The sequence below is a fragment of the Anoplophora glabripennis genome, unplaced genomic scaffold (genome assembly GCF_000390285.2).
Source record: "Anoplophora glabripennis isolate ALB-LARVAE unplaced genomic scaffold, Agla_2.0 scaffold595, whole genome shotgun sequence".
NCBI classification, from domain to species: domain Eukaryota; kingdom Metazoa; phylum Arthropoda; class Insecta; order Coleoptera; family Cerambycidae; genus Anoplophora; species Anoplophora glabripennis.
The window spans coordinates 177,972-314,695 of NW_019416673.1; the positions used below are offsets into that span (position 1 = coordinate 177,972).

Consider the following 136,724-nt stretch of genomic DNA (forward strand, 5'->3'; position numbering starts at 1 on the left):
GAACCTCCTGAAGCATAAATTAACAAAAGAAAAGCTGAATCTGGAAATGTAATCTTTCAGTATTTATAATTACTATCTAATACTCTGTGACGTTCCATTTCCAAATTCTAAGTATACTACTGCACCAATAATTGAGATAATCTATCAATACTTATCCCGATTGACAGTGTCTGCTTCAGGCTACAAAATGGCGTGCTATATATAAACATTAGTTTAAACATACAAGGTGTTCAATAATGTTGCGTATTTTAATCTATTTTTAAAGCATTCTATATTTTTTTTTTCAGTAGTAATACCTTAACAACTATGGCCGTTTTCACACTGGCCGACACGACACCGGCACGACAACGACAACGATGCCGGTGGATGCGTAATCTCATATAAATAAATGGTCATGTTTTCACACTCGCCAATATATCCGTATCTGTCGTGACTGGCTACTCTACTCGCATCGTCGCTGATTTTGTGTCGGTGTCGGTGCTGTGCTAATGTCGTGCCGGTGTCGGTGTCGGTATATGTGAAAACGCCCTATGACAACAACAACTGAAAACAAGGTCATTTTGTAAAAAAATTGTTTTTTAACCATCGTTTTGTCTTTATTAATATCATAAATGATTAAGAACTCGGTAGTGTCAGCTAGAGGTTAGGAAATATATATGTGGATAAAGGGTATAAACCTTTGAAGTGTAACAAATGTTCCCTCGCGACCGCTGGGCGTAGGAGTGTTCTGATCGGAGTGATTTTGGTGTCGATATTTCTGCAACGAATATAGGTGATCTGGGCATTCTATAATTATGGGGATCGCAACGGGGAGGAAAATGGTGTGTGTACCTCTATATTTGTGTTGATTTTACAAGACTCTGTAGATGTTTAAGCGCGCTATAGATTAGCGTGAAAATTAAGGCACATAAAGTAAGGGGTAAGTCTGTGTATAAGTAAAAGGTAAAAAAGGGAAAATTTATTTTTATTATTATTATTTTTATTTTTATTTTGATGATGTTGTTGGTATGTTCGTAAGAGTGCAGTTGGAGTTCAGCGGTTTTCAGAGTTGTTTTGTGATTCTTGAATGGATCTTGGTATTTTCAGATATGAAACTGTTAAACCGCAGATATATTTGGATAACTCCAGTTCCCAATGCGCTGAATCGTGAATATTTTTTTAATGATATTGGTATAAATTGTATTCCGTAGCCACGCTATTCACCTGGCGTTAATCCTATAGAGCATTTATTCTTGAGCTGCATTTAAGACCTGGCTCCTTGCAATTTCTTCTTATTTCCAAAATTAAAATCAGGGCTGAAAAGACACCGTTTTCAGACTATTGATAACATCAAAGCAAATTCGTCACAGACATTAAAGGTCAGTTCAAATGAAGCTGTCCAGAACTGCTTCGCGAAATGGAAACACCGATGTAAAAAGTGTGTGAATATGAGAGGGGAGTACATTGAAAAAGACAGACCAATAATGTATAAAATTAAATTTAAAGTTTAAAAAATAAAGTTCGGTTATTTTCTGAACAGACCTCGTATATGTATTCCATGTAATTTTTTTTAATGTCTCGTTATCTCAATAGTTCTATATTTTGTACTTAGGTCGTACAAATATTTAGATCTTTTTTTGTTTCAGAATTTCCCTATAGAAAGAACTTCATTGAGATCAAATTAGTCTTACGGATCATAAAATTGTCTCCATAAAGAACGATCAAAATATTGTGCAAACTGTCAAAGCAAATAAATGACATGTACATACCGCCATAATCGGAAAATGAGAGGATTCTAATAAGCGTTCATAGAGTGTTCTATTAAAAAAAAACAAAAGTTTGATTTATGTCTCCGAAGTGAAACATTCAATTATTTTTTTTATATATATATACAGGGTGTTCCTTAATGATATGCGAATATTTAAGGGTGTGATTCTACATAGGAAATTAATGATGGTTTGCTTTATAAGCTATGATCCAAAAATATTCCGTTGCGAAAATACGGAGTGTTAAAATTTTAAGAAAAAGAAAGTTCATTAATATTTTCGAAACCGCTTGAGATGTTTCAGTGATATTAAGTACGTAGTGATAGTTAATAAAGGCGCATGTTTTTCAATACAAACATAATTTTTAGCTCTAACAGTGGCGTGCGTACGAACACTGACTTTGATATTTTTAAGGACAAAATGGTACGCCAATGGTTATTATCCCAAATAAAATTATTTTTGAGATCCCCGTTTAATTCGGAATACAAGAGCTCTCTTGAGTTTTTGTCCTGCGATGCGCTCTTTTTGAATCACACCCTTAAATGATATCGCATATCATTAAGGAACACCCTATATATTTTCTGCATAACGCAACAAAATTTCCTACAACTTTTTCTTTATCATTAAGGAACATCCTATATATTTTCTTCATAACGCAACAAAATTTCCTACAACTTTTTCTTTATCATTTTTTCCTAGATAGAGAGACATTAAATACCATCTAGATTCAAATTAGACTTATGTAGGTAATATTTGTAAATCCGAGTTCCACAGCTGTTCGGAAGCGACTTAGACAACAATTTAAGTGCAGTTTACAAAACGAATTATAATGCGACTAGTTAGATATTTAAAAAAAATAGTAATTTCTTGATTAGTATTCTGGGGAACACCTCTGAAAAACTGACCCATACTTAAAATTATACTCTGTGTACAATATTTTTATTTTCGTTTGCATTTCTCTTTTCCTTGCTATTATAAAATTAGTTACTTTCACTATTCTGTTTTCAGCTATTCAAATATATGATGATGTCATTCTTTTCCAACCCATCCGTTACATATTTAGAAGCAAATAAGATCAGAAAACAATCACATACATGGTACTCGGTAGGGGCAAAAGGAATGTGCATTGTTTAAAGAACAATGGAAATAATCGTGGAAAATTTAATTCTGGACGATGCCCTAATTCCAAACCGATGTATCCCACCAACACAGAGTTTATGCCCCAGGTGCAGCTAGACATCAGAGCTGTCGACTTCAGCAAACATCAAACATTACGTGTGCCGGTAGGTATAGGTGTACGTGTTTAAACAGCGGGTCACGTAAAACACAATGTAGGTACGTATGGGTTACAAGTTTCTCACTTTTCTCGTTACGGTACGGTTTATAGGCGACAACGCTAAAATAAAATTTCTGCAGTGTGTTAAATTTGCTGCTGTAACACGTCTTAAAAATTTAGAAGATTTAGACACGGCTGCAATTAAAGTCAACGAAAGTATATTGCAGCTGAATTGCTTTGAGATTCTATGAATATATTTATTTCATAATATTTCACATTATATTAAGTATAAACACTTAAAACAACACACAGCCGCACACACAAAAAAATTGAAGGTCCAAAAGACTAGACCTATATCCGTGTTAAATAATAAAGGGCCGTGATTCATATCCAGCACTTGGACGAGTAAGGTGAGGAGTGCAGGGGACAAGATTCCATAGACGCACTACTTGAGAAGGGGCCAAAGAACAGAAAATTATAAAAAATAAGTCCACCGTGAATATTTACTTCAAAAAGCTTATAGACTAACCAGTCATCCTCTCCAGAATTGTTCAGTGCCGTTTTTTCGGATGGCGATGGTCCACCAGCACCCACTTAATAATGATAATAATCCGCACGAAGAATTATTTTGAAATTGTGATGGTATGATATGGGCCGTGGGGCCTACCAAGTTAAAATATTTTCAAGGTCATCGTACTTCCTGTTATACCGGAAGTCGATGCCAACTTTCCTATTTTAAATGGAACCCCCTGCATATTATTGCAATTTTGGAAAAATAATTTATTTTTAAGTAAACATATAGCACACTCCTTACTTGGGATTAACCGTTTTCGAGATATTTTGATTTTTAGGCAACATTAACAGATGCAGACTCAGCAAAATTTAGTTTTCCCGGAAACAAAGGTCTGTTTTATTGTGCGAATTGTACATTTTGTAGAGGAAGATCTAATTTATCGGATTTGACATGAAATTTTTCCAGTTTTTATGCAAGGTGGTCAAAAAAAATGATCGAATATGAAGTTCAGAAAATGTGGAAAACTCGAAATTTTTAAATGGAAACCCCCATTTTTTTTTACGTATTCGCATTCTGCACTAAAATTGAATGTAACTTTGTTAAAGTTTCCCTATAGCTAAACGCAGTCCTTTTCATTTTATTTACCCCTTTTCCTAAATTGCCGTTTCCATTTATTTTGCACATTTTAGGTTGGCCCTGATTTTGGGATCCGACTGTAGGTATCTTTTTAGGACGTTTTTGGAGCCACTGAATCCGAATCCGCTCGCTTTCGTGGTATCGATCTATTTTGTTGTCAAAGAATCTGCCAAGTGGATTTTTTACATTTTCTCGGTTAACATGTTTATATCCCATCTATCTTGGTACCGACACTCCATTTCCTTAATATCTTGGTGAAACCTTTCTTCCTGCTCCTTATTGTAGTCATCTAGATTTTTGGGAAATAATCCACATGAGAATATAAAAAAATATAATTTGAGATTCATTAAGCAGCTTAGGTTTTTAAAGCTTTCTACCAAATTCGACACTATTTCTACATAAACTTGGACACTTTCCATTTCCTAGAAAATTTTTTCAATTGTTCCTTAAAACATAACCATACTACTTTCTTGATTTCATTCATTTTAGTAACAACAATGTGATCCTTTAACATCTTACGGATCTGAGGCTCATCAAAAATCCGTTCCCGCAATTTCGAATCACTTAAACTGGGGAAGTGATCTCACTCATTATTTCATGAGTCCCAATTTGATGTATAGAGGTGGAATAAGTATTTTTGATGGATTTTGATGGCTCATGTATTATATTCTTAATCCCTGGATCGAAAGATCAGACACTCTTCACATAATGTTTTTTTTCGATCACATAAAAAGCCAGGAGTTTTTGTAAACCCCAATTGTTGGCCCTGTATGTATGTATGTATGTCGGAGGGGTGGTGAAATTGTCTTCCACCACGGCACTTAGGCCTTATTAGGCCCCTTGTACACCCTCCTTCATTACTCGAGAACTTATCTTCAAACCATCTTATTTACTACACGGATGTCTTGGTGGCAAAGTCTCGTACAGTTTATGTATGATAGCATGGTCTTGAGTTACAGAGATTTCTTACTCTGCTCTCATTACCATTTATCGAGGACCACACGCGTGCGACCCTGCCTTAGATCACCCATCCAAATTCCAGCCCACGTCCGTGATGCTTGACTCGGCAGATCGAAATCCGTCCAGCCAAGACACCCGGCTAGGCGGTCCCCGTGTTGGGCCTGTATTGTGATGATATTTAAGATTCCCACAAATTTACCATTTATGTTCTTCGTATTTGATCCTATCTAAGACTATCTGCATATTACAATACACTTTTTCGAATGGGCTACTGGTATGGCTGCATAAATATTTCTATTATACAGTAAAACAGCTTTCATGCTTCTCTTTGACGAATCAATGAACAGCCTCCACTCGTTAGGCTTATAACATCCAAGTTTGAAGCGATCCATCAATCCAACGATATCATTGCAGTAAACTAAGAAGAATTCTTCACCGTTAAAGAAATATTTACGAAATTCCTTATCTCTGTGCCAATAGAAGCTATCACTTTTCCGGCTTGCTCAGTATTTTTTAGCCATGATGTTAGGAACTCTGCTCCATCCATTGCAAAGACCAAATCTCGAACAAGATCATTTACGTTTTCTTGGGATATTGTTCTTGACTTTTTCACAACGTGATATGGAATATATTCGTCACTAGTATCACTAGCACTATCATTAAAACTTTTATTGTCACCCAAATTTTCTGCTTCTGTTTCCTCATTTCCTACTTATGCTTCCTCATTTTCTTCTTGTACTCTCTCCTTTCCTTTTCCGGAGTTTTCAATTTCTTCCCGTTCTCCGAGATCTACGTCCATTCTATCCGTAACATGACGTACACTTGTACCCAATGTTTCTCAGAGTTAAAGCTATAATTTTTTAATCTTATTTGTTACCTACTCAAATTTTAATACGCATAAATGCTTAACTTGAGTGGTCTGTGTTTAAAACTTGAGAGTATTTAACAGACCTGATAAGATCAAAGGGATCTCGGATTCGGATTCAGCAACCCCAAATACTTATAGATACGTAGGTTTACTATGTTGGCAAATCTCTACATTTAATGTTGAAGTGAATATAACCCAATTTTGCTCGTGCCAAACGAACATCGGATTCGGATTCAGCGACCACAAAAAAGTATAGATGATTTTACTTTGTTGGCAATTGATTCTCTACATTTTACGTTGAACTGACCTTAACCTAGAACTGGTCGTGTGAAACGGACACCGAATTCGGATTCAACGATCTCAAAAGCATATAGATACCATGGTCTTGTCATCTCCCATTTTTTTTGTGGGGGTGTGTAATTGAGTAAAATTTTGTTTAAATTGCTCTCAATAATGTATCAATTTCTGTCCACACCGATTGAGTAAAATTTTCACTCTATAACTAAAACTATAAATAAAACTGAAATTTTATGAGTGAAACTATTAGGTAGATGTGAGTAATTTTAATCAGAAATGAGCTTCTGACAATAATCGAGTGAGTACCATTTTACTAGTATATTCTAAACACACAGAGACAATTAAGAGTTGACCTTTTCTCTAATATGAATTAAATTTAACTATTGTTAAGCAATTTTTTGATCAGATTTGGTTTATATTAGGACTAAATATTTAGTGAAAAAAAATTTCACTTATAAATGATTAACTTGGATGTACAGGATGTTAAAAATAATTAGGCGCCATACAGGATGTCCAGGAAATGGTGGGAAATCTCTCTGATTTGGGTAGATCATACACAAAGAACATCACAAATTTATATATTCGTTGTACATAACATGTTTTATTGGGAAAACATTTTCGTGAATTTAACATATCCTATCCAGAAACTATGTGTGAACTGTAATAGTATTATTTAAAAGATAATAATGTTTGAACTTACGGTTAGTACACTCTTTAATGTTTCCTAGGGTTGATGTACCTCAAGACAATCTTCATAAAGTAAAGCGTTAGAGCAAACAAGTTTCAAATTGGAACTAGTTTTTTTTTTATTTCAAAACAATATCAATTTTTATCAAATCTATTGGTTTCCATTCCTGGCACATAAGAAATGTTATAGATATATCAACAAAAAATATATCGACAATTTCACAAAAACTAAGAAGCCTTTTCAGATTTTCAAGAAAAAAACTGTTCAGTAAATATATCCCAATTGAATCATCTTCTAGGTCTTCTAGAAGATGGGGCTAGTTGTTCAGCCCGTCAGGCCATCATATCTGAATCCGTGTGATTTCTTATTATAGAGTTATATGAAAAACTTTACTAAAACGACAGTTAACATAAGAGAAGAACTTATTCGTTCAAGGTAGAACCGGAATAAATATAGTTTTCGGAGTAATTTTTATCTTTTAAGTTTTCTGAAGTAGGTATTTGAAAAAAAATATTTAACTAGTTTTCTTTGCTATGAAAAATATTACTCAACTTAGGAATCACCCTGTATTCAAGGTACCTACGGACTAAATTTCATGCTCACTGAATGGGTACAAGCAGAAGAACCACTGATGTGATAGATATATATATTTGACTGTGATCTAACAGCCATGAAAATAAAGTGACTAGAGGACAAAGTAAAGAAATCCCCTTGTTTTACTGGAATACGCTGAAACATCATTAGCATTGATTCCAGGGAAGCCATAACCGTTTTCTTCGTGATAAATCCATTTTCCAATAAATGAAGCTCCCCCGTCAGGCGCATACAGGAAATTGAATCCATCTGTTTTCTAATTATCCCGCAGGAATCAACAACTAAAAATCCAATATAGGCAATCATCAAATGCCACGGTCGTAGAGAAACACAAACTCATGCTTGTTTGGAGATCATTTAATTAAACCAATTCTGTAATTTAAAAGTACTTACACATCGGTAATGTCCACAGTACATGCTGACTTTTTATGAAATGAATCATCTCTAGATGATAATAAAGATGAAAAACATACATAAAAGATGTTTGATAAATAACGTTGTTGTCATTGATGAGTATAATAATAATAATAATAATTCTATTTAATGATTATCTGGCTCATACTAACTATAAATTAGTGTTCTATACTTATTTGGAAACAGACGTAAAGCCATATAGTATACTATAGGAATATAGAAATTGTGACATCATCTCTCAAACTCAACCATGCTTAACAGATTTTCTTTTTGCTATTATCCCCACAAATATTGTAAAGGAAAGTAGGAACAGGTGCTTCTAATAATAAAGGTAAAAGGTACTACTCCTGTATTAGACTAAATTATAAACTTGTAAGTTTATACTTGCTTTGTTCCTAGAGCTATCCAAAACAGTTTCCAAAAGTCAGACGCATGCGCATTTCGATATAATGCTTACATAATGTTCTAATATCATTGTTTCGAATCAAATAAAAGATGAGATCTAGTGACCAATAGTACTAACTACCTGAGACTTACAGAGAGGTCAAAAAATTGCAAAAACCTGTATTGCAGGTACTGTAAAAGTGTGACCAGTGTCGCGCCTGTAAAGGCCAAAACAAAGTTTTAAGTGATAATATTGCCAGAAAAAACTACTTTACGGGTCGTTTTCTGCAATTTTTTGGTCTCTTTGTAGGTCATTTGTTTCTACTGACTCATTTTCTGGATTAGAGCAAATTAGATGAAAAAAGGAGGAAACCTCGAAAAATTCCCTCCAAATCCAAGAAAAACCTTGTCTTTGTAACTTTGACCTTGAATATCTAGAAAAGGGCGAGGTTTCGGGAAAAAATGCAAAAGACCAATCTATAACTAAGTTCTCTATAACTTACATAATTTAAGTCGAGGCCAGTTGCTAAGTTCCCTGGACTATTAAGGAATCTAAGGCGGATCTAAGCTGAATCGTTCGTCGGTTGTCGCACTTACGACATATTAATGATGAGGACTAATAAGTCCGAAACCAGTGATGATATAGTATGTTCGACCGAAGTATGATCCTAGCTGTATTTAATGATATTGCTGATGTAATTCAATGCTAGGCGGGGTGTATAGTCCATAGAGTAGTTGTTTCTGGCAATATCATCACTTACAACTTTATTATACACTAGGTACAGAAATTTAGGGATATTAAAAAAATCCCAAAATTTTGGGTGAGTTTCAAAGAGTTTCAACTTGGAAAAAAAAGGAAATTGAAGCTTCAAGTGTCTAGTTTTCAGATATGCAGCTTAAACTTTTTTAGCGTCAGTAGTTTTCTTTTTTTGGTAATTTCATCATAAAGGTCTTTTAATTCTCTTCAATTTGAGCAGTTCCGGATTTGACTTTGACAATCAATTACTCGGGAAATAATGGTCGTACAGAAAATCCAGGCAGGGTTTTGAAAACTGCAAAGTAATCTACAAGTCGTAATTATGGGTTTATGATCAAAAATTTTCAAAGTGAAAATGTTGGTTAGAAAAAAAGTTAAAAAATTGCATAATTAGGGATATTTGAATAACTTGGCATAACAGCAAATAATGAATAAACTAAGGATATTGACTGTAACTTTTCAACATCAAAGTGTCCTAAAGAAACTGAAAATTTCAAAACACTGCGATTTTTTTTCTTAGCGCCCCGAATGTTTTTTGTCGTTTTTTCTGAAAATCAATGTAATAAGTAATTTTTCACTTTTTATTCATTTTTTTAAGTTAAAAATGTTTTTTAGCAATAATCCATATTTTCTTCACAAAAAAACTTAGTGAATAGTGTATTATTGTTGATTTAGCATTAATTTTATAAACCACGCTAGAACTATTTCCTATAGTTATGGATGCGGTGGTTACATCGGTTGTGAATTCATACAAAAATCTATTCGTACTAAGTCATACGAATTCTGAACAAACTATTTGTACGAATGGAGTGGTGATATTAATTACGAATTCGTTGTACGACATCGTTCGTTTCTTATTTTGTTGTTAAAATTTAAATAAGTCCGTTCGATCTAATTTGTTTCCAACTATGTATTACAATATTACTTACTTGTTTTATAGATAAGTTAAATTAATTATTTTTTTACAAACTTGTAGATACGACTTTGAACAATTACGAATTCGCATCCAATGTAATCGCCGTCTTAAAGTTCATGCAAGCGCCAATTGCAAAATACGAATATTATTCTGATGTTAACTTTTCATTAAAATTAGCGAATCAAAATAATTTTCGCAATTCGCACTAACCCTGAACTGCTTTAGTCGACGGTTACACTGGTTACAAATTGATTAGTACGAACAAATCAGTTGCAATCCGTACGATATTTGTTGGGACAGAAATCGAAGAAAAGAATAAGCCAATAAAGTTCTGTTATCAGAACTACTGTAACAACACCGCGGCATGGGCGTGCCTTGAAATTTTCCACCAACGTCTTTCTATCTCGGATATCGAATACGGAATATACGGAATATCGAATTCCAAGAAAATGACGCATAACAGAGTACCACATGCTTTTCAAAAATATTTTGTAACTGAATGTTACTAGAATATATCGTTATCGAGATAAATGATAAAATGTTGTCTAATTATTGTTGAAAGTGTCAAAATAATGATTAGTCAGGTAACTACGTTATCTATGAACAAAATTAAGTATTACACAGCTCCACAAAAAAAAATCGAGAAAATTATCCCTGGAGTCTGATTATATCTATCATATATTTTCGGGGTCGCTGAGTCCAAATTCAGGGTTTATTTAACCCCATCACGTCAGGATTTTTCATAACCAAAAAAAATAGGCCCAAAAACGCAATAAATCCTCTATCCATGACCACTCAATCTCAATAATCCCATAACCCCTTAATCCCTTAAACCCTTTAACCCCATAACCTCAAAATTCCATAACCCCAAAATCCCAGAACCCGGTAAGAATGAGACTCCTGCGCGTTGAAGCCCTGAAATACAGTATGTTCGAGCCATACTTCTTGGGCCTTAAACTATACCAACAAATATAGATCTCTTATAGAAGAACGCTCAGGATTGGAAATCGGGCACGAAATCTTAGGGGACGTGAATAGTACCTATGTTATAGGTTTGTCCTAAGTAATCTTGGAGGACAGCTAATATAGACTCTACGTGCATTTCAATTTCGTCCCTGACTTGTAACCTACATATGAGCGTTCTTCTATAAGAGGTCTATATCCATTGCCTATACTCTTTAATAACCCTATAACCCCATAACCTCATAACCCAGTAAAGATAAAGAATTGCCTTATGTACGAATTCTTATGAGTAAAATCTTCGGACATCATTGCTATTCATGTGAGCCAAGGGGAACCACTTTCAAAAGGCAATCCGAAAAGTGAGAGGCAAGGGGACCTCACTTTAATGAGGCAAGGGAAACACACGTTAATATAGCACCCCAAAGGGAACAGAAACCTACTACACCGTCGTCGGTGTTCCTGGGTTCGGCAAAACGTAAGTTCTTCGAACGAAAATCTCGTTCTCACCGGGCTATGGGGTTTCGGAGTTATAGTATTGAAGAATGTGGGTTTAAGGCTCAAGAAGCTGGCTCAAACATACTGTGTTTCAGGGCATCAACGCGGATAAGTCTCTTTCTTACCGGGTACTGGTGTTTTAGAATTATGGCATTTTGAGGTTATGGGGTTAAGGGTTTAAGGGTTTAAGGTATTAAGAGATTAAGGGGTTATGGGGTTATTGGGATTGAGTGGTCAATGGATACAGGATCTATTGCGTTTTTGGGCTTATTTTTTGAGGTTATGAAAAATCCTAACGTGATAGGGTTAAATGGAATTTGGATTCAGCGACCCCGAAAACATATGATAGACAAAGTCAAACTGCACATGGGTTGTCTCAATTGCTTCGCGTAACTTAAACTAAGCCACCTATTTTCATTAATTTTTAAATACCCTGTATATAGAAAACGTTTCCAGAACACATTTATATACATTTTTTGCCATTAAAGTTTGGTCACCTGTATGTTTTAAGAAGATACAATATTATCTCTACCAAAAACAAAGTTATGAGGTGAAGATTTTTTTAGAAACCGATTCAATTTAAAAAAGAGCGGATTTGATTTCTATCCAGAGGAAATGGGGTGTAAACCAAAAGAGATGTAAAATAATTAAATAAAACACGCTCAGTTCGATTCGACGAGAAAAATCTCGAAAATTAGAATGTTCGCAATCACGGTCATGAATGCCAAGTATAGGGCCCTCGAAATTTCAAATAAGCAAGCTAAGCGAAAACGGCAAGCGCGAAGAGCGGTTCCACCGCCGTACCAGATCAGAAGTGGGACGCCCACGGCCGACGCGATGTTGAATAAAATTGCCTCACTTTGCCAGCGTCGTTTATTCTAACGTGTTCATTTGAATAACTCGCGACTAAATTGGTGCAAATCAATTGAAGCCCTTCTGGGCGCCTTGCATATTCTACCCGCTACCGGTTTAGACGTCACAGTTGGCTCGATATAGGCAGCATCGAGCGACGCCGCGACAGGATGGCTAAAAGCATCAGGTCAATTGTTTATTGAGTTTCGACAACTCCTTTGATATTTTTAGGGGTGAATAATTTTTTGTCGAGGATTATTCAAATTCAGTGTACTCATATGCTTATAAATCGCTCTGGTACTCGTAATATTATGCACTTCTAATTTTCAGGTTTTTCTATCTCCATTGAGTCAGGGTAGTGAGGCAACAATGTTACACGTTTTTTGGTTCTCAGTGATTAATTTTTATGAGGATTATACAATGTCCTAAAAAGCCTCGAACCGCCCGATCACTTTTAAAGACGGAGTTTATCAAAGGATCAGATAAAAGTTGGAGAATATCAGACAACCAATAGGCTGATTATCTTGGATTTGATCTTAACCTTAAGTTTCAAGGTCAAAACAAAGTCAGCTTGAAAATTTTAAATCATGACAGCAATCGATAGAGAGACAAATTTTACATTCGAATATGGGGAACTTTTCTGTATGTTCTCGCAGGTCAAACTATTTTTTTTTTTAATAACTCGATAAAACTGTTTGACTTCGACCTTGGATTTGACCTAACAACTAATTGGGTACAAGTCTCAAGAATCGCCCAATAATCAAATTTTAATTATTACCTTGACAATGTGTTAAATTTGAAAATTGTCAAGAACACACTACCAGTTTTAGTAAAATCTAGTAAGTTTTTTGTGAAAAATTATATTGACCTTCAAATGGCCCTAAGACATCCTAGAAAAATTCTTTGGTTCCAAATTCCGGTATAGAATTTGGCGCTGTAGGTGTCGGTTGCCGAGAAAAAATAGCGTATTCCATCTGATATAAGTTGACCTTAGTTTGATTTTGTAACTTGTGGTGAAGGTTCAATCCAAGGTCACCATCTAATTTATAATTCAAAATCTTACAAATTTTGCTTGAAACATTTTCTCGGGTTGTACAGGTTAAAATGAGTTTAATCTCCAAATGAACTACAAGGACATTCAGGAAAAAATACATCGTTGGAAAATAAGAAGAACAAAGGTGCGAAAATATCTAAACAGTAAATATTTTAAAAAAATACGCTGATGGTTGCTGAAAGAAGAAACATTGTTCTATATTCGAATAGGGTCATTAAATATTTCCTAAAAAGCGCTATTTTCTATTTTTTCGTTCCTATAGCTTTTAAAACAAACTCGGAAAACAACAATAAGATTTTTGTTTCAGAAAATCCAAAAACTAATTACTTAATTATTTTTTTCGCTTTGGAAAATTAATACATACGCATTTAAAAAATTTTGCTCTAATTTAATTATCTGTTCCCTCTCTCTCTATCTTTCTCTCTGGCGGTTTTCGAGTTATGAACGTTATTGAGGCATTTGTATCCAACACCTTGTACATCAACAAAAGCTGTCGATCCATATATCAAATTATTTGAGGGCATTTATAAATTTTCAACAGATACCATTTTTTTAATATAAAATCATCGGTTTAATATTTCCTTAATCAAAGTTGAAGACTTGAAAAACTAAAAAATTGTTAAATTCATAATTAAATTTAAGCAAAAATTGTTGAGTTCTTTCTGTACTATTTTTTCTTTTGAACTCGTTAAAATGTCAAAAAAATGTTGAAACAAAGGTAACTTCAATGGTTGAACAATTTCAGGACTGGTTGCCACGTCGTGATTTAGACTTTTCGATAATAATCTAATCTTTCTCCAGAAGGAATTCTGAAATTAACAGTAAACTCTAAAGAAGAAATGTATGTCGAAATGTCAAGAGGTTTAAACCGACGACATCGCACCCTACCCGGAAATTGACAACTGCCACAAAATAGAACACGCTGTATATTGTCAAGGTTTGTATGACGTATGTACTAATAATTGGTCTCCTTTATCGACCAACAGGAATTCCATAGTATCCTCATCAAAAAAATAAATCTAGACAATATTTTTACATATTTGAATAGAGTACCTACCTTCTTTAAGATTACAGTAATGTCTGATAGCTCTATCTCTATACAAATATGTAAAAATATATATGGTAATTGTAAATACCCTTCTCTGTCTGTTACGGGCATTTGAACTGACTAAACCTTTTACTTTCAGCATATTACAAACAACAACATACATTTAAGCTACTTATGTTCCTTTATAAAACATTACTTTCGCATTTTAAACCATTTTTCTCGTTTTAAATCGGGAACCTTATATATTTGTCCGCAGCTGTACGCACTTACGAACTACATAAACTAAATGTTGTCAGATTTAAATCAAATGTTCTAGAGTTAAAAAAAATATTTTTTAGTTATGTATTTCAGTATCTTGTAAACCATATATTTTATTTCATATGCTTCCTGAAGATTTAAAAATATTCTTAATACACCTTGTATAAGTTCCTAAAATTAGTTATATTAACGAGCATCTCCACGTAACATGACAAAACCACGAACTACTTTAGGGAATTTTATAGAAAGACAAGGATTCCCAATGCGGTTTTTAAGCATAAGAAGCAGGCTTGCTAAAAAGTAAAAAATTAGTCTTCTGGGTGTCTTATTCTAGATTACATTTGGCTAATAGTTTTCAAGAGAAAATTTTATGTAAATGTATACATATGCCCATAAAAAATTATAATAATTATACAGAATTGTGTAAACAATTAAATTCATTCAAAACCAATACTTAGTCAGATAGTCATACCTAAACGCATTTATTAACTGCGTTGTTAAGATATTCAACTTACTTGGATATTTTTTCTTGTGTTCTAAATCTATAAGTCGTGCTCGGTCGAAATACTTATTTTTCTCCACAATATCCAAATGTTTCCAACTGCTTCCTAATTTTTTGCTTATTTCTTTATTTGAGTCAGCCGGAAATTGTTGAGCCATAATTTTTCGATTTTCATTGGCATACAACATGAATGCATTTGGTGGTCTAGGAATCTTCGGTTTCAGAGCTATATTTTTGGCATTTTCGTACGCTTCTTCCTCTGTTTCTAAAAATTTTTTAATGAGAAAGACTGATCACTCAACCTCGCTATATTTTTTATACCTATAAGAACCCCCAGATGTTATGTCGTAAATATCGTTAGCCTAGACGTCCAATTCAAACATTTTCAGAGATGTGGGGTAAATATAATCATTTTTTTCTAATATCTACTTATATTACATCTATCTCGATATAGAGCGGATTTTATTCATTCAGTTTAATAATAATGAGTTTTGGTTTATAATCCAACGAATAGCGTAGTCTATGAAGTTATGACATAGACCTAGGTAACACCCTGTACGTATTTTTAAAGTCCTAGCATAGGTAGGCACGATTTAATCTAATTTAGTCACTAGGGGACTTAAATGGGAAAATTATTCATTAGCTAAAGGTCTTCTTTCTTAGGTGTATTGTCAATTATTTTAGTTAATCTTTGAATTGATTTTTTAATCCTAGAATATGAATATTTTGTACTAAATCCAGGCATATCATACTTTCATACTTAAGTACTACCTTCTCGTAGGTATATATAGGTACCTATCAAGGTATTAACATTTTTTAGGGTGGATGGTGATTGTACAAAATGATGCCGAAAATTTATGGGAATAAAATGTAGTTTAAAAGATATTGTTATGAAAACGCTTAATACTTTATTTGGTAAAGATAGTGTTTAAATAATGGACTTTATTAAAACAAAAATAACAAGATAAAATATTGCTTTCAAACAAGTGATAATCTAGGTACTTGGGTATTTTACTTTACTACCACGGTTGTGAATACCAAGAACGCCAATTTAAATAATAAGTTACTATAAATAGTATACCTTAAGAGTGAATAAGTAGTAATCTAATATTATTATGGTTACATCGTTTACTCACCTAATAAATAGAACAATGTAAATCGCAACAATTCTCTAGTGCGTGCCATACTTTTAAAACTTTAAAACATTTAGGGACTTTATTGAGAAATTTTCTTGTCTGTCCTGCCCTACCTGTGTATCTATATTTTGGCGCGAATTTGAAATAAATGTGGTTATGTGCTTTCAAGCTTTCATATACATAGCTACATACCTACTAAAAATAATGAATTTCGAAGCATGTAATTAAATATGGTTAAATATAATATTTTAAACAAAAACATTGTTCTTTCTGTTGTATAAAGGTAAATATTTTTCTTTAATAACATACATTTATTTGTTTACAGTAATTCTCAATTCATATTCATAACGTACAGTTGCATGTTGCATACTACTTCATAGTTAAGATAATCAAATCTATAACATATACACCTATAGATATAACATAGTACCCTCATGTATATGTAGGTACATTTCTGTGTATAAATCAAAGGAAATTATGATATATTCATATACCTACCTACATATTTAAACAATTTTATTTAAACTACTTACTTTCTTTGTAAGTTTAGATATCTGTATTATATATTTAATACTATCATTAACTGCTCGCTAAAATATATCTTGTCGAGATATATTTTACAGAGTATAAAATTAAATTGTAGGAAATGGGATCATACATTTTTCTCTATATCAGATATTTTAAAACTATACAATACGTTAACATATGCTCTCCAGTATTGAAAACTGCATTCTATTGTAATGACAGAAAAACTTACCTCGTTTAATGCAGCAATTCATTTACCTAATTCAGTAAGAATTTTTTTCCCCAATATAATTGTTGCAATAATGTTTCAAGAATGGTTCAATAATACCTAATAAAACTCTGTGACTGCAAAATCCAACAGAAAATATCTTTGTTACAAATAGGTAATTATTTACTAAACAAAACATAATTGTCAATCTGTTGCTATAGATTCTATTACATGATCGACATGTATTTATATTACCCTTATTTGAATATTACCTATCTTTCACATTTGGAAATTCAAATATTTAGATAATTTCATATTTTAGAGAAATGATAATAATCTCAGCTTAGTATAAATCAAATTATATTTTAATTTGGGTAATGACTGATGGTGTGTATCATATACCTAAGATTTGAGTAAAATCAATCAAATTTAGTGCTTCAAATGCAAACAAAAAAGTAAACGGTCCTTGGACAGATTTCTCTTGAAACCTGAAATAGGCAAATCAAAAAGAAAATGCACTTGAATGAGAAGAAAATGCAAAACTATGCAATATAACTCCCCACTCCCCTACACATTGACCATAATAAGTCTTTTGAGTTCAGTTCATATAGTCTAAGACTAACATGGTAAGGTAATTGAAATGTAGAAGTCTTGATGCAAAGGCTTATTCTAAACATATCATTCTCTCTTTACAGAACCTATAGAATCGAAAAAAAAACAAGGACAGAAATAGTAATCTAAGCACCTGGGGTAAATTTTCATGAACTCCAAATAATAATAAGTAAGGAGAGTTGAACTCGCACAACTCAATCCACGAAGAGACATTGTTGCAGATTTCATCTAAATGTAGATCCTCCAGAATTCAGAAATTTCCAGCACTGTATATCTCATCGTGAAGCAGCAAAATTCGTAAGAAAATTAAGAAATATGTTTGCATTATATCGGATGATCTTTTAACACATTCGCTGCCCATCAAATACCGTATGTAATTCGGAAATCAAAATCAACTAATTTGGGATTATTTGTAACAATTTATATGAAAATATAGAATCATATTGTTTTACAGTTTAAAAACTTCATATTTTTTACAAAAAAATACACCGTCGCATATGTTGCGTCAGGGGCGCTGCTTAAAAATATATTATCCCTAGTACCCATTAACGCACCAGTGTCGGCGACAAATGATAAAATGTGAACATGTTGTATATTGCACAAATCAGGGTCATTACTTGTTTTGAATGTCTAGACGTGGCTCCAGTGGATCGCCCAAATCATCTGCAAAATCTTCCCCTAATTCTTCTGCTCCGCTCCACTCACTCCCTGAATCTTGAAAGGGCTCTTCATCCAAATCACTATAATGCCAAAGCCAGCATTTCATCTTCAGTAAGCTTTTTTGGGTTTCTTATTCCAAGTTGTTGTGTCCCAGATGGCCCTTGAACTGCATAGTCAGCCATTTCTTATAAAAAATAAATGTCCCAGAACAAGCACGTAAATAACCTTATAGGGGTCTTAGCAACGTGCCCCTACCATATCTAGTTCACAACCGTGGTGCGTTATAGCATGGACAGAAAAAGTGTTAACCTGAAATTCGCAAATATCTTGAAAAATAAGCACACTACGAAAAAATGTCCTTAATTGAATCATTCGGCGGAGAAAATATACTAGTGCTAAAATTAGCCCACCTGTTAAAAAGGAATCCCTATTTTTCTATTGCAGATTTCGTTTCTACGACTAAAAATATGAAGAATTTGTCTGAAACATTTTTTATACTTTATGATAGATGGCGCTGTAGCCAGTGGCGGCGCGTGAACATTGATTGAATGTGTTCTGCTTAGGGTTGTTACATTTGTTGAATTGAATTCCGGGATATTAGGTGCCCGAAGTCTCTAAATGGCGCCGCAGACGAAAAATTTTAAAATTTTCAAGGTCACACGTTTTCCTGGTACTTCTGAATTTCAAGAAACAATCCATTTATACATAAATACAGATTTTCACAAGAACGATTTTTGAAATTGATACCTTTTTGAAATATCTATTCACGAATTACCTACTGATGGTATAAATAAATTGGAATAAACTAAATATATTTTATTAAATTACTGAATATTGTTTATAAACAAAAAATCGTTTCTGAAGTTTACCAACGATTCAAAGAATTTTTATTTTCCTCGCTGCGTTATGATTTTTTGTTTATCTTTTTTTATATATATGTACATATATTTCGGGAGTTATGCGTGCAAATCTAAAATCTGGGACCATACAGCTAATTCCCGGTACAATCATAGAAAATTCTGGTCATACCCATGTGGCTAGATGTTCTTTTAATATGTCGTCAAGATCTGCACTAAAATTTATGAGACCACGAAACACATCAGGGTTGTCTGAATTTTCTTTCTTGTCGTGTCTGCGAAGTGCTAATTCGAAAGCTCCACAAAATTTTTTGCAATGTATGATTTTAGATAATACATAACGATTTTTCGTTACCTGTTCATTGTGTTTCTGTATATTATCCCAATATGCAGAATCTAACTAACTTCTTATGTTTATTTTACTTAATGACTTAAATCTTTCACACTGTATATTGTCCATGCTTTATCCCCACCGAAAAGTAAGCACGGAAAACAAAACAGTGTATTTNTTCGCCCTCTATAGGCGACATTCGTGCAATAAAGTACCTGGCAAATTTTAGCAGGTCGCTTCCACCGTAGTAGCCATTTGAATGGCATAGTGGAAGTCAGCGCGATAGATGGAGCCTTTGTGCTTCGCGTACTAAATATATTTTATTAAATTATTGAATATTGTTTATAAACAAAAAAATCGTTTGTGAAGTTTACCAACGATTCAACGAATTTTTGATTTTCCTCGCTGCGTTATGATTTTTTGTTTATCATTTTTTTATATATATGTACATATATTATATTCTGGGAGTTATACGTGCTAATCCGAAATCTGGGACCATACAGCTAATTCCCGGTACAATCATAGAAAATCCTGTCATACCCATGTGGCTAGATGTTCTTTTAATATGTCGTCAAGGTCTGCACTAAAATTTATGAGTCCATGAAACACATCAGGGTTGTCCGAATTTTCTATTCTTGTCATGTCTGCGAAGTGCTAATTCGAAAGCTCCACAAAATTTTTTGCAATCTATGATTTTAGATAATACATAACGATTTTTGGTTACCTGTTCATTGTGTTTCTGTATATTATCCCAATATGCAGAATCTAACTAACTTCTTATGTTTATTTTACTTAATGACTTAAATCTTTCACACTGTATATTGTCCATGCTTTATCCCCACCGAAAAGTAAGCACGGAAAACAAAACAGTGTATTTTTTATATTACACCCGCACACCCACTCTGCTTTTGTGTATATATTATTGTTAAATTGTCTTTTATAACTTTTACTTCGGCTTGTTCCACTAACTTCAATATTTAATTGTGGTGTTAGCCCACCTAATTCTTTTATTTTTAGTTTATCCTCATAAGGTTGAGACCAAATAAAGTTTTTTGTAAAAACGAAACGCTATTCATTTTAATAACTATAATATCCGTAGACGCCTAAACGAAAATATTCACACGTGCCGCTCGCAGAAATAATCCACCACATACCACGTACGAAATATTACTGCATTTACTGCAGCAGCGGCTGTCGTTGTTGCAGCCACTAAAACCCATATAAAAGTGTACTGGGTCACGTGCCTGATTAGCCAATAAAAACAAAGGACGCATCTAACCGTTCGCTGTGCACACATTTTGTATATGAGGTTTCATATATTAAGGAGCGTAGCTGGCATCATAATAAATAATAATATAAGCTCTTAGATTTATTTTAGCGCGAGTATATTTGGATTCTTTAAATATTTTGTTGATATTTAATATGATTAAATACATAAAATTTTGTACTCTGCAGCTCCGCAGCTCTTATGGTAAAACCGCCACTGGTTGTAGCCGATGAAACTCAATTTTTTCCAATTTCTCCCACCGAGAACTTTTGCGAATGATTTGGAAAATGAACTGCCAACATTACTTGAAGACTTAAGCATAGAAGTGCGACAGATCATGTTTCAACATGATGCTTGTCCAGCACACCATTTGGCGGTAGCAAGCACAGTACTTAATCATGATTTTAATGGTTGCTGGATCGGTAGAGTTGGACGGGTCAATTGGCCTTCTAAATCACCAGATCTTATTTCACCAAATTCAGGGCCGGCGGAAGGGGTGAAACAGCGAAGCAGATGTTTCAGGAGGCATTTTAAGACTTGATTATTAACTTTTTATAAATTTCACAAATTGAAAATTGGACAAAACTGTGAAAAAAACATTTTTTGACTCTGAATGCGTGCTTTGTGCTTTTATTAATTATTTAGAAATCAACAAGTTGAGCAAAAATTTCCCTAACATCATAATATCTTTAAGGATTTTAACCATTCCTATGTCTGGCCAGTGGAGAACATTCTTTTTCAAAATTAAAAATTATAAAAAATTATTTACGATCAACCATGGCGCAGGAACGGTTAACAGGCTTAGCCAATCTTGCTATCGAGAAAGATGTAACAAATAATTTGGTTTACGCTGATATTATTGAAGACTTTGTTAATGAAAAATGTAGAAAAGTTGATATCTGATATATGTAAAGATCCCGTTTTGACATTATATAGTTTCTTTTTTGTTTTCATTGAATATTTTTTATTTTTGGTTTTATTGGAATATCTGTTTTATTTTTTATACGATGTTTCTTATAATTTCCGTTTGTTTTTTTGCTAAAATATTTTTTTATTCATTTTTGTCTGTTGAAGTTTTTTAATTTTTTATAACTTTTTATTAATAAATTTGTTATTTGTTCCGACGGGCGGTAAGCAAATATTTGTTTCAGGTGTCATATAACCTGGTGTCGGCCCTGGCCATATTTGTTTTTGTGGGACTATTTCAAAGACAAAGATTACAAACAAGAACCAACAACACGTGAGAAAATGTTTGACCCAATCAGAAATGCTTGTGCCAAAATTCAAGCAGACACTTCTCAAATGTGTAGTTATTTGAAATATGGATTAATAAGTGCGTTGACGTTGAAGGCCATCATTTTGAGCACTTTCTTTAATTGAAAAATGATGAGGCGAGGGGACTCCGTAAATTAAATACCCTGATAGGTCAAAGGCACCGCAAACGGAACAGAAAACTACTATGTCCACGGTGTTCCTTGGTTACACTTAAAATAGTTTATTCACCCCCATTCAAATAATTTCTACAGGTAAAAATTTCTCAGTTATTCGAAATTTGCAAAATGAATAAACTTTTTTTTGACAGCGAATATTTCCAATATCTACATAAAACGTAATATTTTTTATTGCAAAATATTGCAGAATCGTACGCAGATAGTAAAAAAAAATTAATTTCGCCAAATACAGCGAAGGAAGGAAGGGGAGGGGAATTAATTTTAGCAGTAAAGTACTTCCTCCCCGGAATGATTAAATTTTGATTATGAAAATTTTTTTCCGAGTGTTTATTTTCCGAGATATTTGAAAGTTTCAGGTTAAAAAAAATCACCAGGTATATCTTCATAATTATTTGAATTCGGTACTGTGTACATGTTTTTCAAACATAATTTATGAAGATATTAGCGTTAATTCATGACAAGATAAAAGCTGCACTAAGAAACGCAAAAAAACATTTTTATCTAATATTATCGTGCGTCAAGGAAATTATCTTGTTTATACATATTATCTTTAGATATGGCAATTAATTTGTTGCAGTATTCGCAAAATAAAACATGAACAAAACTTGATAAGTTTATTAGGTCAATTTTTCAAACAAAAATAACAATGAATAAAAACCTTTTTTCTTATAATTACCCAAACCAATGACTTCCCATACACTCGCGAGTCCACTGAGTTTGGCACACCCAACACCAATGGTATTCACAACCCGCACGTGTGCAAATCATATGCATACATCCACCTAAAAAGGATTCCACATTTTGAAATTAATAAACCATGCACTTCAGTAAAATATTTTATAATAAATAATGCAGATTCAATATTTAAAGTATTACCATCTCGCTCTGTGGGTGTTCTACATTTTGGGCAAGGTTTTGTCAATACCTTTATCGCCCTTTTTGATGCTTCATCCCACCTAGCCTCTGCGGCCTTTTCAGGATCTACATTGTAGCTACAACTCTCTGGATTTGTACTATCCTCGTTGTCAGAATTCTGACATTCTCCTATATGATAGCCCTGAAGACAATGTCGACAGAAAACATACTGAAAATAAAATAGGCCTTATATATACTCATACATTAACAAAAAAAAAAAAAGATGATAGTTATTATACATTGTATTTAAATAAAGGAGTACAAAATCCTACCAAACAATTTTGATGCTTACATATACCTTAGTTCAAAATTGTTTAACTGTAAATTATGTGTTTTAAATTTTTGAAAAACATCACAAATACACAAATATCTCGAAAGAGATTTGATGAGATTAATAAAATTTATGTCCATTGAATGTGTATAGAATTATATCAACCAATGAGGGAGATACCAGGAGACACCATATTAAAAATCTTACTGACTTTTGTAGAAATTCTACAAGTTCTTTGATACACAGCTACAATTTGTTATTTTTAGTTCAAAACAAGTTTACAATACAGGCGATTAGAAAATGACTAAAACTGTTCCTTTCAGAACAAACGTATACTGCCATTAAGAAGGCAAAAAATATTGGAATAGAAATTTGAACTTTTTAGGTATAGTAAGAGGTAAATTTATCACTTAATTTTTTGGACTAAGCTTTATTTAAAATTGTATTTGCAAAAAAATCACATTTTTTTGTGAAAAGGTACAGGGTGATTCACTATATTTTGACCCCCCTTTAACTTTTTTGCTTTAAGAGTTATAAAAAAAATGTGAAATATAAAAGTTGCACGAGTTTTTATGAATTTTTCGAAAATGATAGTAGAAAAACAAACGAAGTCCAAACAAAATGGCCGCGGATGTTAACTTTGTTAAGTTAAATGGAACACCCTGTATATTTTTACATATCTGGATAGAACGTTCCCTCTCGAGCATAGTCATGTAGGGTTTGTTGGGTCCATCGCTAACAATAAGCGAGATACTATTAAAAACAAAAAGAAGAATTTTTATTAAGGAAATAAGACATCTTGTAATTGTTAAAACTTTTTCAGGCATTTCTGCCTTGTTCCAATTACGTAAGGATTTATAGATTTAGTTATAATATATTTTGACAGATCGGACATTGATATGGTCCAAAATGCTGTAGATATTGTAAGTAAATCTCACTAATTAGGCCGTGAGAGGCCTAATTACTCACGGACAATGTTATATGGTAGGCCGTGACAGTGACAGGTAATGTCATGACAACATTGTTATTGTTTGACAGTTTGTATTATTATTTAATTAAAATGGGTTACACAGAAGTAGAAAATTGAAATATTATAGGAATTAAAATAGAGCAAAGTCCTTCCCCATACTATATTTTAATTCTAAATAATTTTCTACTTCTATGTAACCTATTTTAATTAAATAATAATACATACTATCAATCAATAACGATGTTGTCAAGACATTATTACTACCTGTCACTGTCACGACCTACCATAATGTCCATGAGTAATTAGACCTGTCACTGCCTAATTATTGAGATTTCGTTACATTACCTATACACATTTTGGACCGTATCAATGTCCGATCTATCAAAATATATTATAACTAAATCTGTAAATCCTTACTCAATTGGAAAAAAGGCAGAAATGCATGAAAGAGGTCTAACAATTACAAGATATATAATTTTCTTAATAAAAAATCTTTTTGTTTTTTAATAGTATCTTGCTTATTGTTAGTGATGGACCCAACAAACCCTACATGACTATGCTCGACAGGGAACGTTCTATCCAAATATGTAAAAATATACAGGGTGTTCCATTTAACTTAACAAAGTTAACATCCACGGCCATTTTGTTTGGACTTAGTTTGTTTTTCTACTATCATTTTCGAAAAATTCATAAAAAATCGTGCAACTTTTATATTTAACATTTTTTTATAACTCTTAAAACAAAAAAGTTAAAGGGGGGGTCAAAATATAGTGAATCCAATTGTATAAGCCAAAAAATAATAACTTGAAAAGGTTAGGTTAGGTTTCGATTAAAATTGAAGAGGTATTTTATTTTTTCACATGTAATTCTGAATCAAAGGAACTTATATAATTCATGCTTAGTGGCATTGAAATTCTTTTGACATTAAGGAAATGGTACCAAGGCAGATAGGATATAAACATGTTAGACGATTACTGCTGGTCGTTACGAGATTTACCATTGAAATCGAGAAAATGATACCACAAGTGAGTAGTAATCTTGAGACTAAGAATCTTAATCAACAGGGGGGGGGAGTACTGCAACCTACAATAGAATTTTGTCATGTTAAAACAAATTAACTCAAAATCACGGGGAGTTTTCTTTCTTTAATATTATTTGTTACTCAACTTTTAAAACGCATAAATACTTAACTATATAGAGTGTTTCGAGTTTATAACTTCAGAATATTTAGTAGACCTGATCGGGTCAAACAGACCCCAGATTCGGATTCAGTAACCCCAAAAATGTATAGATACCATAGTCTTGTCTTTCGGTGTAATTTAACTGTTCCTAAAATTTGATAAAAAAAATAACTATATAATAGTGCCCCTTTGTAAATATGAAATAAAATATTGAGACGTTTTGTTAATTGACAAAACTTAGTACTTTATATTACAAAATAAAAAGATAATTTTTTAATTTACTATCACTGGAGTTTGTCACTTCAATGAGTAAATAAAGCAGTGTGGTGACGAGGCCCCAGGGTTTGCATCATGAACCGAGGCTCGTGTTTTGTTTAGTGTCTTTTGGGCATGCATTTACATAGGTACCTCATTTCTACGATATGTGACATATTTCGATCATATGTATATGTGGCTGGTAGTGAACAATTTCAATTATTTTGGTAGGAATGAATATGTGCCTAAGTCACCCCCAAGTTGTCAGATTTCAGTGGAAAAGTATGTGGATAATTGTAGACGAATCTAGATATTGGAAAAATAATAAAATAGGGCATGTTGTAGTATGCATTATAATAAAGCAAAATATATTAAATTTCTCACTGATGACGACTGATCTGAGATCACTACAGAAGTCATTTTAATGAGGTTTGCCTTTCATTTACAACCAACAAAATGAGCTACTATTAAGTTTATTTTAATATACAGGGTGATTCACAACTTATCCAAAAAAATTTGGGAATAGATGCGGCACGAGAAAAAAATTATTGAAGTTATAGTACATTTAATCACTACATAGCTGGACAACTGTAGTCTTTAACGTCCTTCGCAATATGCGTGGAGAGCCACGTGGCCTCAGCGACTCCGAATACTGAAATCCGATTTTTCAATCGTCATTGCGATAATGTTTACCTGTTATCTGTGGTGTTTACAATAGTTTTTTAGTAGTTAGTGTCAAAGATGGTTTGCGTGTATAGCAACTCGGAGTTGATGGATATCGTTTTAATTTATGGTGAAGCAAAACAACATTTGTATTATGGTGAAGCATTTGTATTAGTTCGTGGAAACTGAGTAAGAGGGACCCATATGTATTTACACATTGGTGGATAAAATTTTGAACAGTTGTTATAACATCGGCTATGTTAAATGATTTTATTATTTAAAAACATAAATTAATTTTATTAATTAATTATAATAACAATAAAGGTAAAAGCAGTTGAATTTGCTGATATAAAATAGGTGCTATTAAATTCTNAATTTGCCGATATAAAATAGGTGCTATCAAATTATATTTATTTCTTTCCTTGCGAAAGTTTTTTGTCCGTTTTTATCACACTGCCATGCCGGTCGCATTGTGCGAGGTCAGGTTTTACAGTGGACCAGTTTCCAGTGCCATGCAGAAGTGTATTTTTAAATCATTTTCAAACTGCCCTTTTTGATTTTTTCTTTACAAAATTGTATTTGTAAGGGTTCCCTGTACATCCAGAATTATTTTTTTTTGATAAGTTCTGAATCACCCTGTATTTAACACAGTTAAAATATTTTTTAATTACTTGGTGAAGCCACTGACTTTGCTTCTAATTCTAGCCATCATAAATTTCACAAAATAAAAATATAAGCATGACACAAAATTTTCTATTGTGAAATTGTATTCAAAAATTAACTTATCAATTTTGTTTGGATTTTTTTTCTGAATCATTCTATGTATCACAGGTTAAGTTATTATCAAAAGTAATTTTGTTTAGAATAAAAAGTATATAAACAATTAAGTCATATGCTAGGAGATAAATTATCTTTTTTAGATAAACAGTTTTTGATATTGTATTTCAATATACTTAGAATCAATGTTTCCTCTAATTTTTTCGCTGACTACATGGTACAAAAGTATACGGGAAGCAAAAATGTTCCAAAATTTTTTGACTTTTTCGGTTTTTTCCGTATTTAGGGGATGATTTAAGCCCCTTAGTGAATTTAAGAGTGGACTTACAAATATATCACGCCCTCATTAATCATGAAAATAAATTATTTCCTATTTGTAAGATTTTATTTTATAGAAAAAATACAATAAGAATTGCTTTTATTATTATTGATATTATTCATACATTTCAGTTTTGCGTAATCATATCAACCCGTAATTAGAGGTGATTTTCGACATTTTCGAAAAACTAAAAAAAATGCTCATCTTGATTTTTCATTACCAATAATTTGACATATGCAGACTATTTTTAGGATTTTTTTAAGGTCTTTGGCAAGGGTGAGAAAATAAGCTAAAAATATGCTGTTTTTGCGGACACTCTTTGGATTTTTGCAATTTTTAGATGCAATTCTTTCATAAAATGAAATTTTAAAAAATTGTGAACAAGCCCATTCTGCGCAGAATACAAAAATGACTGCACAACATTCGAAAAATTACTGTGCGGCCCCGCACCCACGCGGTTTAGAGGGAACTTTGCTTAGAATGTCGAAAATTTTACAGAAATGTTTATTAAAATATACACAATATTTATGTACTTACACCACAGCCATTGATACAAGTAATTTTTGTACAATAGGAATCTGGTATAATTCCCATACCGCAACCTGGTTGAGGACATAGTACTCCGCCAGATCTTAAAACGAATTCTTCCGTTCCAAAACGCTGGTATTGTGCATACTAAAATTATATACAGTGAGAGATCAGTATCACATATCTCTTAACATCGTACTTGAGTTTCGGACAATAATCGAAAGTGGTGTACTTCTTTAAGAAAAGAATCTGGACATCCAGCAGGGCAGGCTAGAGTGTAGCCATACTCTGGATGTTGCCAAAATTGTCTTTCCATTAGTTTTGTTGAGCAATATTGTCGGAAACAGTCCAGACATGTAACGTGGCCTTCAGCACAAGGAAAGACAAAAACAGGGTCTCTAAAATGAGATTGATGAGGGATATTAAAATCCTTGGGGAAAAATAATAGTTTTCAGAATCTTACCGGATGTCTGTACAAGCTAAGCAGGGAATTTCTCTTAAATTAGGTCTAATTAAATACAAAGGCACAGCTCCATCTTTCTCTCCCAATGATGTATGCTCAGAACATTTAAAATAGAACTCTGCAAAAGTAGGCTCTCGATTATTTAGAATCTAAAAAAGTGGATATTATTTACAACAAAAATTCCAAGGCAGTTTACTTACATCAGCGCAAAATTCGGGACTATTTTCGCAAAGTCCAGTGATCTGTTTTGATTCCAAAACATCATTCCAGTTTTGTGGATCAGAATGCACAGTAAAAGCACCACTTTTGCAGAAATTGCACCTTACCCTAATTTTTCCAGATTTCAAAGCTTTACAAGTAGGACAATATACAAAAAAGTGGACCTTAGGCTTACGATATTCTGAAAAATTGGTGTATGAATTCAAATAAAATTATTGAGAAATCACATAACTTGGTTTGTTGTCAATGACTTAACAGTTTCTTGATAATAGCTGTTTTACATTGACAATTTATTGATGAATAAATTGACGAAGTTCTTCGTGAATTTATTCACGAATTTATTGATAAACAGTGTGGTTTTACACTGCTACACACTTTGTCAAGTTTTTTGACGCATGAATCAGTTTTACCAACGAATCAAAGAAGCAAATAAATTTCAAAAATGTCACCTTTCCACTCATAATTGTAGTTATAGACAGCGGTACCGTTTTGACACATACCTATTATATAAATATTAGTGTTTGTGAGTAACAAATCAGTAAAAACAATGCAAAACTAGTACGACGTCACACAATTATTTACATATTCCAATAACATAACCTTATTACTGATCTGAGGCTGGAAATCTGTTGGGTTGGTGCTTCCGAACTTCATGAAGAAATTGACGAAAATTAGAACATGCTCTAATTCGTCATGAACTTGATGAATAAATTCATGAAGTTATTTGACAGCAGATTTGGTGCATTACACTTGTCCAATTTATTGATGAAACAACTTCATCAAATAATTGATCAATAAATTGTCAATGTAAAACAGCTATAGTTTAAACCAACCTGGAAATTTTTCAATAAAAAATTTGTTTATATCTAAAATTTCAGCACATTTTTTTCTACCAAAATACATTAAAGTAATTTCCAGTCTGATTTAATATTAATTTATTAAAGGAAATAATTAAATTATAAATATCTTACATTACCATTTAAATTATTTTCTAGAATATCATTTCTTATATTGTCCTGATTGGAAAACATAACATCTTTTAAAGTGTTACACAATGGTTCGCTTCCCTGTTCTTCATTTTCTTCAACTACAGTTTCACTTAATTTCGACAATTTGGATCTGGTTTTTACTTTAACTGCATGAAGAATACTTTGTTCACCCAAATCACATTCCTTAAATAATTTATTTAAGTAAATATATAAAATAACATTAGACATCACATACCGCTATTGTTATTCGATCACCAAGTTCCTTTCCTGCAAAAATGATTTTGACTTGTTCAGGTTCTAATCCCAATTTAGGAGCTACATATTCTTTAAGGTTTTTTATATCCCAACTAGGATCTAAATCTACGCATAATGTGCTTCCACCGCTGGTTTTAATGTAAATATTTAGAGAATTGGTTATAGTTTTTTTGCCAAACCAAAGCAGCTGCAACATCCTATGTAAAATATTTTTTAAAGCATTAATAAAAATACTCATATCACTAAAAATGTTTAACCTAATTCCTTATTTGAAATAGTACGAGTTCACAGTTTATTTCCACTTTATCATTCTTAAAATTTATAAAATCAGCTGCAGTCTGCACTGCAGACAAAAACAAAGCAAATTAAATACCACAGAAGGTTGACAAATGACACTAAATGACAGACAGAATCAGCTGCTTTTTGGTTTCAAGTGGTTTCAAGTTTGAAACGATTTTTCACAAGTAGAAATAAATATAACTTCAATTATTATATAGACTGTCATGACGTCATCAAATTGGCAGACCGCGGTCCAGGTCCGGACCGCGGAAAGTAAAATACTGGACCGCCAAAAATTTTTTGAAACTATAAATTACTCAAATAAATTATTTGAAACATGTTTTTTTACGTTTAAATGCCAATCTTATCATTTTTTCTAGTATTTTACAATTGTGTGAGTTCTTAATGGTTAGTAAGCAAATTAAATTTGAGTCCAAATTAAAATAAAAAAAATAAGAAATATGATTTTTTTTCTGGACCTCCTTAAAAATTTTCAAAAGTATCCGGACCTCATCTAAAATTACTTGCCGACCCCTGCAGGGAATAATGTTTATAGGTATGTATGTACGTGCTTTGAACTAAGTATTAAATAGTATTATTATTTACATTTTCGATTTTCTGCTCTTTATTCATCTGAAAGTAATTTATAACAAATATATGGAGCTAAGCATATAAACACCAGTACTTTCGCTGATAAAGTATGCATTTATCCCTACTGTGGAGAAGAGACTACAAAATTGAATAAAATCAATCACTGAAAACGGTACAAATTTTCGACATCTAAGGAAAATGTGTATTAAACTGCAGAAAATACTTTTTTGAAAAATTTTTATCCATTTTTAATCTACCAAAATGCTTGACTAAGCTGTTAACTAACTCTAATAGAAAATTAAACAACTTGTAATGATTTCAAGACGTTGATACAGGAGTATAATGTTTAGCTTAAAGGTTGAATATTGATAGAAGCATGAATGTAAGAATAAGGGAATGTGCAATGCGTGGTATGAATATGTGAAACTATATCATTATCGGACGCCACTTCGCCATTATTCCATGGCTAGAAATTGGCCTCAATGATTTGGGATCGAGGGGGATTATCCCTCTTTATCCTGCCTCATCTCGTGTAGGCCTGGACAGCCTTCGTAGGTGGGCCCCATCCGTCGTCTACCCCGACCGCAAATGCGGCCGGTGTAGGCGCTTTGTGGGACCTCCTTTTGTCCTGGCTGGGCCCCGCCGGCTAGGGCCCTTTCTTCTGGCGCTCTTCTTGCTTCGCCGGCTCGTCTGTGTAAACCCCGGGGGTAGTGTCATGTTTATGTGTGGTATGGTTGGGTAGGGTAGTGCGGCTATGCAGCCTGGGATGCGCTTTGCTAAGGTGGCCCTTAGGCTAGCGCGGGAGGGGAGGGTTAAGGAGGGTATGGGGGGTGTGTGTGTGTGTGTGTGTGTGTGTCGTTGTCTTCGTTTCTTGATCCTGGCTGTCTCTGAAACAGAAAAGGTTAGCGGGCAGGGGGGGGGTCATTGGGGTGGTCACCCAGGGTCAAAAAGTTGGTGTCTAGGTCTTTTGTGTTTGTCGGTCACGTCGGGTACGTAGTCAACGGCTTGCCTGAGGAGGGGATTGTCATGTCTAGCGGCTACGTCAAATCGTTTCTCCGCGTTTTGTCTTATTGTCTGTGTAGCGTTTGTGTATTGTAAGTCTCGTAATATGTCAGTGTTTCTTACGTACCAGGGCGCGTCGGTGGCCGTGCGGAGGGCTATGTTTTCCACAGCCTGTAATGACTTTAAGTGGCTTTTTGCCGCGTGACCCCACGCCGTGGAGGCGTAGGTTAGCTGCGGTTGAAGTACCACCTTGATAAGCGTTCGCTTATTCCTTAAACTGAGGGTGTTTCCACCTTTGAGTAAGGGATAGAGCCTAGCCCTGGTGGTCTTCGCTCGCGCCACCGTCTCCACGATGTGCGGTTTCCACGTGAGACGCTGGTCCATCGTCACGCCCAGGTATCGTGTTTGTCGATTCCAGGAGATAGGTTCCTGGGATAGTGTCAGTCTGTCGAGGTTTTGTGGGATTTTTCGTTTGGTAAAAAGGATAGCCGAACTTTTGTTGGGATTAATTTTGACTTTCCACCTGTTGCACCAGGTTTCAAGTTGGTCTAAGGAGTTTTGGAGGAGGGAGACGGAATATCTAGGATCTACGGATTGGGATGTGATTGTCAGGTCGTCGGCGTATAAGTATATGTTGGTGTTGGGGGGATGTGGGATGTCGGAGTTGTAAATGGTGTATAGGTGTGGGGACAGGACGGTGCCCTGGGGGACACCGGCCTCCATGGGACGGGTGGTGGAAAGGGAATCTTGGATTTGGATGCGGAATTTTCGGTGGTGTAGGTAGGATTTTATGAGTTTGGTAAAGGATATGGGATATTGGTTGGTGAGCATTTTCATCAGTAGGCCTTCATGCCAAACCGTATCGAAGGCCTTTGCGACGTCCAGGAAGACAGCACCAGTGTACTGTCCCCTAGACAGCACCAGTGTACTGTCCCCGGTAAGGCGAAGGATTTGGAGTTCATTGGAGTGATTGGGTCGGAAGGCGAACTGCTCGTCTGGAAAGACTTGCAGTTCTTGGAAGTGGGTTCTTAGACGGGTTAGGATAATTTTTTCTACCACTCAGCTCATAACCGGGAGCAGGCTAATGGGCCGGTAGTTGGATGGGATGGTGTGATCTTTGTTGGGTTTTGGGATAAGGATTATGTTTGCTGTTTTCCAGCGAGTAGGGAAGTGTCTTAGTCTGAGTGTCACGTTTGTTATGTTTAGTAGGGCCATGAGGCCCTTGTGTGGTAGTCGTTTGAGTGTCGTGTTATGTATATTGTCGGGTCCGGGGGAAAGGACGCCACTTGAGAGCCTAGAATCTTTGATAATATACTACTGGAGGTGACCTTTCAATAGCCGGATGCGTTACAACGTGAAAAGGGAGATAGCTGCTATGAAAGTACATGCTCTCTCTCTCTCTCGCCTAACGTTATTGGCTCACGACTGATCCCACGTAACGGGAAATCAATCACATACTCGACGAGAGAGGCATATATCTTCATAGCAGTTGTCTTTCTCTTCGCCTTGTAATGCGTCCAGCAGTTGGGAGAATATCTCCACTATCTTCAGTAATAGCTTTGTTCGTAGAGCCATTCAAACTAGTTTGGGATGAGTCAGGTCAGAATAAACAATCGTCTAGCTACTTCTTTTATGCTATGCTTGTGGGAAATAGCAGAGAAAGTAGCTGGACGACTGCTTCTGACAGTTCTGACAGATCCCGAACTGGTTTGCACGGCTGTGCGAACAAAGCTAATATTATGCTCGAAGGCTGACTAGAACTAGAATACTTTTTTTGACGTCATATGGGTCTTAAGCCTATGGGACATATATTACGAGTATAACAATTAATCTGGGGAAATGAAATAAGTGCAAAGACTGATCGAGGTAAGGCTTCAAACATTTTTAGGTATTGTACAAAATTACTTTTGACATCATCGCTAAGTTGGTAACAAAGGAATACCAATCCTATACCCATAAAATGCATCGTAGAAACACGACTCATTATTCTAGAAAGTTGACAAATGAAAAGTCAAGAACAGTTCTTGATGAAAAGTTTCCGTTTTGTTTTGACTTTTGACGTTTTGACAAAACAAGAGTCAAAAGTCAAAGAATGTGAATTGCGAACGTGAATTATCAAACCATTTACTAGTTTGTGGTGTGAATATATAAATTTCATTTAAAAGGTTTTTTTAGGAAACGCTTTTCATATATTCATTTTAATGTATGTACCATTTACAACAAACATTCTTAAATATGTACTAATTTTTCTTCGAAAACTCTAGCAATTGCAGACGATAAGGCTTACGAAAATTAACTCTTAGTGATATAGACATAACATTGTCGCTTTCTAAAACCATAAAAAAAAAAACGAGGACAGACAGTAATCTGAGCACCCAGAGTAAATTTTTAGAAACCTCTAATTTTCTGCTGGATTTATAAACGTTGATGTCTTTATGTATTCTTTAATAGTTTACAATTCTACTAATATTTCAAATCTTCATGACGTAACCTAAATTTCTATAATCTTATAATTCCAGATGGGAGCGGGAGATGATCCATACGCAGCAGTTGCAAAAGGCAAATTGAAATTGAAAGGTGACAGTGGAGTGAAGAAAAAAAAGAAAAAGGATAAAAAAATTTTAGAACAAGTAACGAAAACTATAGAGACCCAAGAGACAGAATCACCTTCTAAGCAAACAAAAACTAAAGCAGAGCTCGCTTTTCTACAACAGCAGGAAAAAATGGTAAGTGGATTAAATTAAGGAGGTTTATCGGGTACGTCTAAAGTCAAATGAGAGTTTCTGTAGATTCGCTAGACGAAAGTAGTATGCCTTTAGATTTGGCAATGTTGCACTTGGCTGGCACGCTCGAACTGCATTCTCATAAGACTCAGTACTAAATCGTGAAAAATAATTTTATTAAAAACTAGTCGTAATTTTCTTCGAGGACTTTCATATTAAGCTAATATTAATTTTCTTATGAACCCTACAGATTGAAACCTAAGAATATAAAATTTTTAATAGTGTATCAAATGATTCTGCTGGTATTGCTCTTTAAATGAATTATAATAAATTGTTTCTCGTTTCAGAAAATGAAAAGGATTTTGGAAAAAGCGTCACAGACTCATAAGGAACGGGTAGAAAAATTCAACCAACATTTGGATAGTCTTACTGAACATTTCGATATTCCGAAAGTTTCCTGGACAAAATAATTTGTATATGTATTCATTTAACAAAAAATATTTGTCAATGTACTGTTGAAGGATGAAAATAATTTAAAGAAATTGCTGTAGAAAGGCAGTTTAAACAATTAGGTTTATTAAGAAATATATTTAATTTATTTTTATCTAATTAAGTATAAAAAATATTCAGTTCAGATTTACTATAGGTATGTACACGATATACAAAATAAAGAACTTTTAGTAAGCATAAATATTTATTCACAAAATAATTTTTGGTCCCCTAAGTATTCAATTCATAAACAAAAGCTAATTTGATTTTTTATTATCGTCGTCCTGTAACACCTTGTTGACAACTCTTTTTAAGCAATGTGTAAAATATTTATGAGAAAATTTTTGTTGTAATCTCATTTTGCCTTTGAAACCCATATCCTTGGTCTTATTATCGCTGCAAATCCGATACATGAATTCTGCCATACTTTCTGCTGTTGGTTCGCACAAGTAACCGGTTATACCATGATCAACAGTTTCACGTGGTCCTCCACTATTAACAGCTATAACTGGTTTTGCTACCATCATAGCTTCTAATGGTACTATTCCAAAATGTTCATTAACTGGGGTGTATAGTAAACATGTACAAGAATTTAGCAATTCAGTTTTCATGTTATCAGAAGGTGATTTTAAATATATTATTTTGTCTTGCAAATTCATTTGATTTGTTAATTCTGTTAAATATGCGTATGTCTCTTTGTTAATTTTTGACTGAGGATCATACCCCCCTGCCATTATGAGATAAATACGTTTCCAGTCTTCTTCTGTCACGAGAGATTTTAATTTATTCATAGCTAAAATGGCAAGATCCAACTTCTTCGCAGGATGAAAACGATTAACTGACAAAAAAATTACATCATTTTCTTTAGAATTAATTTCTGGTACCAACTCACTGATTGGTTTAACACCTTTTAAATTTTCTACAGCTTTTTGGTAAGAATAAGCGATGGTAGGGTATACAATATCAAGTGCATGTGTAATTCCTGGGAATGTTTTTCTAAAGATAGATGCGGTGTATTCACTATTCACTAAAATTATGTCAGCTCGTGCAGTTGCTTTTAATTCAAGCCAATTAATAGGTTTCCGATATAATTGTTTCAATTTGCCACCCGGAGTGCTGGCTAACAAATCGGGATGGTGGCAATAATAAATGACTTTTTCATTTGCTAACTTTAAGAACGGAATGGCTATTGGTATCAAATCAACAAAGTACAAATCTGGCTTTTCTTTCTTCTTAAAAAATAATATGTAAATTAGAGCAAGATATATCATTCGAATATAAGCACACAATGCACTACATTTTCCAAATACTGATCTCGGAATCCAGTCTCCATAAACTTCCACGGGAAATTCTTCATTTTTCAATTCGTCAAATGAATGGCTTTTATCAAAGTGATTTGTAATAAACCTAATTCTGTATCCTTCATTTGACAGTGCAGCTGCTACATCCAAAACAAGCCTTTCAGCACCCCCTATACCTAAATCTGGGTGTATAAATGCAATTTCAAATTTCTTCTTATTATTCATAGTTTCTTTTCTATTACACATAAATTTGGCATTCCACTATTGCCACTCAACTTTTCTAGGTTATAGGTTATAAGTAATACCACAGAATAACTGAGTCAGTAGTCACTGAGTCACTTATACTGATATATAATAATAAATTATAACAGATAACTGTCTGCTTGAAAGGATGAAGTGATAAGAGCGATGAGACAATATTTTCACACATTAAGGAATTTACAGAAATGTAAGCAGCACAACATAACCTCTTTTCGCTTTTCCCTTGTCTGAACCACTCTGAACCATAGATTTAATAGTATAAAGTATACCAGAGAACACTATCTTTAGTCGTATTAGGAATTTTTGGAAACTGATCTGAGATTAGACGGATCACTAGCTGTTTTCCCGATTTCAAGAGATATTTTTGTACATATTTAAATTGATATATCCAATTCTCAACAAATGTTTTTGAACGTCATAATGCAATCCAGACAGGCGTAAGATTATAATTATAACCCTATCTTAGAGAAGTGTATTCGATATTTAAGATCTTTTTTCAAACACAAACTGGTTTACTTTCAGAACGACAGGATCAGTAATCCAACCCAACTGATTAGGTTAACCCAATAACAATTTCCGAAAAACTCTCTAAATAGGTGTGCCTCTTTAGGGTAGGGGTTTCTGAAAACTCCTAAGTAGTATATGCTCTAAGGTAGTATGTATTAAAATTTATAAAGAAAATAAGTAAGGGGATGTCTGTCTCTTTTTTCTTTATAAATTATTGTCAACAAGAGATGGGCGATTATGAATCGATTCAGTGTTGAATCGACTAAAACATTTCGATGCATCAATAAAATGTATCATTAAAATGTATTCGATTTTTTTTTTGGTGAATCGATTGAATAGCTTGGATTACTTATTAATTAAAAATAAAATTTAAGCAAGATCGTATATTTCACGGAAAAGTCCAAAGTGAAAAGTAAAATAATAGGTACGTAAAACTGATTTGATTACAGATGCAGTCAGTAAGCCAAGCCGAATTCTGCAATTACATACACCTATGTGGGACGATAGTCAAATTAATAAATCATAACATGCAATCTTACGATTGTATATATTTACACAATATAATTTTAATTTAAAAAATTAAGAATGTAATCCAGAATTTAGCAGCTCTTATCTTCATTTTTTCTGTATTTTGTTTGTATTTGTTTCATCTTTGGGTGTTTTTATAATGAATTGAATTGATTTCGATGCATCGAAACAATGTATTCGATTAATTAACTGAATCGATTCACAAAGGAAAATTGTCCATCATTACTGTCAACCCTAAAATGTAAAATCACTAAATATAGTGACTGTACTAAAATGGGATTTCCAGTGCCATCTATTATTCTTCTCGAGTGAAACTATGTTTCGGCTCAGGAAACTGTTAATAGATGGCTCGTTTTTTGTTTTTCTGTAATATAATCAGGCGGTAAATTTAAAATTAGTAACAATAAATTTATACTACATCGAGATGATCTCGAAATATGAGAGAATATTTCAATCAACGTTAACTATTTATCTAGAATATTTCAATCAACGTTAACTATTTATCTAAAATAACCAGACACAAATAATAATGTTAAATGAATGACATTTGATTGCACAAATTCATTGTTTTAATAAAAATATTGTAGTAATTTTTAGATAATGTAGAATATGTAGACTATAATAAAAAATATCTACTACCTACCACCTACCTATTCTTTATTTTTAATAAATACTTGCAGTACAGAATATAATTTAACACATATCTTTCACAGTTCAACAAAATAATGGCGATATCTTTCAATTTTCCCTTAACGATATTATTTATAAATACAGACCGTCACAAATTCGCTTCTCACTATAGAGATCTCGAAAACGGTAAGAGATACGAAGTAGCTTAATTGGGAGCAAAATTGCGTAATCAAGCGACCAATATTATGCCGCTAAAAAATTAAGGCTAACATGATTAGTTTTCGAAATATTTGAAAAAAAAAAAAATTTTTGGAAATCCGTTTTTGTTTCATTTCAGCTTTGTTTTAGGTGATATTGAAAAAAGAAAAACACTTTCTCGTGGCCACTTTTTGCCCTCAATCGAATAGGATAATCAATTTTTATATGTAACGTTTCGTCTCTCCAGGACCATCATCAACAATACTGTACTGTCTCAGCTTGAACCAGATTCAGACGTTTTGTCTCGAAAAATTAATCTTCAGTGTACTCGTTCCAAATTTATCTAAATTTTTTATTTAGATTTATTTGTTTATTGAATTATCGTACACAATAAAAGTGTCGTTAGACTCTGTGAAATCCACCCAGTTATTTAAACTATTACCATCACACATTACAATAAAACATTATTAGAGTTTTATTCCCGTGTCCATAGTTATTTCTAAGCTCCTCGAGTGCTCAAAAGTCAAAATACAAACAAATTCCGATCTATTTTTTTTAGGATATTTATACAAATACCAAATACATGCTCTTTCATAGTTGCGGTTACAGATACAATAAATTCCGACAATATTATGCTGATCTTCATTTTTAACCTTTGCCAAAAGAAAATGTTTTTGAACATTTACTGAAATTTTTTAAAGAATAATATTCAGTTGGCGTTCTGGTTGTTTATATGCATTTTTAAGAATTAATTTGTCGTAATAAAATTAAAATTGTAATATTGTTTTAATTAATAACTTATTGAGTTATGTATTACCAAATGATGGAATAATAATAGTTAATGTTAATAATAATAAATGTTTTATTGTAACGCGTGGTGGTAATAGTTTAAATAACTAGATGGATTTCACAGGGTCTAACGACACTTACAGTGTACGATAATTCAATAAATAAAGAAATCTAAATAAAAAATTTAGATAAATTTGGAACGAATACACTGAGGATGAATTTTTCGAGACAAAACGTCTGATTCTGGTTCGGGCTGAGACAGTACAGTATTGGGGATCATGAAGGCTTGCAAAAAATGTAATAAAATTTCTAGGGTCATATTTAAAAAAATTAAGGTGATAATGGTTCTGGAGACAAAACATTACATATAAAAATTGATTATGCCATTCGATAGAGGGCAAACAGTGGCCGTGAGAAAGTGTTTTTCTTTTTTAAATATCACCTCAAACAAGGCTGAAATGAAACAAAAACGGATTTCCAAAATTTCGTTTTTTTTTCAAATATTTCGAAAACTAATCATGTTAGCCTTGATTTTTTAGAGGCATAATGTTGGTCCCCTGATTACGCAACTTTGCCCCCATTTAAGCTACTTCATAACTCTTACCGTTTCCGGGATCGCTGTAGTGAGAAGCGAATTTGTAACAGCCTGTATAAACACATAGAGTAAAACTGTAATAAACTAACATGACAAATGACATACATGAACTAGCTTTACAAGGTATGTATGTTTTCAACTATTTCAGTCTTATCAGTGCGATGAGCTATAACAGTCCTTAGGATATTTGTTAAAATTTAATTTGGATACTATGTACGGTTTTCAAATATTAATGAAAAACTATTTCAAAAGTAACACCTACTTTAACGCCCTGTAACTTTTAAACGAATATTTTTAGATTAAGGTAAGTTGACTTAAATCGAAACATTTTTACCTCGGGCATCTGTCATAGTTGTTTGACTATTGTTTTCTGGGGACAGCCTGTAGAGCAGCGGTCTTCAAACGTTTGTAACTCGTGGAACCCGGCCAATATTTCGATTTTTTTTAGGAACCCATACACCAAAAAAAATTTTCGAACTCAACTAACAAAATAAACATTTCACTAACTAAAAATTAAACTAAGACTTTAAATATTAAAGTAAATATTTATTGGATAATTAAAAGAGTAAATATTACATTTACTCTTTTGACCAGGATGTGCTTGATAATATGTTGGAAAGGTGCTATTGTTGTAAGTTTCAATCACATTTCAAATTCTGCAGTAAGCACATTGCGATACTTTGTTTTTGCAACTACGTACGTCTTGTTTAAGTCTTAGGTATATGCGTGGACTTATAAAAATAAAAAGTTTAGAAAAAGAACACACAGAGGTTGTGGGGAACCCCAGGGTTCCGCGGAACACAGTTTAAATACCGCTGCTGTAGGGGGACCGCCTAGCCGGGTGTCTTGGCCAATGGATTTCAATCGACCGAGATAAGCATCACGGATGCAGGCTCGAACTTGGATGGGTGACCTAAGGCAGGCTCGGGATGTGGCTGTGGCAGCCTACCGGAGACCTGGGTCGCTCAACATCTTCCGCCTGCGTGTGGTCCCCGATAAAATGGTAATGAGAATAGAGCAATAAATCTCTGTAACTCAAGACCATGCTATCATACATAAAAATTGTACGAGACTTTGCCACCAAGTCACCCGTGTAGTAATAGGGTGGTTTGAAGAAAAGTACTCGAGTAATGAAAGGGGTGGTGTACAAGGGGCCTAATAAGGCCTAAGTGCCGCAATGCAGAAGCAATTTTTCACCACCCCCTCGACATACATACATACAGCTGCTGTAGAGTAACCACGATTTAAAAAAATTCACCTCTTGTACATTTAAGAAAATTTTGTGTTACTAACCAGCAAGGAGTGCACTGGGCTGTGATGCACCAAACGTAAACTTGCCCTTCTTTTTTAAGGTGTTCTGAATAATATCGTAAAGCAACATTCAGAGTAATAGTAGACCTCCAATGAAAGATAAGGAAATTTTTATGACGTATCGAGCGGGTCATATTAAAGTTACATCTACACATTTTTCTTCATAGTTCACCAAAATGTATTCAACAATAAAACAAAAAAAAGAAAGAAAAATGCAATTGTTGTGCAAATTTTTATTGTCATATTTACGTCTTTTTTATAAACAGTTAGGATCAATATATACATAAATGTGGTTATTACTAATTACAAATATATTGCAATACATTTTTAATTCAAAAACACTGACGTTTTGAAACATTAATGAGATTGCTGGCGGTAAAGGTATCCATAGGGCTTAAACACATTTTCTGAAATGTCGTCTTTTAAAAATGAAATGTAATTGTTAAAAATTTTACATGTTTCTATGCTTCACATAGGACATACAATAAAATGGATTGATAATACACAATAACGAAATAAAATGGTGTAAAACCTAAATTTTAATAGAAGTTTTTCACACTTGTGACAATTTCAAAAAGTTTAAGGAAGAAGACAAACGATCTACATAAAACACTCCGGCAATGACAAATAGTTTTAAAATATGAACATTTCAGCGGATCCTTATGTTTTTTTGTTAATTAACCACACATAAAATTTATAATAAAAAATAATTTATCTAATACTTTCCTCCACATAATTTAAATAAAATATAAAACATTAAGGAAAATAAAAATCACTGAAGTCCGAGTAATTAAACTAATTTTTATGTTAATAATTTAATTTGATTAAGATATTTTACTTTTCTACTGCTTAATCGCTATTGGAATATGATTTATATCAAATTCAGAAAGAAAAAATAGCCCATTCACTAGTATTTGACAATTGGTAGTTTAATTTATTATATTTACAAAAATGGCACAATAATATATGTACAATGAAATAACTTGATATTTTCTTAATGTAATGTAACAATTAGAATCAGAACTTCAAAAGGTGAATACGTATTTATTTAACAGTCTTAAAAAAATCTTCTACAGAAAGCAAAACCATCATCAGAATAAGCCAAGATGAGTTTACATTTTATGAAACATACACTCAACGAAGTGAACAAACTTCTTTTTTAAGTCTCGATAACAAAATGATCACCTGGGTGCAACAAAAGAAATATTAATTAATAATAATAATAATAATAATTCTTATTATTAATATTATGTTTATTCTCCCAATTTATAAATCCAGATATGTGTTGTATATCAATTGAAATTTTTGAACATAATATATACAAGGAATTTTTAAAGTATATTGATTTTTGCTAGTCCATAATAAAATGAGATCTTTTGTCTGGAAAAGGGCATAAAGACCTCTTGTTAACATCTGCACATCTCAGAAAATAGCCACTAAAATAAAAACAGTTGCTGACAGAATTTCAGAAGATGAAGGATTTAGTTTGACCTAAATAAAAAGCTATTTGGACAAGTGAAGACTGGCTTCGAATAATTTTCAGTGATAAGTCCAGATTTGACGAGAGTGTTGAGAGTTTGCGTTTAAACAAATGGCAAAGAAAGCCTTCCTCGAGGAGTCATAATCTGGGGATGCATGTCGGCAAAGGGAGTAGGAAGGGACTAGCATTCGTTAATAACATCGCTAATGCAGATAATAGTGGCGCTATGGCAACTTTTCCGAACGAGTTGCACATACTATTTTCAATCACAAGTGCGAGTCATTATGGGACCTACAGCATAGGGAGTTATATGCACTGAAAGTGTCCAGATAGTACAACGACGCGATGTTATTTTCATAGGGCAACGCTCCAGCGCTAGTTTATTTATGACTTTTGAATTAAACATTTATAAACTGAGTTTAGTATCGCATCCTCTCATTCCTTATAACTGTCTAATAACTCACACGAAATCTGGAATCGGTAAGTTGAATAATATACAAGTTATAGCATTATAAACAAATTAACCAATTAATTCTTAAGGCTCACAGTACAATACTATTTCAAATACTAACTAGCAGCATGTACGATGGTTAATCTAGGCCTGAATGCTGTGGGTCACCGTGCCACCTTCTACAGCAGCAACAACTCTTATTACGAGGTTTAGTGCACGTGCAATCTAACAGAGCTGGTGCGGGTGTCGGTAGCCTTCACAGCTGACTTGCATTTTGAATTGTTGTTATTTATGGAACTTTGTAGTAGTTGGTGTCGCGTCGATACCTTTCTTTTTTACGTCTGCTATAAATTCTATTCGCCGTGTGTATTTAAATAAGTAATTATAAATAGTAACATAATTTATCAACAACAATTAGTTGGGGGGGAAAAAGCGAAGTAAAATGTCAAAAGAGAAAAGAAATAGACGGGAATAATTTCAAATGTGGTTTGAAAGTGATCCTGAAGGTTGCAGGCATATACGTATTAAAGGAAATGACCTGTTTTGTACTGTGTGTGAACGCATTATAAATTCTTGTTACAAAACTAAAGCGACAAGACATTTGAAGAGCCATGCCTCATCCAGCCTGTATTTTTCTATGAACTTACAGACGAATTTCTTTAAAGAAATATTCCATTAAACAAACTAGAGAATCCCAAGTTCCGTAATTCCGTAAATTGGGATCACATGGACTATCTATCATGGACTAATGAACAATTTGATATAATGGATGATGTACAAAAAAATATATACGATGTCAATAATATACGCCCAGTCAGTAGTACAATAAAAGAAGAAATGCAGTGTTGAAAAAAAAATCCAGGATACACCATTTTGGAAAACATGTGCTGAAAATACTGAAAACTGAATTGCAGGTTATTTATATTTCCCAACATACACATACCGGGTGATTCAGTTTGGTATTCGCGGCCCTGTATGTCTTTTATTTTAACAAATAGCTATAAATAAAAAACCCTATATATTTTTAAATCGCCGCTCAAACTCTATCAAATGACATTATTAGATCGTCTCCATGGTAACATATGTCAAAATTGCTATAGTTAACTGTTTTTGTTCAAATGACACACTATATATATTTTTATCAATTCTGAAATAAATTTTTTTTCTGCATTCAGCTATATAAAGAAGATGCTGTTTTTCTAGTAATATTTCTAATGAAATTATAGACTTCTTTATATAGCTGAATGCAGAAAAAAATATCTTCCAGAATTGATAAAAAAATATATAGTGTGCCATTTGAACAAAAACAGTCGACTACAGCAATTTTAACATATGTTACTATGGAGACGATCTAACAATATCATTTGATAGAGTTTGAGTGGCGATTTAAAAATATATAGGGTTTGTTATGGCTATTTGATAAAACAAAAGAAATACAAGGCCGCGAATATCAAACTGAATCACCAGGTGTATGGTAGTATAATAGTAACACAAGGAAAAAAAAATTACTACAAATGTCTGTTGTCCAATATCAGTGCATCCTAATTTCACAGAAATACTTGTGAATGATCTGAATAGTGGTTAAAGTTCCCCAATGGAATAATTATTAAAGACAGCGTTAACAAAACTGACGGCTAATTGGTCTTTGCGCTGTTATTTTGAAGTTGACCGTTTTGAAGTTCTGATGAAATTACTATTATATAAAACACTCAGTCATTGGATATGTATGAGAAAATGTTGAACTATTCTACTCTTCACTATAAATACAATTATTGAATCTACTTTACAAATTTATCTTGTTTTCCTACAAATAATTGTACTATACTTTACACATATTAAATTAACAGTTAGTAAAATTACATTTAGAATACAATATAAGCTCTATATTTGGACGCAAGGAAACTATTGCACATTTTTTTAATTTGTTGAATTTAAATTAGCATAGATGCCATGTGTGGGGAGTATTTAAATTGTTATCTTTACAGAGGCCTTTACAAGTTATGCTCCGGCAGGTACAGGCTTTGGCTGTTTCAAATTCTTAATTATAAGAAATGTATTGCTAGTACTTAATGTGATATGTAAAATTTATAAAATCCCAAAAAATAGTCCAAATTCTGTCTAATAGAGACATTTGACGAACGGGCAAAAAATTAATAAAGAAAAATAGAGCTCTTCCTGGCAAAATTTAATGACTATTTTAATATTTTGAGTGAAGTAAAAAACCAATACAATTTTACAGTGCAATGTACAGCCTCAAACTCGTTGTCCAAAGGCTGCTATTGGCCAATAAAAAATGCGAATAAAGATTTCGCTTGGGAGTTTCAAATAGGACCACTTTGACTTACTTTTAAGCCAAAAATAAATATTAATTTTGCAACTTTTAGAAATACCTGTTATGACATATTAGTTATTTTTGTATGTAGAACTCAAAGTGGTACTTTTGCGTTCAAGAATGGAAGTTACTTTGCCGAGTTTAGCGAGGCAAAATATCCATTCGAGAATGCAAAAGCATTTCGTGTTCAAGACGCAAAGAATATTTTTCGATAACTGCAATAAAATAAGACAATTGTGTTATATAAATACAATTTAACAACAAATTTATATTTGAAATCGTTTGAATCGTGTTTGATTTAAGATGGTTTAGGCGTGGTGACTATCATAACGCTAGCAACCTAATAAACAATAAAAATTAGGTGTTTGAAAAAGTAGTGACAGAATTATATATTGCAATTCATATTCTAAGAGCATTTACCAGGGGAAGTATTGGAAGTGGCACAAAGTGCTGTTTCACATCAATGAATCCCCAAAAAAGCGTCGAGACAACCTACAACAAATTCAAAGGGTGGTGTAGTTTGAAGAAAATCCAAAAGTGTCCAAAGCGGTATTACCGGCACATTTCGAACATAAAATTAATAAAATTAAACCTTCGACGTTATGTATATTCCATGTTAAAAAGTACACACCAGAAAATTTCCAAAACTAATACAATATTTGAAAAGCAAATCAGTTGGATACCGTCCGAAAAAGTCCAGAATTCTAACAAAAGAGGAAATTGAGAGATTTTTACAAGAAGCACCTGATAATAGATTTCTGCTAGAAAAGGTAAATCAAATTAATATAAATCAATCAATTTTAACTAATTTTGGACAACTTTTCACATTTTAATAATTGGTGTTTGTGGAGCTTTGAGAAGAGACGAGTTACTAAAGATAACGATTGATTCCAAAACTCATACTCCAAGATGTTTTGTGATTTCAGTTACTACAAGTCGAAGATTTTTTGTGAAGTATGTCAGAGAAAAATGTGTTAACCAAGTGGTTGGTATCAACAAAATGAGGAGAGTGCCAGTATTTTAGACATTATTTCACCATTCTATTAGCCGACACAGGGGCCGATATTACCACCACTAAACGACATGGGGGGTGGCATTCTAGTACGGTAGCGGAGACCTATAGCTATAGAAGATTCTATACAAAATAAAATTTCAATCTGAAATAAATTTTTACCATCTTCAGCAGAACCAACGGAACTTGCCAATAATAATACAACGTGCGCAGTAAACTTAAATAATTACAGCAGCAGCCTCATTGAACACCTAGAACTAAAAGCTACGATAACTGACAGTATTGGATCTAGCATAAAATTAACTCTCTGCAATATCGACACTATCAATTTACAAGTAGTGCAAAATAAATTGTAATCATCTTGTTTATAATAGTTACTGTTTTGTATTGAAATTATTTAAATTGTACATATATTGTTTAATTAATAAAATCATAAATAAGTTTCAAGAAAATGACAAATTATTTTGTCATTTGTTTTATGTGCTAGAATTAAAAAGATTTTTGTGTTCTAGAACATAAAAGTATTTTGAAATTAAACAAAACTGTCGACTTTTGATGAGAGTTTTCGATCTCCTATTTGAAACCTCAAGGGAAATTTTTACGCAGGTCTTTTATTAGCCAATAACAGCCCAGGGGCACAGAATTTGAGACACCCTGTACACATACACGTTCCCAACCCGTTTGGAGTCAGAACTCTGGGGATTTTTTAAATTAATCTTGGACATCAAAATCATTTGAAAATATTGTGATCCCAGCATTAGAACTCTTAAACAACTCTTATTTGCTCTATTAATAATAAAATAACAACTTTACCCTTCATTCTAATCGCATGGATTATCCCAGAAGTCGGAGACTTGTGTGGGAGAAGAGCAGTTTATTATTATTCAGTAAGCCCCATGTGCATTTGACATAAGCTATTAAAGTTCGATGCAGGACTGATTTCCAGACTTGCTTTTGAATTGCGCTCACTAACTGTTTTAAAGTTACAAAAATTCGAACACGCCATGTTAGAGAAGACCTAATTTTAACACGTTCACTGCCTCTAACGCGCTAGCATGTCAACTTGAGTTATGTGTGTATGCCTTCTCCGTTTCTATTCAATATCAGTTTGTTCGGTAGTGCGTGTAGAGTCACTTGAGTAACGTAATAAACTGTAATTTTATGGGCCCGTTTTTTTTCGGAATTATTAGCATATCGATTTCTTCTATTTTTGTTTTGTTTTCAAAGATGTTTATTGAAGAATATACATTTCTTACACAATTTATGTCTATCCAAAATTATGTTTTATAGAAGGTCCGCTTATTTACTTTTGACTTTTATTTTTGTTCATTTTGTTTTCATATTTTCTGAATACAATACATTTTGCTTATTTTGTGGATTATCAATTTTCTGTTTGATATTTTTCTATTTCAAATACAAGGTGCGGCAAGATAGCACGCCTTCCGAAATCGCTTCAATACTGCACCATTGGGTCCTATTTTGGACCGGAAATCAATTCTTTTGTGTGTCACTACGTTCAGGGAGACTGGTTCTGTGCAGAAAAGAAGAACTGAGGACGCACGTCCCACCAGAACCCCTGAGAATCTATCCATTTCTTTCACAAGTTGGCCATTGTGCAGGAACTTTACGAACGCGACTAATGTTCGAAGAAATGCATGTAGAGCACTTCTTGAAGACGCGCTTCTGTTTTCATTTTAATTTGACTGGATATGTCAATAAGCTAAATATGCGCTACTAGGCTGGCAACAACCACCGAGAACTCCATCAGACGCCTTTGCATTCACAACGTTTCACCGTTTGGTGCGCAATCTCGGCAAATAGCAGAATTCGGTTCAACCAGTATATCGACAGTGGGGGACGTCACTTACCAGATATGATTTTTAAAACGATGTAAACCACAACTTTAAATGTTTAACTTTTTAATAAAAAAAAAATTGAAAATATATCTTTACTATTTTTGTTTCATTGCATTACGAAATAAGGAAGTTATCTTGCCACACCTTGTACATTTTGTAAGTGATTATGTCACTAATTATAAATAACGATTAGAGGCTGGACGCGCTAGTGCGTCCAGTTGCGCCTATACACAAAATTAGACCTCCAGTGTCACGGACACTCCAGCGCGTCCAAAACAAAAAATTACCAGGAAACGTCAAAACTCATTTATTATATCTGCAGAGTTATTTAAGGAAGTTTTTAAAATTTTTACTTTTCCATAAAAACATACCTGGCATGGGGTACGGATTTAATTACCATAGCCGACAGTGAACGTGTTACCTTTCAGTCAGTAGTTCATTAGTCTCTGTTTATGTTCGAAAATTATGAGCAGAAAGATTGTTTTATGTTGCATCCATGTCAAAAAATACTTTAAAGTGTAAAGATGGTGTGAACGTGGCGACTAAGAAAAAGAAAACGAACCTCTGGAAATTACTTTCACAAGAAACATTTTTGTCCAGGATTTTTAATATCGGTTAAGACTGAATTGAAGAATTAATTAGGAATACCACTGTAACAGGAAATTATCTAAAACGTGAATTTTGAGATACCTTCAATTGACTTAAATACATCTGTATTTAAAAAATTCAAAGTACGACTCGATACATAAGTTGATTTCAAAGGAAAAGCTCTATTTTCATTATTAATACCACTATTACTTTTTTATTATTGTTGTATTATGTAAAGAATTTTAAAATATGTATTGCCATACTTATTAATAACTTACGTGTTATTTTCCATATTAGATATAAATTATTTGCATTTCAATTATATATTCGACTAAATAAATAAATTATACAGAAGTTAAAATCAGCTACTAAGAGGAAGAAATGTAATAAATATTAAATAGTAGTATAAGTACAAAAATAAAATATTGTAAAATATTTACAATAAAAAATATTTTCAAATAGTATACCATAAACTTATAATACCATAAGTATCTTTATGTGATGAAAATGTACAATAAAGCTAATAACTTAATTTAAAACCTTAGTTGTCGTCAGTTTTATCCGACAAATCTTCTTTTAGCCAATTTGGAATAGTTCTAATGCCATTCTTTTTATACAATTTGACTAAAGCAGTATTATGGCTCAAATAATACCTCTGAAGGTATTTCAGTGACTTCTCTTCCATGGGAGGATATTGTCTGCCTTTACTGCGACCAAGACATTTAGTGTGGTCTCCGTTTACGACTTGGCAGAAGAAGCCTTTTTTTGGGTCAAATCTGTAAAACAAAATATTCTTCGTTTTACTTTTTTTGCTATTTACCTGATGATAATAATTAAAAACTAAAAGTTAAATAGTAGGATTTGGATGAAGATGAATAGGAAAATGAGGACATAAATATACAACAAAGATAAAAAGGGTGCACTACTTTTTTAAAACTAACATATTTGGCACAGCTTTAATTGTAGATTATGTCACAAGTTAACCAAAATAGTTCATATAAACATGTACTTACTCAAAAACTTTTCGTTGCAACAATAAAGAGCAATAAAATAAAAAAAGAAAAATTGTGATTTTTTTTGAATTACAAGGAAATGGCTGAAAATATATAATTCAAATTTGATTGAATTAGAAAGTGTAATTAATATTAAGATAATAATTCAAGTAGTTATCCATGACTGACAAGGAGAAGGCAAGGTAATTGGATTTTTGTAATTTTTGATATTTATGGTACGTGTAGTTTAGATCTTGAATAAGAATTTTCATAAATTACCACGATAATCGGTTTTGAAGTTTTACTTGTCAGCTAAATCCACTAGATGCGACACATTTTTTAACTGGGAGCGTGGCCTAGTTGGTAGCGTTCGATTCCGAGTCACGTTCAAAATGCACCATATTTTTTTTATTCTTTTTCTCATTTCGAAAATTACGAATAAACGAAATACTACTATTTATGTACATATATGTAGGAATATTCTTCAAATATTTCATTAAACTGCACAATTGGTTGATAAACAATATTTATTATGAATTAGCAATGAGATTTCTTTGAAAAAAAAAAAACAAATGAGGTCAGGTAGGCTGTTCTTTTATTTTATATTTACAATTAATATTTGACATTTTACTCAGTGTGGCACAATCTTTCAAAATGTTAACAATGTTTGCTTCGACATCGATATGTTGAAAACAAAATGTGCCTGTACAAACATAACATTTATAAGATGTGCTAGATGCTTAAAAAATTTCTGCTTCCCACGTTTCTATGATAACTATACCGTTCTTGTTCATGCTACACTACGTAAAATGTCAAATACTAATTGTAAATATAAAATAAAAGAACAGCCTACCTGACCTCGTTTGTTTTTTTTTTTTCAAAGAAATCTTATTGCTAATTCATAATAAATATTGTTTGTCAACCAATTGTGTAGTTTAATGAAATATTTGAAGAATATTCCTACATATATGTCTGTAAGTAGTTATTAAAATATTTCTTTATTTATAATTTTCAAGATGAGAAATAGAATAAACAAAAATATATGGTGCGTTTTGAAGGGGGAAAAAAAATGTCGAGCAACGAGACTCGAATGAACGATTTCGTGACTGTCGGAACCAAACGCTACCAACTAGGCCACGCTCCTAGTTGAAAATGTGTAGCTTCTAGTAGTTAATTTAGCTGACAGATTAAACCTCAAAATCAGTTATCTCGGTAGTTTATGAATGTTGCTTGGAACTACTTCGGAAAATTCTTATTCAAGGTCCAAACTACACGTACCATAAATATAAAAAATTACAAAAATCCCATTACCTTGCCTTCTCCTTGTGAAATAAAATATTATTTATATGATTCTCCTTAACTGTTTTTTGCCACATAAATTAAAGTAAGTAATCATTAATTTTAAACACACTGTATCAAAAATAAAGCTTTTCCAAATGCATAAAAGAAGAAACTTTGAAGAAAAGAGATATGTCTTTCAAAACATCAAGATGTCTAAATTAACAAATGGATTAATTTTAGTAACAGCTAATGACAATGACGATTTAAAAATCAGTAACTCACTGGAGAATGTCACTTATGATCATTTATTGGTTATTTGCAAATTTCAGTAACATATTTCTATTTTTGTACTTTACTAGCTCTGGGTGACAGAATTTTAGACTAAAGGACAATTACATTTTTCAAAGGTAATTATGCTGTTGAGGCCGTCGTAAACGTCATATTTTGGTTTATGTCGTCGAGCTACCCCATTTTAATAACAAAAGGATTTTTATACGTGGTCCAGAAGTCGAGATAATGAAGATTTTGAAAGTAAGAGCGCTTTTGAACGAAAGAATTCAGTTTTCTGAGCGGTGGCCAAAATGAACCACAGTATTTTTTTATTGAAAATATAAGTCTTCAACTTCAATCTCTATAGGAATGGACGCTGTAGCACTTAAATAGGGGCCTGTGGAATTTTTTGAAAAAAAAAAAAATTATCTCGGCTCCAGAAGGTCGTAGAGCAAGGTTTTTTTAAAATTCGCGTAAAATTGCCAGCAATCGATTCCTGTAATCGACATCAAGAAATGAAAATCAAAAAGATATTAAAAAAAAAACGCGACCAAAAAATTTTTACTTTTTTCAGTCATATTTGGACACTTGAAATGAATAAAATCCTTATCACTCTTTTTTATCATGAAAGTACTACTCTTAAGGAAAAATGAACCCTTGATTCGTTTCTCCACAACTATTGGTCGAGCAAAAAGAGCTGATTTTCGAGATGACCTTTTTTTCGAAAAATTGATATAACTCGAAAAGTTTGTAATATTCTTCAATTTAAAAAAAAGGCACTTTTTTTGCTTGCCGAGGGCTACATTTACAGCAAGTAACAAGTTTCAAAACCTTAAAAAAAGTTGATTTTAGTCAATTTTTTCCTTTATATCTCGAAAAGTAATATAGCAATTGATATATTTAAAAATACGAATCGATAGGTTTTTTTAATAGCTACAACTTTCTATTTTAACTTTTTTCAATAGGAGTCTAAGTTTTTTTTTATTAGCAAAAAACCGTTTTTTTTGACTTTTATGAATTTTTTAGGTTAACTTCGCAATTTATGCGCTTCAAGAAAAAAACACTATCTTAGAATTTTTTTCCTATATCACCATATTTTTTGTTTCCCGGTGGTATTTTCTGTAAGCTCGTCTACCTATTGATTCACCTAATGATATTGCGCTTAGAGGATTGAATCAAGCGTGCAAAGAATCATAGCAATGCTCAATTTCGATAAAACATTAAGGCGCTAACATACAATAAAATGCTCAAAATCAACTAGTCTAGCAACTGCCACATAACGTGGTAAGCTGTGGTAAGAGCAGCCATGCAAAAAATGTAAACAGTAACTTACCTCAGATGTTCGGTGTAGTTAAAAACCGGCGTAATTTTCAAAAACTTCTGCACCTCGTTCATAACCTCAATCGGATTACTCTTCAGCTCCTCCCCATCGATAATGTGTAGAGCTTGCGGCAAAAAATACGTCATCCACCTCTCCAGGTGTTGAGCATATTTACCTGGATTTAAGCACCGGTTCCTCAAATCTCTTAGCGGTTTTGGGGCGGTATCGCTAGCCGTTATAACCTGATGGAAACTATAATTATTAGCTATTATGTCGCCATGAGCCTTAGTGTGCTGATACCAAGAATAGGCCCGTTTTGCGGGGGATATCAATATCGTTATCAATTTTGCGTGAGGTAGAAGAGCGTGCACCCTCTTTGGGACTAATTCACCATCAAAGTATGTAGCACTCTTTTCAAAGTAGTACCGAGCAGAGGAATTAGTATCTGACGGGAAAAAATCCATGTACCTAAAAATGTTTGAATGGAATTATGAATAGCATACTTCTATTATCGATCCTCTTCACAAAAGAAATAAACCATGTCCAAGTCAAAGATGACTGTTTTGACAATAATGTCATTGGTTAAAGATACAAGGTGGCTCAAATTTAAAATGGACAAAATAGAGCTCAGATATATTTTTTATTTTTGAGTAATTTTACAAATATTGAATTTTGTTGTTTTTTTTATTTTTTCTATTACCAGAATAAATTAATTTTATTATTCAATTTTTTAAAACTTACACCCGTTCGCTCCCAGGGTGTGGTTTTTGTCACAGTATGGGAGACTTAAATACCAGATTTTTAGATGTTTGTCGATTTTTTTTCACATGAAAAACCGTGGAAGAAAGATACTCCTCACTTTCTGTCAACACTGATCTACGTGAAGAAAAGGTTCAAAGTGTCGACAAAACACTATATTCCTGTTGCATCGTTAAAGCTTAAATTTTTTCATAAAAGGAGAACATATAAGTTTTTGAAATAAATTTTTTTTTTAATTATAAATATTTTTGAAAACTGTATTTCTTTTTATTCAGCATAAATGTGTATCTGAGATTTATTACTATGCTATTTCAATGGTCCAATAATAGGTAAATTTTTTTCTAATTTGACCCACTTTGTATCTTTCACTGTTTTCATCATAGCCAAGACAGACATCCTTATCATAGATTTGGTGAAAATCTTACCAGTCTAATCCCCTTAGATAATTGTGAGCATTAAAAAACTGAATTTCTTCAAAAGTAGTCGGACTAGGTAAATTACTTGCTATAGCTGGATGAAGAGATAAAAATGTGTACAATGCTGTAGTACCAGTCTTTTGAGGTCCTATTACCAAAAACTTTGGTAACGAATCACAGGACTTGTTACGAGACCAAATCTTTTGGTGCCTTACATCATCACAAGGATTCTACAATTATTGTAAACATATACTTATCTTTAAAAAAATACTGAATTCTTACCCCCCACACAGGATCTGCTTCTCCAGGGTACAATTTGAAATAATTTTCAGCCAACTGCAGTGGCGGAGCAGAAGTCAATTTGATATTTGTCCAACACTGGATGAATTTTATTACTGATTCAAAAGTGTATAATCCTAATCTGTCGTTGCCATAGTTTGACATGTGAGTCATAAAAATGTTGATCTAGAAATGCAATTTTTGAAATGTCTGATGTAAAAGATCAAGGAATAAGGTAATTTTTCATATTGTCTTAATTGATTAATTTTATAATAAAATTTTTCAAAGAAACATTAAAAATAATTATGATACAAGATCACAATGACATGTGATGCGGATAAAAAATAAAGATAAATAAAATAAATTTAAACAAGACCTTTAGGTTTAGCTTTGAAAATAGCATGAACAAAACAAATATTAAAATTGGTGGCTGAGCGAAATGACCTTTTAAAACCTACTCAGTGAATTGTTCGATTTGAAAACTTTGAACAGGTCAGTGCAATAATGTCTAGAGATCCAATCCGCTTAAATTCAAGCCTTCCAGTTTGCCCCTTTTTTAAATATTAATAAAAATATCTAAACTAATAAGTTAGGCTGGCACAACTTAGGTTTTTCTGATTCCATTAAAGCTATCTCTAGTACACGTTACATAAGAAATACCGTAAAATACGATTTTACACTGAACATAGCTCAATATGTGACATTGTGTATAAATGTTATTTTACACAACAAAAGGTATTTTGGTTAAATAAGATTTATCTTTGCTTTGACAGAATAGGTATAAAAATATAAAATCATTTAAGGACAGAAGACGGATGACTTTGGTACACTAAACTGTTTCTCTCGAACAAAAATTATATTATACTTTGGTCATATGATTAAAAAAAATCATCTTTGGTGCCCTGCTTCTCAAAAGTAAAATAAAATAGGTCTATGGCCCAAAGGAAAAAAAATTATCAGATTTTTACATGTTCCAGCAACATTTTAATTAATGTTAAATTTCTTCGAAACACTTGCATATTTCAGTTACAACATATTTAAAACATTAAATTAAGGCCCGGTACTTTGAGTCTCCGTTAAGCATTTGTTAAGTAATAAGTAATCACTTGATTAGACTGTACAGGGTGTTCCACACTCGACGCCCTAATGATATTACAGGGTAATGAAAAATGTTACTGAAAATTTGAACTATCGAGTTCAAGCGGCCTGGACTAAAGTACATTTTGCACCAAAAATTAAAGTTTTAGATATTTCGAAAATTGTGTTGTTCCAGGAACACAACCGTTTTTTTTTTAATATTTAAAAAGAATATATTTTTCCGATAAACTTTTATTGAAACATTTTGTGTTTACAGACAGGGTAGTTAGCAGTTTTCAGTGTCTTTTTTTTATTATTAACTTAAAATGACTGAAAGCAATACGATAATCAACACAATTCAAAGATGACCTCCCAAGAAATATCCTCGAAAATCCTTTTTTTGTGTAAACTATATGCAATGTATTGCTTAAATCATTAGAGTATATTATTTTCAAAATGCATTGCAAATATTAGTAAAATATATTTATTATATACATTCTTATGTATACCTACATTTTTTTAAATTTTTCAGTTTATATACCTTTTCTTTTAGAGAACCCAAAGAACCTTAAAAGCAGTAAACCGATTTATTTCAAAATTTTTATTTATACTGAATTTTATTTATTTATTGAACCTGATGGCCAAATAATAAAATTTTTAAATACGTCTCTGTTTTACACAAAAGCAAATGCTGAAAGGTTTCTGCAGTCTGCTACTAGGCAAATTGCTATGCAGCACATCTGAATTAGTTGGTTTATATAAGCTACGATTTTAATGGATAAATTTCAGATATACTATCGTAAAAATAAATAACTAGAAAAAACTTACTGGATTATACACAATGGTTTGAAACAGTTCCCCTCCCTGTATGGACTCGTCTAATTTTTCCCTCCCACCTGGATATCTGTCTATCAACATGGTGTGAGTAAAAAGCCCACAGGTCTGTCTTGGTAGCACCATAATGTTTCTGTGTATGAAACCCCTCCTTAGCCTAGCTGGCCTTAAATGCGGATACTCCTCGGTAGACGTTACTCTAATATTCCACACTTTTTTCCAGGCAGTATACAGAAGTTCGTGGACTGGATATACTCCTGAGTGGTGTGGGGCTATAGAGTAGCCAGAATCTATGGGTATCCCTTAAAAATACAAATAAATTAAATGAATACATGAATTAAAGACTGTTCTAATTCATACCGGTTTCAATAAGAGGACTTTATAGCAAATAAGCAACCAGCAATACATTTTTGTAGATTTTATTACACAGTTTGTCTAAATATGAATTAATGCACAAATAACAGAGTTTCCCCCATTTTAACGCGGATTTTCTATAAAATGGAGTTAGTTTGAAACTCAAATTACTTTTTGGTGTAAAGAAATTTGTAATTTACGATGCCGCTCGTTCAAAAGCAACAAATTACAAATTTCTTTACAACAAAATGTATTATTTATTTTTTATAAAAGGTTCCCGAGAATCGAGTATGTGGGAAAATGGATTTTTGTGCTTATATGAAATAACACCTGAATAAACAATATCCGCATTACTACTCTCTATTTCAAATTAAAGATAAACTATGTAACGAGTTCCCGAGATATGCCTGAAAATAATTTAATTTTTTCAAATTCAACCCTTGTACCTATCTCAGATATTTTCGATTTTTTTATTTTCATTTTTCGATGAAACTTTATATGAATTACTCTAAAAAGTTTAAAAATGATTTACAGTTCTCCTTCAATGTGGGAATTCTAACAAGCAAAATTCATTTCTCTGAATGTTTGGCAATGTTTATCATTTTGTAACGCAGACATGGCCAGTGTTGTAAATTCTAGGTCCCAGCATTTAAAAAGCCAATGAACACATTTTTGACTTAAAATAGCCCTATGATTCGAAGAAAAATCTTTAAATTGGCAACGTTATGTGGTTTTGCAAAAATACAGAGCAATAATGATTACAAGCCATGTGACCAGTAATTTTGTTTGGAGCAGTAATTTTATTTCCTTCATTTGGCAATTAAATTTCGGTAAAATTAAAACAGTAAGGTTACATTAAAACATTCTGTTTTACCGCCTGGTGATTGGTATATTTCATGAGATTTTATTTTTAATTGACAGTACTAACCGTGGAATGTTGGGTTGTCTAAGCTCGGCGGTCACGCTTTATAAAGGCTTTGTATATGCATATAGGCATAAATTATCGGCCATGCAAAGATTCCATGATGGTTCAAGTCTACGACTTTATTGGAGAGGCATATAACATTGAATTATTAATGCAATTATGTATATAGTTATTAATGATAACACGCCACACAAAAAAAAGTTGTCTGTACTTTTCATGTGACATATTATGTTATCCGTAGTATTTTTGGATCCTGATCACAAATCCGGTGTCAGAATTGAGCTATCACATCACAGGAATTGTCTAACCTCAAAAAACAGGTCAAAAATAGAAAAAATTCACGAAAAAGTGCTAGGAAAATTACAAAATAATTATTTTCTATATTCAAATGTTCATTTATATAGTTAAGGCCCCGTCGAACGTGAATCCGCGGTCACAATTGATGGTTCTTTTTCTAACCTCAAAAAAAAAACAGGTCAATTAATGTTTGATATCACAAATTTTAAAAAATAACAGATTAATGCCAAATTTGGTATTGGGGGGTTCTCGAGGTCGTTGATCACGGATACGAGGTCAATTTTGCAAAATTCAAGATGACCGATCGAATATGGCCGCCCAAATTTTCAAAAAATAACACAATCGCGCTAAATTTGGTATAAGGGGGTCACTGATCACGAATCCGCAATCAGATTTACAAAGTTAATTTTTAAAAATTTAATCAATTACCTATGCACTTTATTACCTGAGATTAGGTAGAAAACCCATAAATAGATCTTTTACAGAAAAAAGAAGGGTTAAAATATGATTGGGTACGCGGGTTATAAAGTAAACAAAAATATTACAAAATGAATTTGGTCGGCCATCTTGAATCTGTCATCTTGAATTTTGCAAAATTAATCTCGGATCCGTGATCAGCGACCCCGAAATCCCCCATATAACAAATTTGGCGCGAATCTATTATTTTCGGAAAATTCGTGATATCTGGCCTGAAAAAAAATGGGTCAATTACATTTTTTTTTAGGTTAGAAAAAGAACCATCAATTCTGACCGCAGATTCACGTTCGGCAGGGTATTAACCATATAAATAAACATTTGAATATGGAAAGAAAATTGAATTGAGTGAATTTTTGCTATTTTTGACCTGTTTTTTGTGGTTAGGAAATTACTGCCATGTGATAGCTCAATTCTGACAGTACAGACAACTTTTTTTTTGTGTGACTGTAATTTATGAAACTAGTAATAATAAAAATGTTTCATTTGAGCAAGCTGTAATACCCCATCAAATAAAGTAGCGAAGGGGAAACCACGATAGTTTTAGTTTGAGAAATATTTGTATAATAATACATTCATTGAGAAACATTTTAATAATATTTGGGCATTCAAATAATTATTTACGTCACATGTACGATGTGCACATGAGTCATCTTCCCTCTTCTCAGTCTTTGTCTATTATTCGAGTAATACTTGAGTAATTAATTATGAAAGTGAGAATTTTGATTAGTTGTTTTTTCCTATTAAATTAGGCTTATATTATTTTCTTTTGGAAAAATATTTTGAAAAGTAATAAAGTGATTGTTAATGTAGAGAAATCCTACCTTTTTCTTTAGCAAAATTTTTGTTCAGCACCATATCTTCCATGAGCAGAGTTAAATTATCATACAAGTGAGGCTGTTGATGGTTCCACATGTGAGAAAACCACATAAATTTATCAATATTTTCCAGAATTAAATCATCTCCTTTATCTTCCTCACTATTACCGTGATGAAAATACTTTCCAGAGAAACCCAGGTTGAATTTGAATCCAGGCACCATACTAGCGAGTCTTGCCTGCGTGTTTATTAAAGCTTTTACGTCCTCTGGTCTCAAACGGGTCCCTACTTCACCAACGAATATATCATCGATATCGACGAGAAATTTTCGATCTAATGACAAGCTGAGCTGCCCGTGGCTTAAATAGGATAAGCTATCCAGGAATAATAACCGGTGGAGCCAAAACCTTAGGCCGGATCCAAAAATCACTCTTTGTATGTTGTCGAATAGTCCATGGTCCTGGATAACCGTTGGAAGCGGTGTTTTCACACCACCTATTTAAAAAGTAACGATTTATATTACAAGGTGACGTACCAAAGAAAAATAAACTAATTATGTATGGATAATATTTATATTAATTTGAAAAATATCTAACAGAATTATTATACATACTGTCATTGATTTGGAAATTATCATTTCTGTTCGCCCATTCCAAAGTTTCATATGTGGAGTGATTTGCTTGAAATACGGTCCAATCATTACCAGGCAATTCACCCCATGCAGTTTCTCCAGCACGGGTTAATCGCAAGATTTGGGAGGCCGGGTTTAGTGCGGCATCCTAGAATTTTAGAACTGATTGAACCAATTTTACTTTTAACATCATTTATAGTAAATATATCAATATTTAAAAAGTGTCTTAAAGAAATACTAAATATTACAATACCTTCAATTTTAGGTTAGTGTGTATAAACAGAGGAAAGCCCTTAAGTTGAGATCCTACATAAGTTTCCTCCTCTGGCGTGATGAAACCAATTATACCTACTGAATATTCCCTACAATATTTATCTAGTAATTCCCTGTTCCAATTATCCATCTGTAGGTACTTGCTAAAATTTTCAAACACTATTACACCGTATCTGCCTTTATCCAAATTCGTTAAAACTGGAACACTTTTACCAGTGACTTCTATTTTGTACCTAGAATATTAAAGTAACAGGTATCAAACCATTCATAATTGCTTTTAAAAACCAACTTTATTCTTGTGTGAACTAGTAGTTCGGCAATGTCCCTTCCAAGCTTTGAATACATTGTTTCTACAAAAACTAAAACTTTAGGGTAACTTCGCAGTCTTGCATCTGTCTTATGGTCGTGGTTTTGAATGATTCTGGGGCCATTCAATACTCCACATCTTATATTTGGCTCAGGTCTCGTATTTCTATGCATGAACCTAAAATTTATTTATGTATACAAATAAAATATAAAATTATAACAAAAACCGTCTTAAATAAGAAATGGCTAGCCTCTGTTTAAAACTTCCCAAACCGACATCTTAAAAAAAAAAACGTAAGATCTGCATAAGTGTTATTTATCATACTCATGACTTTCAGTGTAATTTTGATTTTCAGTAGTACAGATATTAGAACAATACTAAGAAATTTTTCGATGACAGGAACTTTGGGAGAGTATGGAAAAAAACAAAGTTGAGTAGCATTTACAATAAAAATATTTTTGATATAATAAGATATTTTAACGAGTACGGTTTAATGGAAAATAAATGCCTAAAACTAATTTTGAAAATATTATGTTTGTTCTCCAAAAAAAAAACAGACTTAAATAGGTATCTAGGAAAACAGTAATTTTCCAAAAATTGTTTATATTGCACAGAATTGTGAGTCATTTTAGGTCCACTATAGGTACAACATTTTTTACAAAAATATTTTTTTTGTTTGCAAGATATAAGTAAGGCCGAGATTTTTTAAATGGGATACCCTAAAGAATTTTCTGAAAATGTTTATTTATGATATTTCTTAAGTAGTTTTTAATTTTTTATGCGTTTATTTTTGCTCAGTGTGAAGTCTCAAAATGAGAAGTAAATAAATTGTCGCATTATATTACTATAAAAACACAAAATTAATTGTTTATCTAGGTACTTTCATAGACAGATGAGTTCATTAATTATATATTACTTACTATTAAAAAAATTATTACCCTTCAAAAAAAAAAGAAACACTAGAAATCGAATGCTTGTGATGAAAGTTTCGTAATTCTGCAAATTGGTGATGATAAGTACTTAGATACTTCTTGACTACTGCTACGAAGATGGTACTTACTTTGGTAAGTACTAGGTATATACTACTAATTTATTTACTTATAATTACATTAAATAATACCTGTTAAATGTTTTAATATGTATTGAATTAATCAAAAACTTAAAAATATTGAAAATTTCTTCAATATGTGCATGTACTTAGGTAATTAGTAAAAATTGTATACCTAAACTATGAAAAATTTTAAGATGAAATATTGTTTGAACAGAAAATACATATTTTAAATACACAAATAAAATAAATTATACATTTTTATATGTACCTATGTCAAAATGTAAACATTGTTATAGGTAGGTATAGTCTTTCCGATCTCAATTGAAGAACCAAGAGGTTGGCATTGTGTACCAGGTTCGGTCGCTGACGCAGCAACTCGACATTGGAATATTTGAAAAACTTTTTACCATATTTATTTAGCCATATCATACCGCATATAGGTCTGGTCGAACTAAGCGTGGATATGGTAGAAATGTATACTTACGCCCAAACGGCGTATAACACACTGACACTGGGTGACTGGGCAATAAATCTCAGCTGTTGAGAAATTATTTAGCAGTGCAGTGCACAATGCGGAATTGGTGTGATTCAGGTAATTTTAATTTATTATAGCACCTTCTATTAATCATTGATATTACAATTGCGAAAGGGAGATATAAGAGGGATATTTTGTTTACTAACTTTATTTCATGTCATTTTGGAGCCCGGAACAAAAAAAAAATTACCATCAATATAATAAAATTGTTTGAGAACATAAACAAAGAAAATACTTATGTTGTTGTATAATAGAACTTTTCTACACATTATATTCAAATTATTATGATACTCATTAAATTTTATTGCTAGGCGTTTTTGTACATGTTCAACTGACTTCGGAAAGACTATAGATACTATCACTTTTTGTACTTTTTATTTCATTTACAAATAGGTGTGCACTTCCACTGTAAATATCTTTCAATAGTACTTTGTTGATTTATTGAAGAATATATCTATTCAATTACATTTTTTATTTCAAAATTGGCAATATTACTTAAGTGTAAGTTGTTTTGAATTTGATAAAAAAGATAAAGAACAATGGTATAAAAAATGGTTTGTTGAAATATGTTGTCTATGAAAAAAAGGATTAATTTGCTTAAAAAAAACCTCTTCTGGAATATTAGAATTGTGATGATAGAAAAATATTTTAGGTTTATACTCCTATTTCTATGTAACTGATAAAATTTTTTCTACTTCTCAAAGTGCCATTCTTTAATTTAGTTTTAACCTCTGTCTTAATAATAGGTACCTAATGTTTTTTTATTAACCATAATTTTGGAATCGTGAACACTTAAAAGCTAATTACTTTGTACATTCGACCTACCACCTGACTATGATTAGCTGTGATTACCAAATTCTAATGCAAAATAAAATTTCTAAAATGGCTTTAAATTTGAAGTTGATTATATGAAATATTCTCACTCTCTATATAAAAACTTACCACAAAGTAAGATAGTAGGTATAAAACTTATTTATTATAAAACTAGTAGAAAGCAAGGAAGAAAGTTTTTCTAAGAAAGTATTACTATTTTGAATATAATTAGGAATTAAAATAAAAACTTGACAGTACGGTTAAATTGGTATATTCTAAAATATTAACCGTAAAGCAATAGTAAATAATTTTATTTTACCGAGTACCGAGAATATCATGTAATATTTAGATCCACGGTATTCCAGGAATAAGTGCCAATACTTTAATCATGCATTTAGCTCATCAAAAGCAATAACTTCTGTCTAATAATTGAAATATTACGCAAGTACTACTCAAATATTACTCAAGCTTGTAAACTAAATTACTCCTGTGGATTCCACCCCATCTTAGTTTTTAAGATAACAATTTTTTAAACTTGTAAATTCTTGATACCCAGACACATAGGTCGAAACGCTTGGATAAATTAATAATAAACAGAAAAAAGCACAAAAAATGGGTATTAGTGTTAGCATTTATGGTAAGTAGTAAAAGATTTTAAAAAATGAAATGAAAAAATTAAAGTGAGTCATTTCATAAAACATTAGTAAACAATAGTTTGGTATTTCTTTAAATCGTAGGCAGAATTTATTAGTATGTCTTATAGGGTAGGTAAAACAAGTGATAAAAATGTGAAAAAAAAATATTAGGTAAAACTTGTTACTTCTAACGAGTTAAATACGTAGTTAAAATTTTGGCATGTATTTCTGAGACGTGTTATTATATAAAATTGCATACAAAGCTAATAAATAAAAGAGATGCCTAAAATTAATATTAGATTTGTTTTGACACCATTTATTAAGGTAAAAATGTGAGATATATTCCATAAATATGTAATGAAAACTAAGTACATACCTACTACATAATTATATAGTAGGTACCTACTTATATTATACTCAAGCAGGAGCATACTATTTGTTGCAAATATTTTATTGCCAGTAGTTATAGGCAAGGTTTCAAAGTCCATGTTATTAAGAAATATTTATAATGCATAATGTGCAAAATTTGTTTGTAACAAAAAAAAATATTTTAATAAAAAACCTTATTAAACAACCAAATTATGTTAAAAGATTTTATTTAAAATCTATGGTTTTGAAATAGTTTTATCATCATATACTTAATATTTATTAGAAATAAAAAAGAGAAAATATCTACTAAATTAAAAATATGTTTGTGTCTAATAAGATACCAATACGATAATAAAAGGCTTAAGGATTCACAGAATTAAAAATAAAAAATTAAAAGAAAAATAAATAGTTCTTGGGATATCTAGCTCCTTTCGTAATTACTCATAATTACCCTACACTTTGGTTATTCATTTTAGTATACCATAAAATCATCTAGCGATATTTATTAAACAGTTTATCAAGTTTTAACAATTTAATTAAAAATATGTCAAGGTTACTAAAGAATTCAATGATTAAAAAACAAATATTTCCACAGAACTATAAATTTATATATTAAAACATTTAGATAAAATAAATCTCATTGTTTAAATATACATTAACGTTAAATCTAAACATATTAAAACTTTAGTCCTCTAAAAGTAATAACAGCAGACTTTAGCATAGACGTGCAATTAAATGTTTATTAGTCCTAATTTTCAATTGCGTGTTAAAATATATTTTATTTCTTGTTGCAAATAACTGGTCATATACTAAGATATTGTGACCCACAACTTAACGCCTACATCCTTATCAGTAATTTTAGGAAAAAAAATGTATGATTAATAAAATGTCAATTTCTATTTTAAATTATTTCTTACATATATAATTTGTTGTATAGTATTTATAATACTGGACATATTTTGTTTTAGATTTTGTAGAACATATTATGTACGTAGGTAGACCTATTTACATTAAAATAATATACCTAATAAAAAAGATATACTTACGTAGCTAGATAGGGTGTACGAGTCTGTCTGGAATATATTATAATCAAAATTATAGAGAAAAATATAATAGCAATCACACACTTCCTTAGAGTTGCCGGTTTTAAGATCCATCTAGTTTTTTTCTTAATTCTTTGTGGGAAATGCCTCACAGAAGGTAATTTATTGTTACCCCCTAATAGGGGCCTAGAGTCGTCGCACATTTCACACTATAGCTGTTACCTTATTTTAGTAATACTATTGACTTTGGTTATTTGAGTTATGGTTAATATCGAGATTAATATATAATTTAGTTTCAACTTATGGCACAAAATTTACGGAATGTAAAGAAATTTACAGTGACTGTTATTATCTTAATTTATCAATAGTCCTCCATTTACTATGTTTCCAAATTTCTAAGTTACACAACACTGATATTTTTTCCATTTTTCTGGGGCACTTGTCTGAAGATTTCATGGTGGCTCCTAAGTAGATTTCCGCATTGTAAATACATCACTTGATTCTTCGAATTGTCTTCGTAATAATACTATCCTGAAACAAGAATTATTTTCAGAACTCTTCCTCACACTGTTTATTTTAAAATGATCGTACACAAATATTATCGGTCTTTGTATCTCTATTTGTAAGTTAAATCATAAACGCTTACAGAATAAATTTATTACTGAAATAATTCAATGTTAAGTACAACGTGAAACGCAAATAAATTTGTTTTTATTTACTATGCATGCAAATTGATTAAAATCAAAATATAACCTACATAAACAGTTGCCATTAAAGATAGTCATTTTATACATATATATACCTCTTTATTTTTATTCCTCCTTTTCACATATTGGTATTTTGGAACAATATACTGTTTCCATGTATAATATAAAATCAGGGAAACTATAATTTATTCAGCTCCTAGCAAGCAATCACTATTCACTACCACAGGGCACCACAGAATACATTACACTTTTTTGAAGTAAAAGAGATAAAGGGCATGAAAAATTATTTGCGTATCCAGTTCCTTGTTGTCTTTGTTTTCGATTCCGACTAAGAGTATTCCTGGCTCTCTTGTTATTCGTTGCGTTTGTCGATGCTTAAGTCATACCAAATTGGCTAACTTCAATTGCGTTACAGCTCATCTACCTAAACACAACATTTTACGATTAAATAACAAGATATATATTAAAAGCCTCGTAGCTTCTTATTTTGTTTATTTCATTTGATATCAATTGTAAAGTTTGTAGTCAAAATAAAGTATTGTACCTACACATATTTAATTTGTGCATCTGTTTAGCTGTATTACTGGTTGCCGGCTGTTATTAAAATTTATATAGTAAGCCCCTAAAAGATACATTATCTTGAATTTTTTAGCAGACAGTAGTCAATAGGCCCCTTGCAGGAAAACATATTTTAATAGTTTTCGTATCTACACTGAATGCTACAAACAAAAAAGGTTTTGTTAGATTATCTTATTATTAAAAAGTTATTGGATATTAAAGTTTTAATCGGTTCGCTTCAAGCGCAAACGCCATGGACTGGGATGTCGATACATTGACGTCATCGGTAAGTAAATGGCACATACTTCTATCCGGATAGAAGTATGTGGTAAATGGCAAGCGCGACATATAAGCGTTTCGACAGTGCAGCCGACTGCTTTGGTTATTAAATGTGTGTAGTGGTGTCAATAAGCAGTACGATACCTTATATATACTGTAAATTTAAACTTATAATAACTATGGCAAATGGCAAATCCCTTTAAACCATACTATTGTACCGACATGTGAACATACATTAGTAAAAATACCAGAAAAAAATGTATTTTAAAATAAATTTATGTAGATACCTATAAATCACATTCTCGTACCTGTTTGCTTTATTCCCCTTATTTCTGCCGAAGAAAATAGAATGCTTTTCGAAAAAACTCCGCAATCATCATGGAATTCGGTAAATTGTCTGATTCATATAAACCTTGTTCGGTCATATTGCAAGTATTCTTGAGAATTTTTTAAAAACTAAAAACTAATTATGATTATTTAAAATAACAAATTTAGATTCAAAATATTATTTAGGTAGTAAATAATATTATGCTATGCGCGGAAAGCTCACTTGAACTAAACGTCGTAAAAATTAAATATTATACCTACCTACACAGACTTAATTATTTTGCTACATAGGTTCATATTTAGGTATACCTACATAACAAAATGGAAACCAGTTAGTAAATATAACAGCACATCAGTATCGTTATCGTATCGTATGTAAACTAAAAATAATAAATATTTTTAAGAAGTAATAGAACCGACATCGTTTTCTAATGTGGAGTGGCCAATTTATTTACCGACGACGTCGCTGTAATAGCAACTCGTTCTACGACACGCCCCTACAGGATGCTCATCTCTAAATTTCAATGTACGATTTAGTCAATTTTCGAGTAGAATTTTTCACAAAAGATTTTATAATTAATAATTTTAAATAAGGCCATATTTAAATATGTGAACTAAAATAAAAAATCCGGCATGTGCAAAAGGCCTATTTGAAAGTAGGGTATGAAAAATGTGCTCAAAGTATTCCAGGCATTTTCTTATCCACACTCTTTTGTAGGGATGATCTATTCATTTATTTATATTTTAAACTGACATGCTTTAAATTTATTGATTAATTAATTTGAAGAATATGCAACAATGTTTAATTATCTGAACTCTGACATTCTCAATGAAAAGTTTATCAACAGAATATCGTTTGGTGTAAGAATGTTTTATTTTTAAAGCACCCTTCATAAAAATTCGGCGTTTTGATCAAAACAAAAAACAATCTTTTTACATGTGAAAGTCGTGAAATTGTACACAATATATTTAAATTTCTGTTAGGGAAATTGCAAGAAACAGTGGCAGAGGCAGCTCACATTAGTATGAGTACACTGAACAATATTGTGAAGCAAGGGAAAAATATTGCAAATTGTGAAACTTCATCATTCTACTCGGCACGGAACTGACGACTATTCATGGAACGTCATGACATCCAAGACTTTAAATATAACAATACCATGAAGAGGATCAACCAATTGTTTATATGGATGAAACATACATTCATTTTTCGTGAATCCAAGAAAAGACCTGTATCAGAAGGACAATGTTTAGATGTAGTTCATGCTTGATGAGAAAATGATTTTATATCAAACGCTAAACTATTTTTTAAGTTAAAAAGTAAGTCAAAGTAAGACATACAATGATTACAACCGAATGCAAGCAGTTGGGAAATATGACTTCTTTAATAATTGCAAATTTTAAGACTGCTATGATACATTTTATGTACTTATTTCTAAAAAAATGTAATTGAAATTTTTTATCTAAAACATTCTAATGCACGAAGGTTAATTGTGCAAAAGGCATTTTTTATATTTACTCAGGAAATGAAATAAAAACATAAGTACCTAATGGAAATTATTAAATTTATAAGTACATGCAATTTAAAATGAATAAGAATAATACATTAACTTAAATTAAAAGAAAGGAAAAAACATAAAACGGAAAATAAATTCAACAGATTAGAAAGCAACAAATTGCACCATTGCAAAATACTTATTCTATACCTAATTGCTTGATCACATTTAGGTGCATGTAATACCTCAGAAGTAATAAATAAAACATAATACAAATAAAATGTACCTAGTTAATGTTATAACAGGACCAGCATTTAATATGTTGCCGCTGTCAAACATAATAGTATTAATATATTTTTAATTTTAATAATTGCTCATTAATGCTTTTGAAATAAATAGAAACATAGGTACCTATTTTCTTTAAAATTGCACATATTTTAAGATTAGTTGTATTAGAATTAGAAAGGATGGGATAAAATTAATAAACTGGTAAAGCAGAAAAGCTAAATCTTTGCCCTAATAAAAACAATTACGTTATCGTTACTATTTATGTTTTTAGAAATTAATGTACCAGCCGACCCGAGTATGTTTAGAATTAATTCTTACAGTTTGGTTTCTGGAAAAAAACACTATATGAATGAACGTATGTTATTATAATAACTTATTATTGTTTCCAAAAGCATTTTAAAGTAAATAAAAAATTAACATCAGCTTTATGTTATTCATTATGAAGTGACATCAATCATACTATATGGTTAATGTGGTCCTTCACTCCATAAAGTAGTGCCGCGATAACTATACGTCGGCATGGTGGTCTGTGGTCGACAATGTCGACATCATTTATAAATTGCTTATAACGAGACATCGGAAACTTTGTGGTGACGGTCAAATAAATAAACAGTAGTAACCTATATCAAGCTATAGTAAGTGGCAATACGCATTGCAGTAGCAGAAATAGGCTAAATCTGTGGTCAAGCCGTATGCAGCTTTATGCTTACAATGTTACTTAATGCCATAAAACACTTGCCATACACTCGACCAAGGAAACGTCAAACTCATTTATACACGCGCAAACAGCAATGAAATGCACGACCACTGCTGACAGGGCAGGCATTAGGGTCCCGTTAAATATGTATCAAATAAACTGATGGGTGCGAAGCTTCAGATCAGAGGCGAACATGTACATGTTATTGTACAATGATACGGATAGTGGGGTTACTAAAATGTGAAGTAATTGATGCTCGCCACCATAAGTAAAAATTTGAGCAAAGTGAAAGACTTCCATTTATATACCTACATTCAAATTATCGGAGACGGAAGAGATAAGTAATTACAGAAAACATTATCATATTTCTAAAATAAATACACCCATTTTTAATGGTTTAAGTAGAACAAATAACTTGGTAAATAGAAATCAATATTACATGAAATAATTTTATATAACCCTAACTTAAATATTATCACCGATCACCAGGCCCGGTCTGGCTCATTCGGGGGCCGTCGGGAAAAATCTAAATCGGGGCCTATTTGGTTTTGTCTGTTATTAGGGTGCATATCGACTCTCCCAAGGGAAACGGTCGTATCCCAAATTTGGTTATACTGAGATAATTGCATTTGAATAGTTGAGAAAATAATAATGTTCGCTATTTTTTTTATTACAAGAGCTAAATCGTTCTTTAACAAAGTAATTATTGTTTAGGTCTTAATTAATTATTGATGATCTAAATAAAATAGTTTAGGATAAGAAAACAATGGATTTTGAATGAGTTACTACAGTTTTCGTGGACAAAATTTTTATTAAGAACTACTTGGTACACTAATAAGGTACAATAAAATTAAAAATGTTTCTATTTTTAGATAAAAAAATAATTGTTAATAATCAATAATGACATAAAAGGAAAATTTATTACGATTCAGTCAGTCATCTTCTTGGTCAATATTACTTTCTTCCTGGTGGTCAGTCTTACTAGCAGGCCGAAGAGAGTTGTAAAATCCATGATACATCGGTGGTATCGTATTAGCCTTACACAGACCCAAAAGACCGCTTAATTTTTTACCATCAATTGGCAGCAAACCTTGATACAATCTTGGAAATTGATATTCTTCGCGTTTGCGTGTATTTTTTATTTGTAAGTCTAGTTCTTTATGATTTTCTCCAAAATTATACACAAAAAATACTTTATTGGGACACTTTGGATTGCAGTGGATTTCTCTGATTTTGCTGATTTTTATAGCCTCTCCAGTAATATCTTTTTTCCAGTTTTGTTTCTTTACCATTGGTTTAAAAGTTACAAAATCTTCTTGAGACATTTCTTTTACTTTGTACTGTGGGGCCATTTTTATTAGACTAATCCACTGATCAGGACTATCAGGAGTGTATATAGCACAATGATGTTTTTTAACAACTTCAATCACAGCATGCATGCTGTCATTTTATTCTGCGTATGGCCAATTTCAAGAAGACGGTGTGTTATTTCCAAATCCAAAGTCATTGATGCATAAGCAAACATCGCAAAAACAAAACGATTACAGTTTTGACCACCGCAATTTTCGGAATAAAGAATAACCTTTCGTATGCCATTTTCTTTAACACTTTTTAAAAAGATCCATAAACAACTTTCAACTTCATCCGGTCCTCTCTTCGATATTTGCTCATGCTATACATAGCAATAGCCTTGATTGCTACCTAAATCATAAATTGTAAAGCTGCGATTTTACTTTTATAATAAAAATCGCTGACTTCTGACTTGGGCCTTACTGACACCTTCTGCAAATGAAAGCATGCTGTTATTAGAGATTGATAATTTTTCGAAAATTCTTTATCAACGTCTTTCAGATTTCGAACCGCGATTTTGTTTAAATTAAGATTATTACAATCATCTTCCATTTTTTCTGTTCTCTTCTCGGGATCTGCATTCTTATAGGCACTACACATGGAACACTGATCTTTTTTTGGCTTAAAGAAAGCTATATTAATTTCGAATTAAGAGTATCCCTGTATTGTCTGAGTGTAGTTACTGCATCCCATTTTTGTTGTTTTGCATATTCCAAATACATTCTGTGCATTCGTGAAATACTCGAACCTTCTTCCAAGTACATTCGTTTTGAGTTTTTTCTTGTATAATGAGAAGGCATAATTGGAAAAAGTTGTATGTGTTCCATAATGTTTTTATTAGAGCATCCGGGTTCTTATGCGGCTAGTGTTGTGTTTTCCTCTTCTGTCCCATTCTACAGTACCACCTTCAAAAATTTTTTGCAAAGCGATGCTTACAACTGTTTCAGAAATTGTAAGCGTATTTAAGAACATCGTGTTGCAAATTTGTTTTTCATTATTGTCAATGACAAACTTATAATTGAGAGAGAAATTCCTTCTGGAATATTTATTATGAACAGTAACCTGCTTTTTTTCTCGTTGTGTCACGCACCTTATAAGAAAATCCCACTACCGAGTATGATCTCCAGGGTTCCAAAATTCGTCAAAAATGACTTTTCTAACTTCTTCATTTATTGTTTTGTTGCATTTATACCTGCAAGTTTCTTTACAAGGTGATTTCATTACCTTTGCAAAAATAAGTTTGTCTTTACGATTTTTATGTAATAAAAATTTCATTCAAATTTTAATTTATAAATTGATTCTGTCTCACTCACGCAGCGTACAACGCGCAAACGCGGCAGGTATGACAGAAGCTATTTACATGTTGTCATCTGGATCGAGCTTGCAAGGCAAACTCTCCCATCTATTTGCAGCTCAAATTAAAGCTTATTAGTTATTTCAAGCACCATCTATAAAATATTAAAAATATACTTATAATATACTTACCCTTGCAGTACCTATTTATTCCGTTTTTAAGTAATTTAACAAAAAAACTCATTGTGATAGGTGACTTCGAAACGTCATTTATCCGACTCCAGTACAATCTACGAATATCTATTTGCAGTTCAAATTAAAGCTCATTCCAAGCGCTATGCCGCTATCTGTAGGAATATAAGTACTTACCACTGCAGTACTCATGCCGTTTTCACAGATTTTATTTACGCTATAGCTCTATAGGCTACGTTCAAACTATTATTGGTTTCAAAATTATATAAAATTAATAAAACTAATTAATTTAATTAATAAATTAATAATATTAATTAAATTAATAAACTTAAACCTATCGACCCAGGATACAGGATACAGGAAATCAATAATAGTTTGGACATAGTCCGAGGGCTTTAAATAATGTTAAAGCTCTCGGTTATTATTTATATTATCTTTTTTCCTGCCGAGCACATAACTTATTCGGCTATGGGGTAAAGGGTTATTATAAGGTTAAAAGACTTACAATTTGGAAGATATTAATTTCTCTCGTTTTTCCTCCAAACCCACGGCTTATAGATAAAGGAGTTATTAGTTTAAAGGGCTTACGGTTTGGAATATATATTTATTTCTCTCTTTCTTTCTTGTAGGTACACTGTTTATAGGGGTATAGGGCAAAATAATAAAATTTATGCTATTTTTTTGACCTGGGAAAATCCCATTTCTATAAAAGATTCAATTTTCATTTTTACGTTCTTCTTTTTTCTTTTCAATTTACGGTGGCTATATCTCAAGAATTTATAAAAAATTTTCTTATACTTTTGGCGCCTCGTTAGTCGTTTGGGGGCCTATCTTCCAAAATAAGTCGGGTTTGGCGACTGCCCGACCTGGCCAGACAGGGCCTGCCGATCACCGCTTTCAAAATGGAACTGTATAATATACTTTTATTAATTACCCTCTCGAAATTGGCGCGGAATCGTTTAGTAGATTATATTTCTTATTGCTGACCAGGAGGTAATGTCTCGTTTTATCCCAGTGACCAACTCCTCCATTCTTGTCGTACTTGAGTATCTTCTATTTACTTATATTTGCTATTTTTTCTTAAAAGCCGCAATTACTCAAAAAGTATCATAAATACATTTAGTTAAAAAGTTTAAAACTGCAAGTTAAAATATTTGCTAGTAAGTACATTTGCGACAGTTAACAATGTATATTAAATGTATGCAGGCAAGATTTGAAGCAGATTGAAAACAGTGGGAATAGCACCATGTTAGAACTACACCCTTATATAGATTCATTAATGAATAGAAAAAAAAATCCTATCGATACTGCAGTAAAATGGCACAATAAATAAGGATGAGGAAAAAAATATGCCAATCACTTTCGGTTATAATCATAGAATCTATTTAAAATCAGTTCAGTTACTTTCTCTTAAATTGATTTTATGTAATAGCTGCATAAAACTGACAAATGTTATTTGTAGTCGTCTATTAAAGTGACGGCATTGAACAATTAATTCGTTTCTAAGTTCTTTTTTTTGTAACTGTAAGGAAAATTCTAATTTAGTTGTAATGTGTTCTGGAATTATAGGTGAGGGATATTTTAATAAGTTTTTAAAAAAAATTCGTTTAGTTCTATGATAATTACTCTGTATTTTGTAAACTCAGTTGGCATTTTTGCGGAAGTAGTAGTACACAATTTGTTTCCTCAGAACAAAATATTAATGATAACATACATAACAATTTTAGTAAAAATTATTTTTAACCTAAAAAGTAAAACATTACTTGTAGAAACGAACAGACTATAGTTAAGACATCTTATTTTTTTTGCGAACCAAAAAAAAATATACCAATAAGGTGAATAGGAATAAGTTTTTGAGTTTTTACAGTATAAAAATTAAAGCCTGTGAAATTTCAACAAAAGTTTTAGTAATAAGATTTACCCCTTTATTCATTTGTAATTACAGCCTTTGTAAAATAGATCATGTAATTAGCAGAGCTGTCACAATCGGTCCGCTAGCCATTGCATTGGCACCGTCAGACAGCCACGCAAGCTGCCTATACTCCACGGTCGAAATTATAGAGAGTGATTCTTCGCTAGCTTTTGGACCAGTAAGGGGGATGAAGCGTGCCGGGAACGAAAATTCATTGGCGTGTCTGCGTAAAAGGCAACAAGATATAGAAAATAATGAAAAAAGATAATAAAACATAACTTTTACGATTTGCTATAACAGGCATTTTGATCCATTTTAATTATTACAGCATTTTAAAACGTCCCAATTGTGTTTTTTAATTTATAAATTTATTATTATGGAATAAGACCACTCATCTACGCTATTGCTATGACGTTTCTCAGGACAGGTTAAATCAAGTCCGTTTACACTCACTAAAAAGCATTTCCCTACTCTCTACTAAGTGCAAAAGACAGAGATAGAATATACATCGACGTTCAGTGTAACTCGGTCTCTAGACGATTATAGATTCTATCGATGTGCGTAGCGAGCGGCATAAAGATAAATAATATTGAACCGTATAAAAATCATTTTATATTTTATACGCATTATGGTATACGCTTTCAGGTTTTGAATCAAGTTTCATGTTAGACATACAGGTAAAAAGTTATTAACTAAATTTTCGGTCAAATTGGTCGAAAGTGGCGCCTTCTATGAGCAACGCTGAATTTAAAACACACATCTTATTCGTCGCCTAAAAAAATATAATTTCACAAATTTTCAAGTTCCTAACCTACATATTTTCAGAATAATCGCAAAAAACGATTTAAAATTTTAACTTTCAACACCCTGTATTTTCGAAACTATTAACTTTCGGATAAGGCATGTTTGCGCCAATGGTCACCATTTCACGTGTAATATCTTCAGCTTCCGACTTTCCCATTGTTAATGAATCACCCTCTATATATATTTTTACATGGGGTGTTACGACGAAAAAAAAAAATTGGTGCGTCAGTTCAAATAAGAAAATATCCCGTTTAAAAATAAGTTGTCCAAAAATGGGTAACCGAGTTATAGATCGGGGCCTTTATAATCAACATACTGTATGTATTATGCTAATTTGAAAAAATAAAAAAAAATCATCAGTTGAAGCTAAACAATGTTCCTTTGAATCAGAAATCTAAGTTTGCAAATATTTAACCCTACAAACTAACTACTGACAATAAACTGACATTTTTTAAATTTGTTTGAATTACCCTTAAAATAGATGAAACATGTTTGATAAAGTTAAAAAATGTATCATTTTGGACGTATCATTTTATTCACCGAGCAAATGTTTTGTCTCAAAATAAGTCAAGGAATAGTTTATAAAAACTCTTGATTAGAAAACAGTATTAAAATCTATTTATTGTATTAAGAAATCTCCTAAAATTAGTATTATTTAATAAACATTTTATAACAAAATCATCGAAAGGATTCTCGCATGATTAAATACACATTGAGTTGTGTCGGGCTTTTCCTATCCATTACATTATTGAGAAATAATTAATAAGACGTATTATAATATAAAACTGGCGTCGCAAATAAACCTTCTGAAAATCAGGGCATACATTGGGCAACATTACACTTGTTTATTATTTTTACTGAAGATTTCATAAAGATGTTTTGCAGCGGCGGTATAGCAAAACCGTATAATCGATTCTTTCCATAAAATCATCCATAAAAGTTAGTTGCACAAATTGAACGACTTTATATATAAGACAATTTCCAACTTGCTGTAGTGTTTAGTTGAAATCGAATTTGACATCATTATGAAAGTGCAAATAGCTGCAGTAGTAAGTACCTATCACTGTGTTTGTGCTTGTGAGGTATTTATGGCAGAGTATTGGATAATACATGTAGTGAATTAAAAATAAATTTATGTACCTATTGTGTTTGGAAAATATTTAATCTACTATTGTGAGTGAAAATATTTAGCGTTTGTCAAGAAATAAAAGTTGTAGGTTCATGAAATTGATAAATTTTATGTTTTCGTAATTATTCTGAAATTTACTATGGACGTTTAAAAACATAATAGTAAAATATGTTAAAAAGAAATCGTTATTTAAATTACATTTAACATTTTTAATCATTAGTAAGACATACTCTTTGGTACCAAATACATATATAGGTACCTATGCTAACGAAATAATTCCTCAGAAAAAGCAATGAATACAGTTATCTAAAATATTTGTCTTTGCGTTTAACATTTAATTGTATTAGGTAAATGATTTTTTCTTGTTAGGTTTGTATTAAGAGTGTTTCTTTAGTAAGGGTCATAAAACCAGCATATTCTATTGACAAAAATAAGGGTTTTTTTGTTATGTAAATGTGGGGTCTTACAGCCATTGCCCAACTACAGCGTGTCAAAAATTAAAAAGAAAATCAATTTTTAGTTTTTAATTTCTAAATCGCTTCAGATAATCTAACCAAATTCGGTGTGCATATTTAATACCACAGTAGGTATGAAACAAAAAATTACCAGCTTTAGAAACTTACCAGTGGTGGATTAATCATTATTTAATAAAAAAAATATATATATATACATATATCACCCTGCACAATATTACAAATAAAATAGGTTATCATATGCGCCATTGTAATATCTTCACTTTTTGTTTCTTTACACTTTTTTGTATTTCAAACTGATTAAGGAACTAGGAATTAATTAGGAATTAAAAGAATATATCTTAGGAAGTGTTGTAAAATAGTAATAATAAGATGCCGCCATATTTATTTAATATTGTATATTCTCAAATTAAGTTTATTTTTTTAAAGTTTTAATAATGGCTTATGAATATTCAATTGCTGAAATGGTCAATATGGTTTACATTTATAGCCTTGAAGATGGAAATGGTACTGAGGCTAGGCGAATTTATATGGAAAGCTTTCCAAGTCATGCAACTCCCAATCCAAGAATGTTCATAAAAGTTTTCCAACATCTTTCGGAGTAAGGCTCATTTCAGAAAGGTCCAATTCCTGGAAGACCTTTGAACTTGACTTGTGAACGCCTGAGTTGGAAGAAGCTATCCTACACGAAATTAAAGAAGACCCAAATACTAGTATTAGGAAGATCACTGCAAATCTTAATGTGAATCATAAATTAGTTTGGTCTGTTCTGAAGCATCGACGGTTATACCCGTATCACATACAAAGCTCCTGATATTGTAGGGATATTTTTTTAATTTGTTTGAATTAGTTTAATACCCTTAAAATAGGTTAAATACGTTTGATGGAAGTGAAAAAATATATCACATTGAGCAAATGTTTTGCCTCAAAATAAACTAAGGAAGAGTTTAACGGTTCAAGCCTTATTGCTGCAAGACTATCCTGCTGTCCTACAATTTTGCCACTGCGTTTTGCAAAAAACTGATCATGTTCACTTTACCGCTGGTATATTGTTTCTCGACGAAGTTAATTTTTCCAGAGATGCTATAATGAACTTGCACAATAAACACTTTTGGTCTGATGAAAACCCTCATGACACAATGGAACCTCGATTTCAACATCAGTTTCCTTTGAATGTGTGGGTGGATATTATTGGAAATTTTCTTGCCGAGCCTTACTTTTTACCAAGAACAGACATTTTCTTGAAAACGTTTTACCTGAACTACTCGACATGTACCCTATGGGCTAAGAGAAAGAATGTCTCCCCCACATTTTAGTTTAACTGCTTGTGAATTTTTAAATGAAAGATCGGTAATAACGTGATTGGACGAGGCACTCAAGAACCAAGTCAACCTTAGTCACCAAGGTCACCCGATATGGACCTTATTAATTTTTTTGTTTGGGGACATCTCAAGACATTAGTTTACAAGGTTCACATTGAATCTGAGGAGCACTTACGTCACCAAATTATAGCTGATCGTGATGTGATAAGAGCTACTCCTAGAGTTTTTGCACGTGTTCGAGCTGCAATTTCAAGAATATCTGATGCATTTTGGCTGAAAGTGGCCATTTCCAACACTTATTATAATAAATTTTATTTGTAATATTTATACAGGGTGATTTTTTTGGTAAGTTTGTAAAGCCTGTAATTTTTTATTTCATACCTACTGTTATATTTAATATGCGCACCGAATTTGGTTAAATTATCTCATGCGGTTTAGAAATTAAAAATTAAAAACTGATTTTTTTTAATTTTTGAAACGCTGTAGCTGGACAATAGTTGTGCCAAGACCCCACATTTATATGACAAAAAAACCCTTATTTTTGTCCGTAGAATACGTCATTGGATTTTTGACCTCTACTTAAGAAACACCCTGTAAATCCTTTAAAAGTAAAGTTATAAGACCTTTTCCTGAAATTAAGTGAAATGTTATTAAAATGTACAATATGGATTTATTTCAAGATTGGATTGAATTGATTTTCTTTAGTTTTATTATTCAACAGTGCTTTTCATCGATAAGAACGAGATTCTTTGTTCGACCCAATTTAAGTAATTAATTTATCAAGGATTTCGCAGAAAACTGTAAAATAAAATTAAACGGGCTTGAAATAAACCTGAAAATAGTTCTTATAAATTTTACTAACAAAGAAACTTCAAATTAGTATTACTAAATTATTTTATGTCTTTTTTAAACTTTCATTATCAATTTTATACATTATCGATCCTTGTATCCTTCAAAGTGCTCCCCTCCCCTATTCACACACTTTTCCCAGTGGTGTTTCCATTTCGCCAAACCGTAATGGATAGCTTCATTTGAAATGACCTTTAAAGTCTGTGGCAAATTTGCTTTGATGTCATTAATACTCTGAAAACGTCGTCCTTTCAGCACTGATTCTAATTTCGGAAGTATGAAAAAAATCGCAAGGAATCAGATCTGGCGAGTAAAGAGGGTGAGGGAGGACAGTAATCTGATTTTTAGAACAAAACTGACGAATTGACAACATTTAAAACAGGATCGAGACTGACGTTCTTTCTTGGGGGAGTGGAGATCCTTTTTCAATCCATTGTGTTGATTGAACTTTTGTCACAATATCGTAGTCGTAAACCAGCTTTCGCTTCCCGTTATAATCCTTTTAATGAATGTTTCATATTCATTGGATTGATTAAGCAGTTGCTGACAAACGTCCACACGATTTTCTTTCTGCTGTTTGGTTATTATCAAACGAGGTACAAATTTTGCTGCAACTCGGTGCATGTTCAATTTTTCAGACAAAATTTCATAGCCTGACCCAATTGAGATGCAAAGCTCTTCTGCAATTTCACTGACAGTCAATCGCCGATTTCCACGTACCAGTTCCTTGATTTTCTGAACGTGTGACTCATCAGTTGAAGCCGAAGGTCTTCTTGGTCGAGGATTGACTTCAATTGACTGACGAGCACTTTTAAATAATAAAAACCATTCATAACAATGCGTACGACCCAGAGCATAATCTCCGTAAGCCTGTTTCCGTGAAAGTTTTTCCAAGATTGTGGCGCAGACATCACTACTTTTAAGTGTTTTGGCTGTTGGAAAAGCCATAAAGTAGCTAAAGGCTTTATCGATGTGTTCCTTCAATAGAAGATTGAGAGGAAAATTTTGAATGACAACAATGCTGACGCAACCTGTTCTATTACGTGTTCTATTGTTAGTTAGATAGAATAACACACAGAAAATGAACCCCTCTGTGTTAATTTTGGTAGAGGAATCCAATTTAGAATAAAATTTACTTAAATTGTTGTTTAATGTTGATTTCTTTATTTAAATTACAACCATTTTATTTCGCTAGCGACTAAAAAAATGTAGTCTTTAGTGATTGAAATTTGAGATTAGTCTCTAATAACCTATTTGTAAAACACCTATAAAATTGCAACTGTTGGACAAATTTATTTTGCTGGAGAGTAATTTAAAATCATATCCAAATGTTGTATTTATTATATTAATTTTTATAGGCTCTCCTTTGTTTTGGACTTATCAATCTGGTAAAGTCGGCGCCTGCCCATGGAGAAAACTTTTCTTATCTCAGATTCAGTGGACCTGTTAGTGGTCAACTGAAACAAGTCGTTTATCAGAAGAAAAATCCACCGTTTAAGGATGTAGATTTTGACGTAAGAGCATAAATTAAAGCGCCTTATTATTTGAAAGGAAGCGTATGTATGTTAAAATTTGTGAATAAGTTATTTTATTGACGTGGTGTATAGAGTATACTTCCTCGACATTATTTAATCCAGAATCCTGTTATGCGGAAGAGAAATAATATAAAACGTTTAGAATCTGTTATAACTATTTTATGGTAAATTAAAAATAACAATTAAATCTTTACTCAGTACATTTTAAATTAAAATTAAATTTAATAACTGTTTCGAAGAGAATGGCTGGAACGTGTAAATTCTGTTTTTCTGACTTGTTATAGACAATTATTTCCTGAATTATATATTACTTTCTTATACTTTAGGTCGTTAACGCTTCAAAAGTGGTCTCAATAATGTCTACTTTTAATCTTTTTACACAGCAAATAATTGGTGTGAATCTACCGAGTTAAATTATTGAGTACATTTTCACTTAGTACTGAGCATTTTAACAATTTTACTCATTTATGACAATACTTGACTGATAGCAAAAATATTATTGAAACTCTTATGAAAATAATGTGCTAATTTCATTACTAAGTAAAAAATTGCGGTGTGGCAAAAAATGCATGATTTCTGTAAAAAACTGCAACTTTCCAATAAGATCGTTGGTTTTCAATGAAACATTTATATACTAAATTTTGGCAATGGCATGCTCCCATTGACAATACACTGTGTTTTTTTATATTTTTCTTACTTCAATTATGATATTTTTTAAGGCAAAACCGGATTACTCCTATGTTTATGGTGTGCTAGACAACGACTATGGGAACTCTCAAGCTCACAAGGAATCAAGAAATGGTGATGACGTCCGTGGTGAATACAAAGTCTTACAACCGGATGGAATGATTAGAGTAGTACGATACATAGCAGATCCAGTTGGAGGTTTTAAGGCGACTGTAGACTATATGCGGGCGTGAAAATTGTAGAGATGCAAAAACATTAAAATTAAGTTCGTTTTAGTAAAACAAATAAGATCTATGGCGTTGCAGTAATTAATTTACAAAAGTATTTGTATAAGTGATGGTTTGTAATCCAACCAAAGAAATAACCACAAAGCCACAATTTTTGGTGATATGTCTTGAATTGTCGAATTATTTGTAGGATAATATACGCATACATGATTTCAATTTTGAACAGTTTTTGAAAATTTATTGAAAAATAGTTAACTGCTATTTAATGGTATATGCTTTTAACGATTAACAGCAATATGTCTTACAACAAATTCAGACGTTGCAGATTGTATGGTTTTACCAACATTTGGAAGAAAAAATTAAAGTAGCAGCTATAGGTAGACTGATATCAAAATCACTTGAAAAAATACAGCATCCTGCTGAGTAAAATGTTCCAAAAGAAGAAAGTTAATCAATAAAAGCATGTTTATCAATCCTTTAATTTTATTGAGTGAAAAATTTCATTGTTCATTTTAAATTTTTTAATGTTAACTGTTCGGTGAGAATTTTTTTCTCAAAAATATTTTTTAAATATATTGTATTTACTACGTAATAGGCTGAGTTAAAAATATATTTACCAATAAATATATTTAGAGACGTAATACGTGAATATAAAATTCGAAATATTAATTTATATTTTCTAAAAAAAATTTGATGACTTTAAAAACACAGAAGAAAAAATTAGGTACATGTTCTGTTTGTCTTTAAGTATTTTTCTGTGATCATGTTTGTAGTTTATAGTTAATTATAATAATATCTTATAAATTATTTTTTGTTACATATTTGTTGATGTTAATAAAAGTTTAATTTTGTTTTACTTTTTGTTTATTTGCTATAGTGATAATATGTAAATTGGTTTACATTTTCCAATCTGTTACTATTACTCAATAATATATAATATTATTGAGTATAATAAATTACTGTTACTCAATAAATTGATTAAATTGTTGGTATATACAAAACTATGATAAATTGGCCAACATATTAAAGACAATAGATTCAGATTTACTAATGGTTTTAGGGATTATTATTAATTCAGTAGTACCAATTTCAGTTGCATCCAAGAATTCTTGAAGTTGTATTAGTGTGGTATAATTTATAAGTTTCTCCATAGAAGGTTCCTATTATCGTCTTTGATTTTTGTTTGAAAAATTGATATCCTTAAGTTTAACCAATAAGTTAGCATTTTTATCGAAAAAAAGCAAAATCAAATTGTCGCAATTTCTTAAAGAAAGAATCTCTTGAAGAATCTAAAGATCTCAAAAATTGTTAAAACCCGTTTAAGATAATATATCAGACTGAAATACATTCGGGGTAATGTTCTGTAAATTTGTTCCCCTTGCCATGCTAGATTCATGACGTTAAGCACTTCCTAGTTAATAATAGTGCAATGCACTCTTCCTCTTCGCAATAAATGGCTTAATTATGCAGTACTATAAGTGAGAAATCGATTTGAATTCTGTGCCAGCACTCAAACTTACCATGGATAATAGAATTGTGCCGTATTATTATATTAATATAATTCACTGTCAAGTCCATTTCAATGTAAATTACATTACTTGCAACTTGATCTAATCTCATAATAGTTAACAGAACTGGTTCTAATTTGTCATGGCATTTGATTCGGTTTGATGTTTATTAGAAGCAAGAAACAAGAAAAAGCATTAACGTGAAATTGAATAATAATTTTTAATAATTTTTATTAGATAATTTTTAATAGATAAGATTTAAAAAAATAGTGAAGTATTTTTTATGCATCAGTTTTCGTTTGAATATTTAACTAGGTACAATAGAAAACGTATTAAATTATAGTAGGAAAAATATTTATACGCTATACATATAGACCGACACAAAAGAGATTGTGTTTCTGGCTCATGTAGATCGTTTCCCTTACTGTGTCCACTGCGTATTTGTGGCGGAACTATCTCAGACGCAAACTTATTTGTGTGGGTCTATAGATAAATATCACTACATATATAGGTAATGGAGTTTAGCAAATATGTATTATAATAGAGTTAGGATTTTAAGGTTAGTTTTTCCTATTTTCGACGATATGTTGGCGTATGTCACTTTTCGATTTGTTTTTTATTTTGGAGTAGAACCATGACAAGGTTATTGCTGAAACTTTAGGTAACTTATGGATTTTATTTCGTAGAATCCGGTGAAGCATTTAATTGTTTAATACTCTAATCATTTTGGACTTAAGGTTCAAGGTTATATTTTTTTAATGTTGCATGGAAACCCTAGTTTTGTTTTCCAAAAATATATATATTTGACACACTCGTTTCAAAAACAAAGCAGAGGTTTTTGCTTTTCAAGACAAGTACAACAAACTACATATTTGTTAGAGATCCCAGATTTTTTTTGACTGGGCTATGCCATTAAAAAAATGGAACGCTGACCTGTAAGTCGAAAATCGTTAGATTAGTTAAAAAAATAACTATACCACTGGGTTTTACGCAAAAATCTGCAGGATGTGTTAAGATTTTACAAAAAAAAATCCATTTGTAGTGGTGATAAACAGGTAAACGTTACATCTGAAAGTATCAAAAAACTACATTTAATTGCTTATTATTTATTGTAGGTATATTTTATGTAGTAAAATGCTAGAAGCAGTTTTACTTGGATTAGGCTCTAATTTTCTCCTTTTTATAAAATATATAAATATTAATTATAAAATGAAATACACTAGGTTAAGCAGTTAGATAAACAGTAAACTAACCGCCCGGGTAGCTCAGTCGGTAGAGCATTGGACTTTTAATCCAAGGGTCCAGGGTTCAAGTCCCTGCTCGGGCGAACTTTTTTTTTTGTAACCGAATTTATATTAGTGTTTACTTTTACTTTGCGTTTGCAGAAAATTAATAAATTTAAAAATATTTTATTGGATCTTACAAAATTATATTATATGTATTATATACAGAGTGTCCCAGAATAACGTGTACAAGGGACGGTCACAGATTCGTGGGCTCAAAATAGGCAGATCTAGGCTAATTCACCTATATCCGAAATCGCTTAGTATGGTCGCTAGATGGCCGCAAAGTTGGTGAAAATTTATTGAATTTTGTAAATAACTCGTGTACCTATTAATCAATTTTGATTATTCTTGGGATGTGGACTTTTGCTTTCAATCTACACATTTTGGTGTTACACAGATTGTTTTTTAAAACCTACAACTCCTACAAAATTGGTGTATGGTGATAATATCCGTTCATAGCTTTTTCATCTTTCGGGCAATAATGTCAACTATTTTTTATCTGATAAGTGATGCCATTTGGAAGTGTTTGCGCCTCTTGTAGAATTTTGATTAAATGAGCGGTTTGGCTACAAAAAAATATTTATTTCTAATAATAACAGAGGTACAACCAAAAAAAACTATTAGTAGTACCCTTGAGTATACTTAGCTTTATACCATTAGTATAGTAGGTACTTTTGATTTTACAAGGAACGTCAGGACCCAGAGGGCATTGCGATCGACGTCCTCACATCTAACAAGCTATGCATTTATCATTACATTTTTTGACATAATCTATTTTGTATTACCCTATTATTATAATTTAAGTAACAATTTGCCACTTTCTTAGATCCCACCACATTGTCCACGACTGACTTCCCCTGAAACTATGGGTAACTTCAACAATTAGATGGGTTCTCTTGTCCTAAATGGTAGTACTAGCAGAAATCATTTAGAAAAGAATTATCCAGTTCTATCAAGTGTATCTTTTTTACCTAAAACTGACGCCCAGATGTAGTCAACCGAATCGGAACGTTTCGTAGACAATAAATACAGGGGGCGCTCCCCTTTAACCGAACTTGATTTATGACAAAAATTATGATTCTTTACGTTTAAAAATGTTTCTCTATTAAATTTTGTAACAATAAGTTGAGAAGTGTTTAAGTTTTTACAAAAAAACTATAACACCAAATTAATAAGATTTTGGCCCATTATTATAAAAAACTTAGCCTGTCTATAGAAAACTGTGAAATACATATCGTGGAACATAGCTACTACAACAAAACTGTCAAGCGTCGATTAAGTATTGTATAATTATTACAATATGTATCTTAAAGCAATTAGAATTTGTCTAATGCGTTTTTTAACTCAAAAAGGAACACTTAAGATAAAATACCTTAAGTAGGTGTATACTTTCCTTCAAGTTATCGATATGTACATACGTATAAGGTTTTCCGTTATAAAATGATAATATAAACACTTGTATCAATGTCACGTACGGATAGGATTTTTTTAGTAATTTGTACTTTTCTATATTATGCTTTAAACTCAAGAAAATATTTGTTATATAAATCCACAGACCTATAGGCCACATCCTAAGAGGATATACCAAACTTACATAAATCTAATGAAATAACTTTCTCGTCTCTCAACGATACTGTGGATCTACGCTTCACAAACAAGGAAATCACATGCATGTAAGTGATCCAGTTAAATTTTTTATACGTTTCGTGTATAAATGGTTCTTGGTCTAAATTCACTTTCGCTTTCATCTCTTATATAGAAGCCCTAGATGTTACGCCATCACTTTTTATCATTCGAATGCCATAATGTAGCGAATTGGTATTATTTAAGAGTATGTTACTATTTAGGTAATACAATTTAATTATACACAACGGTTTGAAACACTTAAAAATTGATTTTAAATCCAAATTAGTGGTACTTTGTCTCGTTGCGTCAATCTACATTTGTCGGTTTCGTTCCAATATCTGAAGCAAACATCAAATGGACACATTTTTATTGATGTAACAGTTATCCTAATCATAGTAATAGTGTTATTTACTACTCATTTTGAGGAAAATGGTCTTAATGGTTATTGACAAACAGCCAGTTGAATGCATAACACTTTTTATTTTGTTAATTTTGATATAAACAAACACACAAAGTGGGTTATAATGCAAGCTATTTTATTTCGTATGTCTACTTTTTTACAACAGATTTCATTCTTCTCCAAAACCTACAAAATCTACAGTCTACCTAATGGATTTAAATTCGGTGGCATAGCGGATCTATTGGTATTGTCATCTGGTGACTTTAATTAGTGGAAATTAATTCCATTTGCTGGAAGATCAGCCTGAAATATGTTTATATGTGTTATAATATGAATTGCTCAATCATTATTAGCCATTCTCCTTTATCAATTAACGTAAAAGAAGAACATAAATCTTCTCAATCACTAAAAAATAAACTAGTTATTCGTATTAATAACACATGCTGTTAGTGTTCATCAAAATAAATTAACTATGAATTTACGTTACACGGCTATCTTTTGTTGTTGCTTTATAAACAACGCTTTGAAGCTAATCAGTTCACATTCAGGTGAACTTCTATATTCAAATTTCTTAAAATTTGAAAGCTAACTTATATTTTCCTACTGAATAAACAAATATTTTCCTATTTAAGTAGTGATGAAGAAGGTTACAAATCTATTTCTGAATGTGGATATCATACACTATTAGTTATTGAATTTATAGAACGTGTTCTCTTTTGATCCTAAATCTATCTATGAAGTGTACAATTGATACATTTTTGAGCTCCCTATTTAGCTGTTTTTTCATTTCAACATTATTTTACTAACAATTCGTTTATCATCCATTTTGTGTTAAGTTCGTCATTATTGCAAAGAAACTACCATGTATGTACTTATGTATGTATGTCGGAGGTTGGTGGAATTGTTTTTCCAGCGCAGCACTTAGGCCTTATTAGGCCCCTTGTACACCCTCCTTCATTACTCGAGTACTTTTCTTCAAACCATCCTATTTACTACACGGATGGCTTGGTGGCAAAGTCTCGTACAGTTTATGTATGATAGCATGGTCTTGAGTTACAGAGATTTTCTTTGCTCTGTTCTCATTACCATTCATCGGGGACCACACGCATTCGGAAAATATTGCGCGACCCAGGTCTCTGGTAGGCTGCCACAGCCACGTCCCCGAGCCTGCCTTAGGTCACCAATCCAAATCCCAGCCTGCGTCCGTGATGCTTACCTCGGCAGATCGAAATCCACCGGCCAAGACACCCGGCTAGGCGGTCCAAGAAACTACCATATTATAGTAATACATTTTTCTCACAACAGACGTAGGTAATTTAGTTTTTGAAGTAACCCCTTTAGGTCTATGAGGGGGCAGTTGTTATTTTTTATGAAAGGCAAGTTATTACACTAACAACTTGCTCCGTATACTGCCTGTTTTAAAACTGCAATAGTATAGGTATAATAACCACATTACTATAAACTTTGAGGAATGACTCCCTTCATCAAAACAAAGAGTGTTGCGATCTATATGAAAGATTAGTGTTTTTAATTAATTACTCAAGGACCGTTAAAAATAGAGATTTCAAAATTAGTGCAGTGCAGTTTGCTGATTGAGGTTACCTCACGCAAAATTTTGACAAAGACTAACCAGTGGAGTAGAAAATTAGGAAACGAGGAGATTCGACTGTCAAAAAAAGTAATTTGACATCATAGATTAGGATATCACACATCCGATCAAAACCTTTGTACCCCATTAAGTTTTTTTTAGTGATTTAGCAAAAAACAAAGCGCGGGCCACTTATTATAAACAAGATGTACCTCTGGAATTAACTGATTTCGAAAAGTCAGAGTATTTATGCCTTGTAAATTTAACTTCATTCGTGAAATCTAAAAATTAACAATGGATTCAGTGTAGTTACGAATATTTTGTAAGATGGAGTCGTGTTGGTTGCGTAAGGATGACTAGTACTATTTATCCATTGATTCTCTGATAGTTTGCTCCCTTGTAACATTCTCAATTTCTAACTACAAACCTTCTAAAAAACTGTTTTTGGTAAAATAAAAATTTATTCAGTATTATTAATTAACCATTTCCAACTATCATGAACACAGTTTAATTCCACAGGTACACAAAATACCTGGTGGTTTGTTTTGATCAGACTCTGTTATTATTATGTTTTTGAACCCGCTGAATACGGTTATTTTGTCGCCAGCACCAACCATTTTCGAGAAAATGCCCTCAAAATCTCAAAAAGTGAGACATTGTGGGATAATCTGGTTCGTATTTCATAACCCCACCTCCACATTTTCAGACCCTATGAACGGAATCTTAAGTTAGTTATCAATTCTGTCTTCAAAAGATCTATGTAATGGGTTTATTTTTCCCTTTCGTCTTTAACCTTACATTTTCTTTTCAGGTCCCACTTGTTCTGATACCTTTTCCCGTTTTCATGAATGATGAAATCCATCATCTTACTTTTAGTCTATAGTTACCAAGTTGCCGAGAACGTAATTCACGTGAGAGTACAAAAAGTGCAGTTTCGGGTTCATTAAGTTTAGTAAGTTCATTATCTTCATTGTCATCATTAAGTTCAGTAAGTTCTCTGAAACTCTCCACCATTTCCGAAATTAAAGTTTCATAATTGTGACTTTTGTGAACAAATTGAGGAAGCAGCTATGGGTTGACTCTTGTTGCCAGCTTTGACAAATATTGAAGCCATTGAAGAAAGCCCTGAAGTGCGCAACTCTCAAGCCAAAGTGTTAGCACACGTTGCCGATATATCCATTATCTGTCCCTTTAGATATAACAATATGTACAAGGACTCCTGAACATCAACGAAATACATCCGGATATCAGCTTCACCGCGAAGATCTCTCTTCATTCAAGCTCAAATCGATAAATTAGTACATCGGAAAACGTGGAAGAGGCACCACAGCACTTGCTCTTAGAGGAAATGGATATATGAACAGGAATCATGAATCAGCCAGCACAAGGATGTCTGAGGTAAGAAAAGTGAACCAACTGGCAACAACCTATCTGCCCTATATACAAGGATATACTGACAAGTTAGGCATGCTCTTAAAGAGACATTTCCAAGGAATCGAGGAATACCAACAAGACGATTTGCAAGTACTATCTACTCCGATCTCCATGTATACATGAAGACAGCAAGCAAAGAGCACAACTGGCACTTGAAGACGACTAACAGAAAAATAAATAGCTGCGGAGCACAGGGCAGATACCTGATAAACCTAACTAATACCAGAATTCTAGAGAGAGAGGGGGGGGGGAGAAAGAGAAAGAAATGACTTTAACTCTACGGGGAGACAATAGAAATCTAGACGAATCGAGATAATTTCAATTGGAACGAAGTACTAGAGAACCATATAGAAAGAACTATTTGAAAACTACTCCTCAAAAATCAGGGATCGGAACAGATCACACAGAATCTCGAGTTGCAGATTTTCTTCTAAAGAAGTGACCAATATATTTTTCAAAATGTCAAGAAGTTAAAACTACTACGTAGTAACCAGCTGGGAAATTGCTCACCCATTAACAAGTGGCACACAAGCCTGCTTAAGTAGTAGATTGTTTACTTCTAATGATGTAGTGATGTTCTCCTCCATTGAGTGATTTGGGGTACATTGGATATAGTTACCCAACCATTACCAAACATTATTTTTTCCTTTATAAAATGAAATCCGTCGTTGACATAAAATTTAATTCATCTATTATTTTAATTTAGCTTATACAGATTATAGAAATTATTGCGTATATCTGTATCATTACTGGCATGTCAAAACGATACACAAATAATATTTATTAAAAGAAGGTAGCAATTTTTTTTACTGTGCTTTTAACGCACATTCAATAATTTTATTCCAACATAAATATGTAACCAATTATATAAAATTACCTTACTTAATTTTAATTTAAATTTTTGGTCATTATCTTAAGCCTTAACTGGATGTAGTTCCACGGAGTAAAAGCTGAAAGACCAATTAGCTGGGTTTAAATTTGTTCACCAGGGAGTGATTCTCTCCGTTAATTTTTCCGTTTCCTGCATAGCGACGGACAAATTATACTAATTTTACTACATTTTAAAACGTTATACGAACTCCGCTCGGCACGGCAAGGGTTTTCCTCTTTTTAGTTTTGATTGATTTATGGCTCCAATTATGTTTTGATTAAACTTTAAATGAAAAATATCAGCTACCTTTTCCGCTAGGAACTGGTTTTATTATTTACCAGTTTTAAAATGGAAAGAAATTGTTAGAAAACAATAATTAATCATATTATTATTGAAGGTTTAAATCAAATTGCTTCAAGTATACAGCGTGTTCATGAAAGGTGAGGCAACCTCTTCTAGTAGTAATTAATACTTGAAAACAATAACTGGTTGTTTATACAGCAAAAAAAAAACATTTTAAATGACTTTTGAGATTATGTATTTATTTTGTTACATAGAAAACCAATTATTGTTATTTTCGGGTAGATATTCACTATATTGACATAAAGCTTTTTATTTTTTTGAGTTATTTTGCCAGAAGGATCAGTCAGAGGTTGCTTTTTAACAAACTACTGGGTGTCAAAATTTAAAAATAAAATATGTTTTTTCCAAAAATTTAGATTTCCACTTGAGAAAATTAAATGTTTGGACACTAACTATTTACAACTGCATACACATTCCTAGGTATTATTATGTTGAACATGAATTACAGGACCGGACTTACTTGCAAGCCCTTGGATTTAATCAAAGAAAAAATTGATTCTCCGTTAAGATTTCTAATTTATAATTACATGGGTTAAATTCTAGCTCCTCAATTTTGATAAAAAATTGACTCTTTCTATTTTTTCGTTTTCCCTCCTGTTTTCGTTAATATAAACAGTTATTTGTTTATCTAGAATCAATTATTATGAATCGTTAAGGTACTTACAATAAACATTAATATAACATTTTATAGGAAATGTTGAGTGTCCCAAAATTTTAATTTCCGAGCACATTTAAATTAGAAATCTCAACGGAGACCCAATTTTTTCTTTGATTAAATCCAAGGACTTGCAAGTCCGGTCATGTAATTCACGTTCAACATAATAATACCTAGGAATTCAGTTGTATATAGTTAGTTGTCCAAATTTCATTTAATTCCCTCAAGTGGAAATCTAGATTTTTGGAAAAAACATATTTTATTTTAAAAATTTGACACGCTGTAGCCAAAGAACAAAGCGCAAATCGGAGCCATGTTGATATGAAAAAATAATCTTGCCTTTAGTTCAGGAATCTGCCCCGAACGTTGGCTCATGTTTTCTGCAACACCCTGTATAACAACAGTAACAAAATAAAACATTGCATACCTAATCAATTAGACAAAACAGTAAATAAAGATAAAACAAATATGATTTAATTTGCAAACGTAATTTTTTTAATTATGGCCATATTATAATTAAAAATATCAAACTGATTTTGAAACAAATTATATTTTTCACACATTTGAAAGTGAGGATAGTATTTTTGAATATTAATTCGTGACACAGGCAGATAAAACAATGAAGAAAAAGTAGATGATAGTCTAGGTTTAAGAAAATTTTACAATGAAAGTAAAGAAGGGCAGTTAATTGCGTTATGTAATAACATATAAAAATATTAATTGTGCAATCTACGTTCCTCTAAACTGCGAAATCAAAATCTGTTTAAAAGTTCACACTAAGGGATACCAATTGTGGATAATTGCCATCCTCTCTAAAAAAAAGCTACACTTTAAGAAAGTCTCTGAACTCTTTCAATATTAGTTATGTAAATATTATAGTAGGGTGACCACACCCCAATGGATGCAGGAGTACTGTAATTTAGACCTAACAAAAGCTGAATATAGTAATTTAAAAGTAGAGGAATCATTAAAATCCTTAGAGCAGCGTCGTACAAAAACAAACATTTTAAAACTTTTATTTGTAATTATATTAATATGGTACGAAAACGACAGTTTACGGATGGTATATGGCCTGGTACAAATAGTACATATTATCAATAGAGTAATCAAATACAACCTGTTGCTGTTTGAGACAGGTCATGACATAACACTAAGTGTAAGTTATTAACATTGTACCATAAAACAATTTTATTTAAAGCGCATTGTAAAATTTAAACAGTCATTTCCGCTACTTATATTAGTATAGACCTTCATGTTATCAGCATATAATAAACAATTAACATCAGTTCTAACCGCAATATCATTAATGAAGATGTTAAAGAAAAGAGGCCCAAGAATTGATCCTTGCGGTACATCAGAAGTAGCTACAAATTCCTTTGACAGCGACCATTGATATTCAACAAATGCAGACCGATTTAATAAATAAGATAAAAAGAATTGTAGTAAGTCTTTTGAGAATCCAGAGCTATTTAATTTAGTCAATAAAACACCATGGCCAAGCCGATCAGAAGCCTTTGTGAATTCGGTAAATTACATGTACTTTTTTATAAACAGGAATTACTTTAGTATTTTTTAATACAATATTATAAATATTAGATCTAATTGACAAATTAAACAAGATGGTAAGAGGTATAGCTAAATTACACACAGACACAATCATTACCTAACTACAAATGCAGGGATCTGGGCCTATAGTATTTCTAAGTTTGATTTATCTAAGGCTGAAATCACCTCTGCTTCTGTGAACTGTTTCCGTTAACCAGTCAACAGAAACAAAACTGGATTTAATAAAAGTGTTACTAAAGTATTGACCAAACATCTCTACCAGTTCTCCTGTACCTTCATAAGAATTATCTTGGTAATACATGGTACTTGGCAAGCTGTGATTATCCTTTTTCATGTTAATAAACTGCCAGAATTTATTGGGATTGATTTTAATATTGATCTCAATATTATGACAATATCTTTGATATTCACTTTTAATTTCATTATTTATATATATTTTCAATGTATCCTGTTAACTTTTTTAAAAATTTTCTCTTCATTTTCAAAACTATTTTTCGACCTAAATCTCAAAGACGATCGAAGCTACAAAGCAAATTTGAATGAAGTTTATTCCAAAAAACTTTTTAAATTCACAGACGTATGGTTGCAGGATTTTTTTTTGTTAATTTTTGATATTGCACCGTACACATACGTCTATCGATAATCACAATATTAAGTTAGGTATATAACAAATTGCAAGAAACCACTGCATGTGCCTTTTGTATTTGAAAAATAATATTTTTTTAAAACCCTACAGCTTTGTTTTGTTGATTTGTGAATTTGCCTTTAAGTTTGACCAACAACTTAGTTATACTTTTTATTTCAGGTTACAGTTTATAAGATTTGACACGAAATAAAAAATATTCTTTCTATTTTCATTATCTCATTTTTATTTGTTCACAGTAATGGTCAACTAATTGAAATTATATGAGAATTATTTGAAACTTTGTAACCTCATACAATTTTTCCAGAAGTCGAGATTTCCGATTTGCTATTAATGCCTTGCTTGTTGCACCCCTTCTTTTTGAATTATCTACTTAAACGCAAATCTGTACTTACATGTTTTTTTGTTATCTAAAAAATAATTATGTCAGTTTAAGTAGTCGGAGGAATACTTTTGTACGTATTCCTAACTAGCTTTCATCATTCTATTGTTCTCGTGTTAATTTTCTGAATGGCACTACCTATATGCAGGTTGTGGTAAAAGTAGATTTTCGTACAAGATAAAATCCAGCACTTGACTGTTGATGATTGTTATGGTGATTTACGAAGGCACACAAACAGAAATTTGCATTGCAGTGCAACAGAAGATAAGATATTTAAATAACCTGTTATATGAACCTGATAGAAAGTTGTTTTTAGTACAACGAAATAAATGGAAATAAAGTATGATCAGGCACGTCAGTTCAACATTTTTGTTACAGTTTTCACATGAGTGTTTACATATCTGGAACTCTACCCAGATATGATACTTTCTCTGTATTTTCTCCCTAAATTAAATAATTTATAATGTATGATATGGGAACAATTTTTGCCATGTTTCTTACTCTTCAAAATTATTTTATTAAAAGGAAAAAGGATTGTTATCACACTAGAAAAGAATTTTTTCCCTATCTTTATTTTTTAAGTCTTTATAGTCTATATTTTACTTAAATAAATTGTAATAGATCTTATATATATATTTTAAATTAATACCGAGAAAGATAATTTTCATGTTTAGCAAAAATTACAGATGAATAGTAGATCAAAAGTTGGTGTCGTATACTGGGAAATAAATTGCTACTACCCATATTCTAGGTGGTCTCTATAGGTAGAAATTAAAGTAATTGACTGCTTTATTTAGGATACCATTTGCATAATTTCTGGTTTTAGTTTTTATGCGAATGAAAAGTAGAGCTATTTGACACTTCATTATCTAATTAAAACTTGCTATTTAAAGTAGAGGAATTATTGGTGAGTTTGATGGAGTTAGTTATATAATTCGGTTTTCCTGTAAAAGTAAGGATTTTATTGACTGCATTTGATTACAACATTTTTTTAAATTATTTTAGTAAATAGGTAATCGAAATTTGAATTTCAATAAGCATGTAGCTATTTAGGAATATCATAATTTCTTAAATGGTATTTTTATATAAACATATTTCATTTTTGTGCACTAAGGACCTTCAAATGAGATAATAAAAAAATATAATAACAATAATAAAAGGGTACAACTTTAATGTGGCATAAAAGTGAACTTAATATTAATAGAACGACATTTAAAATTTATGGGAACAATAATTATAGGAAATGAAATAATAAAAGCAGCAACAAATGTATAATATTTTAATTCCAACTACACTGATATATTAATTGTAAGACTAACAAATGACAAGGTGAACGACATTAAAAATTAATACATTTGTTAATTCATAAAAAATTAAGTTGATGTGGATAATACATCAGTTATTGATTATTCATATAGATTTTATCTAACAATTAATAAGTTGTTTAGAATCACTCAAATAGGTTTATATTTAAAATTTTACTTAATAAATAAAGTGTAAAATNTATCATTAATGAACATATTAAAGAAAAGAGGACCAAGAACCGATCCTTGGGGAACACCAGAAGTAGCTACAAATTCTTTCGACAGCCGACCATGATATTCAACAAATGCATGCCGATTTAATAAATAAGATAAAAAGAAGTGTAGTAAGTCCTTTGAGAAACCGAAACTATTTAATTTAGTCAATAAAACACCATGATCAAGCCGATCAAAAGCCTTTGTGAAATCGGTGTATATTACATCTACTTGCGAATTCGAATCAAAAACACCCGATATATATTGAGTTATACACAGAAGGTTGGAGGTGGTGGATCTGCCCTTAAAGAAACCATGTTGATATTCATTTATTCGATTCTTTGCAAATGAAAAAATAAAATCGTAAAGAAGAAACTCATAAGCTTTAGAAAAATTATTAATAATTGTTATAGGTCTATAATTTTCAACTTTATTTCTTTCACCTTGTTTATAAACAGGAATTACTTTAGAGTTTTTTAATACACTAGGATAAGTATTACATCTAATAGACAAATTAAACAAGATGGTAAGAGGTATAGCTAAATTACACACAGACACAATCATTACCTAACTACAAATGCAGGGATCTGGGCCTATAGTATTTCTAAGTTTGATTTATCTAAGGCTGAAATCACCTCTGCTTCTGTGAACTGTTTCCGTTAACCAGTCAACAGAAACAAAACTGGATTTAATAAAAGTGTTACTAAAGTATTGACCAAACATCTCTACCAGTTCTCCTGTACCTTCATAAGAATTATCTTGGTAATACATGGTACTTGGCAAGCTGTGATTATCCTTTTTCATGTTAATAAACTGCCAGAATTTATTGGGATTGATTTTAATATTGATCTCAATATTATGACAATATCTTTGATATTCACTTTTAATTTCATTATTTATATATATTTTCAATGTATCCTGTTAACTTTTTTAAAAATTTTCTCTTCATTTTCAAAACTATTTTTCGACCTAAATCTCAAAGACGATCGAAGCTACAAAGCAAATTTGAATGAAGTTTATTCCAAAAAACTTTTTAAATTCACAGACGTATGGTTGCAGGATTTTTTTTTGTTAATTTTTGATATTGCACCGTACACATACGTCTATCGATAATCACAATATTAAGTTAGGTATATAACAAATTGCAAGAAACCACTGCATGTGCCTTTTGTATTTGAAAAATAATATTTTTTTAAAACCCTACAGCTTTGTTTTGTTGATTTGTGAATTTGCCTTTAAGTTTGACCAACAACTTAGTTATACTTTTTATTTCAGGTTACAGTTTATAAGATTTGACACGAAATAAAAAATATTCTTTCTATTTTCATTATCTCATTTTTATTTGTTCACAGTAATGGTCAACTAATTGAAATTATATGAGAATTATTTGAAACTTTGTAACCTCATACAATTTTTCCAGAAGTCGAGATTTCCGATTTGCTATTAATGCCTTGCTTGTTGCACCCCTTCTTTTTGAATTATCTACTTAAACGCAAATCTGTACTTACATGTTTTTTTGTTATCTAAAAAATAATTATGTCAGTTTAAGTAGTCGGAGGAATACTTTTGTACGTATTCCTAACTAGCTTTCATCATTCTATTGTTCTCGTGTTAATTTTCTGAATGGCACTACCTATATGCAGGTTGTGGTAAAAGTAGATTTTCGTACAAGATAAAATCCAGCACTTGACTGTTGATGATTGTTATGGTGATTTACGAAGGCACACAAACAGAAATTTGCATTGCAGTGCAACAGAAGATAAGATATTTAAATAACCTGTTATATGAACCTGATAGAAAGTTGTTTTTAGTACAACGAAATAAATGGAAATAAAGTATGATCAGGCACGTCAGTTCAACATTTTTGTTACAGTTTTCACATGAGTGTTTACATATCTGGAACTCTACCCAGATATGATACTTTCTCTGTATTTTCTCCCTAAATTAAATAATTTATAATGTATGATATGGGAACAATTTTTGCCATGTTTCTTACTCTTCAAAATTATTTTATTAAAAGGAAAAAGGATTGTTATCACACTAGAAAAGAATTTTTTCCCTATCTTTATTTTTTAAGTCTTTATAGTCTATATTTTACTTAAATAAATTGTAATAGATCTTATATATAGGTGAGGCAACCTCTTCTAGTAGTAATTAATACTTGAAAACAATAACTGGTTGTTTATACAGCAAAAAAAATAATTTTAAATGACTTTTGAGATTATGTATTTATTTTGTTACATAGAAAACCAATTATTGTTATTTTCGGGTAGATATTCACTATATTGACAGAAAGCTTTTAATTTTTTTGAGATATTTTGCCAGAAGGATCAGTCAGAGGTTGCTTTTTAACAAACTACTGGGTGTCAAAATTTAAAAATAAAATATGTTTTTTCCAAAAATTTAGATTTCCACTTGAGAAAATTAAATGTTTGGACACTAACTATTTACAACTGCATACACATTCCTAGGTATTATTATGTTGAACATGAATTACAGGACCGGACTTACTTGCAAGCCCTTGGATTTAATCAAAGAAAAAATTGATTCTCCGTTAAGATTTCTAATTTATAATTACATGGGTTAAATTCTAGCTCCTCAATTTTGATAAAAAATTGACTCTTTCTATTTTTTCGTTTTCCCTCCTGTTTTCGTTAATATAAACAGTTATTTGTTTATCTAGAATCAATTATTATGAATCGTTAAGGTACTTACAATAAACATTAATATAACATTTTATAGGAAATGTTGAGTGTCCCAAAATTTTAATTTCCGAGCACATTTAAATTAGAAATCTCAACGGAGACCCAATTTTTTCTTTGATTAAATCCAAGGACTTGCAAGTCCGGTCATGTAATTCACGTTCAACATAATAATACCTAGGAATTCAGTTGTATATAGTTAGTTGTCCAAATTTCATTTAATTCCCTCAAGTGGAAATCTAGATTTTTGGAAAAAACATATTTTATTTTAAAAATTTGACACGCTGTAGCCAAAGAACAAAGCGCAAATCGGAGCCATGTTGATATGAAAAAATAATCTTGCCTTTAGTTCAGGAATCTGCCCCGAACGTTGGCTCATGTTTTCTGCAACACCCTGTATAACAACAGTAACAAAATAAAACATTGCATACCTAATCAATTAGACAAAACAGTAAATAAAGATAAAACAAATATGATTTAATTTGCAAACGTAATTTTTTTAATTATGGCCATATTATAATTAAAAATATCAAACTGATTTTGAAACAAATTATATTTTTCACACATTTGAAAGTGAGGATAGTATTTTTGAATATTAATTCGTGACACAGGCAGATAAAACAATGAAGAAAAAGTAGATGATAGTCTAGGTTTAAGAAAATTTTACAATGAAAGTAAAGAAGGGCAGTTAATTGCGTTATGTAATAACATATAAAAATATTAATTGTGCAATCTACGTTCCTCTAAACTGCGAAATCAAAATCTGTTTAAAAGTTCACACTAAGGGATACCAATTGTGGATAATTGCCATCCTCTCTAAAAAAAAGCTACACTTTAAGAAAGTCTCTGAACTCTTTCAATATTAGTTATGTAAATATTATAGTAGGGTGACCACACCCCAATGGATGCAGGAGTACTGTAATTTAGACCTAACAAAAGCTGAATATAGTAATTTAAAAGTAGAGGAATCATTAAAATCCTTAGAGCAGCGTCGTACAAAAACAAACATTTTAAAACTTTTATTTGTAATTATATTAATATGGTACGAAAACGACAGTTTACGGATGGTATATGGCCTGGTACAAATAGTACATATTATCAATAGAGTAATCAAATACAACCTGTTGCTGTTTGAGACAGGTCATGACATAACACTAAGTGTAAGTTATTAACATTGTACCATAAAACAATTTTATTTAAAGCGCATTGTAAAATTTAAACAGTCATTTCCGCTACTTATATTAGTATAGACCTTCATGTTATCAGCATATAATAAACAATTAACATCAGTTCTAACCGCAATATCATTAATGAAGATGTTAAAGAAAAGAGGCCCAAGAATTGATCCTTGCGGTACATCAGAAGTAGCTACAAATTCCTTTGACAGCGACCATTGATATTCAACAAATGCAGACCGATTTAATAAATAAGATAAAAAGAATTGTAGTAAGTCTTTTGAGAATCCAGAGCTATTTAATTTAGTCAATAAAACACCATGGCCAAGCCGATCAGAAGCCTTTGTGAATTCGGTAAATTACATGTACTTTTTTATAAACAGGAATTACTTTAGTATTTTTTAATACAATATTATAAATATTAGATCTAATTGACAAATTAAACAAGATGGTAAGAGGTATAGCTAAATTACACACAGACACAATCATTACCTAACTACAAATGCAGGGATCTGGGCCTATAGTATTTCTAAGTTTGATTTATCTAAGGCTGAAATCACCTCTGCTTCTGTGAACTGTTTCCGTTAACCAGTCAACAGAAACAAAACTGGATTTAATAAAAGTGTTACTAAAGTATTGACCAAACATCTCTACCAGTTCTCCTGTACCTTCATAAGAATTATCTTGGTAATACATGGTACTTGGCAAGCTGTGATTATCCTTTTTCATGTTAATAAACTGCCAGAATTTATTGGGATTGATTTTAATATTGATCTCAATATTATGACAATATCTTTGATATTCACTTTTAATTTCATTATTTATATATATTTTCAATGTATCCTGTTAACTTTTTTAAAAATTTTCTCTTCATTTNCCAATTATTGTTATTTTCGGGTAGATATTCACTATATTGACAGAAAGCTTTTAATTTTTTTGAGATATTTTGCCAGAAGGATCAGTCAGAGGTTGTTTTTTAACAAACTACAAGGTGTCAAAGTTTAAAAATAAAATATGTTTTTTCCAAAAATTTAGATTTCCACTTGAGAGAATTAAATGTTTGGACACTAACTATTTACACTGCATACACATTCCTAGGTATTATTATGTTGTCCAAATTTCATTTAATTCCCTTAAGTGGAAATCTAGATTTTTGGAAAAAAACATATTTTATTTTAAAAGTTTGACATACTGTAGCAAGGAACAAAGCGAAATCGGATCCATGTTGATATGAAAAAATAATCTTGCTTTTAGGTTAGGAATCTGCCCCGATCGTTGGCTCATGTTTTCTGCAACACCCTGTATAACAACAGTAACAAAATAAAACATTGCATACCTAATCAATTAGACAAAACCGTAAATAAATCTAGAACAAATATGATTTAATTTGCAAACGTAATTTTTTTAATTATGGATATATTATAATTAAAAATATCAAACTGATTTTGAAACAAATTATATTTATCACACATTTTAATGAGAGCACAGCATTTTTGAATATTAATTCATGACACAGGTAGATAAAACAATGAAGAAAAAGTAGATGATAATCTAGGTATAAGAAAATTTAACAATGAAAGTAAAGAAGGGGAATGAACTGCGTTATGTAATAACATATAAAAATATTAATTGTGCAATCGTTCTACGTTCCTCTAAACTGTGAAATCAAAATCTATTTAAAAGATCACATTAAGGGATACCAATTGGTGGATAATTGCCATCCTCTCTAAAAGCTGCAGACTTTAAGAAAGTCTCTGAACTACGAGTATTTCAATATTAGTTATGTAAATATTATAGTAGGGCGACCACACAATGCAGGAGTACTCTAATTTGGACCTAACAAAAGCTGAATATAGTAATTTTAAAGTAGAGGAATCATTAAAACCCTTGGAGCAGCGTTGTACAAAACCAAACATTTTAAAGCTTTTATTCGTAATTATATTAATATGGTACAAAAAAGACAGTTTCCTATGAAATATTACACCTAAATCACGGATGCTATGTGGCCTGGTAAGAATAGAACATATTATCAATAGAGTAATCAAATACAACCGGTTGCTGTTTGAGACAGGTCATGACATAACACTTTTTAATACTAAGCTGTAAGTTATTAACATTGTACCATAAAATAATTTTATTTAAAGCACATTGTAAATTTGAACAGTCATTTCCGCTACTTATACTAGTATATACCTTCATGTTATCAGCATATAATAATCAGTTCCAACCGCAATATCATTAATGAAGATATTAAAGAAAAGAGGCCCAAGAATTGATGCTTGCAGTACATCAGAAGTAGCTACAAATTCATTCGACAGCGACCATTGATATTCAACAAAAGCAGACCGATTTAATAAATAAGATAAAGAGAAGTGTACCTAGTAAGTCTTTTGAGAATCCAAAGCCGATCAGAAGCATTTGTGAATTTGGTGTAAATTACACTACTTGGCGAATTTGAATCGAAAACAGTCGAAATATGTATATTGAGTTATACACAGGTTGGAGGTGGTGGATTTGCTCTTAAAAAAAACATGTTGATTTTCACTTATTTCGATTCTTTACAAATGATAAAATAATATATTCATATAGAAGAAACTCATAAGCATTAGATAAATTATTGACAATTGTTATAGGTCTATAATTTTCAACTTTATTTCTTACATCTTTTTTATAAACAGAAATTACTTTAGTTTCTTTTAATACAATATTATAAATATTAGATCTCATTGACAAATTAAACAATATAGTAAGAGAGTATTATAGCTAAAATACAGACACAATCATTAACTAAAAATGCAGGAATTTTATCTGGGCAAATAGTATATCTGGGTTTGATTTATTTAAGGCTGAAATTACCTCTGCTTCTGTGAACTGATTCAGTGCCTGTATCCGTTAACGAGTCAACAGAAACAAAACTGGATTTAATAAAAGTGCTACTAAAGTACTGAGCAAACATCTCTACCAGTTCTCCAGTACCTCCATAAGAATTATCTTGATAATACATGGTACTTGCAAACTGTTATTATCCTTTTTCATATTAATAAACTTCCGAAATTTATTGGGATTGATTTTAATATTGTTCTCAATATTATGACAATATCTTTGATATTCACTTTTTTAATTTCATTTTATATATATATTTCAATATGTCCTGTTAACTTTTTTAAAAATTTTCTCTTCATTTTCAAAACTATACATTTTTCGACATAAATCTCAAAGGCGATCGAAGCTACAAAGCAAATATGAATGAAGCAGTTTGAGTTAGTTTCAAAAATTTTTTTTAAATTTTAACATCCAAAACAGAGGATTCTCAGACGTATGGCTGCAGGAATTTTTTTTTGTCAATTTTTGATATTGTAACTTCTCAAAACTTGCACCGTACACATACGTCTATCGATACACAGCCACACAGAAAAAAAAAGTTGGGTATACTTTTTATGCGACATATATTTTTCGTAGTAANTTCTTTACAAATGATAAAATAATATATTCATATAGAAGAAACTCATAAGCATTAGATAAATTATTGACAATTGTTATAGGTCTATAATTTTCAACTTTATTTCTTACATCTTTTTTATAAACAGAAATTACTTTAGTTTCTTTTAATACAATATTATAAATATTAGATCTCATTGACAAATTAAACAATATAGTAAGAGAGTATTATAGCTAAAATACAGACACAATCATTAACTAAAAATGCAGGAATTTTATCTGGGCAAATAGTATATCTGGGTTTGATTTATTTAAGGCTGAAATTACCTCTGCTTCTGTGAACTGATTCAGTGCCTGTATCCGTTAACGAGTCAACAGAAACAAAACTGGATTTAATAAAAGTGCTACTAAAGTACTGAGCAAACATCTCTACCAGTTCTCCAGTACCTCCATAAGAATTATCTTGATAATACATGGTACTTGCAAACTGTTATTATCCTTTTTCATATTAATAAACTTCCGAAATTTATTGGGATTGATTTTAATATTGTTCTCAATATTATGACAATATCTTTGATATTCACTTTTTTAATTTCATTTTATATATATATTTCAATATGTCCTGTTAACTTTTTTAAAAATTTTCTCTTCATTTTCAAAACTATACATTTTTCGACATAAATCTCAAAGGCGATCGAAGCTACAAAGCAAATATGAATGAAGCAGTTTGAGTTAGTTTCAAAAATTTTTTTTAAATTTTAACATCCAAAACAGAGGATTCTCAGACGTATGGCTGCAGGAATTTTTTTTTGTCAATTTTTGATATTGTAACTTCTCAAAACTTGCACCGTACACATACGTCTATCGATAATCACAATATTAAGTTAGGTATATAACAAATTGCAAGAAACCAGTGCATGTGCCTTTTGTATTTGAAAATTAATAATTTTTTTAAACCCTAGCTTTGTTTTGTTGATTTGTGAATTTGCCTTTAAAGTTTGACCAACAACTTAGTTATACTTTTTATTTCAGGTTACAGTTTATAAGATTTTACACGAAATAAAAAATTCTTTCTATATTCATTATCTCATTTTTATTAACAGTAATGGTCAAATAATTGAAATTATATGAGAATTATTTGAAACTTCGTATCCTCATACAATTTTTCCAAAACCCGAGATTTTCGATTTGCTATTAATGTCTTGCCTGTTGTACCCCTTCTTTTTGAATTATCTACTTAGACGCAAATCTGTACTTACATGTTTTTTTTGTTACCTAAAAAATAATTTTGTCAGTTTAAGTAGTCGGAGGAAAATTTTTGTACGTATTCCTAACAAGCTTTCATCATTCTATTGTTCTCGTGTTAATTTTCTGAATGGCACTACTTGTATGCAGGTTGTGGTAAAAGTAGATTTTCGTACAAGATAAAATCCAGCACTTGATTGTTGATGATTGTTATGGTGATTTACGAAGGCACACAAACAGAAATTTGCATTGCAGTGCAACAGAAGATAAGATATTTAAATAACCTGTTATATGAACCTGCTAGAAAGTTGTTTTTAGTACAACGAAATAAATGGAAATAAAGTATGATCAGGCACGTCAGTTCAACATTTTTGTTACAGTTTTCACATGAGTGTTTACATATCTGGAACTCTACCCAGATATGATACTTTCTCTGTCTTTTCTCCCTAAATTAAATAATAATTTATAATGTATGACATAGGAACAATTTTTGCCCAGTTTCTTACTCTTCAGAATGATTTTATTAAAAGGAAATAGCATTGTTATCACACTAGGAAAGTATTTTTTCCCTACCTTTATTTTTGAAGTCTTTATTGTCTATATTTTACGTAAATAAATTGGTACAGATCATATATTTAAAAAAAAATTAATAATGGGAAAGATAATTTTCATCTTTAGCAAAAAATTAACAGATGAACAGTAGGTCAAAAGTTGGTGTCAACCGGGAAATAAATTGCTACTACCCATATTCTAGGTGGTCTCTATAGGCTAGAAATTAAAGTAATTAACTGCTTTATTTAAGATACCATTTGCATAATTTCTGGTTTTAGTTTTTATGCGAATGAAAAGTAGAGCTATTTGACACTTCATTATCTAATTAAAACTTGCTATTTAAAGTAGAGGAATTATTGGTGAGTTTGATGGAGTTAGTTATATAATTCGGTTTTCCTGTAAAAGTAAGGATTTTATTGACTGCATTTGATTACAACATTTTTTTAAATTATTTTAGTAAATAGGTAATCGAAATTTGAATTTCAATAAGCATGTAGCTATTTAGGAATATCATAATTTCTTAAATGGTATTTTTATATAAACATATTTCATTTTTGTGCACTAAGGACCTTCAAATGAGATAATAAAAAAATATAATAACAATAATAAAAGGGTACAACTTTAATGTGGCATAAAAGTGAACTTAATATTAATAGAACGACATTTAAAATTTATGGGAACAATAATTATAGGAAATGAAATAATAAAAGCAGCAACAAATGTATAATATTTTAATTCCAACTACACTGGTACCTATATTAAGACTAACAAGTGACAAGGTGAACGAGATTAAAAATTAATACATTTGTTAATTCATAAAAAATGAAACTGATGTGGATAATAATACATCAGTTATTCATACAGATTTTATTTTAATAAGTTGTTTAGAATCAATCAAAAGATTTGTATTTAAAATTTTATTAATAAATAAAGTGTAAAATAAACAAAAGTGATTTCCTTTCTAAATCAAATATTAGTTTTAATGAAGATTTAATTTTTCCATGTTGATAAAAACTGCACCAGTTTCGAAATTTAAAAACGTATCTCGATATCTTTGCATTTAAGGAGTTGAGTGTATGACTTCTGATAAAAAAGAATCTATTTAAGCTCAATCTTTAACATTGGACAAAATAAAAAGCTCATAAAAAGATTACAATATCTCGGCAACCAACAGTCGCACGGAGACCTTTCATAAATCAAATTGAAGTTGAATAAATAAGTTAACTGATTTCTCTATTGATTCAGTTGAAAAAAGTTCCACGGACAATACTAAAAAAAAAAATTGGAATTTTGCTAAATGCTATTTTGTTTATCTCGATACGACCATTTTTCCCTGAGATACAGCCTTTCTAAAATCTTGCCTCTAAATTTTTCCAGTAGTGTATGATAAATACATATGTATATAAGCTTTCTCGTTAAAGGCAAATTCAAGCTGCATAAATGACCTCTATTGAGTTTGGAAAAACTTAGAGTCCATAAACAGTTCTAAGAAAAAACTTTTGAAAAATTTTTTCTCGATATATTTCTTTTGATTTCTCGATAACCGTAGCTCAAAAAAAAATTTTGTTGAAAGATTTTGAAACCAGAGGCTTAAAGCTTCAAAATGTTTAATTTGTTTATCTCGATTGGACCATTTTTCACTAAGATACAGCCTTTCGAAAATCATTAAAAAATTCATAAAAATTTTTTGTTCCTTTAATTTTTTCCAGTAGTGTATACTGAAATCGAGTCATGTTATTCATATGTGGACTTTACTTATAAGTAAGAAAAAATGTTTTTCTTGCTGTAGATATATATTTAAGTAAATTTTAATGTTTCAAAAAACATGCACTCGAAGGGAGATTTCTCATCCAAAAGTAAGATAAAAAATTCGTATCACCATTGACCCCTACCTACTTCGTTTCTGAGGTATTATATGTTTGGGTTTGCGAATGTTCTACTTCTCTTCTTTTATTATTATATTATTAATTTATTATTTTTTATTGTTTTTCTGCTATTATGTTTAAATAATAATACANTGTTGTTGCTATAGTAGGTTCTGAATTTCTTATTTTTTATTAAAATACTTTCTAATTCAAATATTGGTTTTAATAAAGATTTAATTTTTCCATATTGATAAAAAATGCACCAGTTTCGAAATTTAAAAATGTATTGTAGTATCTCGATATCTTTGGATTTAAGGGGTTGAGTGTATCTCCTGATGAAAAAGATTATGTTAAACTCAATTCTTTAAAATCGGACAAAATAAAAGTTCATAATAATAATATAATGAAATCCTATATAAATAAATTATAGAAAGATACCCACCGTTAACGTGAAAGCTTATATTTTTATTATACGCTACTGGAAAAAATTAAAGGGGCAAAAAATGTTCATGAATTTTTTAATGATTTTTGAAAGACTGTATCTCATTGAAAAATGGTCGTATCAAGATAAACAAAATAGCATTTTGAAGCTTTAAGTCTTTAGTTTCAAGATATATAGACAAAAATTTTTTTTGAGCTGCAGTTATCGAGCAATCAAAAGAAAAAAATTCCAATTTTTTTTTAGAACTATCTATGGAAAATTTTTGCCAACTGAATCAATACAGAAGTCAGTTAGCTTATTTATTCAACTTCTATTTGATTTTAAAAAGGTCTCCATGACTATCGGTTACCGACATATCGATGATTGACTGAAAAATAACAGTTTTGTCTTTAATCATCGATATCTCGGCAAGAAACTACTACACAGTAAATCCAAGGGCAGTTTTGAAAACTTGAATAAATTCTCTACAAGAACCTGTCATGGTTTTCGAAGAAAAATTTTTATTTTCATCCTTGACGTCAATTTAAAAAAAGTGCAAAATAATAACTTTTTACAGTTTTTTAGAAAATCTGCAGCTAATTTACAAATAAAGAAGAAGAAAGACTAATGTTGAATTTTTTCCAGTTCAGTATTCCCACAATTACCCTATAAATTTTCAGTTGATGCATCAAACCGTTTTTCTGTGCCAAGTGATCAAAGTTTTGGAAGAAATTAAAGGAACACGCTTATTGCTCCTAAACATTATGTAATCACTATCAAAATGAAAAAGAAGAATTTTCTCGACTTTTCCCACAATTTTAAATTTATGAAAAATTAGAAAGCCTGAAGTTGAACAAATAACCTGAGTATTGATTGGAAAAATTTGGAGTTCATAGACAGTTCTAAGAAAAAACTTTTGGAAAATTTTTTCTCGATATATTTCATTTGATTTCTCGGTGACCGTGGCTCAAAAATTTTTTTATCGAAAGATCTTGAAACTAGAGACTTAAAGCTTCAAAATGTTTATTTGCTTATCTCGATACGACCATTTTTCACTGAGCGACAGCCTTTGGAATATCACTAAAAAATTCATAAAAATTTTTGTTCCTTTGATTTTTTCCAGTGGTGTAATCGAGTCATAATATTCAAATGTGGGCTTTACTTATACGTAAGAAAAAATATTATTCTTACTGCAGATACCTATTTAACTAAATTTTAATGTTTCAAAAACATGCACTCGAGGGGAGATTTCTCATCCAAAAGTAACACTATTGACCGGTGCCTGCTTCGTTTCTGAGGTATACTATGTTCGAGTTTTCGAGTTTCCTACTTTTTCGTTTTTTTATTATATTGTTGCTTAACTATTTTTATTTTACTTTTCTGTTTAAAAAATATGTAATTGTCAACTAAGGTTTCTTACGTCTATTAAGAAAAATGAAAAAAAATGCAAATCTAATAAATTTGTATTTCTTATTGAAAGTGAATTCGAAAAGTCAACAGTTCAACCAATTTAAATAAAAATTTAGAAATAAAAAGTTAGAGAATCTAGTGATAGGATTATAGTACAATCTGGAAAAAAACGAAAACAGCGAAAACCTACCTACATTTGCATACCTAGTGTTGGTGTCATGGAACATTGTTTGACTTCATTTCATAGAATTTTTGAGCTAATAATTAAAAAATATTTTACCCTCTACGTAGTATTACCGTTTACAATAATATTAAATTATCTGAAACCGTAAAAATACTTAAGTATGCAATAGATGAAGTAATTAGGTATAATGTGAATTTTCTCTACTTACTAGTTACTAGGTATGTTGTAATGTGATCTAAAATATGCCTTTTTAAAATTTGACTGTTCGTGCCACACATTCCTCTCGTTTGGGAAGTTCATCATAGTGGGATGTTACCCCGTATTTATATAAGCGCAAATCGAATTTCACTTATGCCAGTATTAGAATTACTTACACACACAGTCATAATGAAGGTACTACATGTTATTATTTATGGCTTTACATTACATCATTGTGCAACATTAACAAAAGTGAAAAAGTTCATTTACTACTAGTGAAGTGATACTAATGGTTCTATAATTTGTGATGACGTTTATCAACATATTTTGCGCAGATAACTGTGTACATAGAAAATTTGTTTTTTAATTTTCGTAATTAATATCTACGTACTTTACGTAAATTTTGCAATTCTCCTCATTAAATAGTAGCGTAAAAAGTATTAAATTAGTAACGTGAATATTTAGCAAATGTACTTTTTCCACGTGAAGTCGGAGATTAAGTTTTCTAGACGTTTTGTTAACTTTATCAGATCACAAACTAAAGAATCCTTTGATCAAACTTACACCATGAGCTGCAAACATCAAGTAAAATGAACAAGGTTACATCCACAAGAAATAGCTTCTGTAGTTATTAATTTTGCAATAAAATTCATTTTCATAGTGAACCGTAAAAATAATTAGTTACAAAATAAACAAAAATTCAATTCACATCGATATAGTTTATTAGAAAAAGGATTTGGAAACATAATTATCTGTAGGATATTTGAAAACTATCGACGTTATATGCAATTTTATTCTTGAATCCATTCATTTTCAGGTGTTACTAGTCATTGTGTTTATATCAGCTGTAGCCGGTTATCCAATAGAATACCAGGAGCATGACATAGCCTTATTATCGGCCTCTTCAGGAAAAGCTGAGCCTGTGGTAAGTACATACTCACTTAAATATGATATGACAGGTTAAAGCAACTATGAATGCAAAAAGTGTTTATTATAGAAATAAAAAAAAGTTAAATAGACATGTCCAATCAAAATTCAAAACGATAAATTAGTTCTATAAATTTAGTACTGTGTCCAAAAAAACATTTACCTATTTAGTCTTTTATTATTTTCGTTATCACTGATTTAAATATGAAATTCATTTTCCTTAGAGAGGTTTGTAGGCATTTGATAGACACAGCTAAGTTAAAAATTGTATAGGTTTGAGTAAAGGGCAGATTTTCAGTTAGGCCAGATGACAGTGGCCAATCAGATCGATGGTACATAATATTTGGTTCCCATTTGATGCAGTTTTAATAGATCTGTGCCAACCAATCTTACTAGATTCTGGAAAGATTTTCTTATTTTTTTTTATCTTAAACTTTAAGTACTACTATTAATTACAACAAAAAATAAATTGTAGTAAACAAAAAGTGCAAGGGGTAACTGATACTTTAATAAATATCCATGTGTATTTGGAAGTGATTTTAAACTGATGACATTGAAACAAGTATTCTTGTCAGAGGTAATCTTATTTCATGTTTAATATAATTTTTTTCATTTCCATAGATTGGAGATATTTTAGAATTACTACTGTTAAAAAGTATATATTTAATTTTATTATCTTATCTGTAAAATCAATATTGAAAGTACATATAAGTAAACTAAATCAAATTGAATACCAACACGGTGTTACTGTTATAGCAATGTTTGCATATCAAAATGAGAACTAAATATTACCGGCAGATATGGTCTTGAGAAACATATTAGATTGGAGTATCTTATCCACAAATTATATCAGAAAAATGTGTATTAGTGAGTACTTATCATTTAAATAAATCTAGTGAATATTTTTTGTCATATCAATCCGTTGAAATAAGTTATTAATTCTGTTTATTTATAGTACTTTTATAAATTATGTTTATCACAAATTGTGTTCAAAAATTGAAGTTCTTCACTACAGATATGTCGTTTTTAATTAAAATGTGTTCCTTTTAATTTTTAACAGGTTTAACTTATTCCAGTTTCCATTAAAAATTACTTAAATCTAATATGATTTTTTGACATCTCCGATGGCAGTGATGCATTTGAAGAGGGTGGACAAATTTTTTATCATAAATTAAACTCAATAAGCTTCATCTTTTGAAAAAGATTTTAATCAAACCAGACAAAAAAAGCAAAAATAGTTATAGGGATGTTACCATCTTAAGTGCTACTCTCGTTGTAGGTAGAGTAGTTTCAAATTCTCATGAGCCGCGAAATGCGCGAAAGACGTGGCGTATCCGCATAATTCTTCTAATAAGCACGTTGTGAAAACATTGACTCAGAATTAGACAACGTGCCTCATTACAACCAGAAATGAACTAAGGCGCTCGGGCATCAATAAAGTCAACTGGCGAACGTTCGTTATATATATTTTATTGCTTAAATTAAAATAATAAATAACAGAGCATTTTATTTGATATTTGTAATCGGAGCAAAGGCTTGTTTACGCTACGAGAGTTCGAGATAGACTGTGAATAATGGATGTAATGTTTTTAGGACGTAGAATAATTTAGGCGATGGTCGGAATTATGTTTCTGCGTATATCAAGGTCAAAGCTCATAAGATTTTGAAACAACTCTACCTATCATTTTAAACCAATTATGTAGATAATTTATCATTGAGCCCCATTTTTAATGATTATTACTATTTGGTAAAATAAACTATTCTTAGATATTTAAAATGCTATTTGGTGTTTCAGTTATAAGTATTTTAAGTGATATACAGGTAATTAAGATCTGCATTTATTCTCTATTCAGTAATTCTAATTAAATATTTAATATCGCATCATAACGTCGCGATTGCACAACGCAATGTGCCCGTTTCTTCTTTAAGATATCCTTAGTAAAAATTGAAAACGGAAGGATAGTCTTGGGATATTAAACATCTGTTGATTGTTAGCTTAACACTTCTTTTTTATCAAGTAATAGCCATTATTGCGGCAGTATTTAAATGTTAAAGAGAGAAATTTATAGAAATACATAACATGTACATAAGTATTTGAATAGTGTATGCCACAGAATAAAGTGGTCAATGATAAATGCATATGAATGTAATAAAAATCTGTTAATAGGTAGTCATTAAACTTTTGGTAACAGTTATTGGTTACCATTAAAATTATTATTTTAAAATAATTAACAATAATAAAAAAATTGAATTATAATGAATTTGCAATTTAACACCAATAATTTGATTAAATTAAACAAGCGCATGTTTCACTGAAGATTATACGGGAATATTAAATTACATCTGCTTCGATTTTCTAAGATGTAAGACGGTTTGAACATCTAGTTTTTCTTAAAATGGTTTGTAATTAGCAAGAAATGAAGAACAAAACTGGGGGCATTTGGAAAGTTAAGTTTTATGTGGCATAAAATTATTTAGATATTATAGGTAATATATTTAAGAATTTATAAAGAATATAAAAATATTGCTGAAAATTTATGGACTAAATTGTTTTTTGAATCTCTACAAAAAAACATATATTTTTTTATAATAAACATCAGCCTATGTCCAACACAATTTTCTAATTGTTTGTTGTAATGCTGTAAAAAAACGTTTTTTCCAAATATGTTTTGTTCGATTTACATAAACAGACTTTGGTATGTGTTGTTAGCATGGTAAGAGTAACTGTATATACAGTAATGGAAGAAATACTCCCACCCTTAAGGAATGTCCCTATTTTTTTGGCAGATGAAAATTCCATAAAAAATTGTATTTATTTACTTAATAAAAATGAAATATCACTTTGTTCAGTTTAGAAACTTTTAATTCAGTGATTGTTTTCAGAAAAGAAACGATGGTAATCATATTTCAGTTTATACAGGGTGATTCAGTTATAATGTCATTAATTTTAAGGAAGATATGGAAAAATGAGTAGAATACGCGAATAAAGAATTTTAAAATACATATTTACACCGAAAAAAAATTTTTCCGATCATTATTTAAACCGCTTTACAGTCCGCTACTGACCGCTGACCCACAAAGGTTTATCGAGAGTGAATCTTGACCTACCGTATTATTCGATCACCAACCTAGTTTTTACTGCATTTTTAATCCGTAGTGAACGAAAAGGAAAAAAACAAATCTTTTTAATTAGACACTTGAATAAAAAAGATATTTTTTTACGCCTTAAATATTAACAACTATTATTTATTTGTTAATAAAAACAAATTTATAACGTCGTTACAATTTAGTATTTTTAATACTGTTAATTAATGTTTTTACTATGTTTTATAATTGAATATGAGTTTTTAGTATAATGTTGAATTAATTATTCGGTTTGTAATATGTATAACGAGTGATATATTGCTTTGTAAAGAGAAGTATGGTACGTCCCTATTTAAAATTAAAGTACATTTAAAAAAACACTCGTTCGTCCATAGTACTTTGCTAATAAAGTTGGGATCCGCTAATTTTGAAACCATTTGCAAAATTCAACACAACTCGGGATATCAGCTGTTCCTCTTCAACGTTCGAATGCTCTGTAGTCCGCCCGCCGCGCCGGTGCGCTCCCTGGTGCCGAATTAATGGGAGTTAAAGGGTAATTTGCTTATTTTTTAAAAGATCGAGTAAAATTATTTTTCCAATATTCTATCTTTACTGGACCTTCCGAATACACGGTTAAAATTAATGACATTATGACTGAATCACCCTGTAAAATAAGAATTTATTGCACTTATCTCAGATTTCTTCCATTCTGTAAAATGTGCCTTTATCAAATCTATGTCTCTGTGATTGTTCTTATACAAGGACCATTATATTAGATAAATCAATGGGAAACTACATACCATAAATTGCGTATCTAAAGTAAGTGCGATTACATGTTTTTTTCTGACTGAGAATACTAATCATTTCCAATAGTTATTGCAGATGAATATTCAATTACAAATTCCATTGGTTATCAAATAATTCACATTGCTCGTGACAATTAAATAAGATTTGTACTGACTAATAAAATAATTATGTTAAGGTCATTATATTTACAAACAAAATTTCAAGAGAAATAAATCTTCAAAAAAGACCTCCTGATAAAACTAGCGTTGAAATTGTAAGGTTAAGAATATGAGTATACAAAGGCTGATCCCGTTCTTCACCCCTAGCAGTTTGAAAAAAGTTATTCATTTTATTAGAGATGCATTTGAGCAAGTAATATCAATATCAAAATGGAGGAAGTCGAGCAACAAGATTTGGTGAATACATTTCAATATCCTATGATCATTAAAAGATGGAGATGTGAGTTTAAAATATGATAAGCATCAGTCTTAGTCAACGGGCCCATGTACAAAGAAAAAAATGATTACCAGCAAGCTGTAACTTTGCGTGCAGCTTAAGTTTGACGAGTCTCCTGATAAAAAAAAGATAAATTACCTTTGTTGTTGAAATCATTATTTCCGTGAAAATTATAAAAAAATGTAAAAATTGAAACGAATTTTGTAGATAGGTCTGACGTGAGGTAAACTATAGGGTTAGGCAGAATTAAGTAAGTATATATTTTAAATCTGGTCGTTTTAATTAGTGACTAAATTTTTACTCAAAAATCAAACAAAAGGTTTTTGGGAAAACACTCGGTAAATATTTCGGTTACTCTATCAGAAACTGACACTTACACCAAAGTACTGGCACATTTTAATTTAATTTAATTCGGATTTAGGTCAATCAATAGAGGTTTTGTTTGTGACAAAAATACTAGTAGCAATCGGACTGTGCGATCATATAAAAGACAGTCTATAGATATATGCTTATGTTTCCTACTCCAATTAGGTAATCATTAACTAATTTTTTATAAATATTTTTATGCAAAAAACGCTTTTTTAGTTTTTTTGTTTATAAAACCCAAAGTAACGCAGCAATCTGAATGCTATTTTCTTTCGCAGTGATTCTGATCAAAAAGTATAATAGGAAGTACATACTGGAACATTTTCTTCGGGAAAATGTCGATTTCATACGTGTATTTGTATAGAATACAAGCCGATAGGAGTCATTTAACATCGCTACAAAAAGTTACGGAATTGGTTGAACATGGATCGATTTCAAAGAATCTACGTAGAGACTGAACAAGTTTTACCCGATCTTACGCGGATATTGCCATCTGGACGATTTTTCCCCGCAGAATGACAGCCTTAGAAGTATATTTCTATAAAATACAGGCCTATCGAAATCATTTCCAGAGTGAGGCAGAAATTGACTGATTTTTAACATTGTCCTTTTCCGATTTTTGCGGGTTTTCTTCGTTTCTAATTATCCGATAGGATCGACCTTTCGTTGTATTCGTATATCGACTCTCTACAAATTATCTTTATATAGCATTCAGATTGTTTCGTTAGTTTAGGTTTTTTAAGTAAAAAACTAAAAAATTTTTGCATAAAAATGTTTATAAAAAATTAATTAATGGTAAATTGGAAACATATGAGCATATATCTACAGACTGTCTTTTATATCATAGCACAGTCCCTGTGCTACTTATCACAGTATTTGTCACAAAATAACTGATTTAATGCTCTATTGATTGGCTTAATTAGATAATATTGGAGTTTCAATAATCTTAGGTAGTTCTGTGCACGGAGAATATTGAGACACCCTATATAAATATTTAATAATTTACCATGGAAAATATTCTACAAACTAGGTGTTTCTTCCAGGCTTACCCAAAGTACCGCTTCGAGTACGGAGTTAAGGACGGCCATACCGGCGACATCAAAGAGCAATCCGAAGAACGTGATGGAGACGTCGTCAAGGGAGAGTACTCTTTAGTGGAGCCAGATGGTACGGTGCGTAAGGTGCAATACGAAGACGACGGCCATAGCGGCTTCAACGCGGTAGTCACCAGGTCGGGGCATGCGGTTCATCCACCCACTCACGAGAAATTAGCCATTCCGGTAGCTTCCTATGCAGGATATCACCGTTGATTGTAGAATTTAAATAATCTCAGTTATCAAATAATTTATGACCAATGGATATGTAAATTCGTTGTCTGAATTTAAAGGAAACCTTACTACGGTGTTTGTAAAATTATGTTTTTGAGAAATAAGGCTAAAAAGTTACTGAAATGTTAAAATAAAAACGTTTTTACATTTTCCCATTAAGTACCTAATAATTCTGGGTAGTACCTAATATGTAAGATTTTGCCATTAAAGTATTTCTTCAGTTGTAGTAGTAATTATTAGCATTTGCTGTAAAAATTTTTTTGGAGTTTCATACAGTGTTTTCTGTTTTCACTTAGAAACTGACATTCATATTATTATTAATTTTAATAATAAAAGTAATTGTGAATTTATTTCCGAAAGATTGATTAGTTATCTTAGTTATAGTATCTTATATATTGATCCTTCAATATAATAATTAATAATTATTGCGATACAAAGTACCTAATTATCGCAGTTTTAACGTCTAACTCACATATTTTATTTAGATTATAAGTGTTATGTTATCAGTATTGTATTATAAATTAATTGTTCAAATAAATTGTATAAGGAGTGGTTTTTATAAACGAATTGTTTTATGTAGTATATGTTACAAAAAACTTTCAGAACATCAACTACATACTTTTTGGACGAAAATAATGAAACACAACGTTTATCCGAAATCTTTGCAATTGCAGATATTTTAATACGCATCAATATTTTTAAAGGATGTAAAGCTTATCAACGTAAACAAAGAAAGAAAGAAAAATAGACTTCTTATTGTAATAATTTATTATCCTCAATTTACTTTAATGTTTAAAATACACATTATCCTTACAGATACCTACTTTATATTGCACTTAAAAGTATAATAAACTTTCAGAAACATTTTTAAACGACAGAGCAGTTAATAGTAATGAGGGTAATGTATCGGTTACAAAAAATGATATTAAGTGATTAGCATTATGTAATTTTTAATTCTTTTTACTTCTAAATTGTACAATTAGTCATTGTGACCTAACTTTCATTACATGATTATTATAGAAGAAATTTAATTTAAAGTACGTCAAATAATATTCGGTAAGATCACAGTATACTAATCAATACTGTGGGTAAGATCAAGTGTGAATTAGGTTAAATAAGATTTGTTTGAATAGTACTAACAGTAGTTTTAATATACAAAATTTAGAACGAGCACACTTTCAGATCTCAAAAATCATTCCCAATAGAACGTTTTTTAAGTTCTATCCTTAAAGGCTTTGTCTGTGAACGTATAAGGTTAAACAAATCTATAAGATTTTTGATATTTTCTAAGCTGATATACATATCCATCGCACGTTATGAATTTTTTGTACGCTCAAGTAATTTGATACCTTTACTGAATTTGTTGAACCATTTATAAGTAATTACTTACCGATCTACAGCTAGTTACAGAAGAAGACGCCACCCACCATGCCATTTAAGGCCTAAAATATCTATTCCTTGGTTTGCCAGAATAGAGACAGAACTCCCTCGGAATGTGTGTTCGGTATAAGTTCAGGGATCCGGCAATTTTAAACCCTGTGCAATTTTATTGGGCTAACTTCCTGTGGTATTTCTACCCACTACCAGGTTGGTAACCTTCCCATCTTGCAGTGCCAGCTGACTTTGTCTATTTTGGTCATAGTGCCTGAATATGTTTTACAAAATCCCAAATAATCCCCGTTTCCTTGATTTGTAATTGTAAACGTTCGTGATATGCGTTTTAGTGTCGAGAATACTTTCTACTGTAAATTGCTATTCCAAATATCAGTCCTACTTTTATACAGGGATTCCCATAAGCTCATGATCAAAATACTAATAATAATAGGTACTGTGACATTCTTTGGCTCAAAAGAAGACGATTTGACATAACTTCCATTAAGAAAAAATGACTGGCTCTTCTGCTATAGACTGTCAAAGTTCTTGAAAAAAAAAAAAATATGTTTTTTGTAATATCTGGAGAATGTTATGGATTTTAATGAAACTTGCTGTGGACTTGTTCCTAATAAGTAAGACTTATGTTTTGATGAAGCAACCGCGTCCATCCGCCTTGGGTTAGTGGTAAATTCTTGAGTATCATGGTACAAGAATTACCAGAAATTTTTATTTGGTAGCTGGAATTAATTCATTTTATTTTTATTGATGCATCAGTCCTTTTTCGAGATTTTCGTGCTCTTGGTAAAATCTTATAGCATTCATAGTTTTTACGCAATTTATTTTTTTTTTCAATTTTAGACAATCATTATCACTACTACTCAAGTAGAACAAATACTCACTACAATCACTACTATCGTAGTAAGTATCTTGGTAAAATCTTGTAGCATCTATAGTTTTTACGCAAAAAAATGTTTTCTGTTTCGTTGCGACTTAACAATTTTAGATGTATCGCAGTAAATCTGCCCTTTTACAAGAAGCAGCTTTCTCTAATAATAATTTCCAATTCTTTTACCTATGATATCAATATTGAAAGTAAAATGGTCACAATTTTAAAGTGTCGCAATCCGCCGGATTGAATATCATTTTACTTCATTAGATTTATTTTTTGTTAACACTCAAAAAATGTAATGACGTGCATAGGAAAAACATAATTCTCTTTATTGAAACTGGATGACAGTTACATAGATACGATAGATGAGGGTTGAATTACAAGACATGTTCCATATGCCCCCCACTTTCTTGGATGCATAGCTGGATCCTTCAATTGAAATTGAATTGAGCCCTCCTCAACATTTTTGGATCATTCCGTATTACGTTCACCTCGTTTTGAATCCTACGCAATAATTCTTCCTGGGATTCCACAGGAGTAGCGTAAACTTTATTCTTCAAGGCTCCCCATAGAAAAAAATCGAACGGCGTTAAGTCGGGGGACCTGGGGGGGGGGTCATTCGACAGGAACATATCTCCCTCTTCTTCCGATCCACTTGTGTGAAAAAGTATTATTTAATTGTGCAGTTACATTTGCACTAAAGTACGGAGGAGCACCATCGGGCGTGGACTACATCTGAGCACGAAGATCGAGAGGGACATCTTCCACTAGAAGCGGAAAANTTATTGGGCTAACTTCCTGTGGTATTTCTACCCACTACCAGGTTGGTAAGCTTCCCATCTTGCAGTGCCAGCTGACTTTGTCTACTTTGGTCTTAGTGCCTGAATATGTTTTATAAAATCCCAAACAATAATTAACTGTTGCGTTTCCTTGTTTTGTAATTGTAAACGTTCGTGATATGCGTTTTAGTGTCGAGAATACTTTCTACTGTAAACGCAGTGTCTATTTATTTCATATTTGGTTTTTCCCTTCTGCACGCCCCTGCTATTCCAAATATCAGTCCTACTTTTATACAGGGATTCCCATAAGCTCATGATCAAAATACTAATAATAATAGGTACTGTGACATTCCTTGGCTCAAAAGAAGACGATTTGACCTAACTTCCATTAAGAAAAAATGTCTGGCTCTTCTGCTATAGACTGTCAAAGTTCTTGAAAAAAAAAAATATGTTTTTTGTAATATCTGGAGAATGTTATGGATTTTATTGAAACTTGCTGTGGACTTGTTCCTAAGTAAGACTTATGCTTTGATGAAGCAACCGCGTCCATCCGCCTTGGGCTAGTGGTAAATTCTTGAGTAGGTATCATGGTACAAGAATTACCAGAACTTTTTATTTGGTAGCTGGAAACAATTCATTTTATTTTTATTGATGCATCGGTCCTTTTTCGAGATTTTCGTACTCTTGGTAAAATCTTGTAGCATTAATAGTTTTTACGCAATTTTTTTTTTCAATTTTACACAATCATCACTACTACTCAAGTAGTACAAATACTCACTACAATCACTACTATCGTAGTAAGTATCTTGATAAAATCTTGTAGCATCTATAGTTTTTACGCAAAAAAATGTTTTCTGTTTCGTTGCGACTTAACAATTTTAGATGTACCGCAGTAAATCTGCCCTTTTATAAGAAGCAGCATTCTCTAATAATAATTGCCAATTCTTTTACCTATGATATCAATATTGAAAGTAAAATGGGCACAATTTTAAAGTTTGTCGTAATACGACGGATTGAATACCATTTTACTTCATTAGATTTATTTTTTGTTAACACTCAAAAAATGTAAAGACGTACTTAGGAAAGACATAATTCTCTTTATTGAAACTGGATGACAGTTACATAGATACGATAGATGATGGTTGAATTACAAGACATGTTCCATATGCCCCCCACTTTCTTGGATGCATAGCTGGATCCTACAATTTAAATTGAATTGAGCCCTCCTCAATATTTTTGGATCATTCCGTATTACATTCACCTCGTTTTGAATCCTACGCAATAATTCTTCCTGGGATTCCACAGGAGTAGCGTAAACTTTATTCTTCAAGGCTCCCCATAGAAAAAAATCGAACGGCGTTAAGTCGGGGGACCTGGGGGGGGGGGGGCATTCGACAGGAACATATCTCCCTCTTCTTCCGATCCACTTGTGTGAAAAAATATTATTTAATTGTGCAGTTACATTTGCACTAAAGTACGGAGGAGCACCATCGGGCGTGGACTACATCTGAGCACGAAGATCGAGAGGGACATCTTCCACTAGAAGCGGAAAAGTATTCGTTAGAAAATTGAAATAATTTTCGCTATTCAAGCGGCGTGTCATGACATGAGGACCCAGAAGGATGTCACCGATGATCCCGGCCCAAACATTTATTGGAAATTCCACCTGAAAGTGGTTAATACGCATCGCATGAGGCATTTCTTCTGCGTAATGGTGGAAATTACGTGAATTAAAAATACCACTTCTGGTAAAACCAGCTCTATCAGTAAATAAAATTCGGCTGGTGAAATTTGGATCACGTGCCCGCGCTCCTTAAATAAAGGGGCAAAATTGAAGTCCTCTCTCAAAATGGTGTGGTCAAAACTCTTAAATAGACGTCGCATGATAAGCATGGACGAGCTGCTGTCTTGTGATGCGATTTATTGTACTTATTTTGTATTTAAATAGATCAGAATCAGAAAAATTATTTAAAAACTTGTACATGTGTTTTCTGGTAAAGATTCTTGATTTTTTTTATTTTATGTCCAATATTTTTCCTTTTAAGCAAAGCATATATTTTGGAATATCAACAACTTTATGCAAAAATATTGTGCCTTTGAGCATAGAGTATTCAGCTGTGATATTTTCAAATTTTTTCTTGTTACACCACGATGCAAATAGATTGAAGGTTTTCTCGTATCTATCTTTGGACTTCTCGGGAATGGCTGAGCATCCTACTTGCCAAACATTTTCTAAGTCCGAATTGTCCCTTTCTTGAATCATAACTTACAAAAAACAATACAATATTCAGCTTCATAATAACCAAAGCGAAAACTTTTTTATGTACGACTTGTTTGTTTTACATATTTTTAAAATATTACATTTTTTAGTTTTAATTAAATTTATTCAATATTTGAGCGTCCAAAAAACGTTTCAAACATTTTGGAGATCTCGACTTCGTCTCGATTTCCAAACATATCCTCAACTTGTAAAGAACACCTACAGGCCTTAATACCTAATAGGTATACCATTGAATATAGAATATCTACAACCTAGCAGTAATTCAGATGAAATAAAAATTGTCGTTTTTAATAAATTACTGAAATTTGTATTATATGAACGAAAATATGTTAACGAAAATATTGCTTCAATGTAAAAAAATATACCCATATAAATTCTTGTAAATATAAATCATATCTATTTTCTCATTTAAGTACCTACAATAAGTTAATTTGTCAGTTTATTCTTTCTGCTTAAACAATCATTTGATTGTTTCAATAATATACTTTCCTGTGGCACCGGAACGAATTTTCTGTTAAATTCGGAAATAAATGATATACAGGATAGGATATTTGAAGAGTACGTAATACACATTTACGTTTACACGTTTATACATTTTTTGCAAATAATACACATAATAAAATGAAGAAATACAAATGATGATTACCTAAAATCAATCTAGCAATTTTTCTGTTTTCTACGAAACGCAGGACGAAAAATTTTAACGGTTTTTATTATAGAAAATACTTATTAATAATCCTATGCAAGTTTGTAACCACTCTGTATATTATGTAAAACACTACCTATCACAAAAGTAATGTTGTAATTATTACTCCCGATATATTCTTTAGTAATAAGAGGCAACTTGCTTACTTCAGTCTGCAACCCGTACACCTTACAGTTGAACTTTTCTGTGCATAAGGATGTTATTTGATATTTAATATAAATCTAGTTATACATGTTTTTAATTAAGCACAAATTATTCTTGTTGCGTTATGATTCTTGATGTTATGCCCTATGTTCCTCCATATTAGTGAGTTACATTAAATAATGGACCAGATGGACAGAGACACAATTTATTTGTTTCTACTTTTTCTGCATTACAAGTAGTTAGAATCATGCATACAGAAAGCGATTTCTGTTTACTATTTGGAAGTATTTTCTGTTCAGTTCAACTAAATTATGTGGCATGGCCAACTCAAAATGGTGCAATGAGATAACTGATACCAAGTACATAAAATATTATCAGCTGCATACATTAAAAAAAGATAATATCACTTGTTTATTACAAATTAGATATGAGATAAAGGAGGTTTTGGCTGCTTATTCAGGAAGTTAATGATACGTTCAATGGCGTATTCTACAGATGAAAATAATCAAGTTTTGCCTTATAAAAATTTTTGATAGAACGCTTCCCTACGGAGATACAGAGTGTTAAAAGTTTCAAATATTTATATTATTTTTCCTATAACTTGACTGGCATAAAAGATTGAGTGATAAAATTTGAGAGATGATATTTTTTTAGTAGGGACTATTTTTTCATGGATAACTTATTCCAAAATACACTCCAGTGGCGTAGTTATTGATGGAGTAGGGGACCTTTTTTGAAAAAAAATCGTACGCCACTGGTTTTTTAAATAATTTTAAATGTTTTTAAAATGTACAATCAATTTGTGGCAATAAAGTATTCTTTTAAAGTATTCGTAAAATTTACTGGTCTTTAGATAATTGGGAAATCAAATAAGAATATACTTAAATACCTACATTGCTTTTACCATTTGCTAAATGTGTAACAATAAATTCAATACCTACAATTTTTGAGAGATTTCAAAACACTACAACATCACAAGAAATGTTCAAAATTGAATACCATTTTTTTTAATTAAAATCTGTTTTTAGTTGTACGAAAAATAACAAACTTTTTGCAACACCCAAAACAGTGGCGTTTTATAGTGTTCTGAAATCTCTCAAAAATATTAGTAATTGAATTTATTGTTAGATACACATTTAGCAATCAATAGAAAATGATCTTATTTGATTTCCCAATTATCTAAAGACCAGTAAATTTTACGAATACTTTACAAGAACACTTTAGTCGCACAAATTGATTGTACATTTTAAAAACATTTAAAATTATTATACCTATGTCACTAGAGTGTGTTTTGGAATAAATTATTTATCCATGAAAAAATAATCCTTACTGAAAAATGTCATCCCCTAAATTTTATCATTAAATAATTTTTGCCAGTGAAGTTACAGAAAAATTTATATAAATATTTGAAACATTTAACACCCTGTATCTCCGTGGGGATGCGTCCTATCAAACATTTTTATAGGACAAAAGTTGATTATTTTCATCGGTAGAATACACCATTAAAGTTTGGCAAAACTTATCATTAACACCCTGTATAAATTCTCTAATTTATATGGACTGTTTCCTAAATAACTTAAAATGTTTAAGGTGGTGCTTTCTAAGTACATATTAAGATAAATATTTTTCATGTGGACATAAGTCTTAAAACGTTTTATTTCTGAGCTATCAGGTGTTAAAAGAGTAGCACCTGTGAAGCCGCCGTGATTTAACTGATTGTGGTTCGTATACAGGGTGTTTTAAAACATATGTCGAAAAATAAAGGGTGGGATTCTTTGGCTCATTCGGAGATATAGGGTGTAAAAAAAAGATATTCTTTCAGTTTTTTGACGATAAATCAGGAACCGTTGGGTCACAGAACTCAAATTTTGTATACGTATTACCATATTAATACTATTAATATTAGCTACTTTTGAACGCTACTTCAATTTTTATTCATAAGATAGTAGCGGAGATTTTAGGATTGCGTGAGGTTCTTTTGCCCTTAATTTTTAGGGATTTGGGAAAATTGACATTTTGAAAGCATATTTTAAATCGCCAATGTGTTTACACAAAAAAACTCATCTACATAAGCTGTAACGCAAACTGTTTTCAAGATAAATGGCGTTTTTCATGGAAAACATGAAAGAAAGTGGCAACATGATAAAAAATATATTTCAAAACTAACCAAATAAACAACAAACATAACAATGGTTGTTGAAAGTGGCCTCCTCCTACGGCAATGCAGGCTTCCAACCTACATCTGAGTGAGTAGTAAAAATTAGGGACAATAGAACCTCACGTAGGTAACCCTAAAATCACCGCCACTGTTATACGAATAAAAATTGAATTAGCGCTTAAAAGTAGCTAATACACTGAAAAAACGCTATCCTGTTCCCAATTATAATATGCCTATTCAACCAATGACACACTATGTTCAGTATTCCTCGGACATAACTTTGTTCGGTTCAAACATAACTTTGTTATTGAAAATTAAAATTAACATTTCATTGTTTTAATTATAAGCTTCTTTTGAAAATCATTAACGATTCAATGGAATACTATTATTCTTTATTCTATTAACAATTATTGTTTTAGCATTAAACTATCGTTCAGTCAATTATAAGACATTTTGGACAAAAGTTGTAATATTTTTGAAACATATACATTTAACTATTGTTCTAATGATAGGTTATTATTGTTTGCAGTATAGGATATTATGAAATGTATACGTTTTTATCATTGTCACATTTACATGAAGTTCTCGATGCAATTAGAACTTGTATTTATTTAATTATAGGAATTAATTATAAAAATACGAAAATGTGGCGTCTTTATGCAATTTTAAGGAGGCTATTTCATATAAAGTGTTCTTATCAGAGTCCCATTTAAAAAGTTAGAGCTCTTTTTATGTAGGAGTACAAATCAAGTTCTTTAAATTTTTCTCAAAAATTGAAGCAAATTGAGAAACGATTCTGGCAGAAGCGTAGAACTAATGAAATAACACTACATAATTCAATTAAAAGTCATCCAGGTTAGCATTAATTCTGTTTCTACAAAAAATCGTTTCACTAAATGCATCATTTTGCAAAAAATAAAAAAAAAATCAATTATATTCCCACATAAAAGAAACGGTCCTTGTTTAGGGGAAGCTCAGATAAAAAATTCTTATACCCTGCCTCCCTAAAGATTGCCTAAGGTCCCACAGTTTCAATTTTTCTAACCATTTCCGAGATGTATAAATTTAATTTTTGGATTATAAAACATTAAAAAGTATGCGTGAAGTGAATGAAATTAAATTTTTTTAATATTGGAGTACATAAAAATTAAATACAAATCTTGCTTATCATTTAACAATTCTTCAGTATACATAGAACGATAATGTTCTGTTTTCAGATGGAACAATAAGATGATTGTCATTGCTTGTACTGCTACTTTATGCACTCGGGGAATTTATTATGATTTGATCAAGCGTCCAAAAAATAAGTGAAAAAAGGAAATTAAAATTATTATTTTTCGAGAAACATTTTTGGTGATAAACTTATACAAAAAAATACATATTTTAATTTCACTATTATTTGTTTATTAGTTAAAATGTACTTTAGAAATAAACTTTTTATAACCTTAATTTGTAATTAGAAAAAATGTTACGTAAATAATTAGCAAATAACTACTACCAATTTTTTAAATTTTTTGAGATTTAGCATGCGCCGAGATATTAAAATCCATTTTTCTCGAAAACTCTTACCGACAGAGAATTTTAACAAGACCTTGCTCAAATAAAACAGTAACTTTAAAGTGCTGTTATATTTAAAAAAGTACGTATATTTCGTAAATTTCTTTACCTAAAACCTTGTTTGTTTGACCGTTTTTTGTACCTGTTTCTGCTTTTTACTTCGGCATCTTTGAAAATACTCAGGTGGCATTAGACATAACATTTCTATTATTTGATAAGCCTTAGATTATTCAGTTATTAAATGTTCAAAATTATTTGTCTTTGTAGAAAACACTATTTCAAAAATATGGGACGCAGTGCATATACTTAACCTAACCTTACTATTATCGTATCTACTTACGATTTCAAAATACCAAAACATTGATATTTTAGATATTACTATTTATGTTTTAACTAGTGCTGACTTTATACAATCTGCCTACCTGCAAACACCAAGAATCAACTCCTCTAGATTGTAGCTCCTCAATAAATCCTCCATTGTAGAATATGTATTGTCACTGGTAAATAATAACTACTAATTACTTTAGATATCAATTATAATTCTTTAATACAAACTTTCTAAAATTGCATATTATTAGCAGCCCACTAAACCACTAAATATCAACAGGTCTGAACCCAAATGAGCTTTTTTATAAAACGTTATGAGAACGTACAACGGTGGATGATGATGGCGCGATTCCATAACTCATAGAATCACGGTAACAAATATATTTCAACTATAGCAATCATTGAATCAGAAGTCGATATACTTCAAGTAATAAGAGTTTCATTTATCTTAAGAATACTAGTTATATAATAAATTATTTACTGTTTGTAGTAAATACATTTTAAATATTGAATAAATAAAAAATATGTTATTGATGGAAATAAAAGAAATATTTCAATAAATCTCAAATAATTGTTTGATCAACGTTTAAATATTTCATTCAGTAAGCAACAATTATCATTTATGTAATCATTATAGTTAATTACATCAACTTTACAAATATTTAGTCTCTAATGGAAAATATATTTTTGACTCAAAATTAAATATTTTATTGATGGTATTATATGCTATTAAATCAACTATAACTAATATTAAATGAATCTAAAGGTTGCCAAGTATACGTCTTTCATTGAAAATACTATATAATTTTTTTCAGTGTATTAATGAATTAATGATATTACGTGAACAAAATTTGAATTCTGTTTCTCAAACGGTTCCTAAGATATAGTAAAAAAACTGAAAAAAATATTTTTGCGGACCCATGTTAATAAGAAATTTTATTCTTAGAATGAGCCAAGGAATCACACCCTTCATTTTCCGACATATGTTTTGAAACATCCTGTATATTAACTAAAACAAGAACTTATCGGGACACTCAATGGAAAGTTTTACAAAATAATATGTAGGTACTTACTTAGTATACTTTTTAATTCTTCTTTAATGCTGAATAAAATATGCCTCTTGGTACTTTTTCATGTGAGGCTTATTGTTAGTTAAAAATCAATAGCTTTAGAACATTACTTTATTTCTTTCTAAAATGGCCGCAGGAATCTTGTTTACTTATAAAACAACCTGCGTCAGTTACATTTTAATACATAACTTGACACCAATTATTTGTTAATAAAAATGGAGTTGACAATTTATTTTTACGATTTGATTTACTGGTATCATTTTTATATTGTGAGATAAAGCGAGTTGAGCAGAAATAAGACAGAGATTCTATCGTCAGTAACGTCGTATTATCGTAAATAACTTGAAAAAATATAAATATATACTGTTTAGGGAAATACGGAAACAAAACTCACAATAAAATTTTCTGTACATACTAGTTTATTTTACTGCCCCGTGTTGTAGAAAAGGTTTCTATAAAAATGAAATAATTTACTTTCTAGTTAATTCTAAAATAAATGGATAATAATAGTAATTATATTATTATATTTGAATAAAAATTATGCTTTATTATTACACAATATTGACAATATGTTCCTATGTGGGTTTGTATATTTACTTGGATATTCTTTATGAATACTTTTCTACGTTGATTGTCGCTTCCTTAGATATTTTTATAACCTACTTTGAATAACATGTTTCAAATATGTTTAATTGTTTCTAATTCTAGTCTAGTTGTCAGTTTGTTGGCGAGATTAAAAACTTTACGGGATACACCTTTTTAGACATTATGCAGGAAGTATTTATTATTTTTATTTAGATATAATGGGGTAAGTTTACCGGTGCCCATATTGTTACACAAAATTTCGCTTCAGATTAAGTACTTCTTAAGTAAAAAACATCTAAAAGAAATGTTTTTAATTTTATTTTGTATTTTACTATGTAACACTCTCTGTTAAATATAATTACTTCACTAATTATTCATTATAGCTGTATTTTCTCCTTGATTTTAAATTATATTAATAAAATTCGTAGGTTGGTTATGACATGGATCATTAATTTATATTGACACTATTAAAAAAAATGGTAAATTGTCTCAAAAAATAACCAGGCGTCAGATTATAAATAGATGTATTATTAATGATTATGATTCGTCAAGTGACCCAAAAAATTCGATTCGATTGTGTAGGTATTAAAAATGTAGACGCTATAGAAAGTAATATGGTTTTCCAAATTATTTTTAAAAATCGATCAAGTTACTGAAACGACTTTAGGCATTGGTGTATTTATTATAATAATAAGACCAGTTTTACTATAATTAGGTAATACATGTTGAAATAATATGTACTATCTAAATTGAACAATTTCAAGAAATGAGAAATTGTATTTCTTTTGCAAATTATTATGTCGTCACAATATTATTCGTATTTCTGTGTGAAAAAGTATATGGGGCATTTTATGTCAAACCACTGAAGTCGTGACCGGACCATTTCAAATTTTTCTGATTTTGTAGTATCTACCCTTTCAAGATAGCTTTCATGGATTTTTCACAAATTTTTATTTCAACGCCTCAAGAGGCTACGAGCATTTGAATATTTTGGGTAAAAACTTGGCAAAAAGTAAAGATATTATAAACTTTTTTTTCAGTTTTTTCGTTTTAAGAAGTAGTTTTACAAAAAAATATAAAACTAATACATTTTTAGTTTTTTAGGTGTAAATTAAAAAAGTGTATTATATTTTTAGTTTTTGCCATGTATGTACATAACTTCTTGAGGTGTTGAAATAATAATTTGAAAAAAATTCGTGAAGGCTACTCTAAATCTGTACTAAATATTACCAAAAAATCAGAAAAATTAAAAATGGTCCGGTGACGACCTCAGTTATTTGGCGTGGAATGATCCATGTATAAATTTTATTTTAAATCATTTTGTGTATTTTGATGACCATCATTATCCTCAAGCAGTTTGATTACAACTGTGTACTAGTAATCTGTACACACATCACAATCTATTCCTCTGTTGTAGTTTTCATAGTCACACTTTCAGTGGAAGTTATTCCTTTTATTTCATTAAATCTGTGACTAGTCTTTCTACATTATTTCAGTACCAAATGTATTCAATTCTCACTTGATAGATTCGATTCTTCTTCAACTTTGGCCATACAGATATCTCAATGAATGAAACCCGACTATAAATTGTTTAGAAGTCTCTTACAAATATTATCCCAAAAAAGAGTTATATACCACAAAATTTAGAAATATCAATTTTTTTATGAAACTTTTTTTTAACATGATGCATAGAGATTCCCTGTAAACTTATGGATCGTCAGTAGAAATGCTGAGGATGGGAGATGATTTTTTTACGTTATGTAACGAAACAAATAAAAAACTAAATTCACAGTATAGTAAAATAATAAGTTTTAATACATATTTATGACGCAGTTATTAAAAATCGTTTTGAAAATAATCAAGTAGGTATCTTGACCTCTGCCGGCGCCTATAACTTTTTATGCGAGCTCTGTAATTCTAACTTTAATTTTATTAATGTTTTGACTAACCATACCTTTTTGAGAAAGTTTTTTTATCAAAACAAATTAGTAGCTTAGACGTAGTATGATGTTTGAAATACCTATTAATCATTATTGTTTTTAGTTATACAGAGTCCTGAATTTCGGACTTACAACCTTTATGTATAATAACGTTTTACTGAAAACGTAAAAGCTGGTCCTAGATTGACTTCTAATGCTTAGAGGGCGGATTGTAGGTATAGTTAAATACGGTTAATCTAATTTTTCCTCCAAAAATGGATAATAAATTAGATGTATCCCTTTAAAAGGAATGCATTTAATTGAAAGAAATATAATACATTAGAACTAATTAAAACAATTATTTGTATTTTGCAAATATTTAAATCAAAATAATGTAATTATAGAAAATGATTTACAATATTTTCCCTGCCTAATTAAGTATTAATTTCTTGAAAAATATATTTAATTGGTACACTTACTGAAAAAGCTACCTTAATTGTACTGTATTGTATTGACATTGAAATAAGTTGTTTAGGTACTTATTTATTTTTATTTAAGTAGGTATAAAATCTAGTAAGGAAAGAATATCACCCTAGTGGTCTTTGGTTACACTTTTGTTTACTTACTTGTTTCTTCATGTTTTTAGAAGATGTTATATTTCCTTCGTTCATGCTTTTAGAAGCTTAGATATTGTTCTATACTGTTCTTAAAAATCTATATGTGCCTTGTTAATATTTGTCATCAAGGGAATGGTTCTATCATATTATGTATTGACTACAAAAGGGTAAATGGCATTATAAAGAAAGAGTTATTTTTTTACTCTAGAATCGCTGACATTATAAACACCCAGGCACATGTGAAATGACTCTACATGGGATCTTAAAAGTGGTTACTAGCAAGTAGAAGACAAAGAAAAAGCATATTTGTGGGACTTACCTATCATGCCTTTTGGCTTCTATAATGCTCTACACACTTTGGAGGCACTTACAAGGATTTACCTGAAGACCTGTCTTGAATACCTCGATGAAGTCATTATATGCAGCTAAAAGTGCAGCTTCTTTCGAAGAAAAGTAGCTGGACCATTAGCAAATCGTGTCAAGATTGATTCAAAGAAAAATTAAGTTGTAAGAAACTGGCCTCCTCCAAAGTACAAATCAAATAAATTCAAAAATGCTTCTAATAATTCTATCAAATGAAGTCAAACTATGTTCTTCGATATCAAAATCTGGGTTTGCAAAAGATATCTATTGTCATAAATAATAAATTTACAAAAAATCTGAAAAGTCCTATGAAAAGTCAAATAATGTTGTGATATCAAACGTCTAGCATTGCAAGATACATACGCATATCCAATCTCATAGAGTACATCCTTAAATGATGACACCGCAAGAAACAATTACTTTATGAGCTTCATGCTCCAACTAGCACTGAATACTGGCAATATATTGTAATAATAAAAGAAATTAAAAATGATGTCTACATATTATTTGTTCAAAAACACATAGGTACCTGACATATTTAAATTTTTAAATACAGTAACCTTTTAAATAAACATCGTATATTCTTGTGACTCTAACATCATCCTTGATAAAAAACAACATGTAAAAATAGCCAAGATGGACAGATCTTACTATTACTGCATTTTACTTTAGGATTGTTTTGTCAAGAGACGTCCTTGCAAACGGACAAATTAATATAATTGATCTGTCAAGCAATACGTGGCATTTCTTCGAAACTTTATATGGTTTAATCATATCTATCAATATGACAGTTATGTATTTTTTCTTATAATTTTTATACACTTTTACTTATTTTATTTTTATTAAATCATAATCATAAATTATACAGGGTGATTCACAAATTATCCAAAAAATTTGGGAATAGATGCGGCATGAGAAATGGAATCAATATATTAAAAAAAAATTATAAAATCCCTCTAGTTTCCGAGAAAAAAATTATTGATGTTGTAGTACTTTCAACCATTACACAGCTAGACAACTGTAGTCTCTAAATCTGATTTTACAGTCGTCGTTGCCATAGTGTTTACAATAGTTTTCTAGTAGTTAGTGTCAAAAATGGCTTGCGTGTATAGCAACTCGGACTAGATGGATATCGTTTTAATTTATGATAAAGCAAGAAAACATTTTTTCTTTACAAAATTGTATTTGTAAGAGTCCCCTGTACATCCACAATTTTTTTTGGATAAGTTCTGAATCACCCTGTATACCTATTTTGCTATATTTTTAAATCATAATAGTGAAAAAGCGGCATGTCGGAAATCTAGATAAATATATACAAAATATGCAATTACTCTTAGGTATTATGCGCATCATCAGCAAATAAAATTATTTTGAAAATGGGAAAGCTGCTATAGACTTTTTAAATCGCCGATATCAAAGTTACCCATTTCTGAAACCTCTATTTCTTAATTTGTAGTAGTTCTTTTCAACCTTAACCTTCTTCAAAATACAATTTCCTGTACTCTTCCCTGCCATTTGGAATCTTCACTTTCAGGTTTTCATTTTTATTTTAGATAATTTTTAATTACTACCTAACTGTTTACTAGATATTGCTGGTGTAATTTAATGTTTCTTAGGGCAAGTAGCCCACGGAGTAGTTGCTTCCTGTGATATTATGAGTTAAGGACATTGTCTGTAATGTTGGATATTTTTTGCATAGGTAAAAAAAAATGAATTAGCTTAATATACTTTGAAAATAAATTAAGGATGTGGGGAATGAAAAATATGGAAAAAATTTGAGGTCCGTAACATGAATCTTCTTCTAAAACTGGGATATAAATTTACGCCTGAAAAGGATAAGTTTTCTTAAATTCCACTTTGACTTAATTACGCAGTAATATTTTTTTCACTATTTCAAAATCCTACTACGACACTCAACCACCTACTATTCTTCAAAATAAAATTATTTCTTTAATTAGCACTGCATGATTTATGGCTAGTTTTAACTAAGATGTGAGGGCATTGCTTTGGTTTGGATGCCACCTACCTAGCGAAGCGCTGTAATAAAATTTAACCGAGAGTGACAATATGACTAAGCTAATGCGAATGCACTAAATGTAATAAAATATTTGGTGTATAATACTTCGTGAAAATTCAGGCAATAAAAACGATATTCATGTAGGTTCTTATAATTATGTAGGAAGTTTGAGAAAATAAAACTAATTGGAATAAAGCTATAAAACCGTCATTATAACTGATATATTTGTCGAAGACTGTAAGATAAGATTGTATCTGTAGTGATAGAAATAAATTATGTGTTATATGGAGAGTAAACAGACCTATTTTGTCAATATTTTATGAGAAAGGAGTACATTTTTTAGGGGAAAACTAATAAAACTGATACGGTAGCCAAAAACAATTTAAGCTTAAGTGTGTTAACCTATAACTGTAAAAATTCAGTTAATATGTGGATATACAAGATAAACTATAAAATGTTGATGACTGTTTCTACAAAGTAAACAATGTGGACATATAGGGAATTACTTTAAAAGGATTATAGAAATTTTATGCTAAATCCATAACACCTGAATATATTCTGTCAAAAAAGTATCCGGAATTTATCAATAAAACATAATATATTCAATTAATCATCGAAATTTATTTTGTCTCCTTCAAGATAGGCTCCATTTCAAGCAATACACTTTTTGCAACGAATAACCTAGTAGCCAAAGCTCTTGTGAAAACGCATATTCCGGTATAGACTTCAATACCTTAAGCGATTTTAGTTGTATGGCTTCTATTGACTCGAAATGTGTTCCACGAAAATCATTCATTTTCAACTATTAAGTAAAGATATTTTTTGAATAGAATCTAAGAGTCAGAACAAATTATTTTTTGAATAAGACCTATACGTACTAATACTATACGTACTAAAATTGTAAATCACTGTGGAACAATATATTCAAATTCAGAAAATAAATCTTTAACGCTTGTACAGTAGCACTTTTCATAATTTCCTATAAAGATTAGAAGGAAATACCAATTTTTATCACTTTTATTATGTTCGTTTGTATAGCGTGTTACAAGTGAACTTGGTATCGATTCCTTTTTATTTTCGTACACCTAATTATTAAATAAACCACCACCGGAAATAACAGTATTTTTTGTAAAAACAAACAATTAAGTATATAAATTTAATTCATTGCTGCTTATAAATCATAATTAAAAAGTATTCATGTAATGAATAATGTAATACTAAGCTATTTTTAACCTTTAACATGATACATTAAGGAACTTATTATTAACCAAAATATATGTACTGTAAAAAATATATAAATTTGGTATCAAATTCTTGTGCAAGGAGAGAAGACATGCAAGGAAAGCAGAGTAATAACCAATTATTTTAATAACAAAAATGTTTATAAACCCAAGAATTGTACCTAGCTAATTTATTTTTTATTATCGTTTTATTGTTTTCTAAAGACGCGTCGTCACAATATGGATTTACGCTGGATAAATCTGTAGAAACCGCATCATGTCACTTATTGGAAAATATCTGTGTAGATATGGTAACTATATCCCTTCGGTTCTATTTCAAAAGTATTTGACCTTATATGGGTATAGGAGATGGGACGATAACCTGAAAGAGCTACCGGAAATATTTGGAATTATTAAAATTTCGTGGCTGAACACATACATAGGTATAGTATTTTTGAAACATACATAGGTATAGTATTTTTGAAACCGAGTATTTTTGAAACCGAGGGAGTTGCACGAAACTAAATTTGTACAGGGCATAGTTAATACAATGCGAAACATCGTCTTAATGTTAAAAATGTTGTCACCGCCGTTCTTGGTGGTGAAAATTCGAAATATTTGGAATTATCAAATTTCGTGGCTGAAAACATATACATATAGGTATTGTATTTTTGAAACCAAGAGAGTTGCACGAAACTAAATTTGTACAGGACATAGCTAATACAATGCGAAACATCGCGTTAATGTTAAAAATGTTGTCACCGCCATTTTTGGTGGTGAAAATTCTAAATATTTGGAATTATCAAATTTCGTGGCTGAAAACATACATAGGTATAGTATTTTTGAAACCGAGAGAGTTGCACGAAATTAAATTTGTACAGGACATAGCTAAAACGATGCGAAACATCGCCTTAATGCTAAAAATGTTGTCACCTCCGTTCTTGGTGGTGAAAATTCGAAATAATTGGAATTAATCAAATTTCGTGGCTGAAAACATAAAAGGTGTTGTATTTTTGAAACCTATAGAGTTGCACGAAACTAAATTTGTACAGGACATAGCTAATACAATGCGAAACAGCGCCTTAATGTTAAAAATCGTTTTTGGCGATGAAAATTCGAAATATTTGGAATTATTCAAAATTCGTGGCTGAAAACATACATAGGTATAATATTTTTGAAACCGAGAGAGTTGCACGAAACTAAATTTAATTTGTACAGGACATAGCTAATACAATGCGAATCATGGCCTTAATGTTAAAAATGCTGTCACCACCGTTCTTGGTGGTGAAAATTCGAAATATTTGAAATTATTCAATTTTCGTGGTAGAAAACAGTATTGCATTGTCGAAACCAAGAGAGTTGCATGAACAAAATTTAGACAAGACATAGCTAATACAATGCGAAGCATCGCCTTAATGTTAAAAATCGTTTTTGGCGATGAAAATTCGAAATATTTGAAATTATTCAATTTTCGTGGTTGAAAACAGTATTGCATTGTCGACACCAAGAGAACCATAATGTTAAAAATGCTGTCACCGTCGTTCTTGGTGGTGAAAATTCGAAATATTTGAAATTATTCAATTTTCGTGGTTGAAAACAGTATTGCATTGTCGAAACCAAGAGAGTTGCATGAACAAAATTTGGGCAGGACATAGCTTGTAACATTTTTTTCGGTTCATGATAGGTGACGCTGTAATCGATGAACTGCAATTTTTCTCTATTTCTCCTACTGAGAACCTGACCTATGTATACGATTCTACAATGTGTTTGCAATAAAAATACCACGTTTTATGTAAATATTTGAAATTCGTCGCCAAAATGCAAATTTCGAATAACGAGGAAATTGTTACCTGTAGAAATGTAAATGGCTGGTGAATAAACTACTTTTAGCATAACTAGAAACAACGATGTGGGCATAGTAGTCTTCTGTTTCTTTCGGGATGATTGATTAAAATGACTTGTTTATTAAAGTTATTTATTTCTTTCTATATTTATTTTGTATCTTTGCATCAGTCACAAAAAAAACGAAGAAAGAAATAACACAAACGTTAAATGTAAACATAGTAAAACAGTTCTATAAACATTATTTCTAACATAAGAAATGATATTATCAGGGCCGGACTCACGACGAAAGCACAAACCTTGACTCTTTGAGGGCGGAATTTTTGAGGGGCATAACCCTACCACCTCCTCCTACAATAAACTTTTCAAGCGTAATTCTGATCAATGCAAGTAAAATTAAAATGTTTTGTTAAAAATAAATTATTGAATAAAAATAAAATATTAATTGTTGTTTACTGCTTGTCAATAAATAACAAACCGCTGCTAAATGATTTGGCAAAACGATTCTTTCCCGAAACCATTTAACGAATTACAAAAAAACTTGCATCTAGGGTTATTACGTGCGATTATTTATTTCTGCATATAATTATACCGTTTTGCAGTTTTATTTATGCATGTTCAACTTATATAGTTCTTTTCATACTTATAGTAGACATAAAAAATGTCAAAGCCTGCCGGTAAATGTGATAGGGGGAGAGTAGGGCAAGACAAGTTTTAAATGTCTGTAAAAAATAAATGTTATAACAGCTAATTTATTTCACAAATCATAATGCTCTTATCAGGTACACACATCTAGATAAATTGAATACAAAATTAATGAGAAATAAAGTGATATTAATCAATAATTACATATCTTGTCAGGTATTCAATTTAAAGGTTGCCCCGCTTTACCCTAGGTGGGTGGGATGTTGAATAGCCGGACCTGGGCCCTGTGTTGCCGATATGTAAAAATATTCCCTAAATCAATAATTGATAAATTGAATGAAATTAATTTATTCAGATATTTACGTTTAAAATATTAAGTTATGTTCTGGAAATATAAGAATAGGTTGAATTTGCATACATTTATTTAAAGAATAATTGCATTATTCACTTCATTTTTGAAATGTATGTTGTCCATTTTTAATATAATACTAACTCGCCGAAACATTTGGCAACACAGCTGGGCTGGCAAGAAAACAGATTCTGACAATCTCTCTAAGACGTACGTTGTTCTCAAATTCCTAATGTGAGAGACAATCAACAATTAGATACGGAAACTTATTGCTTTAAATGTCTGATAGTTCAGTTTGCGCGGTACAGAGCAGGAGTTGGTGCTGCAATGCTGTTATTCTTATTTCTTAGAGTAATGTTTTGAGTACTGATTTTTGTGTTACTTCAAGTTTTTTATTGGATAACTCTTATATTTCACTGCAATTGTTTTCAATTTACAGCCATTGTGTAGTAGCGTATGTTGTGAATTGTTTGGAGGGAGACTTAAATATTATATTCTATAAACTTTTCCTAAATACGACCCTGTTCTGCTAGGCAGACAAGTATTTACGACCCCGTTTTTGTTGTTATCGGCAATATAAAAGAGTTTTTTATTTCTACAATATATATGAAAAGAACTATACCTTCATTGGTTTTAGTAAAAATCTTATTAAAATTGTTTTATTGAGAAAATCGGTTCAATGGTTAAGTATAGAAATAATAACTAATAAGTAGAAACCGTGTGCAAAATTTTATTTAAATCGATCCACCTGATCTCGAAAAATTAATAAGAAATGGGTATACAGGGTGGTCCGAACTTTATGCAGGAAACTTCGAGGGCAGATAGATCTCTTTAAAATAATAAGTGTTTGCCTTATAAACATAGGTCTGGAACGGCACCATTTTAGAGATACAGGGTGTTGAATTTGTCAAAAAAATTGATTTTTTAGGAAATACTAAATACTAAAGAACCTAGTGATAAGTTGAAAATGAACGTTAAAGGCTTATATAAAACGTTAGCACAATCTTTTAGCAAAAACGCCGGAATTCCAT

At 31.2% G+C, this 136,724-nt stretch overlaps 5 protein-coding genes and 1 non-coding gene across 8 annotated transcripts; 3 read left to right on the forward strand and 3 right to left on the reverse strand.

Moving 5' to 3' along the window:
* Positions 1-22,868: 22,868 nt before the first annotated feature.
* On the reverse strand, positions 22,869-30,475 carry LOC108912133 (E3 ubiquitin-protein ligase parkin). 2 transcript variants are annotated; one of them, XM_018717300.1, is made up of 9 exons: positions 30,331-30,475; positions 30,054-30,270; positions 29,806-30,001; positions 28,811-29,010; positions 28,611-28,759; positions 28,347-28,545; positions 28,157-28,294; positions 23,145-23,352; positions 22,869-23,050 (listed from the first exon to the last, which is right to left on the reverse strand). In XM_018717300.1, the coding sequence occupies exons 2-9, from the start codon at positions 30,267-30,269 to the stop codon at positions 22,941-22,943; spliced, it is 1,416 nt and encodes a 471-aa protein (XP_018572816.1). In that variant the 5' UTR covers position 30,270; positions 30,331-30,475; the 3' UTR covers positions 22,869-22,940. The 2 variants fall into 2 exon arrangements, with proteins under 2 accessions (XP_018572816.1, XP_018572815.1); XM_018717299.1 differs by having other exon boundaries at positions 30,054-30,475.
* Positions 30,476-33,948: 3,473 nt separating this feature from the next.
* On the forward strand, positions 33,949-35,323 carry LOC108912132 (protein FAM32A). The gene is made up of 3 exons (XM_018717298.1): positions 33,949-34,148; positions 34,465-34,671; positions 35,016-35,323. The coding sequence occupies exons 2-3, from the start codon at positions 34,465-34,467 to the stop codon at positions 35,136-35,138; spliced, it is 330 nt and encodes a 109-aa protein (XP_018572814.1). The 5' UTR covers positions 33,949-34,148; the 3' UTR covers positions 35,139-35,323.
* A 64-nt stretch (positions 35,324-35,387) lies between these two features.
* On the reverse strand, positions 35,388-36,926 carry LOC108912131 (alpha-1,3/1,6-mannosyltransferase ALG2). Its single transcript, XM_018717297.2, has one exon. The coding sequence runs from the start codon at positions 36,702-36,704 to the stop codon at positions 35,415-35,417; it is 1,290 nt and encodes a 429-aa protein (XP_018572813.1). The 5' UTR covers positions 36,705-36,926; the 3' UTR covers positions 35,388-35,414.
* A 10,109-nt stretch (positions 36,927-47,035) lies between these two features.
* On the reverse strand, positions 47,036-65,709 carry LOC108912138 (bifunctional heparan sulfate N-deacetylase/N-sulfotransferase). The gene is made up of 11 exons (XM_018717307.1): positions 65,553-65,709; positions 64,754-65,281; positions 60,287-60,481; positions 59,978-60,230; positions 59,707-59,872; positions 59,100-59,588; positions 56,220-56,527; positions 54,318-54,500; positions 54,045-54,265; positions 52,873-53,328; positions 47,036-49,772 (listed from the first exon to the last, which is right to left on the reverse strand). Exons 2-11 carry the CDS (start codon positions 64,951-64,953, stop codon positions 49,538-49,540), a joined length of 2,706 nt encoding a protein of 901 aa, XP_018572823.1. The 5' UTR covers positions 64,954-65,281; positions 65,553-65,709; the 3' UTR covers positions 47,036-49,537.
* A 17,928-nt stretch (positions 65,710-83,637) lies between these two features.
* Trnak-uuu lies at positions 83,638-83,710 on the forward strand. The gene has a single exon. It is a non-coding gene; the product is annotated as a tRNA-Lys (tRNA).
* A 1,527-nt stretch (positions 83,711-85,237) lies between these two features.
* Positions 85,238-115,149, forward strand: LOC108912137 (cuticle protein 19-like). Of its 2 annotated transcripts, none has more exons than XM_018717306.1 (3): positions 85,238-85,342; positions 108,722-108,829; positions 114,567-115,149. In XM_018717306.1, exons 1-3 carry the CDS (start codon positions 85,337-85,339, stop codon positions 114,831-114,833), a joined length of 381 nt encoding a protein of 126 aa, XP_018572822.1. In that variant the 5' UTR covers positions 85,238-85,336; the 3' UTR covers positions 114,834-115,149. The 2 variants fall into 2 exon arrangements, with proteins under 2 accessions (XP_018572822.1, XP_018572821.1); XM_018717305.1 differs by lacking the exon at positions 85,238-85,342 and adding an exon at positions 108,031-108,099.
* The last annotated feature ends 21,575 nt before the right edge of the window (positions 115,150-136,724 follow it).

Bases quoted from the DNA above. Each gene is read 5' to 3' on its own strand.
- LOC108912132 (XM_018717298.1), top strand. From the start codon at position 34,465: ATGGGAGCGGGAGATGATCCATACGCAGCAGTTGCAAAAGGCAAATTG. The intron at 34,672-35,015 runs GTAAGTGGATTA...TTCTCGTTTCAG, and splicing joins TACAACAGCAGGAAAAAATG to AAAATGAAAAGGATTTTGGA.
- LOC108912138 (XM_018717307.1), bottom strand. From the start codon at position 64,953: ATGTGCGACGACTCTAGGCCCCTATTAGGGGGTAACAATAAATTACCT. The intron at 54,266-54,317 runs GTAAGAATTCAG...CAATAATTGTAG, and splicing joins AAGCAGATCCTGTGTGGGGG to AATCCTTGTGATGATGTAAG. The intron at 49,773-52,872 runs GTAAGTTACTGT...TTTGTTTTACAG, and splicing joins AACTACACCGAACATCTGAG to ATTTGACCCAAAAAAAGGCT.
- LOC108912137 (XM_018717305.1), top strand. From the start codon at position 108,058: ATGCCAGTATTAGAATTACTTACACACACAGTCATAATGAAG. The intron at 108,100-108,721 runs GTACTACATGTT...ATTCATTTTCAG, and splicing joins CACACACAGTCATAATGAAG to GTGTTACTAGTCATTGTGTT. The intron at 108,830-114,566 runs GTAAGTACATAC...TGTTTCTTCCAG, and splicing joins CAGGAAAAGCTGAGCCTGTG to GCTTACCCAAAGTACCGCTT.
- LOC108912131 (XM_018717297.2), bottom strand. From the start codon at position 36,704: ATGTGTAATAGAAAAGAAACTATGAATAATAAGAAGAAATTTGAAATT.
- LOC108912133 (XM_018717299.1), bottom strand. From the start codon at position 30,311: ATGAGTATTTTTATTAATGCTTTAAAAAATATTTTACATAGGATGTTG. The intron at 30,002-30,053 runs GTATGTGATGTC...AAATTATTTAAG, and splicing joins GTGATCGAATAACAATAGCG to GAATGTGATTTGGGTGAACA. The intron at 28,295-28,346 runs GTACGATGTTAA...ATATAATTTTAG, and splicing joins GATTATTGTCCGAAACTCAA to TATGCACAATACCAGCGTTT.